The following is a 103,043-nucleotide window of genomic DNA, read 5'->3' as shown; positions in this document are numbered from 1 at the left end:
TTGCTTTTGTCCTAGCCCCTCACAGTGATTCCTGAATCATACCTACAGGCTGCTCCACCTGGTACTCCATAATTGAAAATAGGAGATCTGAAAACCTTTTCTTTGTCCCAGAAGAATACAGATTTAAAGATTCAAGAACACTTTCAAACCATATGAGGTGGGACAGGAATGGGGGTAAAGAGGCAAGGACCAAGAACATGCTTTATTGTTTCTTACCGGGATTCTATACCCAAGGATTCTCTGTCCCACTCTGGTATGTAGGAGTGGCATGTGGTATCCACAGCCACTTGACTGGGATCTGTTTTGGGGCTCCCTCCTTTCCCCACCAGTCACAATTCCCTGGAAATTGAATTCCACTCTAATTTTCTGTGTCTCATCCTGGAGATCTGAGAATGACTGAGTTTGACTTGGCTTGAACTTGAAACTTGTTCCATTTTCTTACACTCCATTGATGCATTTATTCATTCAACAAATGTTCAACTCTGTTTCAAGAACAATATGCTGGAGAGACATTGGTAAATGAATCAGGGTTCCCAACCTTAATGGAGCTTACATTCTGGTGGAGGAAATTGTCTCTCTCACAAGACTTGGCTTGAAATTCATGGCTCTCTGGCAGGGACCAGAATGGAAACAAAACCTAACAGCAATGCTGAGTTATTAACTCTATACAGTATAACTCATATTTTAATCCTTCACAAACAACTACTATTATTAGTCTAAAGTATTTTGATCTTTGTACAACTAAAAACATATCGCATTTTTCACTGAAGGCGTTGTTTCAGTCAATTACAGTTTCCAACAAGATAAACACTGTAGGGGCGCCTGGGTGGCACAGCGGTTAAGCGTCTGCCTTCGGCTCAGGGCGTGATCCCAGCGTTATGGGATCGAGCCCCACATCAGGCTCTTCTGCTATAAGCCTGCTTCTTCCTCTCCCACTCCCCCTGCTTTTGTTCCCTCTCTCGCTGGCTGTCTCTATCTCTGTCGAATAAATAAATAAAATCTTTAAAAAAAAAAAAAAGATAAACACTGTAGGGCAATGTACTTGTGGTACGGTATGCTTTATTAACAACATGCCTTGTCATCTGAGTGGACTAGGCCAAGGACAGATGATTACAGCAAACAAGGAGCTTGTATCTGATGAGAGTTTATGTGCCATCAGAATTGTTACTCTTTCTCTGCTCATGGTCAGGAATCGATCAGATTATTTAACAGAATGGTTTGTAGATGACTTTTTAGGAGATAAAGTATTTACTATTATCCACCCCCTTTTGGTTACATTTACTGCAGAACATATGGTAAAATAGAATTTTATTTTCTATTTCAATGTTTCAAAATTCACCCAAGTTTATCATTCCCATTTTTGCTCAGAAAAAAAAATGTTTCACAAAAAGTGCTACACTATATGGAAATACAATACTGCTGTTTTATATTTTCTACTTACAGTAGTTTTGCTTCAGATGGTATCATGGACCCTTGGTTTCTAATTTATCCTGACAGTGTCCAAAGTGGAACTAAGCCAATTCAGAAATATGAGTCTGAGAAGATGGATGTGCAATGAGAGCATTTAAATGAAATATGAACCCCAGACAATCCGAATGAATTCCTCGGCACCTTGGTTCAGGAAAGAACCTGTAAAGGTCTTAATTCACTCACAATGAAGTGCATAACCCCAAGCAAGTCACTTAATTTATCTCTGTGTCTTAGTGTCCCCGCTTTTACAACAAACTTAATAGGACCAATAGTGCAACTGCACTTACAGGAGAAAAGAGAATTACACCCTTTCTGAAAGGTACTTGATAATTATCAATTGATTATCAAGAGGAATTTACTGAGACTTGGGCGTACTCATCATTATATGCCCAAAGCCTAGTAAGTACCTTACGTATAAATACTCAAGAAATCTTTGTTGCATGGATGAATGAGAAAATGAATGAAGGAGCCATTTACTGAGTGCCAGGTCCTGCGCTATAGAAAATCTGAGATGCATCCCTACCTTCAAGGAACTAATCATCTAGTCAAATAAGACATATATAGATAAGTTATTTAGCAATTTCAGGCAGTAAGCACCAAGTGAATGTTGTAGTTCATCATCTTCAAATTAGATTTTCCAGATTCTCTGCTTCATTATGAATTCTTCCCTAAAATTTATCTACTTGAGGATACACCTATGGCTTTATTGCATAGAAGTGTTTGGGGATGTTTAATTAAAGACTTCCAAGTATAGAAATATATTTCATTAGGATAAAATTCTGTAAAGAATTAGAATGGAATATACGTTTAAGGGGAAAAAAGAAAGATATAAAACATTTCCATCACTCCCAAAGTTTTCTCATGCCTCAATCTCATATACATTTCTCCCTCCATCCCTAACTCCAAGAAACCACTGATTTTACACATTGTTACCATATATTAGTTTGCATTTCTAGGATTTTATACAAGTGCTATCATACACTATGTAGTCTCTTTTCTGGCTTCTTTCACTCAGAGTGGTGATTTTAAGATGCATCTATATTGTTCCACGTATTCATAATTTGTTCCTTTTTATTGCTGTATTACATTGTATGGATATGGCCCAATTTCCATTGTATACCACAATTTGTTTATCCATTCATCTGTTGATAGACATTTGGGCTGTTCCCAGTTTTGGCTATTATGAGTAAAACTGCTGTGAACATGTGTGTACAAATCTTAATAGGGACATATGTTTTCATTTTTCATGGTGGATATCTAGAAGTGGAATGCCTGGGTCATATGGTAGGTACATGTTTTTTTTTTTAATTTATGGTAGGCTTATTTTAAACTTTTTTATTTGAGTGTAGTTTACACACAACATTACATTACTTTCAGGTGTACAACATAGTGATTTGACAATTTTATGCTATACTCACCACAAGTGTAGCTACCATCTGTTACCATACGATGCTCTTACAATATCAGGGACTGTATTCCTTATGCTGTGCCTTTTATTCCTATGACTTATTCATTCTATAACTGGAAGCCTGCATTTCCCACTCCCCTCACCCATTCTGCCCACCTCCCATCTCCCTCCCCTCAACTATCCATTTGTTCTCTGAATTTATAGTTCTGATTCTGCTTTTTGTTTACTCATTTGTTTTTTTTGATTCCACATGTGAGTTACATCATATAGTATTTGTCTTTTTCAGTTTGACTTATTTCACTAAGCGTTAATACCCTCTAGGTCCATCCATGTTGTTGCAAATGGTATTATCTCATCCCTTTTTGTGCCTGCATACTATTCTAGTGTTTGTGTGTGTGTGTGTATGTGCGCATGCACCACATATATAAATACCACATTATACACATATAGTACATATGTATATATATTTATATATACCACATCTTCCTTATCCATTTGTTTTTCATTGAACACTTAGGTTACTTGCATATCTTGGCTATTGCAATAAACATAGGGATGTATATATCTTTTTGAATTAATGTTTTCATTTTGGGGGGGTTAAATACACAGTAGTGTAATTATTGGATCATATGGTATTTCCACTTTTAATTTTTTTGAGGAACCTTCATACTGTCTTCTACAGTGACTATGCCAATTTACATTTCCTCCAACAGTATACGAGGGTTCCTTTCCTTCCACGTTCTTGTCAACACTTGTTATTTTTTGTCTTTTTGTTTTTAAGCATTTTGGTAGGTATAAGGTGATATCTTATTGTGGTTTAGTACCATGTTGAACAGAAGTGGTAATAGAGGCGTCCTTGCCTTGTTCCTATCTTAAAAAAGTAATTCAATCTTTCACTATTAATTTTGATGCTACGTGTTGGTGTTTTATAGATACCCTTTATTCATTTGAGGAAGCTCCTTACCATTTCTAATTTTCTAAAAATGTTTGTTAGGAATAGATATTGGATTTTGTCACTTGCTCTCTGCATCTATTGGAATAATCATATGGGTTTTCTCTATCCTGTTAATATGGTGAATTACATTGATTGATTTTTAGATGTTAAATTAACATTGCATTCTGGGATAAACCTTCCTGAGTCTTGAAGCATAGTTTTTATATGCTGTTTATTTTATTTGCTAATGCTTTGCTAAGGGAATTTGCCTCTATATTCATGAAGGGTATTGATCTGCAATTTTTAAAAAAATATTTTTTAAAGATATTTATTTATTTATTTATTTATTTATTTATTTATTTATTTGAGAGAGAGAAAGCAAACACAAGCAGAGGGAGGTGAGGGGTAGAGGGAGAGAAGCAAACTCCCCACTGAGCAGGGAGCCCAATGTGGGGCTTGATGCCAGGACCCTGGGATCATAACCTGAGCTGAAGGCAGATGTTTAACCAACTGAGCCACCCAGGCACCCCTTAAAATATTTTTCTTATGTTTTGGTATAAAAGCTATGCTAGCCTCATAAAATGAGCTGGACAGTGTTCTCTTTTTTTCTGTTTTCTGAAAAATGTTTGTAAGGTTGGTGCTATTCAGTAGTGAAGCCATCTGGCCCTGCAGTTTTCTTAGGAGAAATTTTTTTTCTAACAAATTCAATTTGTTTAATAGATAAAGTGATATTCAAATTTTCTGCTCCTTAAGTCTATTTTGGTAAGTTGTATTTTTTCAAGAAATTTGTCCTTTCCATCTATGTTGCTGAATTGTTGACATAATGTTATTCATAGTGTTTTCTTCTCATTCTTCAATGTCTGTAGGATCTGTGCTGACAACCCGTAGCCATAATCATAATCATTACTATATATGCATTTGTCATGTACATTAACATGTAATAGATTTATTATTGTTAAAACAAATTAATAAATAATTTCCAAAATTCTCACACATTTTACTTACCAGAATTTGGTTTAAGAAACACCAGTCCAAGACAACACGGTTCAAATTTCAGTTATCACCATATGTGGACATGTAAGGGAATACTATGCACTGTTTATTTATTTATATATTTGAGAGAGAGAAAAAGCACGTGCAAGTGGGGAGAGGGGCAGAGGAGGAGGGAGAGGCAGAGGGAGAGAAAATCTAAAGCATGAACACAGAGCCCACATGGGGTTCAATCTCTTGACTGGGAGATCATGACCTAACCCAAAACCAAGAGTTAGACACTTAACCAACTGAGCCACCAAGGCACCCCTGTGCACGATTTTATGCGAACAAGTTAGATAACCTGGAAGAAATGGGCAAATTCCTAGAAAGACACACGTTATGAAAATGAATGCAAGAAGAAATAGAAAATCTGAATAGGTCTATAATAAAGAAGTTTATCTAGTAGTTCAAAATTTCCCACACAGAAAACTCCAGGACTAAATAGATTAACTGTAGAATTCTAACAAACATTTAAAGAAGAATTAATACCAGTGCTTCACAAATGCTTCCAGGAAATAGAAGAGGATGTGATGCTTCCCAGCTCATTCTATGAAGTCAGTGTTACCTTAATACCAAAACCAGAGAGAGACACCATATGAAAAAGAAGAAAAAGAAAAGAAAATTGCATACCAATGTCCCTGTGTATAGACTCAAAAAATCCTCAATATGACTTAAATAAATGGAAAGACATCCTGGACTCATGGGTTGGAACACTTAATATTGTTAAGATGGCAATGCTACCCAAATGATCTACAGATTAAACACAACTTTATCAAAATTCGAACTGGCTTTTTTTCCCCAGAAATGGACAAGTTGACCTGAAAATTCGTGTGGAAATACAAGAGACCCTAAAATGCCAAAAAAAAAAAAAAGTCTTGAAAAAAAAAAAAGAACAGTTGGAGGATTCACACTTCCTAATTTCAAAACTTAGTACAAAGCTACAGTAATCAGGGCACCTGGGTGGCTCAGTCAGTTGAGCAACCATCTCTTGATTTCAGCTCAGGTCATGATCTCGGAGTTGAGGGATCAAGCCTTAAGTGGGGCTGTGCACTCAGCAGCATGAAGTCTGCTTGAGATTCTCTCTCTCCCTCTCCTTCTGTCCCCTCCCCCACTCAAACGTAGTCTCCTTCCCTCTCTCTCTCAAATAAATAAATAAATAAATAAATAAATAAATAATATTATTTTAAAAAGCGTAATCAAGACAGTGGTGTACTGGAATAAAGATAAACATAAAGGTCAATGGAATAGAATTAGGAGCCCAGAAATAAATCTTTGCATTTACAGTCAACTGATTTTTGACAAGAATGTCAAGACTATTCAATGGGGAAAGAATAGTCCTTTCAGAGAATGGTGCAGGGACAACTGGATATCCACATGCGAAGAATGAAGTTGGTCCTCTAGGTCACACCGTATATAAAAATTTACTCAAAATGGATCAAAAACCTAAATTTAAAACCTAAAACTATAAAACCCTTAGAGGTTCCTGTGTAGCTCAGTCAGTTAAGTGTCTGCCTTCAGCTCAGGTCATGATCCCAAGGTCCTGGGACTGATCCTTGCATCGGGCTCCCTGCTCAGCGGGAAGCCTGCTACTCCCTCTCCCACTCCACCTGCTTGTGTTCCCTCTCTCACTGTCTCTCTGTCAAATAAATAAATAAAATCTTAAAAATAAATAAATAAATAAATAAATAAATAAATAAATAAAACCCTTAGGAAAAAAATAGGTAAATGTTTGTGACCTTCGATTAGCCAGCAGATATGATACCTAAAGCATAAACAACAGAACAAAAATATAAAGTGGATTTCACCAAAATTAAATTTTGTTTCATCAAAGGACACTCTCAAGTAAATGAAAAGACAACTCACAGAATGGGAGAAAATATTTGCCAACCATATAACTATATGTCTATAACAACCTAGTATCCAGAATGTTTAAAGAACTCTTACAACTCAACAATAAAGATAAGGGCACCTGGGTGGCTCAGTCGGTTAAGTGTCTGCCTTCATGTCAGGGCATGATCCCAGGGTCCTGGGATTGAGTCCCGTGTGGGGCTCCCTGCTCAGCTGGGAACATGCTTCTCCCTTTCTCTCTGCCCCTCTCCCCTGCTCATGCACTCTCTCACTCTCTCAAATAAAAAAAAATCTTTAAAAAAAAGATAAACAGGGGCGCCTGGGTGGCACAGCGGTTAAAGCGTCTGCCTTCGGCTCAGGGCGTGATCCCGGCGTTATGGGATCGAGCCCCACATCAGGCTCCTCCGCTATGAGCCTGCTTCTTCCTCTCCCACTCCCCCTGCTTGTGTTCCCTCTCTCGCTGGCTGTCTCTATCTCTGCTGAATAAATAAATAAAATCTTTAAAAAAATAAAATAAAATAAAATAAAATAAAATAAAATAAAATAAAATAAACAATCCAAGTAAAAATGAACAAGGTTTTAAATAGACATTCATCCAAAGAAGATATACAAATGACCAATAAGTACATGAAAAATGCTCAAATGCATTAAGTGATTGCAAATCAAAATTACAATGGGATACCAGTTTATATCCACTTAGATAGCTTTACACCCACTAGGATGGCTATAACAAAAACAAAACAAAACAACCCCCCCCAAAAAAGCCCACCACCAAACAAACAAAAAAGAGCAAGTATTGGCAAAGTTGTGGAGAAATTGGAATCATAATAAATCTTAGTGGAAATGAAAAGTGGAGCAGACACTCTGGAAAATATTGGCAGTTCATCAAAAAGTTCATCAGAGAGTTACCATAGGACCCAGCATTTACACTCTTAGGTACATACCAAGAGAATTAAAGAAATGCATATATGAATGTTCATAGCAGCATTATTCATAATAGCCAAATGTGGAAACAACCCAATTACCCATCAATTGACAAATGGCTAAACAAAATGTGCATACCATGATATATTGTTTGGCCATAAAAAGGAATAATGTATGTGCTACAACATGGATGAACCTTGAAAATACTATTCTAGGGGAAAGAAAAGCCAATCACAAGCAATGACACATTATATGACTCCATCTATATGGAATGTCCAAATCAGGGAAATCTAGAGAGACAGAAAGCAGAGTAGTGGTAGCCTAGGGCTGGGGAGTAACTGGTGGGTGAGTAGGGGCATGACAGTTAATGTATATGGGTCTTCTTTTGGGGTGATGAAAATATTCTAAAATTGACTGTGGTTATGATCACACATATCTGTGATTATACTAAAAACCATTGTACAATTCAATGGGTGAATTGTATAGAATGTGAACTATATCTCAATAAAGCTGTTTTTGAAAAAATCTTGTACACAATGTTCATAGCTGCATTATTTATGAGCCCCCAAAGTGGAAACAACCCAAATATCCATCATCTGAAGAATGGATATAAAAAATATGGTATAATCTATGTAATGGAATATTATGCAGCCATAAAGAAGAAATGGAATACTGACACATACTACCACATGGATGAACCTACTTCAAAAACCTTATGTTAAGTGAAAGAAGCCAGACACAAAAAGCTACATATTGCATGATTCCATTTATATGCAATGTGCAATGCCCAGAATAGGCAAATCTGTAGAGACACAAAGTTGATCAAAGGTTACCAGGGTGTGTGGGCAGGAGAGAATTGGGAGTGGCTTTTAACAGGTATGAGATTTCTTTTTTGGGATGAAAGAAATGTTCTGAAATTAGATAGTGATGATAGTTACATAATATTGTGAATATATTAGAAACAACTATATTGTACACTTTATTTTCTTAAAATATTTTATTTATTTACTTGAGAGAGAGAGAGAAGGGTAGAGGGAGAGGGAGAAGAGGACTCCCCACCGAGTAGGGAGCCCGATGCAGGACTCCATCCCAGGACCCTGAGTCACGACCAGAGCCAAAGGCAGATGCCCAACTGACCAAGCCACCCAGCAGCCCTGCAATGTACACTTTAAAATGGAGAGGTTTTTTTATGTGAATATCTCAGTTTTTAAAATTGACCCAGAAAGGCTATATAGGAGTAACTCCTCATTTAATAGCAGTCCTGAAAAAAGAAAAAAGAACCAGTGACCAATTAATCAAGAGAACCAACAGACTTGTTTTCTAGAAGCTTGTGGAGGAGTTTTAAGGAGAGTCAACCATTCAAACAATTTCCCATGTGTTGATTCCATTCTCACCAGGCATCATTTTTATTATAGTTTGGCTTCTTGTGTACAGTTCCTTTTGAGAGAAAATTTGCTGACCAGGGTTTTCTGGTCTTCTTGGTTGTTATATTTTCCATGAAAAAAAAAATAACCTGGATTGGAATTTTGATTTGGTTTATAAATGTTTTCTGATCATCCCACTGAGGCAATTTGACCCTCCCCCTTCCTAATTTTAGATTGGATGTGGAGGCTTATGACCCTCTCTCTATACACAGGGAGAATTTGAAAGAAATTTTATTTTATTTTACTTTAGATTTTTATTTATTTACTTGAGAGAGAAAGCAGGAGGGGGGCTGCATCAGAGGGAGAGGGAGAAGCAGACTCCCCACTGAGCAGTGAGCCCAACCCAGGGCTCTATCCCAGGACCCTGAGATCATGACCTGAATAAAAGGCAGATGCTTAGCTGACTTAGCCACCCAGGTGCCCCGAAAGAAATTTTATTACTCAAGGAAGCTCCCTGGCGAGCAGGAAGGCAAACAGGTCTGGGTTGGCTTGTGAGAGGCAGAGAAAGTATGCTGGGCCTTTAGTGTCTAGGGGATGGGAGTGGGGAAAAGCTTCCCTTCATGGGCTGTAGATTTGCAAGTTTAAAATTTCATGCCTATGCCAAAGGAGATGGTGGGCAGGCTGCAGAGTTGCCAGTTTTAAATGTCCCATCAGCACCAAAGGAAGAGGTGGGCTGGAGAGTTGCGAGTTTTAAATTTCCCACTGACAACAAAGGAGAAGGCACTGGGCTTTCCTATCAGCCTGTCCAGATGTGGGGAGGAATCTATGAATGCCCCAAGATTTTGGAACTTTGAACTTTCCATACTTGTTATTTTGATTATTCTGTCTTTTCCTGTAAAGCTTATTTTCAGGACCAGGAGCAAAGGGCAGTATAGATGAGAAAGAAGAAACTAACTCAGAAGAACTGGTAGGATTCAGTGACTGACTGAACTTATGTGTGTGTTAAGGAACTATTGAAGCAAGATTTTCAGTCTGGGTAAGTTAAGAGCAGGGCCACTAGTGCCATAGACCTTCTGAAGGTCTATTGGGAGAAGAAACTTTTTTATTGTTCAGAACACACATGTTTAGAAAATGTTTGAGCAAGTAGTATCTTGGCAAATGCTTTTCTTGTAAATGTGTATTTTTCTTAACATTTTAATAACTATTATAGACATCTATATGACAAGAATAACAGAGTTGCAAGCAAAGCTATATTATTTAAAACAAATTTGGTAAAATTAACCAATAATTTAAATAATCTGACTTTTATTCCTTTTACTCATCTGGTTTATGTCTTTGCCTCTCAGGTACAGTACTTCTTTTTATTGGTGTTCCTATCTCTTACACACAAGGAAGACCCGGAATTCACATTTTCACGGTGTGCAGCCCAAATTTCAAGCTCCCAACTCAGGTTGAACAGTGAATTCACTGACGAGATCGGCATCAGCGTGGGACTCTTACCCTGGCCCTCCCCACGAGGCCCGTGGCCTATGTACCCCTGCCACAGTGCCTCTGCCTTCGAGAAAGTGTAAGACCATGCACATGTCCGCGCCGCCCTCCCGGGTCGGTTAGAAAAGAAACCCGGATGTGCAGGGGCGGGGAGGAGCTGGCGTCTACCCATGAGGCAGTGCGCGTAGTTATATACTTTTGCCTCGGTCTGAGGCGCTCATTCCGCGCTGGGAGTCGCCGACGCCGCCACTGTTTCTGTGGCCGCCGCCTAGTGTCTTCGCGCTCCTCCCTTTCCTCCTCCTCTTTCTCCTCCTCCTTCGAGTCCCAGTCAGGACGACCTGCTCTGCTCACGGTAAGTGATCCCCCGCCCCCGCCGCTTCTCGCTGAAGCCGGCAGCGGCTCTACCACACTGCCGCGGCCGCGTTGCTCTGAGGGAGGCGACGCCGGCTCGGCCCTGAGGGGGGCAGGTTGAGGGTCCGGATGCCGGCGTGTGTTGCTAGGATCGCCCAGGGAGCGGGGGAGGGGACGAACTTGGCGGCGCGGTGGCGGGTGGGCCACCATCTTGCGCCAGCCCCGGCGGGGGAGGGATCTCGGAAAGGTAGCTGCTCGGCGGCAGGGTTTGGCGGCCCGCTAAGGCCGTGGCCGGGCGGGCCGCCGCCGCTGCCTCCTCACCACCCAGGGCCTGTGCGTCTGTCAGTCCTCAGCCTGGTTTTGGCGTTTTTTTCTGGAGGCAACTCCCTTTGGTCTTTTGTATATTTGATACCAATGTTTGGCGAGACCCGCCCACCCTGAGGTCTCTTCAGTCTTAAGAAAAGAGACCAGAGAGGTTCCGAACTTTCTGGCTTCTGGGCCCCTTGGGCCCCTCCTTTCAGTCCCGGTTCCCTCATCCCGGTTACTGGTCATTCAGTGCTGATACCCTTGTTCTTGCCAAAGGGACTGTGCTGCTCGTTGTAGAAATTGTGCTCCATTCAGTTATTGTCTAGAAGAGAAGAGCTCTAAGGAGAAACGTGGAGTTAGATACACAATTTTTTAACAGTGAGCTTTGCACATTTTGCTGAGATGGAAAAAATTATTTCATTTTGAGGTTTTATCCTTCTCTAGACACAGAGGGAGTTCCTCTTAAGTTATCTCAGTTTTAATGCTTTTTAGAGGAGAAATCATAGAAGAAAATGTCAAGTGAGCCAGCTTCTTCAAGCACAGGAGATCTTCATCCAAGGGATTGTCTTTGTTTGCAAAGATTTTTTAGTGTTTTTTTTTTTAAATCTGTGAACTTAAATTTTCCCTTTATTGTTTTCAGGTTTAGGTTGAGTTTTAATGTGTTTTCATGCCAATAAAAATAAAATTGAAACCAAGAAAGAGAGTTTCAAACTACAAAAGTCTCCTCTTAGCATTTGTGAGATGTCCTGTTTTGGGGGTTACTGTAAAAACTCAAGCTGTCTCCTTAAGCAGAAACTTCACTGAGCTTATGAGGGAACTGGTTTACTTGTAAAATTAAGTTAGGGCTGTGAGCCTTTGGTGCTTTAACATCGGTACAAATTACACTATAATTGCGTCTTTCATTTGTATATTCATTGATAATCGTTCCTTTTAAGGTGAGCTGTGGAGTGTTAGGTAGACCTGTTTACAAGGTGAGAAGACAGCCTCAAGGAGAAGACTTTGCCTGAGGCCACTTGGATAGAAAGTGATAGAACCAGTTCTTGAACCTAGGTCTTCTGACTTCTCCAATGCTCGGTTCACTTCTCCGGGGAATGAGGTGGTTAAGGAGAATAAGCAAGGACACTCACCTAAAAAATATAGGAGATATTTTTCAATTCCCCTTTCCTTTATATTTTCATTTTTAAGACTTCATATCATTTCAACTTTTTAGTATTTAAATGATACCGTTTTTTTTTCCAGGCATTTTGAAAAGTTGAAAAATAGCCCATTCTTCCAATAGCCCATTTTTTCCATCAGAAAAAGTTGTGGTGTTGAAGGGCTCCAAATTTCAGCTCCTCTGTTCAACCCATTTTCCTCACTTAAGTTTTCTAGTCCAATATGATTTCTTCTGCTCAGTGTTTTTACTACCCAGCACCAGCTTTTTTAGTGGAAAAGGAGAGTTAAGTGCAAAGAGTATATAATTCAGTACCCTTGCTTCTCCCCCATTTGTTTTCTTTATTCAAGAGGACGTTTAGAACCATACCAAAAAAATTGTTGCTGATGTTATACTAATTGGACAGGAAAAATACTTAAATGAAAAGTGATTTTTGTGAATAGAAAGTAATCCATAGTTTTAGTGACTGGATATAGGAAACATATTGAAAACATAGTCTGTTATTTCAAAAGTAACTTTTCAAAGAACAAAAATATTTATGATATATTCACTAATTAAATATAGAACCCTCAATATTTTTTTCTGTCCTCCTGCTTCAGAGAGGGACTTGAAAATGTTTGGTTTTCATCAGGTTTTAAATAATGACTCAGGAAGACATGGTTTACTCAGTAATTTGTATCAAAAATGTGTTTTTGATTCATTCTCTGCAAAGCAGTTTTCTTTTAAGGAGTGGTTTTATTAACCCTCAATATGTCAAGGAAAATAGTGATCACTATGTATCGTCTGGATAAAACAGACCGTTTTTATTTTATTTTTTTATATTTTAAGTCCTTTTACAAATAATTTACATTAAAATAAAGAAATAGTGAAATCATCCTTATTAGATATTTAATAAGGATTGAAACGTGGTGTACTTCTTTGTATATATTTAGAAAAAAATACATTTCAGAATCTGATAAAAGAATCTAGCTGTCTTTTATGAAACAAATATTAAAGACATTTGCAAAAATGTAAATTAGTGCCACTTTTCTCATTAAATTTTTTGTTTTAGAAAATAGTTGTTTTCATTAAAATATTATATGAACATGTAATGGGCTTATTATTACTTTAAATAAATTAATACATATTTAATTTTTTCTAATTTTCAATTTCTAATATGGTAAGTATCAACAGATATAATCCATATAAACAAGCTTATTTGGGTCTTCAAGTTTTAAGAATGCAAAGAGGTCCAGGGGCGCCTGGGTGGCTCAGTCATTAAGCATCTGCCTTCAGCTCAGGGTGTGATCCCAGAATCCTGGGATGGAGCCCCACATCAGGCTCCTCCGCTGGGAGCCTGCTTCGTCCTCTCTCACTCTCCCTGCCTGTGTTCCCTCTCTCGCTGGCTGTCTCTCTCTCTGTCAAATAAATAAATAAAATCTTAAAAAAAAAAAAAAAGAATGCAAAGAGGTCCTGAGACATCCTGAGACCAAAAAGCTTGAGAACTACTGATCTGGTGTACCTTATTGGTGACAATATCTTAACAGTTCTTTATATGAACTAAAATTTTGTTTTCTTTTAGTGTTTATATTTATCAACTTGTAATATGACTTCCAGTGAACAAGGAAAAGTTGAGTAAAATAATGCAAAGTACTGTACAATATTTTTTCTCGTACTTTATTTAATCTTCCTAATAGTGTTGCAAGGAAGATATTACTGTTTTTATTTTATAGGTAGTAAAACTAAGCTCAGAGAGGTTGATTAAATATCCTATAGGTTTGGCAATCAGAAAGTGGTAGATTCAAAATTTCCAGTTATTCAGCCCTTATGTTAAGTGTTTTCATCATTGTACTCTACTCTTTTACTTGACGTTTTCCATAGTGGATAAGTTTTACTCCTATAAAATGTGAATTAATTAATAATATTTCCTGAGGTTACTTTAGTAATTAGTGATTATAGAATATCTTATGAAACTTATATAAAATATTTATTATATAATTTGGCTTTGAAAAGCCAATTATTTTAGTCTTTTCTGCAGATTATGCCTTTTACATATGAAGTGCAATAAAAACATTCTTATAGGTAAAATCTTAACCTTAGTATGATATAAAAATTACTTTGCAGAAAGTAAATTTTATAACACTGCACCCCAAAAACTAACATTAAAGAACATATTTTAAAATATAAGCAATCTTTGCAAAGTGTTTATGCTAATGAACTTTAGTTGTAGTGTCAACTAGCTATTTTCTACAAATAGATGAAATCTGAACATCGACAGAGGAAAAAAATTGAAAACCTAAATAAAATAAGGGGGAGATAGGAAAGTTATTAAAGAAATACCTTCTCAAAATATGCCAGGACTTCATGTGTTCAGACTTTCAAAAAAATAATTCCCACTATGTAAAAATTTCTTAAACAAACAAAAAAAAGATGGTGAGCCTAAGTTTTCCTTCTAAATTATATGTGATTTGTTCCCAAAACCTGGTTTGAGAGTTTGAATTGTTTAGGTAACAATGAAATTGTCTAAGGAATCAAGGTATAATCCAGTGTTTCTTGCATTTGAGTACCATACCAATTAATTTCTGTTATAAGAAAACATTTTCATAGACATCCTCCTACTTAAAATGTTTAAAATATTTCTAGAGCTCTTACGCAATCATGAAATAAAATAATCAAAACTACAAAATCAATGCTATTTGAATTAACTTTAATACATTGAGTGAGTAATACATTTTGATGAAACAAAGTCACTGCCTACTTGTATTGCATTTTTCATACCTATCTAAACAATGGCAAGATTTTTCTATCTGAATCTTTTAAATACCATCATTTTTATAGCTAACTGTACTGTCATTTGTCCATTTAGTGCAAATGCATCATTTAGATATTTTCTTCCATTGTTCTTTAGTTCATTAGCCAGCAGCAGTAAAAGTGATAGTACTTGATGAAAATGCAGTAGTAAAGACAGACAAAAACAGCAGTACTGATATGATCCAACAATTTCCACTTCTGGGTATTTATCTGAAGGAAATGAAAGCACTAACTTGAAATAATATTTGTATCCCCATGTTCATTGCAGCATTATTTACAATAGCCAAGACGTGGAAACAACCAAAGTGTCCATCATTGGATGAATGGATGAAGAAAATTTGGTGTACAAATATAAAATGGACTATTATTCAGCTATAAAAAGGAAGAACATTCTGCCATTCATGACATGCATGGACCTTGAGGGCGTTATGTTAAGTGAAATAAATCAGACATAGAAAGACAAATACTGTATGATCTCACTTAAATGTGAAATCTTAAAAAAAAAAAAAAGGAACTTATAGATACAGAGAACACATTGGTGGTTGCCGGAGCTGGGGGTGTGGGATGGGCGAATTTGGTGAAGATGGCCAAAAGGTACAAACTTCCAGTAATATAAGCCTTGGAGATGTAATGTATAGCATGGTGACTACAGTTAATAAGACTGTATTGTATATATGAAAGAGTTTAGATAGCAAAACAATATATTGTTTTAGATAGAGCTCTCTTGCACCATCTGCAATATCTCTTTCCCCAGAGATCAATTAGTTTGAGAAATGTGGGGGTAATAAGCCACTAGTGAGTGTATTATCAATCTTGAATGCAAGACACCTCACTCAAGGTAGATTAAACCAGAAATGAACAATTATTCCTACCCTTAACTGAAAAATCTTAATAGTTAATTTACTTCAATCATGGCTAGCTTCAGGTATTTAAATGGTATTATCCGAACTTGAGTATCGACCTACCCTACCGTCTCTTTCTCTACCCCAGAATCTTATGGCTTTGCTATTTTCTTTGTTGGTTTCTTTCTTAGACATTCTTTCTCCACATAGTGACTCCATCACTCCCAGGCTTATATCCTACCACCTTATTATTTTCTTAACAGCTTTATTAAAATAAAATTCACATAATAGGGGCCCCTGGGTGGCCAGTTGGTTAGGCATCCGACCTGATTTCAGCTCAAGTCATGATCTTAGGGTCCTGGGATTGAGCCTGGCATTGGGTTCCATGCTCAGTGGAGAGTCTGATCAAGATTCTATCTCTCTCCCTCCCCACCCCACACTCTCACTCTCTCTCTCTCTAAAATAAATAAATAAATCCTAAAAAAATTCACAACATTCAATTCAGCCATTTGAAGTATAAAATTTAATGGTTTTAGTATATTCACAGTGTCATGTAACCATCACCACGGTCAATTTAGAACATTTTCATCACCCCCAAAATAAACCCCATATCCACTGGGAGTCATTCCCCACTTCACCCCCAACCCTCCCAGCCCTAAGCAACCACTACTGTATTTTCTGTCTTTATGAATTTGCCATTTCTGGACATTTCATGTAAATGAAGTTATACAATACATGGTCTTTTGGACTGGCTTCTTTCACTTAGTATGTTCCCATGGTTCATCCATGTTGTAGTATACATCAGTATTTTATTCCTTTTATGACTGAATATTATTCCATTGTATAGGTATATCACATTTTGTTTATCCATTCATCGCTTGGGCATGTGGTTTGTTTCCACTTTTTGGCTATTATAAATAATGCTGCTATACACATTCCCATGTACAAGTTTTTGTATGGGCATATGTTTTCAATTCTATCTCACTTGGAGTGGAATTGCTGTGTCATATAGTAAGTATGTTTAACTTTGTGAGTGACTGCCAAAGTATTTTCCACAGTGTCTACACCATTTCATATTCCTGCCCAGCCATGTATGAGGGTTCCAATTTCTCCATATCCTTGCCAACACTTGTTATTGTCTGCCTCTTTGATTACAGCCATCCTAGTAGGCGTGAAATGCACATAACATACAATTTACCATTTTAACTATTTTGATCTATTAATGTTTTTTGAAAATTTTGTAGAATTGAACTCTTAAAAGATAGGTAAGTTTTAAATATTTAGAAACTGAAACCATAAAATATCTAAATAGCAATTAAAATTACTTATACAGGCAGTCTCCAAAAACTGGATTGTATTCCAAGAGGTCTTTCATTAGTTACTTGGAATTCATTTTCCCCCATAGGAACAGTGTATCAGGCATAGTATCTCTACCTGAGTCAATAGCTGAAGTGGAGAGTTCTTTTCTTTTTTGCCTGTTTTGGTGCCAGCTCTGAGTTGCAGAACCTAGAGACCCTCTGGAGCTGCTATTATGGAAGCTCTAAGATCCTCATTGCATGTTTTGCTGGGTATTCCATTTCTTGACAGATGACTTAATCGCCCATGTAATTCCTTGCAGTGTCACCAAAACTCTGAAATTATGACTTGAGAGATTTTTGTGGTGATAGTTTTGGGGGGCTTGACTATTTTATTGGATAGTGCAGCTTTAGATGAAGTTATGGTTCTAATGGCATCTGAGGATTTCTGACTTTTTAAAGTGTTTATAAATGTACCAATTGAAGCTCCTTGGTGGCTGTTATGGGCCTCAGAATTCATCTCTGTAGTCATAGGCAGTGGATATGACTTGTTTATATAAACTACTTTTATGTTTAGTACTAATTTTAGGATATTTGTGCTAATAGTATCTTCTGTGAGCATTTAATAAAAGTGTTATACATGAATCTCCATAGGCTATGTAGTTGTGACTCTTAAAAAAAATCTGTGTTCCTGGTAGTAATAGTTCTTTAATGCTGAGCAAGAATTGACATGTATTTATTTACTTGACATATGCATTGCCTTAATTCTAGTTCAGGGAGAAATGGTAACTATTCAAATAATTGAGTTAAAGAGATTTGAATAGTCAGGGGCGCCTGGGTAGCGCAGTCGTTAAAGCGTCTGCCTTCGGCTCAGGGCGTGATCCCGGCATTCCGGGATCGAGTCCCACATCAGGCTCCTCCGCTGTGAGCCTGCTCTTTCCTCTCCCACTCCCCCTGCTGTGTTCCCTCTCTCGCTGGCTGTCTTTCTGTCACATAAATAAATAAAATCTTAAAAAAAAAAAAAGAGATTTGAATAGTCAAATCTCAGAGCTAGGGAAGTTTACTTAAGTACAGAATTCACTTGAGATCCTTGTGATAGTAATTCAAACATTCATACCAGTAACTTCTTCCAGAGTTAAAATAGGTTTTTTTCCTTTGGTCTAATTCAATCTAAATAATTTGGAATTGGAAAAAGCAGGAAAGCTTGCTTTTACCAGTCTGAAAACACAGACAAATGTGAAGACTCAGCTCTGTTCATCCTAATACTTTAGATTTCTGATGACTAATTTTTTTGCTTTTTTTGTTTTGTAACTGAAATAGGTTTTTAAACACATTTATTTTGTATATAAAGAATATGCATGCATGAGAATTCAGAACACAAATTCCTGCTTTAAAGAAAGCAATTCAAAAACAATTTTTGGTAATGTTTAATACAACAGCTTTTTTAAAAGCTCAAAGAACTGTAGATATATTAGACTGTAACCTTCTGAAGGCAAGGACTATGATTTATTCATCTTAATTTTTTCCCTAGAACTGAGCATATCACTTTGAGCACAGAAGGCAAGGAGTAATTGTTTTTTAATGAATTGATCTATGATGAAGTTTATCCAACTAATTTTCTATTCCTTGCAGTTAGTGTTAGTAAGAAATAAAAATATATAAACTAAAACTTTTTTGTATGTGTTTTCTTGTAATAATTACATTTATTTCTGAAATATGGCGAATGAGTAATGGTTAAAGATTAATGTCACTTAGCATTTCGAAATTGAGATTGACTAAAACATGTAGTACAAGGTTATTACTCATATTTACAAAAAGGTGCTTTTCCAAAACTTATTTGTAATTTAACAATCCATCTGATTTCTTCAAGTAATAAATGCTTAATACATTCAGCATTTTATTTACTAAATTTGCATTTACAATTAGGTAAAGCCAGCATGTGTATATCAAACATGTCAAACTCAAAAGGTAAGCTTTTTGTAGGAGAAAATGATTAAATGTGAATACATTTAACAAATCCACCCTAAGAGTAGGTATCTTTATTTTATAGGGCAGAAAACTAAGACTTAACTTGCTATCTTCCCTGGAGTCATATGGTGAGTTTGCTAGAGATCAAAATTAGACCCAAAGATTTCTGAATCCCAAGTTTCGTGTTTCAATATTTGGTGTTAAAGTAACTCATAAAATTGATTGATGTCATGTGTTGGTGCCTAGGTGACTCTGCAACTTGATGGACGACGACAACCCTTTTCAATCAAAAAGTAAGTATTGCTGCTGCAAGTGATACTAGTATGCATGGCTTTTGTACTGATGACCTTGATTCATGAGAAAAGATTAAAAGAACAGAAGTATACACATTTAAAAAAACACTTAAATTTATTAAAGTAATACATGCTCATAGTAAAAAAGAACAATCGATATACAATAAAAATGTCAGTAGAAATGAAGTGTTTCTTCTTGATTTCCAGAGATAACTACTATTATTGGTTTGGTATACGTGATCACAAACCTTTTTCTTTTTTCTTTTTGTTTAATTTAAATTCAATTAGGCAAGGTGCAGTACATCATTGGTTTTGGATAAAATGTTCAGTGATTCATCAATTCAGTATAACACCCAGTGCTCATCACATCATGTGCCCTTCTTAATGCGCATCACCCAGTTATCCCATCCCGCAACCCACAAACTTTTTTCTATGCATAGACAAAAAATTTCTAAATAAGACCATACTATATATGTTATTATGTGCCTTTAAAATTTTTTTACTCAACAATCTATCTTGAATATATTGACAGTGGTAGTACCCCGTTAAAAAAAATGAGGAAGACCTATGTGTCATACATGGTATCAAGACCATGGTATCAACATAGATATAAATTATTTTTTTATTATCTGTATACATCAGTGTCCCTCATTTAAAAAAAAAATTGGCATTGCCTGACTGCCTTGTTTCTTAGTTCACTGATTATCATGTTAAGTGTTGATGCTTATCCAGGAGACTACTGTGTATAGGAGAAGACACAAAGGAAGAAGAAAATAAGTTCTGGGGCGCCTGGGTGGCACAGCGGTTAAGCGTCTGCCTTCAGCTCAGGGCGTGATCCCGGCATTATGGGATCGAGCCCCACATCAGGCTCCTCTGCTGTGAGCCTGCTTCTTCCTCTCCCACTCCCCCTGCTTGTGTTCCCTCTCTCGATGGCTGTCTCTATCTCTGTTAAATAAATAAATAAAATCTTTAAAAAAAAAAGAAAAAAGAAAATAAGTTCTTCACTCTTACTTTGGAGTTAGACGTGTACAGTAAAGAAATACACATTAAGAGGTGGCTCAGTCGGTAGAGGATCTGACTCGATCTCAGGGTCATGAGCTCAAGCCCCACATTAGGTGTGGAGCCGACTTAAAAAAATACACATTAAGAAATAGTGAGCAGTTTGAAATCATATATAGTAAATCTTGAACTTCATGGCATAGAATCCCAATGTAGTAAAAGGTGGAAGAAAAACAAGGTCTACTGTTTATTGAGGAAGTTGTAACTGAACCAAGAGTTGGAAATTAAGATTTTGTTGAGTATTTACTTGAGGTTAGATTAGGCACTTTATATCACATTTTTCTCAGTCTACGTTGCCACTTCTATTAGGTAGATATACCCATATTAGAGGTGAGAAAACAAGATTCAAGTAATTTCTCCAGAGTAACATGATTAGAAATGGTGCAATGAAGATTTGAACTATTCAATTTGATGTCAAATCCATGCTCCTTCTACTATACTTGAATAACGTGGACAATATAAGGTAAGGAGGAAGAATATTTTAGATAGAAGAAACACTACAAAGGAGGACTCCAGGGGACACAATGAGGATGGTATTTTCAAGTATTCAGAATACGCAAATGCTAAACTGTGAGTTACTCTTTTAATTATTTGACTTAGACCATTATGTGTGTGTGTTTTTGAAGTAAAGTTAGAAAAGAAAGTTCATTAAACTGGTTACATTTGGAAGGGTGAGAAGGTTTTTGTTTTGTTTTGTTTTATGGTAAGTAGACCACTAAACATTAAACAACATTATGCCAAGAAATGATTTTGGCATACCCGTATAGGTGAGGAAATTAAATTTAAATAATTTCTTTTTTTGTTTGTTTTGTTTTTTAGATTTTATTTATTTATTTGACAGAGAGAGAGACAGCCAGCGAGAGAGGGAACACAAGCAGGGAGAGTGGGAGAGGAAGAAGCAGGCTCCCAGTGGAGCAGGGAGCCCGATGCAGGGCTCCATCCCAGGACCCTGGGATCACACCCTGAGCTGAAGGCAGATGCTTAACTACTGAGCCACCCAGGCGCCCCAAATTTAAATAATTTCAAAAGAATAGTTTCTATTTGTTATGGTGTTTCTTTTGTAAACCTTCCCCCAAATCATTGTTTTCACACCCTAATTTTGAGTCAAAATTAGAAATGACATTTAATCTAGTAAAATTACCTTTAGAAATGATAGCATTTAAAAAATAAAGATATCATTGTCTAAAAAAAACCCCAAATGATTATTGTCTAAACCAGAATCCAGGAATTATTACTTTGTTTTGTTTTGTTACTTTTTAGTTGTTCCTCCAGCCACATCTCACTCCATATATCTAGCACCACTTGTATCCATCCCCATTGCTATTAAATTAATTTAGGGGCTCCCTCAATACTTTTTTTAAGATTTTATTTGAGAGAGAGAGCGAGTGTGCCAGCACAAGTGGGAGAGGGGCAGAGGAAGGGGGAGAAGCAGACTCCCCATTGAGCAGGGAGACTGATATGGGGTTCGATCCCAGGGGTCCTGGGATCATCACCCAAGCTGAAGGCAGATGCCTAACCAACTGAGCCACTCAGGCATCTCCCCAATACTTTTTTAAAAGCAGAACAACGCATACATAGTTTTAAAAAATAATCTGAAAGTTATAAGTTGCGTAACCAGGGTTTCTTGAAGGGTAGGAGTGAGAGTGGTGTGCATGGGCCTGTTACTCCCTGTTTTTGCAAGGCATTCACTTTCAGTAGTTTAGCTTTTTTTCTAATAATTCTTTCCATATTTCTAAATTAAAAAATTTTTTTGAAGGGACGCTTGGGTGGTTCAGTCAGTTAAGTGTCTGCCTTCGGCTCAGGTCATAATCCCAGAGTCCTGAAATTGAGCCCCACATCGGGCTCCCTGCTCAGCAGAGAGCCTGCTTCTCCCTCTGCCTGCTGCTCTCCCTGCTTGTGTTCACGCTCTTTCTCTCTCTAACAAATAAATAAGTAAAATCTTTTTAAAAAATTAAAAAAATATTTTTTAAGATTTTATTTGAGTGAGAGAGAGAGCGAGAGAGCGCACAAGCCAGGGGGGAGAGTGGGAGAGGCAGAGGAAGAAACAGATTCCCTGCTGAGCAGGGAGCCTGATGTGGGGCTTGATCCCAGGACCCCAGGATCATGATGTGTGAGCTGACCAACTGAGCCACCCAGATGCCCCTCCATTTTTCTAAATTTTTAAAACACCTACACATACTGCTGTCTCTTAAATCATCATTTTTTTGCCATTACCTAATAATTTTTCTATCAATGGAGCATGATGATTTTAGTTTTCTTACACTTACCCCTCCTTCCAAACATCTCCCACTGCATTTATATCTCAATTTTTTGTTAAATCATATTAAATGTTTTTATTATAATAACCATAATAAATATTGTTCACTAATGAGTATAGTATTATGGTATTAATATGTTATGGATATAACATTTTTCTCTTTTTTGTGTATGCCCAGATATTTAAATGTTTCATTTTTTAAAATTTGCTTAATTTTATTTTATTTTTTATTGAAATATAGTTGACTAAATTTGCTAAATTTTATTAAAGTCTATAGTCAAGTCTTTTTACACCCTTCTATAGCCTCTTAATTCAATTTTCTACATGGTAAAACTTGTCAGGTAATCTAACATTTTAATTTTTAAGTGTGTGTGTGTGTGTGTGTGTGTGTGTGTGTGTGTGTGTGTGTCTGGTCTCCTGGAGACATTCCTCCTGGGAGTAATGTTCTCTTGCTCTATTCTGGCTGGTTGTTATCTAGACCTATTGAACAGTTATTATCCTGGGACTTTCCTTTGTCTTTGTATTGTGTTGAATGTCCTGTTTTCTGCATTCTGTATCTTTCTCCTTCTTAAGTCCCGTATTTTGGTGGATTCTTCCTAAGAAATAAAGGGTGAATAGGGGGTAAATTTTGCATGATGTTGGTGATCTTTATTTTTGATGAAGGAATATGTACCTCATGCTTGATGAAAACCTTGGCTGGTGGCTATAGAATTCTAAATTGAAAATTATTTCACTAATACTTTTGAAAGCATTATTCTAACTCTCTAACTCTCTCTCTGTCGATGCTTTTAAGATAGTTTCCATCTCCAGCATTCTCAAGTCTCATGAAATATTCCTCTACTGTAGATTTTTTTTTCCTGATTTTTGTGCTGGGTCCTGGAAGGCTTTTTCAATCTGGACATTTATGTCCTTTAGAACTAGAAATTTCTTTTGTATTTTTCCTTTGTTACATCCCCTTTCCTTTTTCTCTGTTATTTTTCTGGAACTTTTATTAGGTGAATTGTACCTTTGAAACTGATTTCTAATAATCTCATCTATTTAGTGTATATATATTTTTTGTCTTTTAGTTCCACTCATGGGACATTTATTCAACTTTGGCATTTGGGTTTTTCTTTTACTGAATTTTGGCTTTCTTATTTTTAAACTTTTTATTTTCTGAATGTTACTTTTTATAACATTTATTTCTCTGAAAATGCTAATTATATTCTAATAAATTTTGCATTCAGTACTATCTCTGTTTAAGAGCTTTTAATCTGTTTTATTGTTTTGGTCTTTCACTTTGGAGGTTTAGTCATATTTCTGGTACTCAATGGTTATCTATCCATATTTATTTAGGAGGCATTAAAATGCTTCCTCAGACCTCTGAGTGCTTGGTCAGCACTAGCAGGCTGATGGTATTCACCTTTCAACCATCGTCCCCCTCCACCCCCCACTCTGATGACCATCAGTTTGTTCTCTATAGTTAGGAGTCTTTTTCTTGGTTTGCCTCTCTCTTTTTTCCCCCTATGCTCATTTGTTTTGTTTCTTAAATTCCACATATAAGTGAAATCATATGGTGTTTGTCTTTCTCTGACTTATTTCACTTAGTGTAATACTCCCTAGTTCCATCCACATTGTTACAAATGGCAAGATTTCATTCTTTTTATGGCTGAGTAATATTCCACTGTATACACATACCACCTTTTCTTTATCCATTCATCAGTAAGTGGACATTTGGGCTGTTTCTATAATTTGGCTCTTGTAGATAATGCTGCTATAAACATAGGGATGCATGTATCCCTTTGAATTCGTATTTTTGTATCCTTTGGGTAAATACCTCCTAGTGCAATTGCTGGATTGTGGGGCAGTTCTATTTTTAACTTTTGAGGAACCTCCATACTGTTTTCCAGAGTGGCTGCACCAGTTTGCATTCCCACCAGCAGTGCACGAGGGTTACACTTTCTCCACATCCTCACCAATACCTGTCATTTCTTGTGTTCTTGATTTTAGCCCTCTGACAGTTGGGAGATGATATCTCATTGTAGTTTTCATTTTTATTTCCTTGATGGGCAGTGATGTTGAGCATGTTTTTATGTGTCTGTTGACCATCTGTATATCTTCTTTGGAAAAAGATCTATTCATGTCTTTTTTTTTAAGATTTTATTTATTTGATAGAGCACACAAGTAGGCAGAGCGGCAGGCAGAGGGAGAGGGAGAAGGAGGCTTCCTGCTGAGAAAGCCCAATGCAGAGCTCAATTCCAGGACCCTGGGATCATAACCTGAGCCAAAAAGGCAGACACTTAACCGACTGAGCCATCCAGGAGCCCCTCTATTCATGTTTTTGGTCCATTTTTTAATTGGATTGTTTTATGGGTCTTGAGTTGTAATTTTTTTTTAAATTTATTTTGGATACTAACCCTTTATTAGATATGTCATTTGCAAATATCTTCTCCTATTCCATAGGTTGCCTTTTAGTTTTGTTGATTGTTTCCCTCACCGTGTAGAAGCTTTTAATTTGATGAAGTCCCAGTAGTTTATTTTTGCTTTTGTTTCCCTTGCCTCAGGAGACATATCTGGTAAGAAGTTGCTACAGTTGATGTCAAAGAGATTACTGCCTGTGTTCTCTAGAATTTTAATGGTTTCCCGTGTCACATTTAGGTCTTTCATCCATTTCGAATTTATTTTTGTGTATGGTGTAAGAAAGTGGTCCAGATTCTGGGGCACGTGGGTGGCTCAGTCAAGCATCTGCCTTCATCTCAGGTCGTGATCCCAGGGTCCTGGGATCGAGCCCCGCATTGGGCTCCCTGCTCAGCAGGGAGCCTGCTTCTCCCTCTCCCACTCCCCCTGTTTGTGCTCCCTCTCTCTCTTTCTCTGTCAAATAAATAAATAAAATCTTTTTTTTTAAAGAAAGTGCTCCAGTTTCATTCTTTTGCATATTGCTGTCCAGTTTTCCCAACACCATTTGTTGAGGAGACTATCTTTTTCCCATTGGGTATTCTTTCCTGGGTTTGATTATTCTTTTTTTATGTTTCAAGTTTTTATTGGATTTGATTATTCTTAAAATTTCTTGGCAGCTACAAATAACTACTGTCATCTGTTACTTAGCCAGCTAGCTTAATTTTACTAGTTTAGATCTTAGAGATTGAGCTGAGTCTCTTTCTTTTGCTACCATGTACTGACTGCAAATATCTACTCAGTAATTAATATTAATATTATTAAAGTATATCTTAAATATCATACTATGCACTGCAAAAAGTTATTTTAAAAAATAAGATGTTTCTCTCCTTTTGAAAATTAGATAATTCAAAAATGGCAGAACTCTTTATGGAATGTGAAGAAGAAGAACTGGAGCCATGGCAGAAGAAAGTAGAAGAAATTCTGGATGAAGATGATGATGAGCTGATCTTTGTTGGAGAGATATCAAGTTCAAAACCAGCCATTTCAAGTAAGCATTTATTTCAGTAAAGTTTTATAAGTTGCTGTTTCTCATAGAAAAACCTGTGGGCTATCTTATATGTCCTTGTTATTCTGTAAGGAGTTGGAGCATACAGGTCAGTAAGAATTTGTGAGAATCAAAGGGAGGATGTGGTTGGGGACTTGAGTAAGGTGAGAGGTCAAAATATCATTTGAGAGAAAAGGGAAATGTTAACTAAGTTAACTAAAGGTTAGGATTACCTAACAGCATTATATGCCTTCTGAAATTGGAAATCTTAAGTTTTAGTGGAGCTAAGTACCCTATTCACCTGTTTGTTAACTTTTTCTCCCTTAAGCCCAAACACACCTAGAAAAGAAAGTGTTTGGAATGCTTTGCTTAAAATATCAGAATACTAAATAAGTTTGTGTTAGTCTCTGATGGGGGTTCTCACATCCAGGCAACTGCCTCATCACAGTGTCATATTGAATCATGGTTACAAAATGAATAGGCACTGCATGATTATACAGTCTCTAGTGTGTGTACCAACATGGGCTGTAGTTTCTGGCCACACTCATCTTCCAACAACTCCTGATTATATTCATGAAGGAGGGAGGGTCTGGTCTTTAGCCACTGTACTTGTACAATGCAGGCAGTTAGCACACTTAATCCTCATGGCTTTCTAGCAGAACACGTCCAGTAATTTTGTAGATTGTTAGATTTCAGTTAGAGTTAGAAAAGAGGACATAGATTCTTTTCCATTATATTCACTTTTTTTAAGCCAGAAGAACTTAGCAAAGAATGTAGCCAGCATACCAGTGTTTTCTTACCTACCATGGCAGTTCATAATATTGTGGTTAAGAGATGAGTTTTTAGGGGCGCCTGGGTGGCACAGCAGTTAAGTGTCTGCCTTCGGCTCAGGGCGTGATCCTGGAGTCCTGGGATCGAGCCCCACATCAGGCTCCTCCACTATGAGCCTGCTTCTTCCTCTCCCACTCCCCCTGCTTGTGTTCCCTCTCTCGCTGGCTGTCTCTATCTCTGTCAAATAAATAAATAAAATCTTAAAAAAAAAGAGATGAGTTTTTAATTTTTGAAAGCCCTGTTATTACTTCTCTTGACTCTAAACTTCAAATAGCACTTCTATTCGGTTTTATCAAAAATAGAATACTTTAATTGTCAATATCATTTCCTTGGGCAAATTGAGAGGTGCTAAGCAGAATGTCACTTCAATTATAAAATGAGGTAAGTATGTTGGCATGTTTGTTGCTCATAGTGGAACAGAATATTATAATTATTGTTTCCTAGTTGCTGTGATTTTTTTTCCTGAAATATTACTGTATTTCAAAATTATTATTCAGATCATCTTATTGAAAGCATGGTGGTTCAAGCTGGATTTATATCAACTATAGATAACTGTAATAATGTGTATTAGTTTTAAGTGATTCTATCAAAAAGAAAGTTGACCCCAGTGAAATTTCTTCTCTAAATGAACTCAAAATTTAAGTGATTTTTATTGATGTTTTATGTGTGAGCCATAAAATATTTTTGGTATATGGAATATGAGCTAAATATTTATATAGAACCATCATTAAGTTGAGGGGATGGTAAAAAGTTGTGTTTGATAGACTACAGTCACTAAAAAATACTATAGGTTTAACTCTGTAATGGCTTGAGTAAATACTTATTTTAAATTTCTGAATGAAAACATATCAAGTTGTTTGAGCAGATTTTTCTCCTAGAAAACTTCTGTAGTGCCTAGTCTTAGAGAACTGAATTTCCGTTATCATAAAACCACCCTACTTTTGTGTGACCTTTACCTTATAGAATTATTCTATGAGATCTGGTTCTTTTCTACTAGGAGGGGAAAAGGAAATTTTTTGAAGTTTTATGGGATTTTTTAAATGTTTGTACCTTTTCCTGATTAACAATTTTAGGCAAATCTCTACTCTTCCAAATTTTTATTTGATTCCATAATAACCTAGAAGTTATGGGTTCACATGGGTACAGGAGTGAGCAATCTTAAACTGATTCATAGGGTCATGTCAGGCTCAAATTGACTTTTGGCATAGTAGTAGATTTGAGATACTCTGGTAAACTCTAGATTAAATTTAGTCTGCAGTCTTCAATAGTGTCCCTCTCAGAACTCAAGAGGAGTGATACAGGTAATGTGACCATCTTACCCCTAAAGAAACTTCCAGGCTTTTAGGGGTATGAATGTGACATGGGAATTGGGGAAGGGTTTGATCTGGGGTCACCATTAAGAGAAAGAAATATACTTAAATTTTAGTTGTATGTGGATATATTTTTGGAAAGTTTTTTATTATCTTAATATATATTCAATTCAAATAATGAGTTTTAAAATAAACATAATTTTTGTAGATATTTTGAACAGAGGTAACCCCAGCTCATCTTCAAAGGGAATAAAGAATGAGACCCTCTCTCAAGGTATAGTATTGTTATACCATTTTAATCTTAAAGTGAAATATTTTGACAAAATTGGTTGTATACAAAAATACTCAATATGTTATGTAATTTTAAAATGCAGGTGTTACTGATCCATTCAAGCCTACAAGTCAACACTACAAAGATCCAACATCAAATCCAGTGGCTGCATTGCCTAGATTTCATCCTGAATCTAAATCTTCACAGAACTCTGTTATTGTTCAGAACGTGTCTAAACCAGTAAGTGTTTCTGAAACTACACAATTAGCTCAGGGATGCATTGGATATTATAATACCCAGTTAGCATTGTGGACTATCATAGCTAGTCACCATTCCACTAAAAGCATAATCACAATCAGAAAATGTCACTATCTTTATGACAGCTCAACCAATACCCAAAGTAATAACTGTAGGAACTAACCAACTTGTCAATAAATCAAGTAAAATGCTTAGATCAAATAGGTATAATATTGAAAACTAGGCTATCTAAAAGTGAGTAAAATAATGATCAGTAATGAATGTTGCATAATGGCAAAATTCTTAAGAGAGTAAACAGAACCAGGTATTCTCATTTGGGAAGATTGTTCTGAGATCATTGTTGCTGTTTACTCTGAAAACATACTTTCATGGCTTAGCTTTTAAAACTTTTAACAGGGGTGCGTGGGTGGCTCAGTCGTTAAGCGTCTGCTTTCGGCTCAGGGCGTGATCCCAGCGTTCTGGGATTGAGCCCCACATCAGGCTTCTCCGCTGGGTGCCTGCTTCTTCCTCTCCCACTCCCCCTGCTTGTGTTCCCTCTCTCACTGGCTGTCTCTATCTCTGTCAAATGGATAAATAAAATCTTAAAAAAAAACTTTTAACAGAAGTAATAGTTAATGGTAATATTTAACATTTGTTATTCTGTTACTATGGGTAAGTCTTTATTCTAAATGTTGTATGTAAATTAATATCATTTAATTCTTATGATTTTCCTATGAGGTAGGCACGATTATTATCCCCATATTATAGTTGAGGAAACTGAGACTCAGGTTAAATAATTCACTCAAGGCCATATAACTGGTAAATAAAAGATGGATCTGGGATCTCAATCCAGGTTAGCACAGAGGTTTTATTTTATTTTCTTAAAGATTTTATTTATTTATTTGAGAGAGAGTATAATCAGGGGGAGGGACAGAGGGAGAGGGAGAAGCAGATGATGCAGGGCTCAATCCCAGGACCCTGAGATCATGACCTGAGCCAAAGTCAGATGCTTAACCAACTGAGCCACCCAGGTGCCGCAGCCCAGAGGTTTTTAAATACGCATACGCACATCCATTCATACATTTAAGCATTGCTATACATAGAAACATTGCCTTAGAGCAACGTTGTGGTTCACAGACCATTGGGGTTCCCTGAGACCCTTTCAGAGGTTCGTGAAGTTAAAACTGTTGTGATAATTACACTGAGACATTTCCTCTTTTTACTCTGTCAACATTTGCACTGATGATGTAAAAGCATGGAGGGTAAAACTGCTGGTGCCTTAATATGAATGAAGGCAGTGTCACCAAACAGTACTGGTAGTTTTTGTATTGGTGACCATCAGGCACTCACAGTAGAACAATTTCACTTTCACTTGAGAATAACCTTGAAGAAGTAATAAATTGTTTCTAATTTTATTAACTCTCAATCCTTGACAAATAAACTTCTTTTGAAATACTGTGTGACAAAATGTAATATTCATAAAAGATTTCTGTATCTACAGTATGAAGGTTTTCTTGAGGAAAATCACTTGAATTGCAAACTGAACTAACTGCTTTTTTAATGGAATGCCATTTTTGCTTGAATAGATGATCAACAAAGCACCATGTATTAATTATTGCTACGTAACAATAGTATCACAAACTTAGCAGCTTAAAGAAATATTCACTTATTATCTCGTGGTTCCTGTTAGTCAGCAGTCAGGGCATGGCTTTACTGGGTCCTCTGCTTCAGGGTCTCACAAGGCTGCAATCAAAGTGTCAGGCAGAGCGCCATATCATTTAATATTGCTTCTAAGCTCACATGGTCATTGGTAGTATCCAGTTCTTTGTGGGTTGTCAGACTGAGGGCATCGGTTTCTTGCTGCTGTTAGCCAGAGACCGCCCTCAGTTCCTTGCCATGTAAGCCTTCCTAACATAACTGATTGCTACTTCAAAGCCAGCAAAGGAAAGTGAGTCCTCAGCAAAATGGGCTATATAACATAATCGTGTACTTTCTGTCCCATTTGCCATATTCTGTTGGTTAGAAGCAATCACAGGTTCCACCGAAACTCAAGGAGAGATTACACAAGGGTGTAAATATCAGGAGGGAGTCATGGGGGCCACCTTTAGAATCTGCCACGCAGTTTTTCAGTCCTTAAAAATGTACAAAGCATGCCTGTCGTAGGGGAAAAAAAAAAAACCCGAAACCTGATCATATTCTTGCCAGTGATAAGCTTTGAACTTTCAAGCAAAAATTAGATTTTTGTGGGGTGCCTGGCTGGGTCAGTTGGAGGAGCATGTGACTCTTGATCTTGGAGTCGAGCATTTGAGCCCCACATTGGGACTTTAAATACAACCTTTTTAAAAATCAGATTTTTGGAAAACTTGTATCTACATTCTGAAACAATTAATAATAATTTGAGTCCTGGAGTAGTAGTCCAAGAAATCTAGATTGAAAATGAAAGATTTGAGTGTTGATTCTCTTCTTAGCTAAAGCATTGTTACAACCTCAGTGGGCCTCACTTTCTTCATTTTTAAAATGAGAAACTTTACCCAAACCACTGGCTGTCAAACTTGGATCCTCTAAGCAACCACGAGCTGTTTTTAATAAAAACTTAATAGGTGTACCTGATAATGGCAGCCTGCCAGAAATGCTAAAACTATTTTATTTTAGCTGGAATCAGACTAATTCAGTGATTTCTCATGCTATGATAAGCCGTTTGGCATTTAAGAAAAGCAAAAACAAAAAAACAAAAAGGGAACATGATTATTTACATGGAGATAGATGAAAATTATTCCTACCTTGGACCTAGAGAAGGAGAACAATGGAGGGGATGGTGTCTTTCACATTAAAAAAACTTAGAAACTAGAGCTCATTCAAACTCAGAAATTTTTGTTTTTGTGGGCATGGTTGTTTAATCGAAGCTCCTCAATCGGTTTCCCAATCCTAGGGAGTTTTAAAAAACAGTTTTTTGTCATTTGATCTGCGGTGAGGCCTGGGCATGATAGATTTTTCTTTAACTCTCCAGGTGATTCTTTTTTTTTTTAAGATTTTATTTATTTATTCGACAGAGATAGAGACAGCCAGCGAGAGAGGGAACACAAGCAGGGGGAGTGGGAGAGGAAGAAGCAGGCTCATAGTGGAAGAGCCTGATGTGGGGCTCGATCCCATAACGCCGGGATCACTCCCTGAGCCGAAGGCAGACGCTTAACCGCTGTGCCACCCAGGCGCCCCTCTCCAGGTGATTCTAATGTGAGTCAGGGTGGAGAATGATAGATCTATATTTTCAAATAAATTGAGAATCCTATGTAAGGGAATTTTCTCTGAAAATTTTAACTTTTTTTTCCCTCTTTACCACAACTCTTTAGGGCAGTCTAGAAGATAATTATTATTGTCCCTTTTAATGTCAGTGTGATACAGCTTAAGGACACAGGTTTGTTGTTGTTGTTGTTGTTGTTGTTGTTGTTGTTAGTAGGCTCCGCACCCACAGGGCTTGAACTCAGGACCCTGAGATCAAGATCTGAGCTGAGGTCAAGAGTCGGATGGATGCCTGGGGTGCCTGGGTGACTCAATCAGTTAAGCTTCCAGCTCTTGGTCTCAGCTCAGGTTGTGATCTCCATGCCCAGTGTGGAGCCTACTTAGAGAAAAAAAAAAAGAAGAGTCGGATGCTTAACCGACAGCCACCCAGGTGTCCCAAGGGCACAGGCTTTATAACCAGGCCAACCTCGGTTCTAATTCTAGCTTCATCATCGATAACAAGGTGGGTTGTATTGGGAACCTTATTTAACTATACTGAACTTCAGTTTACCTATTTATAAGGTGGGAGATAATATTAGGTCTTTATTAGTACTGTTGTGATAACTACCTGATAATACGTGGACTATAAAAGAGTCAAGTACATCTTAAATAGACAATAATTGGTGGCTGTTATTTCAGTTGGAAAGGTGAAAACTTGAATCTCAGAAGTGACTGGCCCAAGGTTCCACAGTTAAATAAATGGAGGTCTTGTAAATCCCAGTCTATTGCCTATTGTACCTCACTGTTGTATTTGCTATCTTTCTGAATTATTTTATGAGATATAAAAAATTCCCAATTGGAGAATTATCTTAATAAGTTATTTGTTGACTAATATGTCTGCTTTCTGAAATGATGGTACTTAATTGGCCAGAGTTATCACCTAGGGAAAGGTTTAAAGTATTAACTTTATTTGGAGGAACTTCTGTGAAAGAACTGTTTGGAGAATTGCTAGTGAGTATTTTCCATCTGTAAGTGCAAATATTTGGAGAAAATATTTACCTTGCAGAAGATTATGCTTGGTTACAGTTAAGTCATAAAGCCATCATTGAGTCTATAGCCATTTTATATAATACATGTTAAGGCTCAAATGCAGAAATCTGCCTGTTATGTTCAAATTCTAGGAATGCAATGGTTTGGTTCAGTTCAATATCTGTTTCTGTAACTTCTTACTAAGCCCATGTAAACAGAAAAATTAATAAAGAAACTAAAATTCTTAAAACCTGATTTTTTCTCAACTTGGAAGCACAAAACATGCAAGCAAGATCCTTATATTCCTATTATAAAGGTACTATATATGGGGGCGGTAATTAGAAAAGAAACAGAAGACAATACATACTGAACTTTGATTTTTTTTTGCAGATAGTGTGGTATATAGAATATATCAATCGGGATTATATTTTGTACACAGATATGTGCTCCTCTTTTTTTACTGAATTTTATATTGGAAACATTTTTCTTTGTTTTTGGTTATTTTTCAAAAGTATGATGTTGCATTATAGTCTATCATTTAATTTGTTTAACCATTCCCCCATTGTCGGACATACAGGTTTTTGGTTTTTGCTATTATAAATAATTCTCCATTAAATATTTTCATTTCCTTAGCATAAATTCATTTAAGTGGAATATTTGGGTCAAAGGATGTGAACTTTTTTTAAATTTTTTTTATTATATTATGTTAGTCACCATACAGTACATCCCCAGTTTCCGATATAAAGTTCGATGATTCATTAGTTGCGTATAACACCCAGTGCACCATGCAATACGTGCCCTCCTTACTACCCATCACCAGCCTATCCCATTCCCCCCCGCCGAAGCCCTCAGTTTGTTTCTCAGAGTCCATAGTCTCTCATGCTTCATTCCCCCTTCTGATTACCCCCCCCTTTCTTTATCCCTTTCTTCCCCTACCGATCTTCCTAGTTCTTATGTTCCATAGATGAGAGAAATCATATGATAATTGTCTTTCTCTGCTTGACTTATTTCACTTAGCATTATCTCCTCCAGCGCCGTCCATGTTGCAGCAAATGTTGAGAACTCGTTCTTTCTGATAGCTGAGTAACATTCCATTGTATATATGGACCACAACTTCTTAATCCAGTCATCTGTTGAAGGGCATCTCGGCTCCTTCCACGATTTAGCTATTGTGGACAATGCTGCTATGAACATTGGGGTGCATATGGCCTTTCTCTTTACTACATCTGTATCTTTGGGGTAAATACCCAGTAGTGCAATGGCTAGGTCATAGGGTAGCTCAATTTTTTACTTTTTAAGGGACCTCCACACTGTTTTCCAGAGTGGCTGTACCAACTTGCATTCCCACCAACAATGTAGGAGGGATCCCCTTTCTCCACATCCTCTCCAGCAATTGTTGTTTCTTGCCTTGTCAATTTTTGCCATTCTAACTGGCATAAGGTGGTATCTTAGTGTGGTTTTGATTTGAATTTCCCTGATGGCTAATGATGTTGAACATTTTTTCATGTGTCTGATAGCCATTTGTATGTCATCATTGGAAAAGTGTCTGTTCATATCTTCTGCCCATTTTATGATTTATTTGTTTCTCGCGTATTGAATTTGAGAAGTTCTTTGTAGGACTTCATCAAGATAAAAAGCTTCTGCACAGCCAAGGAAACAGTCAAAAAAACTAAGAGGCAGCCCACAGAATGGGAGAATATATTTGCAAATGATACTACAGATAAAAGACTGGTATCCAAGATCTACAAGAATGTGAACTTTTTAAAGCCCTTGATAGATATTGCCAAAATTTTCTTGCAGAAAAGTTGTACCAAAACATGTCTCCTTTGCCAATAATATTGTCATTATTTTTTAATTTTAACTTTTAATTTCAAACTATTTTTGGATTTATAGGAAAATTGCAGAAGTAATCCAGACAGCTCCCATATAACCTTTACCCACTAAATGCTAACTTTGACAGAGAGTAATAATTACCTTAGTGTTTTATAGCTTATTAGTAATTAAATTATTATGGTGTTATAGTATTGTCCTACAATTAAATTTCCCTTTATAAAAGTTTATGAAACAAAATGATTATAACTTTTTACAGGATTTTACAAAGAATTCATCACAAGTTGAATCGGATGATTCTTCAGAGTTACTCTTTGACTTGACCCAGGATACAATTCCACTGTCCCAAGAGGGATCAACAATTTACATAGAAGGTTTGGCTTAGCACTTTTTTTGAATATAATAAAAAGAAACTTGATGAATATAGATGTGGAATGAATTTCTATTTTGAAACCCATAACTTCATGTTAAGTTTTTCATATACCATAGAATAGAAGCTAATAATCCCTGAATGCCTTTCTTGTGGGATTTCTTTTTTGTAAATTTGTATTTAATAATAGAATATTGTATTTCTTTCTATTAAGTTAGCTAACATGTATTTTTTGAGCTCATTCTCACTTGGAACCAGCCATGGGCTGAAAAATCTTAATATAATTTCGGTGAGTCCAGGAATAGTATGAGAAAAAGTATATGGTTATAGTTGATTTTTTAAATAGGCTGGCGTCTTTCTTTCCGAATGAATGATGTTGATAAGATAGTTAAAATATGATTTAGAGTATTATTATAAAAAGGGAGTATTACAAAAATAATGATTTGTGCATAGTAAGTACTTAGTAGATATCCATTGAAGGAATACTGTAAATTTTCAATTGAAGAATTACAGTTCTTTGATTGTGTACAATAACAAAGTTCTTCATTAACTTGAAATAAATTAGTATGCCATGAAAGGTTTTTATTTAGTTGAAAAATTCCCCATAATCAAAACAATTGCTGTTTGTATATTAGTAAATTTATTATATTTCAATAATTGGACAGAGGTACATAAGAATTTTTTAATGTCTAAATTATTTACTAATAAATTCATATACATTTACCAAACCAAAATAGAAAAAATATATAGTATTATGTTTGCCAAAAATATTTTTCCCATTTTGATAACACATGGTTATTCACCTCTCTAGATGCCACTTATCTAGTTAGTAAGATAAGCAAGAACCAAAATGAATGAGGAAGTTAAATAGTTGTCCGAAATCTGATTTTATAAAGCACGTGGTCTTTATTCATAGAAAAAGTCTAAATTCTTGAAGATTCTAGGGGATAAAGACAGTGATGTCTACTCTCTCTGTAAGTTATTGTATTGCAGGGAGTGGAACTTTGCCTTGATGTGAAATAGGGTCATAGTCATTAGGAAGGTATAGGTTTGAGCCTGTATCCTAAAGATTTTTGTGGCCTTTATCGAGTCACCTCTTTGCACTTCAATTTTCTCATTTTATTGAAATATATACTTTTATCTTTCTCAGATAATACATTCATTCTCCAAACCTGAAGTCACCATTTGGAGATATGATTTTAATTCTTGCTCTACTTATCTCAGGCCTTTTTTGAGGCTCAAATGAGATAAGTGAGAAATGAAAAATGCCTTAAACCTTTAAGGGACTTGACAATAAATGGTTCTTAGAATGATAATTATGAATGATAATATGTATTATGTGTTCAGAAGCATGATTAATGGACTCCTGTCAAGGATGATTATAGATGGTTCTTGGAGAGGTTAGATTTGAACTTGATTTTGAAGAATGAGAATAGGATTTTTATTTTTATTTATTTTAATTTTTTATTACATTATGTTAGTCACCATACAGTACATCATTAGTTTTTGATGTAGTGTTCCATGATTCATTGTTTGAGAATAGGATTTTTATTGGCACTGTTGGAGATAATGAACAGCAGAAGCCAGAGGCAATAGAAATAAACAAGTTAAAGGGTTAGAATTTAAAACTATTGAGCTCAAAGTGATTTTATTTCACTGGGAGATTTACTCATGCTTTAAAAAATTATATACAGAACAGTCTATGTTTACTATACAGCCTGCTAGAGAACTAGTTGCCAAAATACCAGCACTCATTGGTTGTTCAAGTAACCTAAGCATTTGAGAAAAATGTTAGTGATTACACAGAAATCAGTCCCAAGTGCCTGCAGTATAGCTGTCAGTAACCATGTCCTTGAAGATGGAAAAACATCATTTCTGTTATCTCAAAGAATGAAACAGATTTGGCAGAGGAGCCCACTAACGCAGTGCTCTCCTTTTCCTTGTATTGCTCTATTCTACTGCGTCTATTAGTGTGCAGTTGGGAGCATTAAAATATCATGTGCAGTTTTAGAATCTTTATCACAAAGTACAAGTGTGTGTTACTTTCAAAAGGACTTGCTGTGTCTGGTTATAGCCTAAATAGCCCCACTTGTCTTGCAAATGCCCTGAATTACATGATCTCTTAGCCTTTAAGGTGATGGTTTTCAAACTCAGAACTATCTTTAGTAATGAAATCTCCTCAAATAAGATTTTATGTAAAAATCTAGTTTTTTTAAAAAGGTAAAGGCAGAGTTTTTCTATCCGACATGCTTACTATATTCCTTAAGGCAAAACCATTAGCCTCAGGGGATTATAGTTTTTTAGACCATTATACTAACTTCTTAAGCCTTTTCCTATGAATGGGCAAGGTATTATTCAAGATTAGTTGTTTGTACTTTGTTCATAGGGAATAAACAGATAATTTAAACCCATCAGATTGTTAATAAGTGGAAAAAGAACCAACTTGAGTTTTCCATTAGACATCTTAAGGTTTTTTTAAGTATCTTAAAGGGTTTCTCTAAATTTTTAGAATAAAGGTGGCTTTTGTTTCCAAGCCCAAATGTACTTAAGCATCTGAAGATAAATTCATTTGTGGGAACTGAGCTTAGAACATTCTCTGTGCTTTAATTTTTTTTCTTTTTTTTGCTTCGGATTCTTTTGGTCTGACTTCTTTTATATCTATTTATATATTTCTTTATTTGAAAGTATTTTTAGAATTTTTTTGTATAAAAAGTTTATTTCATGAATTGTTCAAATACGTGTAGTTCATAATGGCTGTTTGTACAATTTCTTTCTACCTATTGATCATATAAATTTTTTTCTTTTTTTGATCATATAAATTTTGGTCATTCTTTGTAATTTGTATGTTATAATTCAATTATATTATCTTTAATTTAGCTTCAAAGTGTTTTTACTTAAATTCAAATATAAAGCCATTTTAATAGCATTTGTAAGCAGTGTTCTGTCCTAAAGTATTTACAGATATTTTTCCCACTATTTAAATCATTCTAGGTATAGATCAAACTCTGCCTATATTAAAACGTTCTTCTGCTTCTAAAGTAAACAGTGTTACTCCAAAAAAGCCAAAGACCAGCGAAAGTATTTCTGAAATAAGTCCTTGTGCTTCATTGTCTCTAACTAACTCTCCTCCAGTGACATCTTCCCATGTTATGATATCAAAAGGTAAATATGAATCTAGCATATGAAATAGAAATTGTATTATTTATACATAAATTTTAGAAATTTTGATGAATTTTTAAACTTTTATTACTGGTTGTTTAATGTTTAAAAAAGAATTTGAGTCCTAAAAGTTCTTAATCTATTTTAGGTACAAATACCTCATCAGCTCACTATAAAACTGGAACACCTTTTCTAAGATCTTGTCCAAAGTGCAATGTAAAGTTTAATCTTCTGGATCCTTTGAAATATCACATGAAGGTAAAACTTTTTCAAAATTTGAATTTCAAAAATATTGACAAATCTCTGAAAACATTAAGGATTGATATATAGTAAATGCTAGTTTGTGCAGGTATTTAGATAAGAAATCTTCTCATTGGTATTTCTATATAACTTAAGTAAAAATTGATATTCATGATGATTATCTTTATACAAGATTTTAAAATCTTTCCCAATCACGAAATCTTAAAGATTAAGCTTGTATGTACTATAGTATATGCATATTGCATTTTTGGGGGGATATTAGAGGATACCAAGTAATCCTTGATAATTTTATTAGATGTGATAATGACTTTATCCACCATAAAAATTATCAGTAAAAATATCTGTTTTCTGGAGCTGGTTGCTGAAGTAAGGTGAAAGTGACAATGTGTGGGAGTTGCTTTAAAACTAAGGATGCTAGATCAAAGCTTTAGTTGTTGCTTTGTCTAAGAGATGTGACTGTCATTGATCTCTCTCTGAGGCTTGAGAGAATACATTAAACACAATATGTAGTACTTTAAGAAATGGAAGAAATAGACCTACCTCTGACCTCTTTAAAGTATTATACCTAGAAGACTTTGTAGAAAGTCCAGTGTTTCTCTTAGTGAAAGCCCTAAGAGTGTTGGCGGGTGTTGGAGCTTTCCCAGGTGAATCATTTATTTCTTGGATCTTAACATTTCTTTCTCTTCATTTCTGACGTTTTGCCACTTGTAGGGCAGATGTCTGTGGCAAATCTCATTTGTAAAGTCATCTGCCCCAACCAACAAAAACGGTTCAGGGGTGGGGGAATCCTCTCCATCTCTGGGGTGAACTCTAATTGCATTGCTTTATTCAATCCCAAACAGTTCCCAGATAAGTGAGTCCCACACACCACAGCCACCGAGTCGTGCAGGGGCTGCAGCCTTTGTCCAGTAGAGTCCCCAGGGGGCTGGTTCACACGTGGCACTTGAATCTCTATGCATATTGTAGGGCGCCTGGGTGGGTCAGTCAGTTAAGTGTCTGACTCTTAATCTCTGCTCAGGTCTTGATCTCATGGTGGTGAGTTTGAGCCCTGCATTGGGCTCCCTGCTGGGCGTGGAACCTACTTTAAAAAAAAAGAATCTCTAGAGCATATTGTATTTAACTTTTAATGAAAATAATGTATTAATCAGAATATTTTATTGACTAAGTCATGCCATTCTTCAAACCTCTTGTAAAGCAGACATTTCGTTTGGTGCTTTAATCTTTCCTGTAACTTAAAAATTCCTTTTTTTTAACATGATTTTTTGTCTGGTGACATATGCATGTCACATTACTCAAAATCTCAGTCTTGCATTTTCATGTTCAACACTCAGACATAAGCTCCTATTGGTGGAGTATTTCACAAGAAATGACAGTGTTAACTCAATCCAGAATATAGTTTGTATAGTTGTTATAAGTTAATTCTAGTTTATGTTGGTGTAGGAAGCTCTTGAAATTAGGTTTTAGGTAATTTTCAAAATACTAATGAAGTATGAGGTTTGGTATTACTCCACTTAAAATATTTTAGTCAATATTGCAGTGTTGTGTGTGTCTGTGGAAATAATCTGTGTTCTTCTTGCAATTATAAATGGCAAGAAGGGAGAAAGGAGGCAAGAACAAAGGCAATGCAAATTACATTCAGGAAGGAGGGGATAAGAAGATTCAAAGCAAGGAAGCAACTTAGGAAAAGTTATTGCTTGCTGTTTCAAAGTTTGGCAAATTTTTCATTGAAATTCAGCATTTTACAAAAAATGTAGAGGGAAAAGAAGTGTAAAATTCCAAATACAATTTCTTTATTCTTGGGCAAAACTATATTTGATCTATCACTATGTCTACCTCCCTGAGTGTGATTCCTGTGAACTGGACTTTGGGTTTGGGTTTTATATAAAAATTAACTTCTGCCAGTGTTTTCAGTCTTCCTATCTATGTAATATTGTGTAGAGATACTTGATGTTTTTATGTTTTGCATATAGATGGAAAGAGAAGAGAAAGGGCCAAGTGGTTTAGTTATCTTTAGTTTATTTAATTTGGGGGAAGGGTAATAAAGTCATGTGATTCAAAAAGTATGAGAAGGTAGGTGTTCATCATCCTTTACCATCAAGGAACTGCAAATTAAAGCTACAATAAGATATCACCTCACACCTGTCAAAATGTCTAAAATCAACAATACAAGAAACAACAGGTGTTGGCAAGGATGTGCAGAAAAAGGAGCTGACATGCACTGTTGGTGGGAATGTGAACTGATGGAGAAAACAGTATGGAGGTTCCTCAAAAAGTTAAAAATAGAACTGTCCTACCACCCAGCAAGTGCACTACTGGGTATTTTACCCAGAGAATACAGAAACACTAATTCAGAGAGATACCTGCACCTATATTCACCCCTATATTCATAGCAGCACTATTTACAATAGCCAAGATATGGAAGCAGCCCAAGTGTCTATCAATTGATGAATGAATAAAGATGTGGAATATATACACAATGGAATATGAATTCAGCTGTAAGAAGTGAAATCTTGCCATTTACAATGACATGGATGGAGCTAGAGAGTGTAATGCCAAGCGAAATAAGTCAGTCAGAGAAAGACAAATACCATATGATTTCACTTATATATGGAATTTAAGAAACAAAATAAATGAGCAAAGGGAAAAAGAGAAAGAGAGAGACAAACCAAGAAGCAGACTCCTAACTATAGAGAACAAAAACTGATGGTTACCAGAGGGGGAGGAACTGGGTGAAATAGGTGATTAAGGAGTGCACTTGTTGTGATGAGTACCAGGTGTTGTATGGAAGTGTTGAATCATTGCATGGTACACCTGAAAATAATATAACACTGTATGTTCACTAACTTGAATTAAAGTAAAAATTTTAAATAAAAAAGAAGGTATACAGTGAAGAATCCCACTTTTTGCCTAGTTCCCAATAGGACTTGCAAAGGAAATCATATTTTATTAATTTGTTTTATATCCTCTTTGACTTAATTTCTGAATATATAGGCATACATGAATGTTCTTATTTTCCCTCTATTTTATACACAAATCATAGTACATTATATATATTTCTGCACCTGAAGAAAGTGACGAACATTCTCTAAAATGTAGCTTTTATTTCTTGTAGCACTGTTAGTGGTTAAAAAAATAAGTGAGAATTTTACATTCTAGCTTATGCATTTTTTTAAAAGATTTTGTATTTATTTGTCAGAGAGAGAGAGAGCACAAGCAGGGGAACAGCAGGCAGAGGGAGAAGCAGGCTCCCTGCTGAGCAAGGAGCCCGATGTGGGACTCAGTCCCAGTACTCTGGGACCATGACCCGAGCTAAAGGCAGACGCCCAACCGACTGAGCCACCCAGGCATTCCACTTATGCATTTTTATGTATCAGTTAAATTTATATAATATTACAGTAAGGATTCCCATTTTGAAAAAGTATGAATTTTGGATTTTTGTGAATGATGTTTTGCTATTATAATAGGTTAGAAGATTGGTATACCACAAAGATAATCTTTTCTTCCAAAGGAAGAATTTTTAGAGTGTAAGTCAAACATCCTATTGATCTAAGACATCGTACTAAGCTTTAAAGTATTATTTCATTTAATCCTTAGAAAATTCTTTAGGCCAGATTTTTTTCTCATTGTTTTATAGGCAATTAATTGGCATAGCTGTGAGATTCAAACCTCAGTCTCTTTGATGGCAAAACCCAGGTTCCTTTTCTCCCCATTTTGAAAATTGTATGGGCTGTTTTCTTGAATGTTACATAGGAACTTGTAAATAAGGGGTGTTATTTGTTTTAAGAGTATGGAATTTGATAGTTATCTATCAGATCTAACATATTAATATGCTATTGAGATTCCTGTATCTTCATCTATATCCATCTATTTGCTCTGTCATTTTTTGAGTAGGTCTCATAGTCTTAAATTACCACTATTTTCTTTGATATCTTCCAATTCTGTTTTATGGCCGTTACTATTTAGGATATAGATGGATCTATCTCTTTTAACTTCATTGTAAATGTATCCTTTAGCATTTTTATTAAGTGTTCCCTTTTTGGCCTGGATTCTATTTTGTTTGACATCAATTTCACAACCCTTGTTTTCTCATTATTACCATTTGCCTGTTATATTCTTTGTTTATCTTTTATTTTCGAGACTTCCAAATCACTTTGTTTTTGGTATATTTCTTGATTTCACAGAGTCGTTTTTTCTTTTGTGATCCTATGTGAAATTTCTTTTTTCAGTAGCTGAGTTAAACCCACCCATCTGTATTCGTTGATAGGATAGATTTAATTGATCTGCTAGGTTTAATTGGTCTTGATTCTGTCACAATTTTTTGTTCTTTTATTTTTCTAAGTTTTTCACTTTGTGGTTGCCTTATGAGTATGTAGTTTGGGTTTTTAGAAAAGTTTATATTTTTGCCCTCTAGTTATTATTAAAGAATTCTTCTAGTGAAATTCCACAACTGAAAATTGTATATAATAAATGAACTAGTTTTATCTCATTGAAAATTAAAAATTTATTTATGAAAGTATTCCATGTTAGGGTCAGTTTATATGAGGTCTTGATTTTATTCATGAAGTTGATTTTCCCTTCACGTATTTCAGCATTCTAGATAGAATGTGTTGAGGTTTTTAGATTGTAATTTATGCTTCTTTTTTTTGTGTCCCATACATTTTCCAGTACTTTGAGACTGGGGAGTGGCAGGATACCTGTGCTTAGAGTCTAGTTCCAACCAGGCTTTACCGAAATACTACTATATTATTTGATAATTTAGCACGTACATAATGGCATATAAAACTACCTTTCCGGGGCTCCTGGGTGGCTCAGTCAGTTAAGTGTCTCCTTTCAGCTCAGGTCATGATCCTAGGGTCCTGGGATTGAGCCCATATTGGGTTCCTTGCTCAGTGGGGAGCCTCCTTCTCCCTCTCCCTCTGCCTGTAGCTCTCCCTGCTAGTGCTTTCTCTCTGTCAAATAAATAAATACAATCTTTTAAAAAAATAAGATGAAACTACCTTTCCTTTTTTTTTTAAGATTTTATTTATTTATTCGACAGAGATAGAGGCAGCCAGCGAGAGAGGGAACACAAGCAGGGGGAGTGGGAGAGGAAGAAGCAGGCTCATAGCGGAGGAGTCTGATGTGGGGCTCGATCCCACAACGCCGGGATCACGCCCTGAGCCGAAGGCAGACGCTTAACCACTATGCCACCCAGGCGCCCCAAAACTACCTTTCCTTTTAAGCTGTATCTTGACAGATATGAAATGAATGATTTTTGGCCAAGGATCAATTATTAAATATTTACATCTGAAAATTTGGAATTACAAGGAAAATGGTATTAGATATATGGCCATCCCTGGCCTCAGGTTTTTAATTTTTGAAGTTATTTCTTTACTAAGGTAAGTGGTGTTAATTATTTGAATTTTTTAGACTCTATAAAGATAGAAGCCAACATTTTGGTGACTGTGTCTCCAGAAATATTGCCAAGCATAGTTTTACATAGGCTGGCCCTGGTTATAAACACAGAATCATTTTTTGGTATCTAATTTTTTGAAGAGATCTAAGTAAAACTTACATATATTTTTTTTTCTCTTTCAGCGTTGTTGTCCAGACATGGTAAATAAATTTTTGGAAATGATTAAAGCAGAACTTGCAATTACTGAAAATAAAAATAAGACTGGGGCGGAGAAAGGAAAATTGATCATGTTAGTTAGTGACTTTTACTATGGAAGACATGAAGGAGCTGTTGATGATGAACAGAAGACTTACACAACCTTTAAATGCTTCAGCTGCTTGAAAGTTCTCAAAAACAATATTAGGTATGTAAATACTTATTTCTCTTTCTGTCTGAAAATTGGGATGCTACTGATGTAAATATTGTATCTTTATTTTCCTGTGCTATCCTAGATAAGCAATTTTAACACTTTCTACTAAGAATAAAGGCAGATTATCATGTCAAAGCTTTTGTCTTTTATTGTATTTTAGGAGTCTGACACTTGGATCCACTTAGTTGTATTTCTTTAATACAGCTTAAGAAAGGGCAACATTTATTTTAACTTAGAGAAAAATCACTTGTCTGTATTTATCATTGAACTCGGAATTTTCAATGAGATATTTTTATTATTTAGCTTCTTTTGAATCTCCTTCTCCTATCACAAGAACTACTTTATCCAGTTTGACCTCTTCCATATTAGTCTTATTTAATGTTCTAGTTTTTCAATTCATATTTATCATACCACATTAACCTTGCAGAGAAAGTGACATTTTTGATGATCTTCTTTAGAGAAGTGCCAGTTTATGAAACATGTCTGCTTTGAGTTTATAATTTAACACATTTTAAAAGTAGAGATTTAGGCGCGCCTGGGTGGCGCAGTTGTTAAACGTCTTCCTTCGGCTCAGGGCGTGATCCTGGTGTTCTGGGATCGAGCCCCACATCAGGCTCCTCCACTGGGAGCCTGCTTCTTCCTCTCCCACTCCCCCTGCTTGTGTTCCCTCTCTCGCTGGCTGTCTCTCTCTGTCAAATAAATAAATAAATAATCTTTTAAAAAATAAAATAAATAAAAGTAAAGATTTAATTTTTGATTTTGAAGATTTATACATGTGTGCTTTAAATTTTAGGAACTTATACTTTGCAGTCTTTGAGTAATATGGCATATTACATATCTACCATCCTAAGTAAGATAGTAACAGAAACAAAGTAACAAGATATACTGATTGGTATTTTTCATTGGTTATGTAGTCTGACATTCTCTTTTCAACATTTTATTATAAAATTTTTCAAATATTCAGCAAAGTTGAAAAAATTTTACAGTGAACATCTGTATATTTACCACCTTGATTCTACCATTTACATTTTACCTCACTTGTGTTATCACATACCTGTTCATCCATAGAGTCTGATTTTTTTTACATTTCAGAGAAAATTGTAGACATCAGTGTACTTCCCTTAGATGAGATAGTCATATGTATGTATATTGTGGCACACACCCATGCACACATGTATACGTAAACTTTTAAAGATATTTACCCTTGATAACTGTCCTTTGTAACTAGCATTCTTAAGTATCCTATAGGTCATTTCTAAGCCTAGCATTTGTTTTATTGTCTGATGAATTCTCGAGTCCAAAATGAAGTACATAAAAAAACTCTGAAATGCACTGTAATATAAACCTAAAACAATTATGAATGCTACATTTGTGGTAGTGCCTTATAGTTTTCAAAGACCTTTTACATATATTATTCATACGAGTTTTCACACTTCTTTACCTCCTTTTATCAAGCCCTTACAGCCATCAGTTGCTAATGGCCCAGTAGCTTAACAGAAGAGAATTGTGCTTTGAGATACAAGACTGAAACAGTGTTACAATAGAACTCTGTGACCCACTTCCATATCTTTACCTTTTTACAGTAAAATATATTAAAAATAAAATTAGTAAATTTGGTAAAATACATAAGAAAGTGGGTCTCTGTTTAAGTTCCTTATTATACTTAAATGTTAGGCATATGATATTAGAAGTTCTTTCAGCTTTTTGTTTTTTCCTGTGAGATTAGTCCATTTACTATTAAACATGAAATTTCCTTTTTCTTGTTTTCATTCCAAAAGACTGGTTACAGATTATCAGAATATCTAGAAATTTTAAGCTAACCATATTTTATAACATTTAGAAATTTTGTAGCATTTTTGACATATTGTTTATTAAACAAAACCTGAACAGTAGACACTGGATAACCAAAGAGGTTACTATGTGTTAAATAACATTTTACCTTAATGGTAAAATCTAAGATGGCAAATTGATGGTTTTAGAGGATGACAGAAGCTAAATCGTTCAAGATTTCTACTCTCTGCCCTGTCAAGATATTGTAGGATTATTTTTTCCCACATTGTCACTAAAACCAGTTAGGGCTATTTTATTCTGAGTATAGGTTTGTAAGGGGGTTGCTTTTTCCCATATCTCCATCTGCTGGCTTGAGAAATATGCACTGCTGAAGGGGGCAGTGCAATAACTGAGAGCTAGCTAGTTAACAGATCACTTTATACAGATAGATTTTATTTATTACTTAAAGTTATGAGCTGAAAGGTTAATGGCTCATGGCCTTTATATGTAAATATTTAGGCTAAACTAGGATTTTTTAAAAACAGATTTTAATAGAGATGTTATTAAAATTAAAGGAGGAGGGGGTACCTGGGTGTTTTAGTTGGCAGAGCATGTGACTCGATCTCAGGGTGGTGAGTTTAAACCTCACATTGGGCATGGAGCCTACTTAAAAAAAATTAAAGGAGGAAAAAAGATATTTCAGAGTGTACCATAAGGAGGAGATGTGAAAAGATAAATGTTAAAGCCTGTATATTATGATTGCTATCTAGGATGATGACATAATCACTTCAAGATTATATCCTTTTGGGACTCATAATGAATAACTTAATATTTGACTCAGTATCAAAGTTGTTAATTTGATTGAATAACTTTACTTTGAAATTTAGTAAAAAGTTTTAATAAGCCCTCTGAAATAGATCTGCCTTTTTATATTGTACTCTCTGCCATTGGGGATCACAGTTCCTTTTCATAAGAAACCTATTAGGGAATCTGACAGTGGAATGTAGAGCTAAAAAATGGGCTTGCTTCGGAGGGCACGGTCTGTGAAAAATGAAGTGTTTGTGCTCACAGTAAACCAGCATCATTAAATAAAACAAAAGGTTCTTCTAATTAAGAAAAGTTCTTATAATTATAGGTATTAAAATTGCTACTACATGCATTTAGAAACCAAAACACAAATAAAAATACTAATTTGTCGTTAAGCAGCTGACAACCTATTGTATATCTTTAAGGCCTTTTAAAAGAGTTCTCTCAGGACTCTGTAGCTGCTTTTGGTAACTGGGTTTTCTTTCTTTAAGGATTTTATTTTAAAATGTAAATAGCACTTCATCTATGGAAAAGAAGCCTATTCTTTATAAAATTTTTTAAATCTAAAATAATGATGAAGAGTTCTAGCAAATTAGTGGTATTTCATATGAACTATATTAGTAGATTATTTTAAAACAAAGATGCAAAGAAAAATGTTTACTGAGCCATTTAATGAAAGTGATTATTGGGACACCTGGGTGGCTCAGTAGGTTAAGCGTCTGTGTTTGGCTCAGGTCATGATCCCAGGTTCCTGGGATCAAGTCCCCCACCGGCTCCTTGCTCAGCTGGGAACCTGCTTCTCCCTCTGCCTGCCCCTCCCCTGCTTCTGCTCTCTCTTTGACAAACAAACAAATAAATGTGATTATTTAAAGTGCACACTTTTCTAGAGGAGTTTAAGGCTTTGGAGATATTATTTTGAGTACTACAACTGGATTTTTACCATTTAGGTTCAAATCCTTATTTGGGAGGTTTTTTCCCCTTGGTTATAAATCTGAATATTTGCACCTGTTGACAATCACTTACAGGTTTATGAACCACATGAAGCACCATTTGGAACTTGAGAAGCAGAACAGTGAGAGCTGGGAAAACCACACCACCTGCCAGCACTGCTACCGTCAGTATCCCACACCATTCCAGCTGCAGTGTCACATTGAGAGTACACACACTCCCCATGAGTTTTCTAGTAAGTCACAGTTTTATTGAAGTCTTGAACAGTAATGATTTTGGTCATCTAAACTATGAAGGATCCTTAAGAATTCTGATAAGAAACCTAAAAATAAGAAATAGACTTTGGATTTGAGGGCACAGTTAAAAAACAAGTTTTAACTTGTATAAACTTTTCAATAGAATTGCTTTCTAAAACTGAAGTCCCTCTTGTACATAGAAACTTCCTTTGCATAACTCATGCATTCATTGTATGTAGGGGGCTAAGTTAAAAAATTCAGATTATCTGTTTTGCAAGTATGAAATCATTGGTCTTGATTTACACTCTCATAAGAGAAGTAACTGCAATGATAGTTAAACATCACAGAGTCTGGGGTTAGCTAGGATTTAAATTCCAGTTCTGTATCTTTAATACAGCTACGAGATCTCAGGCAAGTTACTTAATCTTTCTGTACCTCAGGTTCCTCATCTAAAAAATGGAGGTAAAATAGCAGTACTCTGTCAGTGACGGCATGAGAAGTAAGCTAATATAAGTAAAGTTCATGGAACAACGTTACAGAGTTAACAACTATAGAACTGTTGGAGTCACCACCACATTACTCTTACTACTTATTGCTGTTGTCGTGGATGTACAAAATGAATCTGTTATTTATATACATCCATAAAATGGTGTGATGTGTTTTTTTCCACTTTCAGCTATTTGTAAAATCTGTGAATTATCATTTGAAACAGAACATGCTCTTTTGCAACATATGAAGGATACTCATAAACCCGGTGAAATGCCATATATTTGCCAGGTACACATACATTTTGTCATGTACTTAGCGGTTTGTTTTATTTTCATGTGCCACAAAATAGTATTATTCTATTGATCTTTTTAACTGTTTGAATAAAATGAATTACTAAAATTGAAGACCCTCTTCAATAGTGGAAACTCCCTTGATATATCTCATATATGTGGTGATGGTGGCTTGGACTTGGACTGGAGGCCAGAGTTGACTGACCCCTGTACTAGACAAACAAAATGCCCTGCTGGAGAAGACAAATATATGGATTTTCTTACCATGTAGAGAAGAATATAGACATGACAGAGAAGTAGGAAATGCTGTTAGTTATGGGGAACTCAACTAAATCCTTTGGGACCGGTATTTTTCCAGAATTTGAAATGGTTCCCAATAAGATAGCAAGATAAGAAAAATAGCTTCTGTCATAGCCTGGATGCTATTTAAAATCCAAAAAAAAAGAATATTCTATTTTATATAGCAGGGAAAACTTTCTAGGACAAGAGATGTCAGAGTTTGAAAATTCAAGCAAGATGGGGGGGTAGTAGATCTGAAAATGAAAAGAAGAAGGAAATCTGGTTATATTTAGGAATCTATCCCTAAACTTTGAATGATAACTTTTCTGTTTCAAAGATTATACTTATTATTTTCAGTGCTAGAATTCTTGGCTATATAGGCAACAGAGCTAAATTAGTGCATAATATTCCTCTAAACAAATGACTCCTCATTGCTACTTTGTTGTAATTGGATATCAGTTATAAACTCTCAAGTTAAACTAAACCTTCTTTATATTTCTAGGTGTGCCAGTTTAGATCATCAACATTTTCTGATGTAGAAAGTCATTTTAGAGCCTCCCATGAAAACACTAAGAACTTGCTTTGTCCATTTTGCCTCAAAGTTAGTAGAATGGCAACTCCCTACATGAATCATTACATGAAGCATCAGGTGAGATTTAGCAGTTATTTGCTCATTTTGTCTTAGTAAAAAGATAGATATATAAAACTTTGAGCACTGGTTAGATTTGTTCTAAAAGGAAAGTTAAGTGGTTCCAAATGACACAATTAATTTACAATTTATGCTGAATGACTTGTGAAACTTCCACTTCTTTTCTTTGTCTGCTTCCTTGTGGTGATGAGTCTCTTGACTAGTGAAAATTCGGAAACATAGGTAGAAATAAGAACCCTAGAGTAGCGGGGAAGAGGGAAGATGAGTGAAATATTTTAAGTTTAATATTTCAGGGGTCTAAGAGTGGTGAAAATGGGAATGATTTTGAAGGTTCTTAATCAAGAGCAAGGAAAAGGATATGTTTGAACTGGGGAATAAGATTGAGGGCTCAGTCTTCTTTTTTCCTCCTTCTCTTCAAACTTCATTTCTACTTTCTAGCTCACTTTTTATTATGAAAGAACATGTGGTTGTCATTAGTAACCCAGAATGGTCTTTTGTAGCACCCAGTAACAAAGGAAATAGCAATGACATTTCTAGATATGTGAACTATGCCAGAGAACTATATTTAGGTTATAATTTGTTTCCTGGATGACTTTTGCCAGTTCTGCTATGTAATTTCATACCAGTGTTAGTGTTAGTACTTGCACCTTTCTCTTGAATTCTCATTTTATTCTTGCTGGGTCTTTTCCTGACACAAGTAGACCATCCTTTAGTTAGGCTGAAAACTTTGATGAAACAGTAAGCCTATTCTTGAGTGTTTGAAAGAGCAACGGTACCTTTGCCAAAATTAGAAGTCAGTGAGTTTACTGAATGTGATTATGTAATCAAGTTTTGTCTCTTCACTGATCAGCTCATTACATTTTCTTATTATTGATTGCATTGTCATGGCCAATTTACTCAGCATTGGTGCTAACATTGTTTTCAGTTCCAGTCATTAGATAATGATAAAATCAACTTGTAGTTGTTAATTGAAAAAAAATTACAAAAGTAGAATATCCAAGTACATTCAGAATCACCTATGTTATGACTGGGATGGTTCCAACATGCTGGTATGCCATCTCACACTTAAGAACCTCTGGCAAAATGTTTCTATTCTAGAGTTTCCCCAACAGTATTCCATCAGATGTTAATAGATGTTCCAATCTAAAATTTCTCCTGGAAAAAGAAATTCAGTAAATGGCTAGATTTATAAAATTAAGTTTTTTGTTTTTAAGATTAGAGCTTTAAAAATGCTAGAAAACCTCATAAATCTCCAAGGAAGGCATATTGTATATATTGTTCCCAAGACTTATGTAACCATTTATTTGCACAATACCTAATTAATATTTCTTGAGAAATAGTTCGGAAGATGCTGGTCTTGCTGCTCTATTCCATCTTTTGGCTTTTGATTTTGAAAGGAAGAATGAGATGTAAAACAGTAGCTCTATTTCATTATGAAGCTTTTAACTTAGTGCTTTCTGCCATGCTTTCCTAAGCTCCAGAGTGAGGTATAGATGTAAGGAGAGTAATGGTATCCTTAGAAAGGTAAGAAAGAGATGGATGGACCCAGTATGAGGACTGTGTCTCTTAAGTGGCTTACCTGATCTGTAGTCACTCTTCATACCCTGAATTGTATGTCTTAACTTGCCACGGGTATAGGAAAGAAAGAGTTAACCCAGCAGGTCTGAGTTGTTCAAATCGTGTACATTTTCAGAAGGGTCTACTTGCGTAATTGGCCCTTGGCTAACTCCTGGAAACTAAGCCTTTGTTATTAATTGGTGGGTGTTTTACATGCCTGGAACCTTGAGCCATGTTGTACAAGCTTTTCTAGATTATTTGTACGAAAAGTATGATTATGGGAGCACCTGCTATTCTTCTGGGAGAGTGAAGATTTGGTGACTGAACCCTGTAAAAAAAACCCTGGCCTCTTAGACGCAAGAGAGCTTTCCTGGCAAAAAGCACATCATACATGTTGCTGCAGTTAGTTGCTGGGAGATTGATTAAGGCATGTCCTATGCAACTCCACTGGGAGAGGGCACTTGGAAACTGGTGCCAGTATCCTCCAGACTCCACCCAATGCACTTTTTCCCTTTATTAATCCTGCTCTGTATCGTTTCACTATATTAAATCATATCTATTAGTATAACGACTTCTAAGTCCTATAAGTTCTGCTGCATCATCAAACTTGGGAGTAGTCTTGAGGACTACTGACACACCATTGGTGCCCAGTTTTTGTGAGTTTGGAATACCTAAGAGGTAGGCAGTCAGCAGTCAACAGAGGAAAGACTATTCATCAGAAGGATCATCAAGCATTTTTCAAAGTACTTGGAATTTACACAGTTGTTCACAAAAGGCTCAAAAACCATAACTGAGCAGGATTATGCTGGTAACTGAGGTAATGTAAGTGTGATTTTAGATATTGGGAATTATTGAATATATGGCTCATTTTATTCTTTTTAAAGACCTTATTTGTAACCTTTTCCTAAAAAGAATATGTTATCATGTCTCAAGTGATTTTAGAGCTAACAAATGCAGTTCACACAACTTATAAGAAAGGATGAGGGATTTTACATATGTTAAATATTCTTATTAGATCTTTATAAAAGTCACAATATAGTAGTTAATATATACTAATCACTTGCCATTTGACAGTCATAGTGTTTTTACTTGCATTTTCTTGTTTAGTCCTCTCAGCCACCCAACAAAACAGGAATGTGATCATTCTCATTTCATCGATGAGGAAACAAAGCTTTATGGAGAATAAGTTACTTGCCCAATGTCATGCTCTCTAATAAATGGCATACCAAAAATAGACTTAAAGCCCAAGGTTTTACCATAGGGTCATATCCTTTACTGACATTAGGTCTCAAAGCAGATATTACAGATAGTCAGAATTAGCCTTGAAAATTCCTCAAATCACCCAAACAATACAGCATGTTTGTCAAAAAGTTCAACCCAGACAGGTTATTCTCTATCCTCGGAACAGATCACCAATTTTTTGGTTGAACATCATATTATTTAAAGATGTACTGTATTATCCTCCTTACCACATCTCAGGCATACATGCATAAGACTTGACATGCAAGACTTGAGTCCAACTAAGGGAATAGTAGATTAATGTCTCCCATCCCAGGGCTCTGGGTAAATGCTCATTGAATGAAATGGCACACGTTTTGAACTAGTTAAATTGTCCCTGCTTCTCATGTGCACACTCTGTCAATCTCTTGCTGTCTGCCTCACTATTTATTTAACAAACATTTATTGAGTACTTAATATATGCCAGGGACTGTTTTACAGAAGTGAACTAAAGCAAAGTTTGTGCTCTCTAGAATTTGCATTATAGTGGAGAAAGTATTTGTATTATGTCTGAATGTATATGTATGCCAGCTGGTGATAAGTACCATGGGAAGAAAACACATGAGGGTAGAGAATGCCAGGACTTAGGAGGTGAAGGAGCCGTTTCTGTTTTTTATATAGGGTGGCCAAGGAGAGCCTCTCCAGAGAAAATATGGGGGTTAGCGGTGTGGATATCTGGGAGAGAACATTCCAAGGAGAGAAAACAGTAAGTAGGCAGTGAGCTGAGCGTATATCTAGATGTTCAAGGAGCAGCAAGAAGCAGGAGCAGCAAGGAGCAGCAAGAAGGCCAGTGTGGGTAAACAAGTGGGAGGAAGAGTAGTAGGAAAGGAGATTGTACCAATAGAGTGCAGAGCAGATGGTGTAGGGTCTTGCGAGCCAGAGTTAGGATTTTGGTGTGGTATGGAAAGCTATTGGAGGCTTTAAGCATGTGAGAGATGACTCTGGCAGCTATGGAGAGAATAGATTGTTAGGAGGAAAGAGTGGAAACAAGAAGGCAGGAGGCTATTGTCAGAGTCCAGGTGAGTGGCTTGACTGATTTAGTGGCTCAACAGGTGATAAAAAGTGGAGATTATTTCTGAAGGTAGAGCTGCCAGGTCTCATTAATGGGTTGGTGAATGTGTGGTGTGAGAGTAAGACAAGAGTTAAGAGTAACCGGTTCTTTTGTCCTGAGCCACTACCAAGAATGGTGTTCCCATATATTGAGATATTGGGAAGACTGGGCAAGAAACAGATTTTTTTTTTGCAAGGTAGATGGGGGAAAATCTAGAGTTCAGTTTTGTCCATGTTAATTTGAAATGCCTATTAGATATCAAGTAGTGATGTCGAGTGGGCATTTGGATGGATACTGTTTAAAATCATGAAACTGGATGAGGTGTAGGTACAGGCAGAGAAAAGACTTCTGGGAACTGTACTCTTGGGAATTTTCTGTCTCTCCTGTTATCTTGCTGTTTCTTGACTGAGATCTTTTTCCCTCTTTCCTTCTCTCTCTTGAGCACATATTAGGTGAATCTGTTTACATTGCCTGTACCTATGATATGATCCGATGCACCATACTTCTAAAATTGTCTAAAAAATGAAACTAAAACTGTAATATACAAACATATTTCTATATTGCTTTGAAATTTTTAAAGAACTTTTATTTATCGAATGCCGGCTGTGCACCAGTAACTACTTTTGTTTTATGTTAACTCATTTGCTTTTCCTAAATGATTATTTGTGCTTTACATGGAAATAGTGACAGGCCTGTTAAGATGTAGCTTTGGAGAAAACATTCGTTTGCACTTGTATGTTCTAAATTTACATATAAATATTAAAAATTTAATTAATGAGGGCATATACATAATTGCAATTGATAATATATGCTAGAAGACTAACTAGCTGTGAACAAATGACTTAGATCTCTCTTGGGTCCTATTTCCCATTGATAAAATAATAATAGGCCTGAGCTGGAGAAGGGACCTAGTCAAGGGGTTCTCCGACAGTAGATTGGAATCAGTTGTTCTGATTTGTACTTCTACACCCATGCTGTCCACTATCACAGCTGCTAGCCACCTGTGTCTGTTTAAATTTAAATTAATTAAATTTGTTTGGCTTTAGGAATTTCAATTTTTTTGTGAAACAAATAGAAATTTTAAAAATTAAAAATAACTTGATCTTTTCTAGGATAAAAATATAGTATAACTCACTTTCACAGTATCATGTGCTTGAGTGGTTTATACTTCAAATTTATAATTAAAAAGCTTTCACACTACAAAAGTATAGGACTTGTCACATTTTAACCTGATATAATTTTCATTTTGATTGCCTATATGGTAACAAATACTTTTTTTTTTAAGATTTTTTTTTTTTAGGTAATCTCTACACCCGATGTGGGACTCGAACTTAAAACCCTGAGATCAACAGTTGTATGCTCTACCGACTGAGCGAGCCAGGCGCCCCACAAATACTTTTGAAACTCAAATACTAATGCAAGCAGTGTTTTTAAAAATGAAATAATATTTGGCATTATTTATGATGGGATATGGTAAAATACTGGTTTTTAAAAATTATTTAGCTATTATAATTAAGAGCAACTTCAGGTCCCAGGATTTGTGGTGGTAGAAGTTATTGTTTCTGATAGTATTTTTAATGTTTTTTGTAAACAGAAAAAAGGAGTTCATCGTTGTACAAAATGCAGACTCCAATTTTTGACCTGCAAAGAGAAACTGGATCACAAGACCCAGCATCGGACCTTTATAAAGCCTAAAGAGCTAGAAGGATTGCCTCCTGGTACAAAAGTGAGTTTTAAATATGTTGCATTTTAACATTTTGTGTGATAATAGAAGTAAATTCCTGCCTGGCTTAATCTATAATATTAAAAATTAACTTCTGCTTGTCATTAAGATTTAATTTTAGGTTTTGTCATTCTTTTTTTTTTTAAAGATTTTATTTATTTATTTGTCAGAGAGAGCCAGCAGGGGAGCAGCCGGCAGAGGAAGAAGCAGGCTGCCCGCTGAGCAAGGAACCTGATACAGGACTCCATCCCAGGACCCTGGGATCATGACCCAAGCAGAAGGCAGACACTTAACCAACTGAGCCACCCAGGCATCCCTTAGGTTTTGTCATTCTTATGTTGGGAAGGAAAAACTAATATCCATTGTTTTTTGAGTTAACTGGCACGTGCTATATTGGAGCATATTCCTTTGTATTGAGTGCAACTAGATTAACTGTAGACTGAATCAGTAAGTTGTTTCAATACTCTATAGGCTATTCATGAGCTCTTCCAGTTGGCAGCATATGTCTGCTTCAGCTGCTAGACTGTAAGGTTAAGAATTATGCTTAGGTTATCTTTGTGTCCTAGCATCTATCATAGTGCCTTGAATGCCATGCTTTGTTGAAATTGGTGTTACTAAGTCTACTCTCAGTTCCTTATATATTCAGTATACAAGTCCCTTATTAGAAATATGACTTGCGGGTTGCCTGGGTGGATCAGTTGGTTAAGTGCCTGCCTTCAGCTCGGGTCATGACCCCAGGGTCCTGAGATTGAGTTCCACATCCAGCTCCTTGCTCAGTGGGGGAGCCTGCTTCTCCCTCTGCCTGCTGCCCACCCTGCTTGTGCGCTCTCGCTCGCTCGCTCTCTCTGACAAATAAATAAATAAAATCTTTAAAAAAAAAAAAGAAGAAATATGATTTGCAAATACTTTCATTCTCTGGGTTGTCTTGTCACTTTCTTAACAGTGTCCTTTGAAACACAAAAGTCTAAAATTTTTATGAAGTCCATTTAATCTATTTTTTCTTTGGTCATTGTGCTTTTGCTATCATATCTAAGAAGTCATTGCCTAACCCCAAATCATGGAGATTTACTCCTATGTTTTCTTCTAAGAGTTTTGTAGTTTTCGCTCTTACAATTTGATCCTTGATACATTTTGAGTTAATTTTTGTATCTAGTATGAAGTAGGGGTCCAAATTCATTCTTTTGCATCTAGATATCCAGTTGTGCTAGCACCATTTGTTTGATAAAACTATTGTTTCCTCTGCTGAGTTGTTTTGGTACTCTTGTCAAAAACCAATGAACTATAATGTCAAGGCATGCAGTAAACTTTTCAATATTAATGTGATGCCTAGTTTTCTAAAATACATATATATTTTTCCCTTCATTTTTATAGGTTACTATTCGAGCCTCAATTGGACCACTTCATTCAAAACCAGTTACTACATCTCCCAGTAGTAGTGTTCCAAGCACTTCTTCTTTTCAGCTCTCACCTGCAAAGTCTAAAAGTACAGCTGCTAAAAATCCCACAAAATCTAATACAAGTAAATCTAAGACAAGTAAGCTTCATGCAGCTGTCTCCACTGCAACTAAACCTAATGCCAGTAAACGAGGTAGAGGTGCATCTAAATGTAAGACTAAAACTAAAACCTCTTACAAGCAAAAGAAACAACGCAACAGAAAGAATAAAATCAGCATAGCTTTGAAGAACTTAAGGTAATATCTTTTATTCCTGATATATAATACTAATTGAATATTAAATATTAAAGGTTTATTTTAATATAATTTACCATATCACAAGTCCCTTGCACGGTTACATGCTAATCACTTGTCTGGCATAAAGGCTAAGTAGATAATAAAAAGGTAGCCTTTACAACTGCTGAGCAGAACTGGAATTAGTGTTCATTATATAATTATCAGTTACACTAATCTTCTATTTTGTGCTTATATCTTGTGATAGTTGAATTGATTAATGTGATCCTTTTTATTCCAGGGAAACATTAACTGGTGTTTGATTTTTGACACTTATTCTAGCTTACTGTTTCAAATCAAATTCTCAAATTATGTCTCTATTTAAAGGTGTTAATTTAAACATCTTAGCCTCAGTTGATAAAACATTAATAAGGCTTTACCTTATTATTTTTGTTTCATGATATATTTTCATCTTGTTTTTTCCGTTTCTGTAAGGTGTCGTCGAGGCATTCACAAGTGCATTGAGTGTCATTCCAAAATTAAAGATTTTGCAAGCCACTTTTCGATATATATCCATTGTAATTTTTGCAAATACAACACTAACTGTAACAAAGCCTTTATAAATCATATGGTGAGGTAAGTTAAACATGTACACCACCAATCAAAATTCCCATTAAGATGTTTGTTTTTAAAAAATAAAGTTGTCCTATTAGTTGTCACATCAAGGAGCTAAAAGGATTGAGCAATAGGGAATTTCTAGGATATTACTTAATATTTTCCCATGTGATAAATCATGAAATTAGAGGACAGAAATTTTTAAGAGCAGTTAGACTAATGAAATTAGAATAGGTTTGTTTGGGAAATTTGTTTTTCTAAGTCTTTTAACAAGTGGTTATTCTCAGGCATAAAATTTTTAATGTTTTCAAAATATTTATCAAATAAATACGTGTAATCACATGAGTGTTATCCTATTCAAAGCAGTCACTTTGAGAGACTCCAGGTTTGTCAAAGATGCTAAGAATATTACTGGTGCTCACATGAGTGCACTTTCTCCCTCCCCACCCTCCCTCCCTTCTCCCCCTTCCTTTTATCCATCTTTCTGTCCATTAGTCTTTCAAGCCATTTATCTTTGCATTCATTCAATGAAATGTGAAATGAGAGACTATAAGGATATTCTAGTCATGATGCTACAGTTAGAATTCCATTTCATACATCAATTCAATTTATGTTATTTGAGCAGCTACCATGTACTCTATGCTAGATAAAGACTTCAGAGACCACATTACTTTCATTTGGACCTCATTAATAGCAGCTTACTTTATTGTTTCAGGAAGGATTTTTTTAAATACATAAAAATTGTTCAGATATACATATGCTAAGTTGATTATTCAACCTGAGGTAGTTCCATTTATTTTCAGTCAGAAATAAGATATAACTGATAAAAGTGGTTTTCTTGCAGATCATAACAAGACCCCTGTTATATGTTATCCCCCCCTCCTTACCACTGTCCCAACTTAGCTCATCATATACAATATTTATTCATTTTGAATTCTCATTACCTCATGATTTTCAGAGTCTTGACCCTTCTTTCCAGTCTAGCAGCACCAATCTAACTTCATATCAACCTCACCCTTAAGGTCATCTGTTGTGAATGTTGCTTGCTTTTTATCCTTGAATCTTTTACATCTTCAAACATGCTTAAAACTTGCTGTCCGTGAATCTCTTATCGTTTTCGATCTTTCGCTGTGCTCCTTTCCAAACTACCAAACTGCACTTGATTTAATTAGCTCTGAATTTGTGATTTTTTAACTTTAATTTGGTTCTGTGTTTTTAAAAATAGCTTTGTTTTTTTATCTACAACATCTGTTTAAATCCTTTTCAGTACCCTCAAGATTTTATTCTAGTCTCTTAGTTGTTAGTCTCGTTCCTACTAATTACTCAGAGGTCATCCTTCTCATTTTTCCCAGGATTAACTTTTTTCTACCTCAAGTTTTTCTCCCTTTTATCCAGACATTAATCTCAGAAAAATACATTTCTCACTTTTTGAAAGCAAATCCTGTCCCTCATCTCTTCCATTTTCTCCAGAACCTTATTCAGTTATTTTGTGTCTTCATTTCATCTCTTTCTCTCTACCACATTCCTTCTGCCTGCACATATTTTCACGCATTTTTTTTTTTAGGATGAAGGAGCTCTGCCTTTGCTTTGCATATTTTCTTGTCTTCCTTTTACTGTCAATATTTTAAAGAGTTTCTTTACTATTTTACTTGCCACTTCTTTACCCTTTGTAATTTGAGTATCGCCCCCACCTATTAGATAAAGCTGCCCCTTTAAAAAGTATCAGTCCATCATACCCTAATCACTAAATATACTCACTAGTTTTCATTCTTACTTTTCTGTCACTTCTTTAGAATATTTGATACTTTGATCACTCACTTTTGAAAATCCTCTCCTCAACTTCTCTTAATATGTTACCATCATTTTTTTCTTCCCTTTCAGCTACTCCTCTATTTCATTACTTCTTCTTTTTTTTTTTTTTTGCCTCAGACATTGTTTTACTTTTTAAGTTTTTCATTTTAATTCCAGTATAGTTAACATAGTGTTATATTAGTTTCAGGTGTACAGTATAGTGATTCAGCAATTCCATGCATTACTCAGTATTCATCATGAGAAGTGTGCTCTTAATCCCCATCACCTATCCCACCCATCCCCCACCCACCTCCCCTCTGGTAACCATCAGTTTGTTCTCTGTAGTTAAGAGTCTGTTTCTGGTTTTGTCTCTTTTTTTCCTTTGCTCATTTGCTTTTTTCTTAAATTCCACATATGAGTGAGATCATATGGTGTTTATCTTTCTCTGACTTATTTTGCCTAGCATTATATTCTCTAGCTCCGTCCACATCATTGCAAATGGCAAGATTTCATTCTTTTTATTGCTGAGTAATATAATATTCCATTGAGTGTGTGTGTCTTTATCCATTCATCTGTCAGTGGACACTTAGGCTGCTTCCATAGTTTGGCTATTGTAAATAATGCTGCAATAAACATAGCGGTGCATGTATCCCTTTGAATTAATGTTTTGAATTTTTTGGGTAAAAACCCAGTAGTGGGATTACTGAATCCTAGGGTAGTTCAGTTTTTAACTTTTGAGGAACCGTCATACTGTTTTTGAGTGGCTGCACCAGTTTGCATCCCACCAACAGTGCATGTCAGTTCCTTTTTTCTGCACAATCTTGCCAACACTTGTTTCTTGTGTTTTTGATCTTAGCCATTCTGACAGGTGTGAGATGATATCTCATTGCAGTTTTGATTTACATTTCTCTGATGTTGAGCATCTTTTCATGTGTCTGTTAGTCATCTGGATGTCTTCTTTGGCAAAATGTTTGATCATGTCTTCTGCCCATTTTTTAATTGGATTATTTGTTTTTTGGGTGTTGAGTTGTATCAGTTCTTTATATATTTTAGATACTAACCCTTTATCCGATATGTCGTTTGCAAATATCTTCTCCCATTCAGTAGGTTGCCTTTATTTCCTTACCTTTTCTTTTTTTTCAACTCTTCTTGCCTCTTTACATTCCCTTTCTTGATATCTTAATCACTCAGAATTTTGTTTTGCCTTTCAACTGTAAATCCTCCAATTTCAATGTTGAGTTTTCCTGAGATCCATCTCTTCATCAGTTTTGATAGATATTTTCAACTTTGACCCACTGGCATCTATAAAGAACAAAAATAAGTCAAACATTATTTTCTGTCTGGGATCCAAACTACTATCACCCCAGTACTCTTTAAGCTCAGTTTGTCTCAAGGTGTCATTTGCGGAAATGTGGAACATCAACTGAAAATAACACACTTTAAGTTTCTGAAGCCTGTGGTGCTCTCTTGATCTGCCACCATTCACAGTGGCTTCCTGAATGTCCATCTTCTGCAATTTACCACTCTGCCTCCCAACTACTACAGGGATTTCTGTACCTTGGTTGCCCTGAACCAGGCCCCAGCAAATCTTTCTCTCAGTATACTGCTGGGAAAAAATGCTGGTATATTTTTCATTGAAGTATAATTAACATACAATTACATTAGTTTCAGGTGTACAATATAATGATTCAACAGTTCTATACATTGCTCAGTGTTCATCAAGATACATGTACTCTTTTTTAAGATTTTACTTATTTATTTGAGAGAGAGGACATGCACGTGCACATGCACGCAAGAGAGAGCACAAGCAAGGCAGGGGAGGGGCAGAGGGAGAGGGAGAAGCAGATATAACATTTGCAAATTTCTTCCCCCATTTAGTAGGATGCCTTTTTGTTTTGCTGATGGCTTCCTTTGCTGTGCAAAGGCATTTTATTTTGGGGGCCCCTGGGTGGCTCAGTTGGTTAGGCATCAGACTGAATCTCAGCTCAGGTCTTGATCTCATTGTCATGAGTTCAGGCCCTGTGTTGGGTTCCACTCTGGGTGTGGAGCCTACTTAATAATTTTAAAAAATAAAAAAAAATTTTAAAAGCTTTTTATTTTGGTGTAGTCCAAATAGTTTAATTTTGCTTTTGTTTCCCTTACCTGAGGAGACATATTTAGAAAAATGTTTCTACAGCTGATGTCAAAGAAATTACTGTCTATGTTTTCTTCTAGGAGTTTTATGGTTTCAGGCCTCACATTAGGTCTTTAATCTATTTTGAGTTTATTTTTGTGTATGGTGTAGGAAAGTGGTCCAGTTTCATTCTTCTACATGTAGCTGTCCAGTTTTGGTAGCACCATTTGTCAAAGATACTGTGTTTCCCCCATTGCGTATTCTTGCCTCCTTTGACATAGATTAATTAACCATGTAAGTGTGGGTTTATTTCTGGACTCTCTTTTCTGTTTCATTGATCTATGTGCCAGTACCATACTGTGTTGATCACTACAGCTTTCTAGTATATCTTGACATCTGGAATTGTAATACCTGGAGTTTTGTTCTTTTTCAAGATTGCTTTGGCTATTCGATGTCTTTTGCGTTTCCATACAAACTTTAGGATTATTTTTTCTAGTTCTGTGAAAAATGTTATTGGTATTTTGATAGCAGTTATGAATGCTGGTCTTTTATTCTGTGCCAAACACATGGCTACCCCAATGGAGCTTTAATTCTGCCCCTAATTTATAGGAGATTAAATTGGAAAATATTTTGTGTTTCTTAAACCCATGGTCATTCTGTCCTCCTGCCTCCCATTTTCCATAGGTTCTTAACTGTCTTCTAGGACCTCCAATACCATTCTATCCCAAAATATTCCCAGTTGGCCTCAGGCTTCCTTCATAACTTTTTCCTAATTTCCAGTGAGCCCCAACCTTGCACTGCATTGTCATCACACACATGGAGCACTTACTTAGCCTCATAAAGAACCGTAAGTTTCCACTCCTACTTTTTAAGGGCCTTTGCATTTCCCCTAATTCAGTGCTGTCTTGCTTTCTTTGTTGCCTCAGGTACCTCCTCCTATAAATGGTACATCCTGACCCAGTATGGACTTTTGTCATAGACTTGAGTTCTGTACCTACAGAAGTCTCATTTTCTTAGAGGTTGAGTACCTTTATTCCCAGCCCACCACCAACTCTGTAACAAATCAGGCCCCCCAAATTAATCTTCCCCAACATATAGTTTGTTTCATATTCAATATCTAAAGTGATTTTCCTTATTCTTTGTTATTCCTTGGACTACCACTCTCCTTCCCTCTCAGTTTACCTTCTGTGAAGTATCTGATCACCACAGCCACTCATAGGAATCATTCCTGCCTTTGAGTTCTGTACCATTCAGCTATTCTGCCTCATTAAATATGTGTCTGTCTTATCTACTTGAGAAAGCAATTCTTTGTATTCAGCACGGCCTCGATTCTGCAGCTATTTTCATGGGATTATAGCTAGCCAGAATCGTCCCCCCACCCCCCTGCGTACATGGTATGCTGGTGATAGGTACCTTTTGTCTAAGGGTGATCATTGACTTGGTGTGTTGGCTGGTTTGGGTCTGTCAGTGCAAGCTAGGGCAGCTAGTGTTTCTCAAACTTTAGCTTGCATAAGAATCACCTGAAAAACTTGTTGAAACTGATTTCTGGGCCTCACTGCCAGCAATCAATTCAGCAGGTCTAGAGTGGGACCTGAGACTTTGTATTTCTGATGAGTTCCCAGATGATATGGATGCTGCTGGTCCATGAACCACACTTTGAGTAATACTGTGCTGTGCTACTCCTGGCTAATCCTGCCTTTCTAATACAGGAAAGCTCTCCTTATCAGTTTAAAAGGGGGTATAGGGATGCCTGGGTGGCTCAGTAAGTGAAGTGCTTAACTCTTGATTTCAGCTCAGGTCATGATCTCAGGGTCTGGGAATCAAACCCCATGCCGGGCTCCACGCTCAGTAGGGAGTCTGTTTGAGGATCCTCTCTCCTTATCCCTCTGCTCCTCCTCCTGCTCTTGCACTCTCTCTCTCTCTCTCAAATAAATAAATCTTTAAAAAATAAAAATAAAAGGGGGTATAAAAGCTATTGCCATTGGCTGCAAAATTGGGTTAGTGGTGTTTTTTTTTGTTGTTGTTCTGTGCATAGAAGAAGTATTGTTTTAACTCATGAGCTCTGCTTTGCTTTCCCTAAAGGCTCTCCTAATAATTGCAAAAGATTCTTTAAATGTTTCGTTTTACCGATGGCAGGTAAAGGTAATGTAATTTAGCCCGAGTAGCACTTCAAGGATCATCCAGATTCTCCCCCCTTGCTAAGTATAGTAAGATAAGAAAGTGATAATTATTATTCATAACAATTTATATTATAGCAAAATACATTATTAGCAAATACCTTTTTAATTGTTTTCAACTCTTAACAGTTGTAAAAATTTAATTTAATGCTCTTTGCATTTTTAACTTTGAGAGTTTTGTTTTGTTTTGTTTATAATGGTGAAGGTACTGATCATTTAAGAATATTCTCAGGGAAATATGTTGTTAGAAAATACACAGGTAAGGGGTGCCTGGGTGGCACAGCGGTTAAGCGTCTGCCTTCGGCTCAGGGCGTGATTCCGGCGTTCTGGGATCGAGCCCCACATCAGGCTCCTCCGCTATGAGCCTGCTTCTTCCTCTCCCACTCCCCCTGCTTGTGTTCCCTCTCTCGCTGGCTGTCTCTATCTCTGTCGAATAAATAAATAAAATCTTTTTTAAAAAAAGAAGAAAAGTAAATACACAGGTAAAATGAAATGTAAGATAAAAAACTTGAATTAAAACAGAAGAATGGAATTTAAAATTTTAGGTCATGATCTTTTATTCATAACCAAAAAACTAAACATGGACTTTGAAATGTCATAAAATTAATATCATTTATTGTGTAATAAAATCTCATTTGTCTGTTTTCTTTCCAGCTCTCATAGCAACCATCCGAGTAAACGGTTTTATATTTTTAAGAAGCATTCTGGAACTCTCAGGTAACTAGTTGCTCTTTTTCCATTCTCTCTATTGAAAAATTGTAGTAACTTTTTTTTTAACCTGATGCTTAAGTACCTTGTTTGGAAAATGAATGATTGCTACCAGACATAAGACAGTTCTATTCATTATATCATAGATCAAGGGGAAATAGCCTATGTTTTCTAGCTAAACTTTGTTTCAGTGGCGTTAGGCATTAAGATGAAACTTTCATGGATTTGCATTATAAAATAAAAAAATAGGGGCGCCTGGGTGGCTCAGTCATTAAGCCTCTGCCTTCGACTCGGGGCATGATCCCGGAGTTCTGGGACCTAGCCCCACAACAGGCTCCACTGCTGGGAGCCTGCTTCTTCCTTTCCCACTCCCCCTGCTTGTGTTCCCTCTCTCGCTGGCTGTCTCTCTGTCAAATAAATAAACAAAATCTTTAAAAAAAAAGATATCTAGTAAATTGAATAACACTGGTTTTGATCAATATACAGCCTTCATAATTCTTAGGGGTTTTTTAAATTTTGAGATAAAAATATACAACCTGCTTACAAAAGTAATTGCTGATGAACATTTCTAAAGGCACTGATAATTAACTTTGATTATACCACACACCCTTAGCTCAGAATCCAGTGAGCATCATTTTTTCCCACATTCTTCTGATTTCTTTTGACTTCATATTCCTTTGTTTAATTATTTTGCTCATGTCGTCATTGCTATTTGAAATTACAGTGCCAAGATCTTGGTAGCACCAGGCTAAGACAAAGACTTAAGTTTAGCCAGTACTTATTTTGATGCTTTGGCTTAGTGGGAAAGTGGAGGAGGGGGTGATAGATCTCAGGATCTTTGTATTTATTATTCGTTCTGCCTTGTTGACTCTTCCGTAGATATCTGCATAGCTAGCTCTCTCACCTCCTTCAAGTCTCTAGTTCAATGAGTGAGGCTTTCTTTGACCACTCCATTCAAACTAGCATTCTTTCCCTTGAGCCCCATTCCCACCACTCCCTATCTCCCTTTATTGTTTTATTTTTCTTCACTTTTTACTTTCCAACACGTTGTATACTTCACTCTTTTGTTTATTATCTGTGTCTTCTCACTAGAATGTGTATGGTTTGGATATTTATCTATGCCAGATGTTTACCGAGCATTGAATAGTGCCTGACACATGGTAGGCATTCTGTAAAGATTTTGAGTAAATTAGTGTATATGTTGAAAATAATGTATGTGGATGATGTTGGACCAACAGTTCATAGGCAGAGGAAAGTTTGATTCTCCTGTAAAAATATATTCATGCTATTTTTAAAATATTACTAAATTCAAGGAAGTAGAATTTTACTGGAAAATTTTGTAAGAATGAAAAGGGATTTATTAATTCTAAAGATTAGAGAGTTTAATTTGATTTTTACCTCACTGTTGTCAAGCTCAGTTGTGTGCTTGGTGCTTGATTCTTGAATTGATTCTATGACTTTAAAGATCTGAGATGCTTTTTTTCTTAACTTGCATGGGCCTCAGATTTAAATAGAAAGTTGATTAATTTCTGTGTATGGGACTTAGCATATTTATAATTTTATAAAGCAGTAAATTGTGTAATTACTATTTTGTTAAAATGCAATGTTCATTTTTTATTTATTGTGCACCTATTATATATAACGCAATGTAGCAGTTCCCATTAGGCTGACAGTGATGAAGAAGGCTTGGTACAAACCTTCAAGGAATGTACAATTTATGATAAGGTGTGAATATAAGTAACTACAGTAATATAGGAAGGTTCACAATAAGTGCTGTGAGAGTTACTGATTTCAAAGGGAGGGGAGAGACTTCCACATAGAAGAAGCACAAGGGCATTCTAGTTGGAAGAAATAGTATAAATAAAAGTACAGAAAGTAAAGAGCAGAAGGCATATACAATGAATGACTAGTTCAATTTAGATGCAACATGAATTTTATATAATGTAGTATTAAGATCAAAGTCTGGGGGAATAGTTTTGGCTCAGATATAGATTGTGGAATCTTTGAAAACTAGGTTAGGGAGTTTGGACCCATTGGGGAAACTGTTGGTGTTTTGTGTAGAGTCAAGGAAGATCAGTGTGGAGGGCTTATGAGGTAAGATGTAGCTGCATGAGACACACAGACTGTTTAAGACTATTACGGTAGTTAAGACTGATTTAATAAGAATCTGGGTTAAGGTGGTAAAGTGATAGTACACTATTTAAGAACATGGACTCTGGAATTAAAGGGCTCACTTTCAATCTAATTTTGGCCTTGGTAGGTTATTAAACTTGACCCTGTCCTTTATTTTAAAAAAAGTAATATTTGAATTTCCCTGATGGCTAATGATTTTGAACTGATCTTCCTAGTTCTTATGTTCCATAGATGAGAGAAATCATATGATAATTATCTTTCTCTGCTTGACTTATTTCACTTAGCATTATCTCCTCCAGTCCCGTCCATGTTGCAGCAAATGTTGAGAAATCGTTCTTTCTGATAGCTGAGTAATATTCCATTGTATATATGGACCACAACTTCTTAATCCAGTCATCTGTTAAAGGGCATCTCGGCTCCTTCCACGATTTAGCTATTGTGGACAATGCTGCTATGAACATTGGGGTGCATATGGCCCTTCTCTTCACTACATCTGTATCTTTGGGGTAAATACCCAGTAGTGCAATGGCTAGGTCATAGGGTAGCTCAATTTTTAACTTTTTAAGGGACCTCCACACTGTTTTCCAGAGTGGCTGTACCAACTTGCATTCCCACCAACAATGTAGGAGGGATCCCCTTTCTCCACATCCTCTCCAGCAATTGTTGTTTCTTGCCTTGTCTATTTTTGCCATTCTAACTGGCGTAAGGTGGTATCTCAGTGTGGTAAGTTGTGGTCCATATATACAATGGAATATTACTCAGCTATCAGAAAGAACGAATTCTCAACATTTGCTGCAACATGGACAGCACTGGAGGAGATAATGCTAAGTGAAATAAGTCAAGCAAAGAAAGACAATTATCATATGATTTCTCTCATCTATGGAACATAAGAACTAGGAAGATCGGTAGGGGAAGAAAGGGATAAAGAAAGGGGGGTAATCAGAAGGGGGAATGAAACATGAGAGACTATGGACTCTGAGAAACAAACTGAGGGCCTCAGAGGGGAGGAGGTAGGGGAATGGGATAGACCGGTGATGGGTAGTAAGGAGGGCATGTATTGCATGGTGCAGTGGGTGGGTGTTATATGCAACTAATGAATCATCGAACTTTACATCGAAAACCGGGGATGTACTGTATGGTGACTAACATAATATAATAAAAAAACATAAATAAATAAATAAATAAATAAATAAATAAATATAATAATTATAGCACCTACACCTTTGGTTTGTTTTAGTATTTAATAAGATATGTCTAAAACCCTCAGCCTGGCACAGAGTTAAGTGCTCAATAAATTGTTAGTATTATAAAATATTTGAAATATTGACTGTTTTTAGAAGAAAGAGAGTCAAATTTTGAGCCTTTGTGTTGGGAGCATGACATCATAAGAGAGATTAGTTAGGAGGAATAGTTTTCGTGGGTGGAGAAGAAAGTACAATTTCAGTTTATGAAGATCATTTTTGATGTGCCAGCATGACAGCCAGGTATAAATACACAGCAGGCTGTTAAGACTGGAGCTGCGGTAGGAGTGCCTGAGTGGCTCAGTCAGTTAAGCATCCGACTCTTGGTTTCAGCTTAGGTCATGATCTCATGGGTCATGGGATGGAGCCCCCCTTGGCAGGTGGGCCCTGCTCTCAGTGGGGAAGTCAGCTTGAAAGATTCTCTCTCTCTCCCCTTCCCGCTGCTCGCACATGCATGCTCTCTCTCTCTCTCTCTCTCAAAATAAATAAATCTTTTTTTAAAAAAGACTAGAGCCACAGGGGAGAGAAGTCAGCCTAAGGTATGCTACTGGTTTTTATTCCTATACAAGTGAAGTACTTAAGTCTAAAGTATCCAATGAACTGTAAAAGTATGCTTATGCTCGTTAACTGACAGATAATAACAATAATTAAATTACATGATTTATTTTTAAAACCTTCCCATTTCTTTTCTAATTTTATCACCACTAAAATAAGATGCTAGATTATAGGCTCCACAGAGTTTACCCTCTTTTTTGTTCACTCTTGTATCCACAACACCTAGTAGTATGGAGTGTGTGAGGAAGGTCCTCAGAAATGTATATTGAGGGGCACCTGGGTGGCTCAGTTGATTAAGTGTCTGCCTTCGGTTCAGGTCATGATCCCAGGGTCCTGGGATCGAGTCCTGCATTGGTCTCCCTGTTCAGCATAGAGCCTGCTTTTCTCTCTCCCTCTGCTGTTCTCTCCCTTGCTCTCACTCTCTGTCTGTCAAATAAATAAATAAAAATTTTTTAAAAAAGAAATGTATGTTGAATGAATATTATGTCCTTGCTTTCCAGATGGGCGGAGACACAGAAAGAATGTGACTTGCACATGCTCTACAAATTGTTAGTGGAGCCACGACTGGGTTTTAAGTCTCTTAACCCCTGTCTTTTAGCAACCAATATGAGAGGGAACAGTTTACAAAGCACTGAATGTTAGCATAACTTAAACATGGCTCTGTCATTTTCTAGAGTACCATGTCAGATAAATCAGGCTTATATAACAAAATTGGAAATTGATGGTCATGACACATAAAAAGCAAATCAAGAGTTGTTACATGGAAAAATAATTATTAAACTTGCTATATGGACTTTTTCATAAAATATTAAAAAGATTAAAAACCTTTGCTTTCTTTTTTTCTTCATAGGGGCATTACTCTAGTGTGCCTTAAATGTGACTTCCTAACTGATTCTTCTGGTTTAGACCGTATGGCTAAACACTTGTGTCAACGCAAAACTCATACTTGCCAAGTTATAATAGAGAATGGTATGTATATATGATTGTGTTACTTTGAATTTCTGATATTTATTCCTGTATTTTTGATCAGCCACAATATGGGCTCTTCTGTATTAATAGTCTCACTCATTATCTATACTATTTTAAATGTAAAACTCTTCTTTTAATTTCAGTTCCCGAAAGTACCTCAACTTCTGAACCTACTTCTGAACCCACTTCTGAGTAAGTTTAATTTTCATTTAGTGCATTTTTCTTTTATGGATTTTAGCACTGTTGCATTTTTAAATGTATCATTAATAGAAATGAAAAATATTAAAGTATTTTGTTTTTGTTTTTGTTTTTAAAGCCGCTTGTTGAAATAGATTCCTGCTCTATGGAGCTCGTGCAACCTGGTGCAAGACAAGTTGGAATTTCCTAAGTTCAAAGTTCTGAAGTGTTTTCTTACACAAAGGCAGTTTCCTAAGTTCAAACTTCTGAAGTGTTTTCTCACACGAAGGCGGTTAAACAGCCAAGTTCATGACACTAGCTCTGATTCAGCTCTTTTCAGCTTTCAGATGGCACTAGATTCTTATTCCACCTTATCTTTGTGTCAGGTTAACATATCTTAACATATGCTTTTTTCTCCAGTTGGCTCTCTCCAAAAATAACTTTTGTTGCTATGGTCTTTTTTTGCTTTGCTTAAAATAATTTGTGTTTTTCTCTGCTGTACTTGCCTTCAGAATATTGCATTCCAAATGATATGGCTATTCATTTTCTTTGTCTGTTTTGTCTGGTTTCTTAGTTAATTTCTTATAAGTCTTACATTTTTAGGTCAGATAGCTGTCTTTTTCCTTTTTCCTTGTCTGTCATTGTTCTATTTTTCATATTTTTCAGATGCAGAAGCAACACAGAAATTTCAAAAAATGTCCAGGATACTCCTGGTCAGTGTCCCCCTTCGCTGGACACAACTGATGCCTGTTCTCTCTTTCCAAGGAATGTGAATTATTTGACTGTGAGACCTCCTCTAGATTGTGGCCTTAAGACATCAGACCTTGGGGAGAGTCCCTTCCTTCATGACTGGCCTCCCATAAGGCTGATGCTAATTTGGCCAGAGATGGACCTCAAGGCCCACCAAATTGAGCACAACTTCCCACTGGGGGCTTTGGTTCTTGATCTTATGCTTATGGGTTCATTCTAACCAAGAAAGACCCATCAAATCAATTCTTCAACATCCAAGTTGAAGTTTAATCATTTTGGCTGCTGCCCTTTAATCTTTGTCTAGTATGCATGCAGTCCAAGGAATATAAAAACTGGTTGTGTAGGGAACCAAGGTTACTTTCATGTTCTTGGAAAACAAGTTTCTAAAACTACAGTTCCAAAGTTATAGTTATTTGTACTGTCATTTGAAGTTTTATCCAGTATTATTAACCCTAGGAGTTTTCAGCAATACTAGTATTCAAAATTTTTTATGTTTAATTTTATCTTGGTTTTATATTGTCCTTCACCAAATTTATTAGTGTGTGTTTTGTTATGTCCACTTTTATCTCTTCTCTCTAAAACTTTTGTGTTTGTTTTGTTTTGTTTTAAGAACCTCAAGAAATTCTTTAGAATTCTCTACAAATTTCATGTAGCTACCTATTGATACCTTCTAGATTTGGTAATTATTCTGACCATTAGACATTATTACATCCTCTATCTTGGGACTATCATTATCTTAGTGATTATCAGTTCAAAGACATAAAGAATTGGCAAAAAACACTTCCTACAGACCTTAAAACAAAATTTAAAGTTATGTTTCTGTACATCTAATACATAATATCTTCTTAGCCATTAATGTAATTCCTTTGGATAAAGATAATATATTCAGAAAATATTGGGACCAAAAAATGCACTTGTTTCTTGCCCATATATATATAGATGTATATTTTTTTTATTTTGGTGTTTGTTTATTTTGGTTACATTGAATATAGATTTGCTGAACAGTTTGATGTTATTACTTATTTTTTTAATAAAATTTGTATTGGTAAAGTGCCTCAGGAGTTATTCATGTAAAAGCTGTAGATTTTATCATGTAAGTAGGAGCATTGCTTTGCTTCTTACATGGAAGCCTGATTACTTGGCCTACGCACTGAGAGCTTTACTGAATGCATCTTGCAGTTTTTCCTCCAGCACAGTTAAAAGCTCACTATGTATATTTTATTAATTTCTTGGACTTTAGAGGCTGGCAAAGTCCCTTTGTGATCTTTAATAGCCATTAAGGTGGTCAGGCTCCAAAGTTGTTTGACTCAATCATGAGCGGTTTTTTTCATCTTAACATCAGAACTTCTTTTGCTTTATACTTATAATTGTACTTTGAAACGGTCTTGGTCCCTTTGGGCTGCTATAACAGAGTATCACAGACTAGGTATCATATGAACAACAGAAATTTATTTCTCACAGTTCTGGAGGCTGGGAAGTCCATGATCAAGGCACTGGCAGATTCAGTGTCTAGTGAGGACCCACTTCCAGGTTCGTAGAAGGATATTGCTGTATTCTCCTGGCAGAAGGGGTGAGAGAGTTCTCTGGGGTCTAATTTATGAGGGTACTAATCCCACACATGAGGGCTCCACCCTCTTGATGCAGTCATCTCCCAAAGGCCACACCTCCTAATACCATCACATTGGGGATTAGGTTGCAACATATGAATTCAAACGTTCAGCCTATAGCAGAAACATATTGAAAGCCAGTTTCAGTGGCCACCTGTTACACAGTCAGTCTACTTCTTGTAATTCATAGTCAAAAAAGTTAAATCCATTAGTTTTAGTTTTCCAGACTGATTTCTGCTGTAAATGATTTTCCAAAATCTCCAAAAGTGTTGTTTCTTATTAGTGTTTCTACTATTACTTGTTTTTTAATAGTAGACTTGGCAATGTTCGAGTCTTTGTTTCCATATCTGTCCCCAGAATGTTTCTTCATCCACTATCTTTCTATCCATTTTTTTTTTTACTTTTCAAAACTTATAATGAAAATATATAACCCAAATTTTGCCATCTTAACCATTCTCAAGTGAAAAATTCGGCACTAATTACATCAAGTTTTAAACTTTTGTCCAGTTATAAATTCTTTGTGGTTTCAACATAGATTCTCTTTTTATATGCAGATATTTTCCCTGGCTCTGTTGTAGTCTGAGAATATGAGAAACTACATTGTTGCTATAGCAATATTTTAGGTAGGGGTACATCTTTTTGTTCTTCCATTGGATTCTATTTCTGACAGTATGTCTTAGGTTCATTTTCTGAAAGTATAATATTCTTAAGGTTCTGTGTCCTGTAGCACCATTTTTTTTTACTTTCTTTAAATAAAACATTTCAAACAGTAAACACTAAGCTTGGTTATTATAGGCAGTTAGTTGAGTTTTAATTGGTACAAATGAGTCTTAGCTTGACATTTTGATCCCATTACCCTCAGGCTTTTCTAAATAGTTCTTTCATTTGTTTCAGAAATAGCCATCTCTTGCCTGTGTGCTTTTTAAAAGGTTACAGGTGAACAAGAGGTGTGATTGGCCCAGTTTCAATGCATCACCATTCTTAGAAAAATAGCTTCTGAACTACAGAGACAGTTTCTTGCTCTTTTTTGTCACACTTCGCCAAAACATTTCTTCAGGCCTCACTTACTTGTTCAGCCAACACTTACTGAGCACTTACTATGTGCCTAACACTATTCTAGGTGCTGGAAAAAAACAGACTGAAATCTCTTCCCCGGTGGAGCTTACATTTCAGTGGTGGAAAACAAGACGATAAAAAATAAGAAAATTAAATAGTATGTTAGATGATGATCAGTGCTATGGAGAAAAATAAAGTGGGCAAGGAGGATGGTAAGTATGGGCTGGGGTTGGGAGGTTGCCATTTTAAATTTGGTGGTCAGGATAGGCCTCTGTGAGAAGAGGACATTGAGTAAAGACCTGAGGAAGTGAGGAAGTAGGCCACTGGCTTATCTATTAGAAGAGCATTCCAGAGGGAGAATAGCAAATGCAAAAGTCCTGAAGGGAAAATTGGAACCCTCACACAAGGCTGGGGGAAATGTAAAATGGTTCAGCAACAGTGGAAAACAGTTTAGCAGTTCCTCAAGAAGTTAAAACATAGAATTACCATATGGGGGCGCCTGGGTGGCATAGCGGTTAAGCGTCTGCCTTCGGCTCAGGGCGTGATCCCGGCGTTGTGGGATCGAGCCCCACATCAGGCTCCTCCGCTATGAGCCTGCTTCTTCCTCTCCCACTCCCCCTGCTTGTGTTCCCTCTCTTGCTGGCTGTCTCTATCTCTGTCGAATAAATAAATAAAATCTTTAAAAAAAAAAAAAAGAATTACCATATGACCCAGCAGTTCTGCTCCCAGGTATATATGCAAAAGAATCTAAAGCAGGGACTCAGATACTCATACATGCATGTTCATAGCAGCACTATTCACAATGGCTGAAAGATGGAAAGAGCCCAAGTGTCACCAACAGATGGAGGAATAAATAAATTGTAGTATATTCATACAGTGGAGTGATATTTAGCCATAGAAAGGAATGAAGTACTGATATATGCTACAAGGTAGATGGACATCAAAAACATGCTAGGTGAAAAATCCAGTCATAAGAGATCACATATTGTATAATTTCATTTATGTGTAATATCCAGAATAGATAAATCCATAGAGATGGAGAGCAGTTTGGTGTTGCCAGGGGCTGAGAGGGCAGTGGGGAATGGGGAGTGACTACTTAATGGGTACAGGGTTGACCTTGGGGTATGATGAAAATGTTTAGGAACTAAATAAAGATGGTTATACAACATTGTGAATGTACTAAATGCCACTGAATTGTTCACTTTAAGATGGTTGACTTTTTAGATTTTAAGGTATGTGAATCTCACCTCTATAAAAAAAAACTTAAGCTTAGCAAATTAGAAATATGAAGGAAACCTTTTTAACCTAACCTAATAAAAATCAGCTAACATAATGATGAAAGGTGGAAAGAACAAGTCCTGAAGTAGGATCATGCCTAGCTCAAGGAACAGCAACAAGACTGATGGGGCTACAGTGGAGTGGGGCTAGAGGGAGCATGTAGTAGGAGATGGGGCCTATGAGGTGATGTGGACCATATAGTATAGGGCCTCCTAGGCAATTGTAAGGATTTGGCTTTCATTCAGAGACGGGAAGCCGTTAGTGGATTCTGAATGGAGAAGTCTTTTCTACCTCAATGAAAAACAAAAAATCTTTTTTTTTTTAGTAGGCTCCATGCCCAGCGTGGACCCCAGTGTGGGGCTTAAACTCATGACCCTGAGATCAAGACCTGAGCTGAGAGCAAGAGTTAGACGCTTAACTGACTGAGCCACCAGGCACCCCCACAAAAATTCTTTATTATAGTCTTAACAGGATCACCCTAACTGCTGTCTTGAGAATAAGCTGCAGGGGACCAAGGGCAGAATTAGGGACATCAGCTACGAAGCTGTTGTAATAATCCAGCTGGGAGATAATAGAGGTTTAATTAGGATGATGAGAGTGTAGGTGATAAGTGGCTCAACTGAGGGCATATCTTGAAGGTTGAGCCAACAGAATTTGCTATGGATTTGGATATGAAGTATGAGAGAAGTAGTGTTGTGGAGGACAGCACAGTCATGAGCTAAAGCAACTGGAAAGGTGATGTTACTAACTGAAATGGAGAAGACTAAAGTATGAGTAGATTTGGGAGGGAAGATGAGGACTTTGATTTGGGACATGTTTGCATTTGAGGTGCCTAACAGATATCCTAAGTGGGGATGTCGTGGACATCCTGTTGTGTGAGTTTGGAGTTGAGAGGAGAGGCCCAGGCTGTCAGTAACCTTTAAATTTATTAAAGAGTCACAAGACTATGGATCACCAAGGAATAGAACAGGGCGAGAGAAAGGTCAAGGTCCACAGATGGAGCTCCAGGGCATGCTAACAATAAAAGGTTTGAGAGATGAGAGGGAATCAGCGGAGGAGACTAAGGAGTGGCTGGTATAAATTGTTCTTAGGAGAAAATGAATTCAGAATGCCACATACCACCATCCCTAATAGCAGAAACAGGGACTCTTTCAACATTGAGAGAACAAAATACCCCAATCACTCCTAGGCATGGTTAACTCTCCTCCTGGACTCTTGTAAAAGTAACAGTCTTTACTTGTCCAAAGGAAATCATCTAGATCTGGAATGAATGTCCATAATTTATAAATGGTCTGCAACATAAAGGTGCCATGGTCAAATAATGTAGGAAATACTGGGTTACAGTTGCATAGATCTTTATTATGGGATTGTTCATGCTACATGTGGTCTGTGGTTCTCCAGGAGAATTTAGTGAGCACTTACTGGACCCTGGAATTCCCCCCCCCCACTTAATAACTTCTAAACATCCATCTCCACAAGATACAGTGTGGAGAATGCTGACCCAGACTATTGTCAGATTTTCTGAATTGAAAAATAAAAAATAGTTGAATGAGGGCGTTGCCTAAGATGAACTTCTAGACATTTCATTCATGTCATGAATCATTTGTAAGGTGGCATTATGTAGCTGGAGGCTAGTAATATCCATTTTCATAGTCTTAGAATTTTTTCTAAGTAGTCTAGATTTTTTCCTACATTGGGAAAAAATCGTATGCTCATTATGATGTTTGTAAAATCTAAGAAATACATAACTGGAATAGACCAGTAATTTGTGTTGGAGGGCATCGTCATTTTATATTATTTCAAACTCCAGAAGCTTCAGACTCTGATTGTAATAATGTCTAGCTTCTCTCTATAACTTATGCTTAGCTTATCAATCTATGCACTTGCCTACTTTTCTTGAAACCATTGCTATTTTCAGCCTATTATTATCTATTAAGGAGTTTCTTACTCTGTAAAGTTTACTTCCTGCTTACACAGCTTCAAGAGATCTCCCTTGATACTAAGATTATGAGCTTCAGTACCGGACTCCAGAGTAAACCCTCCCTGTACCTTCGAGGGGCAATGTGATGGAGGGGCTAAGAGTCCAGACCCTCCAGCAGACTGCTTAGGTGGGATGGAGTTCCTACCCTATCAATGATTAAATATGTGTGACTTTGAGCTCTGTGCCTCAGTTTCCTCATTTGTAAAATGCAAACAACAGCACCTACTCCTAGGGCTGGGGGAATTAAATGACTTCATACGTGTGTATAGCACTTAGAACAGTGAGTGGCACACAGGAATGTAAGTCACCATTGTTACTATTATTGTTAAAGTTTAACCCTTCCTGATTTATTTTTGTTTTCATTTTATTCAGATAGAATGGCCCTAATCTTCACCCTATTTTTCTTTTATTTATGTATTCATTCATTCATTTATTTAATTTATAGAGAATGCATGCAAGAGCGGGGGTGGGGAGGGCAAAGGAGAGGGACAGGGGATCCCAAGCATACTCCCTGCTGAGCACCGAGCTGGAGGCAGGGTTCAATCTCACAACATTGAGACCACAAACCCAACCGAAATCAAGAGTCAGATGTTTAAACAATTGAGCCACCCAGGCGCGCCCACCCTATTTTTCATTATGACCTTCCTACAGTCATTTCTGGTGATTTTCTTTTCCTTAACCCATTGTGTCTTTCTTGAGAGTGATTGGTGAAGCACAGAGTACTAAAGGTCGGCACACCATTAGATTTTTCGTGTCTCAAGCTCACCAGACTTCTGTTTTTATGGGACATCTGTGAATGCTCCTAGGTTCGTCTGAGTCATAACTGCCTTTTAAAATAGTATTAAGGTATTTTCCCTAAATTATACTGCCCTTCCCTTGACCACACCATGGTTCGCCTCACACTCAAACTCACACACCTCACTTCTCTGATTTTGAGATCCCTCTTCAGCCTCACTCCTGTCACTTTGTTATTCGACCCCCTGGAAAAGCTTGCTGTTCTCAACAAACTCGGGGAGGCTAAGGTGTATCTCTTCTATTGTTTGTAATCCTTCACACTGAAAAATACCCATTTATTCAGACCACTGTGATGTATGCTGGTGTACATAGAGTTAAACCTTGAAATAAGACAGTCCTAGGTTTAAATCCTGGTTTTGTATCTAACCAGCTGTGTAGCCTCAAATAGTCTACCTCAAGCCTTGGCTTTTTCATCAGTGAAAGGTATGTAATGGCAACTTCCTCACAAGTTTGCTATAACAATTTGTGTGTGTGTGTGTGTGTGTAAGATTTGGCACTGGCTTGACAAAAAGTAGGCATTGGATAAATGCCGCTGCTCCCAATCCTACCACTCATGTTAGTGCTCTTCTGCGGCTGCTCCTGCTGTTAACTGCTTTCGTTGCTGTTACTATTACCACTGCTGAGAGGAGACTCTGGAAGCCACTCGTCAGTGGACTCTTCTCCTTGACAGTTTTAGTGGCAATCCATCAGCACTGTGGTTATCTGGAACTTTGTGTTCTAGTTCCCAGGTCTCACAACACATTCCTCCGAACTGCTGCGTGATGTTTTATCACAGTGCTTCAATTACATGGGGTATAATTTTGCAACGTTGGAAGTGAATGCAGTTCTGTCTAAAGGCTATGGAACGACACTGCCTTGTTGGCGACTAGTATAGAAGATTTGTTCATTTCCTCCAGATCTGCTTTGGAGGAAAACATGTCTTTCGTGCTTAGGGAATCCTTTCCATACGGGATGCTTTTTAGTAATTATTACCAGCAATTCGTTTCCAGGCATCTCAGCTACTTATCCAATGTTATTAATTTTGTGGGAAAGTATAATTGTAAATATCAACAGTAAAGTGGCCTTTTTGTAGGACTCTGAAATGATTAAGAAGTTCCCTTTTTTCAGAGGTTAAGGATATTGTTACTCAGTCTTGGAATTGCTCTGTTTGCCCCTTATCTCCTTCCTGCTTTCCATCTTCTCCAGTATATCTACCAGACTAAATTAATTATAACGTAGAAGGAACATTTTAAGTTGTACAAGTTTCTTTGCTTGATAAAATTTTAAGAATACAATGGGGTAATTCTAGCAAGTCTTCAGAGCCTCAGAGCATAAGAATTCTTTTTTTAAGATTTATTTATTTGAGAGAAAGAGAGTGCACGTGCACGCAAATGAATGGAGGGCAGAAGGAGAGGGAGAATCACAAGCAGACTCCCTGCTGAGCACGGAGCGTGATGCCTGCTCTATCCCACAACCCCAAGATCATGACCTGAGCTGAAACCAAGAGTCAGATGCCCAGCCGATGAGCCATCCAGGCACCCCTGGAGCGTAAGAATTCTTGAGTGAATCAGTAAATATCTCAACCTTAGATAACTAGGCTATTTAACCAGTTGTCTTATTGATTAAATCAAATGTCCTAAAGACCACAATGTGAAGTGATTTTAAAAGTTTATTTAGTTCTTTTGGTGACTTTCAAGTGGCTTTGTGGTCAAATTACCACAGTTCTGAATAATTTAAAAGAACATATTCAATGCAGCTTCTTTTTCAGAACTGAATTATTAGGAAAAACCTGAATGATCTTTCATTTTCATTTCTTCCTGGTGTTCTTTATGTCAGAGGAATTGAATAAGTATAATATATAAACTTTTTTCCATAAACTACTTTTCATATATATTAGTTAAATTTTCAAAAAAAATCCTGTAAAGATGGTTTTTAATCCCATTTTACAGATGAGCAAACTGAGTTCACTTGCATTCTGAAAATAGTATCAGGAAGTACTGACTTGTTCACATTACAGAAACATTATCCTCCCTGCCCCAGCTTTAGTCAAATCTGAGCATTTTCATTAATAAAAGATATGCACAATTTCAAAGCTGACTTCTGGTCTGTAGACAAATAAGCAATCCTTATTCAGAGGCCTAAAACTGCATTATCTTCATAGGTGGCTTAAAATACATATGAACATTTAGGGGCGCCTGGGTGGCACAGCGGTTAAGCGTCTGCCTTCAGCTCAGGACGTGATCCTGGAGTTATGGGATCGAGCCCCACATCAGTCTCCTCCACTATGAGCCTGCTTCTTCCTCTCCCACTCCCCCTGCTTGTGTTCCCTCTCTCGCTGGCTGTCTCTCTCTCTGTCGAATAAATAAATAAAATCTTTAAAAAAAATACATATGAACATTTTTAAAAAGCTAATGCATGGTCCCACTGTTTGTTGTTCATAGGAAAGGAGCACTGGAAAGGATCTTAGAGGTCATTTCTTCCCATCTCAAATGGTGCAAGAAGCTCTTCTAAAATACCTCTTTTGAATGAAAACAGTTCCAATTGTTTGAACCAGCCCATTCCTAGACTTTCCATCTCCCTATCCTGCCCTCCCATCCTAGGAGGACAGTTTGATCCTTGGTTGCCTACTGAGCCCCTGCCCCCAGGTTCTGGGCCTATACCTGAGCTAATAGTGATTAAGCCAGTTCAAGACCTGGCATCTAGCATCAACTCCCAACTCATCGACTACTTAGTCTTAAATGCAGCAGGAGTAGAGCCCTTAGTCCCAGGCCCAGGAACACATCCTCCTCTTGGGCTTAAGAGAAACAGAGAAGAATAAGAGAAGTTAGCATTGTGACTAGCTCTGCAGTTAGATCTTGGTCATACCCTGCTCTAATACTGGGCAGCATTGTGACCCTGGGCAGCTACTTTGATCATTCCGTGCCTCACAGGTTATGGTGAGGATTACACATGATAGCCCATGTTAAACACATAACCGAGTACTTGGTGCATAGTAAACAATGTTGGGCGCCTGGGTGGCTCAGTTGGTTAAGCGTCTGCCTTTGGCTCAGGTCATGATTCCAGGGTCCTGGGATGAGTCCCACATTGGGCTCCCTGCTCAGTGGGGAGTCTGCTTCTCCCTCTGTCCTGCCCCTCTGCTCGTGATCTCTCTCTCACACACACACTTTCTCTCTCTCAAATAAATAAATAAAATCTTTTTTAAAAAACATTAGCTGCCATTAATAATTGTTATTATTTCAGTTGGAGGAATAGAGGTTGGAAACTAGGCTAGGTCTGATATTCTTCCCATCTAATGATCTCCTTGGAAGGATAGGCAAAACCACAGTACCGGGGCTACATCCTCTATCCGAAGCATTGGGATCTCCACCTGGAATTGATGGGTAAGGATCAGGTAGGCCAGATTTCTTATCCATGCTTTTACCTGATGCTTCCTCCAGTACTTTAAGATTAAATGCGAAGGGTCACAGTACTTACTTTATCACTAGGGAAGGGATTAAGTACCAACTACAGAGTCAGCTCAGGTCTTGAGGTCCGTTTCTCAGTCTATTTCAGCTGGCATAGAGGACTACTCTTGTGCCCTCAATGGTATCTCCTAAGACTCAGGCTTCCTTGCCCACCCAGCTTCAAAACCTAGCTCCCAGGGCAGGTGAGGTGCTTCGCAATGTCTCTTCCCCCTCCTTGCTGCCATCTAGTAGTTCCTACCAGGGTCTGCGGATTTCCCTTAGGAGAGGTGAGCCCTAGTGATTTGGTAGAGGTAGCTTACTTCGTAGGGTACCCCTTAACATGAGATCTCCCCTCTTAACAAATGTTAGGTGTTTTTACCACACACCAAAAAAGGAGGGACACAAAGAAACTTTTGGAGGTGATGGATGGGTTTATAACCTTGATTGTGGTAATGATTTTATGGGTACATGCCTATGCCCGAACTCATCAAATTGTATAAATTCAGTAAGTTCCGTTTTTTAATATATCAATTATACCTCAATAAAGCTATTTTAAAAAAATTAGTAGTTCTTCTAGTTTCAGGTGTCTAAATGCCCAGACTGGGACCTCCTTCTGTACGGGTTTCCAACCCAGGAAATGGTCAGTACCAGTCAGAAAAACTCCTACTGGTAAACACTTTCCAACCTTCACGAATTTTAACCAGCAGAGGGCACACAGCAGGCGTGCAATCTCCACTGAATTACCAATGTGAGTCTTGCGTGGAGTGGTCCTCAGGGCGGCTGGGTTAGGTGGTTGCCCAGATCACTAGTTTTGAAGCTCTGGATTGGGAAAGGTAGTTTCTGATTTGAGAGTTCATCAGGAAGCCTGGGGACACCCAGTTACCCAGAGAGAGCACAAGCCAGAGAGAAGAGACCTGGAGGCACATGAGAACCAACTATGTACATTTTAAAAATACGAATTCCTGAGCCCTGCCCCCAGATCTAGTAGACCAGAGTATCTGGGGCTAGTATCCCAGGAATCTGTACTTTAACAAGTTGCCAAGTGAGTTCATAGAGTTGGCTATGAGCCAGCATTTGGGAGCCGCTAATCTAAGGGAATTTCTGGGACCCTATCTCGGTCCTGCTGCCCCAGTGCCAGTTGTTAGGGTCATAGATATTTAAGGGAACTTGGAGTCAGAACAAGATTTGAAACCAGTGGAACCTAGGCCAGCCCTTCTAGAGGGAGCAAGGCCTCTCCCAGTGGGGGGATGAGGGATGGTGAGTGGAGGAGAGTCTATAAGTTAAGGCAGTGATTCTGTCCCCTCAGGTGTTACAAGAGGATAATCATTGACCTCTTTCTGCATCTGCCACTTGAAGTTGCTAGAGAAGCTGAACCTTGATACCCAGGGAGCTCTCAGCACATCTCCACACCCTCCATCCCCACTCCACACTCAGGATGGGCTGGAGCCAGTTTCACTTGAGGGCTGGGCTTCTCCAGCTATTCTGGACTGGGTATCCCTCCTGGGCACTGCTCTAGGTGGTGGTGCTCAGAGCAGCATCTGGTCTTGGGCTCTGTGACCAAAGGATCCTGCTGAGATAGTCCTCTGCCTCATTGAACTTGGCCAAAACAAGTCCATCAGGCTGAATCTGGTGGCCTGGGCAAATGCACAGATACTGGGAGAGGGATAGTTGGGGGGGCAGTGACAATATCCTACAGCCCCAAAGGCTGAGCAGCAGAATCCAGCTGTCTATATAGTTCCCAGCTATTGTCCAAGGCAGGGATATCTTGGGACTCCTTTGGCTCAGAGCTGACAATTCTGTCAGCCACTTGGGCTTCTTGCAGAGATCTGGTCAAGGGTCCCATTCAAGGAGGAATGTTCCCATTCTGGCCTCCTGGATATTGAGTGACCTGCTTGCCAAACCCCCATGGATCAGGGGGACTGGCTGAAGTGAACCTGCAATTCCTGCAAGGGTTCTGGAGCTTGGAACTAGCTAGAAAGACAGTATAATATCATAGAGCCTAGACTTAAGACAGATCTCGCTTTGCCACTTACTATATCGGACAAGTCACTAAGTCTGTCAGCATATCTATGTTCATATATGTAAAATGAAAATAATTATCTGCACCTCATAGGGTTGAGGGAGCATTAAATGAGCTAGTGAAGGAATGTAGTGTTTTAGCACAGGGCCTGGTATATAATAGGCATTCAAATGTTGGTAGTTATTTCTCTGGGTCCTGTCTCTGTTACACAGGTGAAGACTCAAGGGTATAGCTCCGAAAAGTAAAGAGGAGCTGTAGAGGAGACATCCTGGCCATCATGGATCATTCCAGAGACATAGGCTGAATGAGAGGCCTGGAAGCACCTTACTTCATTTGATTCTCCCTGCTCCTCACAACCCTCACAACAAGGTTGTCACGATTCTCTGGCCTCCTGAGTCCCCTCCGTCTGGTTGCATTCTGGGAACAGCCCATTCCCAAATTATTTGTCTCAATCCGATGGATGCCTGAAGGCCACTGTGCCACCCTGCTGATGCCAGCAGAAAGTTCTAGGGCTGGGAGACTGGGTGAAGCCCGGAGAGTCTCAGGATTCCAAGACTTCTTGGCTGTTCCCAGGTACCTGAGGAAGAGCAGTGTCATTACTGCAGGAAAGAACAGGATCACGAAGGTGAAACTCAGAGGACAGAGGCAGGTAGGATTGGTGAGTGCCTGCTAGTCACAGCAAAATTACCAGAGCCTTGGCAGGACCAAAAGATGATAGTCTTGGGAAAGTTCAGAGTCTGGTTTTTAAGGTGGCGGCCAGCCAGCATATTTAAATGCTGAGGTGACAGTCCTGAGGCCCACACTCAGGAGTTACCCAGGAAAGGTGTCTATTCCTCTCAGAGGAGCTAAGAAAAAGTAGAGGCTTTTCCCTTTCTTGCTGGTCAGCTAGTCTGCTGAGTCTTTCCAAAGGTTACTGAGTCCAGATGATGCTAAAACTTTCCACTGGCTTCCCACTACACGTAAATAAAACCCTAGCCAATAGACCTGGCCTTACCTACTTCTCAACCTCACCTCCCATATTTTCCCCCTTGCTCACACTAGCCTCTTTTCAGTTCCTCAAACGCACCAACCTCATTTCTGCCTCAGGGCCCTGGCATTTGCCGATTCCTCTGCTTGGGGTTCTTTTTCTGACCTTATTATCCCTGGTTGCTTTTCTTCATTCAGGTCTCAGCTCAAACATTCTCTCTTCAAAGATATCTCCTTTTTTTTAAATAATTTTTATTTTGTTATATTAGTCACCATACAGTACATCCCCAGTTTTTGATGCAATGTTCCATGATTCATTATTTGCGTATAACACCCAGTGCACCATGCAATACGTGCCCTCCTTAATACCCATCACTGGCCTATCCCAATCCCCCACCCCCTCCCCTCTGAAACCCTCAGTTTGTTTCCCAGAGTCCACAGTCTCTCATGGTTCATTCCCCCTTCTGTTTACCCTCCCTTCATTCTTCCCTTCCTTTTCCTACTGATCTTCCTACTTCTTATGTTCCACAAATGAGTGAAATCATGTGATAATTGTCTTTCTGTGCTTGACTTATTTCACTTAGCATTATCTCCTCCAGTCCCGTCCATGTTGCAGCAAATGTTGAGAACTCATTCATTCTGATAGCTGAGTAATATTCCATTGTATATATGGACCACAACTTCTTAATCCGGTCATCTGTTGAAGGGCATCTTGGCTCCTTCCACGCTTTGGCTATTGTGGACAATGCTCCTATGAACACTGGGGTGCATATGGCCCTTCTCTTCACTACGTCTGTATCTTTGGGGTAAATACCCAGTAGTGCAATGGCTGGATCATAGGGTAGCTCAATTTTTAACTTTTTAAGAGACCTCCACACTGTTTTCCAGAGTGGCTGTACCAACTTGCATTCCCACCGACAGTGTAAGAGGGATCCCCTTTCTCCACATCCTCTCCAATATTTGTTGTTTCCTGCCTTGTCAATTTTTGCCATTCTAACTGGCGTAAGGTGGTATCTCAGTGTGGTTTTGATTTGAATTTCCCTGATGGCTAATGATGTTGAACATTTTTTCATGTGTCTGTTAGCCATTTGTATGTCATCATTGGAAAAGTGTCTGTTCATATCTTCTGCCCATTTTTTTATTTGATTATTTGTTTCACATGTATTGAGTTTGAGAAGTTCTTTGTAGATCTTGGATACTAGTCTTTTATCTGTAGTGTCATTTGCAAATATCTTCTCCCATTCCGTGGGCTGCCTCTTAGTTTTTTTGACTGTTTCCTTGTCTGTGCAGAAGTTTTTATCTTGATGAAGTTCCACAAGTTCATTTTTTCTTTTGTTTCTCTTGCCTTTGAAGATGTGTCATGAAAAAAGTTGCTGTGGCCGATGTCAAAGAGGTTGCAGCCTATGTTCTCCTCTATGATTTTAATGGATTCCTGTCTCACATCGAGGTCTTTCATCCATTTGGAGTTTATCTTAGTGTATGGTGTGAGAGAGTGGTCAAGTTTCATTCTTTTGCATGTAGCTGTCCAATTTTCCCAGCACCATTTATTGAAGAGACTGTCTTTTTTCCACTGGATGTTTTTTCCTGCTTTGTCAAAGATTAGTTGCCCAAAGAGCCGAGGGTCCATTTCTGGGGTCTCTATTCTGTCCCATTGGTCTGTGTGTCTGTTTTTGTGCCAGTACCATGCTGTCTTTGTGACCACAGCTTTGTAGTACAGCTCAAAATCCGGCATTGTGATGCCCCCAGCTTTGTTTTTCCTTTTCAGCAATTCCTTGGTGATTTGGGTCCTTTTCTGGTTCCACATAAATTTAAGGGCTGTTTGTTCCAGTTCTTTGAAAAATGTCATTGGTATTTTGATGGGGATGGCATTGAAACTGTAGATTGCATGGGGCGCCTGGGTGGCTCAGTCGTTAAGCGTCTGCCTTCAGCTCAGGGCGTGATCCCGGCGTTATGGGATCGAGCCCCACATCAGGCTCCTCTGCTGTGAGCCTGCTTCTTCCTCTCCCACTCCCCCTGCTTGTGTTCCCTCTCTCACTGGCTGTCTCTCTCTCTGTCAAATAAATAAAATCTTTAAAAAAAAAGAAAATGTAGATTGCTCTGGGTAGCATAGACATTTTAACTATGTTTATTCTTCCGATCCATGAGCATGGAATATTTTTCCATCTTTTTGTGTCTTCTTCAATGTCCTTCAAGAGTGATTTGTAGTTTCTAGAATATAGATCATTTACATCTCTGGTTAAGTTAATTCCGAGATAACGTATGATTTTTGGTGCTATTGTAAATGGAATGGATTAGCTAATTTCTCTTTCTTCAGTCTCATTGTTCATGTATAGAAATGCAACTGATTTCTGAGCATTGATTTTGTATCCCACCACATTACTGAATTGCTCTATAAGTTCTAGTAATTTGGGGATAGATTCTTTTGGGTTTTCTATATAGAGTATCATGTCATTTGTGAAAAGAGACAGTTTGACTTCTTCTTTGCCAATTTGGATACCTTTTATCCCTTTTTGTTGTCTGATTGCTGTTGCAAGGACTTCTAGTACTATGTTGAATAATAATGGCGAGAGTGGGCATCCTTGTCGTGTTCCTGATCTTAAGGGAAAGGCTTTCAGCTTTTCCCCATTGAGAATGATATTCACTGTAGGCTTTTCATAGATGGCTTTTATGAAATTGAGGAACGTACCCTCTATCCCTACACTCTGAAGGGTTTTAATGAGGAAACGATGCTGTATTTTGTCAAATGCTTTTTCTGCATCAGTTGAGAGGATCATACGGTTCGTGACTCTTTTCTTGTTGATGTGATCTATCACACTGATCGATTTGCAAATGTTGAACCACACTTGCATCCCAGGGATGAATCCCACTTGGTCACAATGGATAATCCTTTCAATGTACTGTTGGATCCTATTAGCTAAGATCTTGTTGAGAATTTTGGCGTCCATATTCATCAGGGAAATCGGTCTGTAATTCTCCTTTTTGATGGGGTCTTTGCCTGGTTTGGGGATCAAGGTAATACTGGCCTCATAGAATGAGTTTGGTAGTTTTCCTTCTGATTCTATTGTTTGAAACAGCTTCAGGAGAATAGGTATTGTTTCTTCTTTGAATGTTTGGTAGAATTCCCCAGGGAATCCGTCAGGCCCAGGACTCTTGTTTTTGGGGAGGTTTTTGATCACTGCTTCAATCTCTTCATAATTAATCAGTCTGTTTAAATAATCAATTTCTTCCTGTTCCAGTCTTGGTAGTTTATAGGTTTCCAGGAAGGCATCCATTTCTTCCAGGTTGTTTAATCTATTGGCATAAAGCTGTTGATAAAAGTTTCTAATGATCCTTCCTATTTCATTGGTGTTGGTTGTGACCTCTCCCCTTTCATTCATAATTTTATTAATTTGGGTCCTTTCTCTATTCTTTTGAATAAGTCTGGCCAGTGGTCTGTCAATTTTATTAATTCTCTCAAAGAACCAGCTTCTAGTTCTGTCGATCTGCTCTACTGTGCTCCTGGTTTCTAATTCATTGATCTCTGCTCTAATCTTGGTCACCTGCCTTCTCGTGCATCGGTTAGGCCTGTTCTTCTGTTCCGGCTCCAGCTTCTTGAGGTGAGAATATAAAAACTGCATTTTAAATTTTTCTATTCTTTTGAGTGAGGCTTGGATAGCTATGTATTTTCCCCTTAGGACCGCCTTTGCAGTGTCCCACAGGTTTTGGACCGATGTGTTTTCATTCTCATTGGTCCCTGTTTGGGTAGAGTCGCCCTGTCCCCTGCGAGGGGGGATGGGGATGGGTACACTGTGAGCCAGTATTTCCAGGCTTTTGTTCTCTGGCGGCTTTCCCTGGCAGTTTTCTGTGACTCTTCTGAGAGTCAGAGCAGCAGTGGCCGTATCCCAGCCCCTGTCTCAGAACAGAGAGATGGCAGTCCGCTCTCCACTGAGCTCTCTTGGCCACTTTAACTCTGTTTCTGTCAGTGCTGCTAAAAACCCCGCAGCGTCCTGGGTTGTGCGCCCCACAGCCGCCCTCCCAGCCCTCACTTCCAGGGCCGGCACGTCTCTGTCCTAGTGCTTCTAACACCACCAGCCGCCCCGGTTCCCATGTGCACTCCCAAGCTCCCGGTATCAGTCTGGTTCCGGTGAGCACTTCAGAGTGCCGGTTTTCAGTCTAGCCACGCACGCGAGGGCTCCCGAGCTCTGGGTTTCAGTCTAGTTCAAGTGAGCGCTCCGGAGCTCCCTGTTTCAGTGTGGTTCGCGCGCACTCTGGAGCTCCGGTTTTCAGTCTGGTCACGCGTGTTCCCTGGGCTCACGGTCTCAGTCTGTTCTCTCGCGGGTGCCGGTCCCGGCCCTGCAGCCAGGTCAAGTGCCAAAGACAACACAACAGCAGGTCGTGTCCTGGGTAAGGAGTCAACATCTGAAGTCTGAGACAACGCACCAGGTTATTCTGTTGGGGAGAAGCAAAGCAACAGGGGTTTCAGCAGGCAGTTCACCAACAGACAACAGGCTCCCGGCCCCTTGGGTGAGATTCAGGGGCAGGGTATTGGGTGGGGACAACTAGTAAGAAAACACAGGCCTAACCAGGGAACTAGGCAGGCTCCAAAGATGGATCCAGGCAGAAGCCAAGTGATGAAAACCAGACCGGTAGCTGGGACTCAGCCTGAGGCCAGGTGGAGGGGTGGGATGGGGATGGGGTGGGGAGTTAGCCAGTTCTGGAGCAAGAGGGTTGTAGGGACAACTAGGCAGGACCGGACAGGCTACTTGTTTGGGTGGGAAGGGCATCTGGTATGTATTACCTTTCACTGAGGGAGCAGGGAGGAGGACAGGGGACAGACCTGAATTCACCTACCAGAGGAAAGTGCTCAGGGGCTGTCTGCCTGGGACCCTCTTTACGTGGGCTTCCGACAAGAGAGCAGCCTTAAGGAGCACCCCCGAAACTAAGAAATCTATCTGGGGCTATTGTAGCTATGCCTTTATAGCCACTCTTAGTTATTTGAACAATTGGACAGGGGGCTTTCACATCCATAGGACCAGACATCTAAGAAATAGCTACAGAACTGCTGGAGAGCCACCAAAAACTCCCACGGACTCAAAGAGCAACAAACTGTCCTGCCTCTTGTGTAGGCCTCCCCATTCTCAGCTCCCCACTAGGGATGCTCAGCTCGTCCTTTCACTCAACCACCAAGGTCATTCCTGCCTCCCTACTTGGGCCCATTCCCCTCCTCTTTACCAATCCAAATGTAACACTTTATTCAGCATACAAAATAAGGTCAGTTATTTTTCAGTAACTCCTCCCTTGTGTCGAGTACATAACACTCTCAGTTCCCAGAGCTCAGACTCGAACTTGGTGATGTCATTGTCTAACTTTTGTTTGCGAGTAGTTTCAGTGTGTACATTGTTCCCACAAGATCAGAGGGCCTTGGAACATAGGGGACAAAACCTCTTCTTGCTATGTTTCCTCCATAGCACCCAGCAAGGATCTGGGGGCATAATAGATTGTGGCTTGAGCCCTGCCCTCTTTAAGAAAGGGTAGGGGGAAAATACCACTATAGGTGTCAGAGACTGCGTGGTAAAACAAGGGAATCAGAATTTAACTACTTTGGAAGCAACTGAGCCCCTTGGGTAACCTATGCTTTTTAAACTTTGGGCAATAAAGAGAGATCCACCTACTTTTGACATCCAGGGAACCTAGGAAATATTTATGAATCAACATCTCCTTTCAAGACTTCTCTATCCTCCACCTCCATTGGCACCCTAGAAAAACATATCTGGCCTGTGTCCCATCCCATCTGGGTGTTTCTGCCCACCGATGACACTGAGTGACAGAACGAATTAGTCCTGAAGAAGTGACTCAAATGATTCAGGTGGCATAGAAGGCTGGTAGGGAGTGTGCCTTGGCAAAGCGTACTGCTCTAGGAGGGCGGGCTGCTCTTCTACTCAGCACAACCAGAAATGTCTTCTTGGAGGAAAGCAAGACATGAAGGCATGTGATAATCTATACAAATTTTATTTTAATATCAATTTGTATGGAAACAAGCAGGTGTCAGTGTTATGCAGGCACGGAAAAAAAGGGAAAGAAAAAACTCCAGTAATAATGGATCTTGTATTTACACCATTTGGTTTCAACAGGGACAGGAAGTTTTACTGTTAGCTTCCTGTGGGAACTCCAGTTTCTGCACCTTCCCCTGCTGCCTCTCAGCATCACGATAGAGCAGGGATTTCTGAGCCTTTAATCGGCAAGCCAGGCACATGAAAATTGACTCCACGTTCTGGCTCTCTTTGGGGTCCTTGGCCGAAGTCTCAAACAAGAGCATGTTGTGGGCATCGGCAAATTTCAGGGCTAAGTTGGAGGGCACCTGGATCTGTTCCCTCAAGTCACACTTGTTGCCCACAAGCACTTTGGGGACTAGTGGGGGCACAGCATGCCCATTGCATTCTTGGATCCACATCTTGAGGTTGGTGAAGGATGTCATCTTGGTGACGTCATAGACGAAGACCACTGCATGCACATTGCGGTAGTAATGCTCGACCATGCTTTTGCGGAAGCGTTCCTGACCTGCTGTGTCCCACACCTGAACCTGGAAGATACAAAACCCATATCCGGAGTCAGAAAAGGAAACAAGAATGCATAGTAGAAAACATGGTTCTGTGATCTTATAAAAACGTGGTGAGAGGGATGCCTGGGTGGTTCAGTCAGTTAAGCGTCTGCCTTTGGCTCAGGTCATGATTCCAGGGTCCTGGGATAAAGTCCCACACCGGGCTCCTTGCTCAGTGGGAAGCCTGCTTCTCCCTCTGCCTGCCGCTCCCCCAGCTTGCATGCTCGCTCGTTCTCTCTCTCTCTCTCTGACAGATAAATAAATTAATTTTTTTTAATCCTTTAAATAAACAAACAAACGTGGTGAGAAGCCCTGACACAGACTGGCAGAGTGGACTTATCAAAGTATAGAGAGAAGTTTCTCTCAGAGTTTGTAAAATTTTTCCTAAAATTTTTAGTTGAAAATCTTGAGTCAAAAAATCTTAAACCTTTTAGTTGAAAAATGGATGTAAATTGGTGAACTTTTCTGGAGGGTGACTTGGCAATATTATCAAGAACTTTAAAAATGTTCAAAATTCTTCAAGCCTATAATCTCCCTTCCAGAAATCTATACCAAATAGCAGAGATGTGATCAAAATTCTGTACAAAGGTCTTAACTGCAGTATTACTTATACTTTTTTAAAAACAGGAAATAACCTAAAAGCTCAGTAAAAGAAGAATAGCTAAAGTGTATGTACATATCTATACAATGGACTATTACACAGACATTAAAAATAATGTCTTCAAAGAATAAATGGTGGAGGAAATTCTCATAAAATATCAGGAAATGAAAAAAGCAGGATACAAAAATTTTCATATAGTATGGTCCCAATTTTTCAGAAAAATATTAAACATAGACATATGCCTAGGAAAGACTGGAAGTGTACATACCAGGAGATTAAAGGTTATTTACGGGCTGTGGGCTATAGGTGGTATTTATTTTCTTTTTTTTTTGTATTTTCCAAATTTTCTACTATAAACATACATCACTTTGTCTTGCATTTTTTGCATGACTTTTTAAAGAAAACAAAGTTAGTGTTAAAATCTCACCTTTTAGCTTATTTTAAGTTCACTTCTTTGGTATGTAAAAGGCAATTTAGCTCACTGGATTTTTCTCTTGCATCTCAGCTTTTGGGATAAAGGCCAAATTATGAAGGAAAAATGCTGATATCAGTAATATATACAAAGACACAACTCCCAAGGGATACCCTGGAGTCGACACACATTCAGCCCCATCTACGTCCCTTTATACATCCAAAGTCTTGGACAAGAGAAATTCATACTCAGAATGATGGTCCCAAGGCCCTATACAATTCTCAGTTACCAAAGAAAATTGGATTATGGTCACTAATTGACTACTATGGCTCTTAAAACCAAGTATAGCCTTTATTTGGAGTTGGCAGTCAGTAAGTATCTGGTAAATATAATTGAATCTCTTTGCTGAGTGAAGATCTTACAGGGCCCCAGAGTCCTCATCATTCTGAACATCAATTTTCATTGTCCACACTCCCCTTCATCTCCTCTAGGGACATGACTGCCACGTTCCTTTGGCACAATTGTCAGATTCACCCCTTCTTCTATTTTGATTTTCATGTCCCTAGGCCAGACCCTCCTTTCCTCACTGCTGGACTACAGCAGAGTCTTTTGGATTCTAGAAGTCTCCACACCAGTGCTTCCTACATACCATTTTCAAACTAGCCTTCCTAAATCCCTGCTCATATGATCAGGGCACCCTCTTCTTCAGGAAACCATGACAGCTCTCTTCTGCATGTGGCATCAAATGGAAAAGTTTCTGTCGTAATTTGGTCCCACCCAGCCTGGTTTCAGACTGCTCAGCTACACCCGGTTCATTCCCTCATGCTAGTCTGTCCTTCCCCAGCAGAACTGGGCACCCCCTCATTGTCCTATCTGAGTCTCACTCAACCTTCAAGCCTCAGCTCACATCTGCCTTCTTCCTAAAACTCCATTTTTCTCCAACTTCTCTAAATTCTCTTTTCTTAAAACTTTCTATTGCACTTTGAGTCTGTACCACACCATTTATATTTTAATTTTTAAAAAGATTTTTATTTATTTATTGGGGGGGAGAGAGAATGAGCCGGGGGGTAGGGGGTAAGGGAGAAGTACATTCCCAGCTGAGCAGGGAGCCTGACACAGGGCTCAGTCCCAGGACCCCGGGATCATGACCTGAGCCGAAGGCAGACACTTAACCAACTGAGCCACCCTGGCACCCCTGTACCACACCACTTAGAATAGATTATTTGTTCTCTAGTTATTTCATCAGTGCTCTTGGCATTTCTCCAGCCAGACTTGTAAGCAGTTCTTTTTCTGCATCAGATCACTTGTCACCATGGTTGCCGCTATCATCATCATCATCATCATCATCATCATCGTCATCATCAAAAAGCAGTACTGGCCTGAGCCACCAAAACTAGAAGCAGTCTGGCATCCTACATATCTGCCAAGGCGATTTCAGAGAGAACATTCAACTTTGGTTACACAGAAAAAACTAAGCCCTTGAATACTGATTTGCGTCAGAAAGCAGAGACGGAAAAGATTTCATTTCTTCCACCTCGCCAGTACTCTGAGCAGGGAGAAAGGGAGAGTGGCCCAGGAAAGGAATGGAGGTCGGTGGGAAGAGATCAGGTATAGCACAAGAATCTCATTACCACTTGGCTCCTGATCCCCACCCCCACCCTCCAGTAGTCCTAACTCCTGCCTCTGAGTAAGGCTGCATCCCTACCAGCCCTCAGGCATGTGGCAGATGCTTTAACACCATGAGCTCAGAACTCTAAAAATACCTGCCACTAGCAGGAACACGGGTGGGAGTGTGTGAGGTGCTTGGGGCTGAGTAGGTTGGCTGTTTGGCTTTTCTTTGGCTTTGGAATTGTAGATACCATCCAAACTGCTGGAGCTGCGGGGAAGACCCTTTCTGCTGTAGACCTCCTTTGCCTTTCCAATGCCATGGGGAGCCCTGAAATTTTTGTTTGGGGGCTCAGAATTTAAACTATAGCACTGCTCCCGTTCCAGCTCCTTATAACCCCCCTAAAGTTTTTTGCACCCTTGTGTATGGCCAGCAGTGAGCCAGGAAGCAGGCTGCTCACAACAGAAAATCAGAATGGATGATGCGGCCTCAGAGTCGTCACAAAGATTCACTGCACACAAATGACCTCATTTTGTTTGGGGGTTTGGTGTCCCTGTTCTTAGCATCCTCCCAAACCCCTGATCCCTGCCAGACAGTGAAAGCATCTCCTTTCGCTTTCCAGCTGGTACTTCTCTCATCCATTCTTCCTTTCCTGTAGGCACTGCATCCACACAGTAGCCAGGGGTGCTGATTGCCCCTTAGCCACATACATGCTCCCAGATCCTCTATTCTCTCCAAGGGCTAGTGGGGGGCATAGTGGGGGCAAACCAACTTGGGTACAAACCTCAGAACAATCATGTGCTATTACTAGTCAGGTGTCCTTAGGCAAGTTACTTACTCTATCTTCAGTGTCCTCCCCTGCAAACTGAGGATAACCTCAGCAGTCTTGTGGGGATGCTGTAAGGATTAGCGTTCCTTATAAGTACATGACACAGTGCCTAATTCGCACTCTCCCTTCCTCCCTGGCCGGAAACCTCCACCCTCAAGTCTGGTCCGACAACTAATTGAGCAGGTACTGTGGGAAATGCAGCAGCAGTAGCCTTGGAATTGAGAGACCTGGGTTCCAGGTCCTCTGCTTAGTAGCGGAGTAAATGACTACGCAAATTAAATAACACACGAGAAAGAGCTTTTGCAAAATATAAGTGTTCTGCAAGTGCCAGTCGTTGCCATTGTCTCAGAAGGCCCATCGGCCGTCCTGGTAGCACTGGTCCTTGGATCCACGGGTTGCCCTCCTGGAAAGCACAGAAAGCTTGGCTTCTTGATGATGGGCTGGAGCCAAAGCAAAGACAGTCACTGGGGAGGGGGAGAAGAGAGTAATGCTAGCAACATGCCATGGGTGGCTGGGGGCAGGCCCAAAATGACAGGGGTGTGGGAGGAGGGTCGAGGGGCACAGTGTGGGTTGCTGCCAAAGATAAATCTAGTCTTTTAAACCATTTTCCTGGGGCTACCGTTGCCTGAGCAAGTTTCAGCAAGTCTCCCACCCCTGCACGTGCTCTTAGCTGACATGGGTATTTCTTTTCCCTGGGGAACATATCTGGCATCTTTCTATAGATGAGGCATGAATGTCCTTTTGTTGGAGGCCGGCGGGGGAGGGTAGAAGTGGAAAAAGAGAGACAAATACATCTGTAACCTTTGGAGGATGCCCGAGTGGATGATGGGAAAAGTCTAAAACAAATCTTTTTTCAACTAGCAGGACTGTCCCATCTGCATCTAAGATACACACAAGGCTGACACAGAGAACGGCAAAGGAGGACAGAGACAAAGAGAAACCCACACGCAGAAAGAGAGGCAGCAAGGCAGACAGAGAAACACACACTGATAGATAATTAGCCATTAAGAGAACTGGCAGAAGATGGAAGCTCAGAAGCCCTGAGGAAGACATGATGTCATTCTGACTGCAGGCAGCTTCTGAGGGAACACTAAGCTCAGCCTCCGTCCACTCAGTAATGTAACACGGGAAGGTGTTGGTCCAAGTGCTCAGCAGAGGAAGAGAGTCCACAGTCCTGGGCAGCACCTCCCCACGGCCATGGCTGCCCTGCAGTTCGCCTGGTCCAGAGGGCTGGGGCAGAGGGGGTGCCCAGCTGTGGGGCGGGGTGGGGGGAATCAAATTAGACACCAGCAGGGGTGCTTCCATGAGAATTTACAAAGAATGGCTCAAAAAATTAGTTCTGAGACTCCCCTCTCTTACCTCCCCCATCCCACCCCACACACACTCCTATTCGGCATTTTCCGGTGCTTTTGGGCTGAGGCAAGCTCAATATGATTGAGCTAAACCTGTAGGAGATGGACACATCATGTCATTAAAGGAAGCTCCACCCTTCCTTTGGGGCCGAGGAATGCTCCCACACTTATAGGCTGATGTCAGGAAGAGCTGTGATCTTTCCTATATGATGCCCCTCCGTGTCCCTGTCACAGGTAACTGCATGGATTGGGCACACCATGGGACTAGCCCAAATTGCTAGGGAAGAGCACTGGCCAGGGAATGGGGAGACCTGAGTGGTAGGCCTGTCCCTGTGTGATCTTGGGCAAGTCACTTTCCCTCTCCTAGCCTCGGTTTCCTATCTGTTAAATGAGGACATTGGATTAGAGATTCTTTAAGGTCTCTTCCATCTCTGAACATTCTCTGATTCTCCACATCCAAAGGGAGACAGTCAAGGTGCAAAAAGTAAAACCCAGGCACTCAACTCAGTGTCTGGGGTGCAGTTGAAGGAGACATCTTGAAGGCTCCTGAGTTCCGGGGCTATAACCCTGGGCCCCCGGCTTAGAAGAGCCCACAAGCCTGGCTGCCCCACCTGCCACCCCCCACTGAGTACACCCCCGGGCCAGAGATTGGCCCCCAGAGCAGGGAGCAGTGGTAAAGAGGATGGGCTCTGAATCCACATTGAAATCCTGACCCTGTCCCAGGGAAGGCAGGGTAGTGAGACAGAGAAGTGCTTGGGCTCAAGGGTCAAAGACTGGAGCTCAGATCCAGGAGCCTTTAGGCAAGTTATTTAACCTACCTTTGATCTCCGTATCTATAAAATAAGAATGATAATAATAGCCCGATTTGCATAAGGCAGCTGTGAAGATCAAATAAGATAGTGCATGCAAAGCGCCTAGCCCAGGCTCTTGGTTTAGTCAATAAATAGCAGTTATTATTATTATTATTATTATTATTATTATTATCTACTCATTGGAAGCTTTCCTGGATGTTCATGTTAACCAGGAAACACTGGATTATAAATGCTATGATCGGGGGTGGGGGGTGGGGATACATGGATTGGAGACACCAAATGGGGCTTCAAAGCCCTAGAGATGGCCCTGGTAATTAAGAGAGTAGCCCCCAATCCAATAACTCAGTCATCCCCCTGCAGGGGTTGATGTCTGCGCTACCCTGGGACACTCAGAGGCCGCCCAGGAAAGGCCACACCCTACTCCTGGGCCGAGGAAAGGGCTTGCAGAGACCTCGCCACCATTCCCCTGTGGGGGCTGGCACTTTCACAGCCTCCTATCGCTGGCTGTGGTCTAGGGCCACTTCAGCCTGTCACACTGGACTTCTCTCCCTCCCCCAAAGGGAGAAGCCTTTGGCAGTTGCCTCCTAGGAGGGATTTGGCATGTGTTCCCTGAAAAACTCCAAGCCAGCCGGAATGTGGGGCAAAATCTCCTCCTATCTAGATCATGTGCTCGCTGCCTTCGTCCCACAGACATGCTGCTCTCACCTGCTGCCTTTGGCCCCGGAGCTGCCGCTGCAGCTTTACAAGAGGCAGGGTCACCATCTCCCCGCCCCCACCCTGCCCCGTGAGCTCCTTCAGAATCTGTGCTCAGAAGGCTCCTCCATGAGCAGTGTCACAAGGCGCTGCCCTCTCGAAAATATCATTTTCCCAAAAAAGCCTGTATTAAGCACTTATCGGCACATGGTGTTGTGCTGAGCTCTGTTTCTGGTGAGTCACACTGTCACAGGCTCTGCCCTCTGGAAAAAAGTCTGGAATCTTTGGCAAAGACTGTAAAATCTAGTTTCACTAAGTACTGGCGTGTTAGAAGGGAAAGAGTCTTAAAAATTTCCCCAAGGCCATTGGGCAGTGGCCCTCTTCCATTTGTTTTTCCCTCCCATTTCACACTTTCTGGCGTCCTCCTCTCTTTTCCTCTCCTCCTGTCATCTCATCATCTCTCCTCCCTCCTCCCCCAAACTCCCAAACACTTCCTTTTTTCTCCATATGAATTTCAGGTGGACTTATTTCCCCTCTTTTAAATCCAGAGAACTCTTTGGCTCAATGGGACACTTGATTTTAAGCAAGCAATAGCATTAAATGTTAAGGTCTTTGAGGGTTTAAGAGCACATCTGCAAGTATATTCCTACTTTGGATTTTAAAAAGGCATGTTTTAGAAATTCCAGAATCTTACAGCCTTGCGTGAAAGAAGTTACACACCAGAGAAAGTCTAATCCAAGTAAACCTCAACATATGAGCCCTAGAAAAGGATAGAGACGGATAGTTACTTTTGACTTAAAAAGGAAATGTAGCAATTCTCCTCAAAATGCAAGGGACAAAAAGGTCACTATTTCAAAACAGTGCCCTATCTTCCTGACCCTGGGGCTCACTTGTTCTCCAGAGCTCTCCCTTACCAGGACTGAGCTGCCCATCTTCCTGACGTCTAGTGCCTTGGCCCAGTCTCTGAAGCCATCTTAAAACACATTCATTCATGAAACAATAAAAATAAAATAAAACACATTCATTTTAATAATCAAGGAATCCGGAGTTGTGCACAGTTCAGAGTGTTTCATCCTTCTCCCTACTACTACTCAGCCCTTCTCTACACATCACCCAGAAAACGGCCTTGGGGTCATTTGGGCTCTTTGACCAGCAGGAGGGAGGCTGACCTTCAGCCGACAGGGTCAGACCCGAACCTCGAGAAAAGCCCAGCTGTGGGCCTAGGGGAGTTGGCCTTTAGTGCCCAGTGCCTTTTGAGGAGCATTCCTGCCCATCATCCTGCCCCCTGTGCTCCCCTGACACATGAAGCTGCCCTTGCCACGTCCTCCTGCACATAGAAATATTTCTGCACATTGAACTATTTCTGTCCTATCGAGTTTCCACCTTTTCTGAACCAAAGTGAGCATAAATGGTCAGACAAGAATATTTGTACTTAGCCTATTTGATAAATAACTAATATGGGAGGGGGGGCAAGACACTTTTCCTTGGCCTCTAGGTAAGTTGCTCTGCATTTTTACAAAGGCCTGCTGAAGACAATACCAACAGAATGAGTAATGAAGCAGTTCATTCATTAGGTATCGCAGACAAATAAAGACGATACCATTGGAGAGAGACTTGTCCAAGGAAACAAGTTTGTCTGTTATGAAGGGCTGGTGGGTGTCCCTGTCTCAATTGCTTTAAAAGGGCTCATGGCTTTGTGCCAGAACCACCCCCACTTCACCCCTATTCCACCTCAGCCCTAATCTTAACCATAAGCCATAATTTAAAAGGAAGCGGTTTTCATTCACTATGGATTTCCACCTACTCCCCATCTCTAATGCCTAAGGGCTAAGCCCAGGTGGGTTCTTGCGGCCCATTTGCACCCGAGAGGTAGAAGAGACCTCAGGATGTGTAAAGTGCTTTGGGATCTATCCCACAGACCAGGTCCAGGAGATGTCTCATGCCTCTCTCTGCCCACAGGTGCCACTGCTCCTGGCTCAGGGTCAAGGATGGGATCAGACAGGCTTTTCCTGTGGCAGATGTCAGGCAGGGGCAAAGGGCAGGAGTGTAACCACTCCCGCCAGCCCTAAAAAACAAAACAAAACAAAACAAAACGGGTGATATGGGAACCAGGCCACTGAGAGAGGCGGAAGGTAATGAGGAGGGGCCGAGGGTCTTGGGCTCGGCAAGCGGCTACACGGCCACGCGCTAGACGTTTACAACCACCAGAGCGATGCCGCAGGAGATGCCCCCTCCCAGATCCCTCCCTTCCCGGACCTGACCGTCTGGATCACCTTGATCTTCTCGCCCTCGATTTCCACGGTCTTCTCCCTGAAGTCCACGCCAATGGTGGCCTCAGTCTTGTCCGGGAAGGTCCCCCCGCAGAAGCGGAAGGTCAGGCAGGTCTTGCCCACGTTGGAGTCCCCAATCACGATGATTTTGAAGATGCGAATCTGCACGTACTGGTCCAGCGACGAGTCGAGCTCCAGGGACGCCAGGCCAGCGGCCGAGGCGGGCTGCAGGCTCCCGTGGCCCAGGATGGGCTGCGCCATCTCCCCCGGACCGGACCCGGGCCCCAACCCCCCTCGAGGGCTCCACACAAAGAAAACGGCCACGTTAGTGCGCTCGAGGCGAGCGAGCTTTGTGCGTGTGTGTGTGTGCGTGTCTGTGAGTGTATGTCCGCGCGTGTGTGCGTGCGCCGGCAACGTGTGCGCGCGCGCGTGAAGGGGGTGCCTTCTCTCCCCAGGCCCCCCTCCTCCGCCAGCGCACCCTCCTTGCAGCTCCGAGGCACCAACACAAAAGCCGGCGAGCGGGAGAGAGATGGAGGAGAGTGGGCCGGCCGCGAGCCTTTGCCTTCTGCCTGCGCCCTCGGATGGGACGCTCGGGCGGGCGGTCCTACCGAGCTCCCCAAGCGGCCGCCCCGGCCTCCTGCGCAGCGGCCGCCCCGCCTTTGCCTAGACCCTCCCCTGCCTGGACCCCAGGGACACACCGGAGGAGGAAGCCTAAGGAGGGAAGGGAGGGGGTAAGGAGAGCGGCACACGCCGCCCCGGGAAGGTCTTCCTTTCTCCTTGCCCCCATTTATTTTATAGGTTGCGGGCTCCCCGCCCCCACGTTCCCCGAGCGCGCGGGGTCAGCGGGCAGGGAGCACAGCTGGAGAGGACAAAGGGAGCTGCACCCTAAGGCATCTCTGGAGCACTTCGGCCGGGGAGCGACACGACTTGGCGGGGGGTGCGGAGGGGCAGAGATACCTCTTTCACCTCCCGCGCCTCCTCGGCCCCCTCCCAAGCCTTGGGATAAAGGGATGCTCTGTCTTATTAAATAAGCAGGTGCACTCGCGCGCCCCAAGGAGCCGGGGAGGGCGCTGCCAAGACGTGCCGTGGGTTGTGGGGGCCCGCGCAGCTGACAGGAGGGAGCCGGGGGCACGGGGTGTGCGTGTGTAGGGGGAGTTACTGTCTCTGTCACCGACTTGCCAGATGTAGGGGGGCGCGTGCCAGGCTCCAACCTCCCCTCATCACACCACGAGCACCCATCCTCTGAATGTTCAGGAGAGCGGCTTCCATTGGCTGTGGCAGTCGGTTGTGTTTGGCTGGCCAATGGGGAAGGCCCGCCGCCGGAGAGGGCCATACAGGGGGTAGAAGAGGGGGGGTAGCTAGTGGTGGCAGCGCCAGCCAAAGGGAACCTTGTTTCCGGGACTAACCATGACAGACCCAGGTGGAGCGATCTTGGGACATGGCATAAATCTCACAGTGTCTCCCATATGATATAATGTCTATATAATCATAAGTCCTTCCAGAATGGTGGAGTTTCAAAAGGAATTGGAAACCCCTAGGAGAGTTCACCCCTCTGCAACTGAATGTAGAACAAAGTGGTTGGGTCTAATTTGACAGAAGCCTAGATTATGCTTGGAAGATGATAAATGAACAGAACTTTCTTACGGTATTAGGGGGCAGCTTCCCAAAGCTTACTAAGCATCACACATCTTGGTGGAGACCTGTATTCCTTCTCCTGAGGGTGATTCAGGTTCAGAATTTGCTTGTTTGAAATCAACTTTACTGAGGTACAATTTATATGCAATAAAACGCACCCATTTTGTTTCCTTTTAAGACTTTATCCCTCCTCTCACACACTTCATAAGCTAAGGCAAGGCAATATTGACATATGTCAGTAGCACGGACATATGAATTATTTGCTAACGCCATCAAAGTCAGGGATCCCAGCGGTGCACATGAACTGCCATCTTATTTGTGTGTGAGGCTGAGCAGCAGAGGAGACAAACGTGACTAAGACCATTCCCACTATGAGAAAAACAATTCAGTGCATCGGTGATAGATCTGTAAGCAAATTGAAATGTGACCACTCAGCCAAGTCCAAGTTACTCAAAATGGCTGGGAAAACTTGGGGTCTTCTAGTTAATAAGCTTTTTAGCTGAGTTAGCAGATATATTTTCAGCTAACTCGTTTCCAATATATGTGAGTCACCCATTTCTAAAACCCTAGATTATACTATTCAATATTAAAACCATCTCGAGAAGGATTTAACCTTAGGTGGCTAATCCAAGGTCATCATTATGAATACAATTATTATTGTACAGTGTGAATAGCAATCTTCACTGTACAGTATTTTGGTTTTTTGATTGGCTGATATCTAAATATAGCTTGCTGCATCATTCTCCTCTGTATTTGTAATGCTCCTGGTGATCATTATCTACAGAAAAGTAGTTATAAAAGGGGGGTAACTATTAATTAGGAATACCCAGTAAGTAGAGTGGCCAACTCATAGCCAGAATCAATGCTAACTTTCTGAGAGATACAAAAAATGTTACATCCACATGAGATAATTTAGATGTGCGCTTCCAGCAAAAACTTGTCACTGAGTCTGAGAGTTTATATTATAGCTGTAAAGTAGAAACACTGATTTCTGGAAATATGGTATCTCAAAATGGGTGCCATGCCCTAATAAAAAGTGCCTGTTACCTCTGTGGGGTGAGATTTTCACTTATATTTTTGGAGTTAGCTTGTTGTGTGTATATTGCTTTTGCAAAAAACATGATGAAATATAATTTTTAATTAAAAAGATTTTAAGTACCTCATTGCACCTATTGCAAAAATAAATGTGCTATCCACCACCTTTTCTTTGTGTTAATTGTGCATCACTAACTGATTCTTTCAAATATACCCAAGCCATTTTCATAGGCACCTGATCATCATGATTTTGACAGTGTTTTCCAAAGCCTCTTCCACCAACAGATATGATTAATTTTGTATTCCATGTTTATTATTGTTATTGGCTTTTAGAAATAGCAATAAATACCAATGTCTGTAAGGCCTTTAATATATTAAATAAATATAAATAATTTTATCTTATTGTGAAATCAATATTTTCAATATTTATCCTCCAAAGCAGCCCTAGGTAAAAAGTCACCCATTGCCTGCACTTCTGAACATTAAGGGAACCCTGGATCTTTTTCACCCAATTAAGACTGCCTCCTGAGTTAAACTTCCTAAAATGAGGCCTTTGTAATTTCATTCTCTATCCCTATTCCACTGAGGAAAAAAATAGTAATAATTTCATCACCTACAAGATTAGGGCCAAAACTCTTTTGCCAGGTCAGCTCTGGCTCCACCATATTAACCTGCCCTTATCTACTTCCTAGTATTTGCTAATTGTCCCCCCAAATGTGCTGGGGTTTGTTTCTTTGTTTTATACCTCTAAGACTTTTAAACAGCATGGTGCTTCCTCTAAGATCCTTGACAAATATTAGCTCATTTAATGTTCATAACAACCCTAGGAGATTGGTAGATGAGGAAAGTGAGGCACAGTTAAGTGACCTGCCCAATGGTAGAGCCAGGATTCGACCTGGGCAAGAATGGATGCAAAGTCAAGGGGTGCTTAATCACTAAAAATATTACCTTTGGTCCCAATGTATTCACCATCTGAAATGTCATTCCTCCTCCTCCACTGTCTATTTGAATTTTACTATACGTCCCTCCAGACACAGCTCAAGTAACACTTGCATGAAGTCCTTCCTTAGCTACTCCATACACACTTTTCTCTTGCTCTGGCACTGAAGGAGACATTCCGTATTATTTAAATGATAGTACGTGTCATTTCCCCAACTAGTGACCACTTCCTGTACTTTCCACATGCCCTAGAGCCCCATTCATAGTATAGTCCAAGTGGCAAGTGCTCATTAAATACTTGTTAAGTGAATATGTAAACCCAAAATTAGGGAAAAGTATATATTTATGTTTTGCAAACAGTCAAAAAATTTATTTCCAACTTAGCTTACATTTGGGAGAGTCAAAACACCTATTTACATTCAGCCCCTCACCCTACTCCTCCCACAACTTGAAAGTCCTGCTTAGTATTTCTCTTCAAAGCACAAACTCTTTTTGCCAGCACCCTTGCTCTTAAGCACAGAAGCCATAATAGTAGACTATCCGCAGCACCTGGTACAGCATCTAGGAATACAATTGCACAATATAAAAACGATATGGGGGGAGAGAGCACGGAATGATTACTGCTCCTAGAAAAGAGGGCTGGGTGGGAAAATGCCAGCAATT

At 38.7% G+C, this 103,043-nt stretch overlaps 2 protein-coding genes across 4 annotated transcripts; one reads left to right on the top strand and one right to left on the bottom strand.

Annotated features, from left to right (window-relative positions):
* The first annotated feature begins 10,685 nt into the window (after positions 1–10,685).
* Positions 10,686–71,544, top strand: ZNF280C (zinc finger protein 280C). Of its 3 annotated transcripts, XM_026520581.4 has the most exons (20): positions 10,686–10,820; positions 19,256–19,301; positions 19,420–19,466; positions 26,060–26,206; positions 28,553–28,618; positions 28,719–28,855; positions 35,187–35,301; positions 38,289–38,459; positions 38,605–38,714; positions 44,295–44,515; positions 48,124–48,281; positions 48,959–49,059; positions 49,843–49,989; positions 55,470–55,601; positions 56,970–57,289; positions 57,761–57,901; positions 64,616–64,678; positions 69,449–69,567; positions 69,711–69,759; positions 69,884–71,544. In XM_026520581.4, exons 3-20 carry the CDS (start codon positions 19,436–19,438, stop codon positions 69,897–69,899), a joined length of 2,244 nt encoding a protein of 747 aa, XP_026376366.1. In that variant the 5' UTR covers positions 10,686–10,820; positions 19,256–19,301; positions 19,420–19,435; the 3' UTR covers positions 69,900–71,544. The 3 variants fall into 3 exon arrangements, with proteins under 3 accessions (XP_026376366.1, XP_026376368.1, XP_026376369.1); XM_026520583.4 differs by lacking the exon at positions 19,256–19,301; XM_026520584.4 differs by having other exon boundaries at positions 10,703–10,820; positions 69,711–71,544.
* An 18,083-nt stretch (positions 71,545–89,627) lies between these two features.
* RAB33A (RAB33A, member RAS oncogene family) lies at positions 89,628–99,353 on the bottom strand. Its single transcript, XM_026520580.4, has 2 exons — positions 98,775–99,353; positions 89,628–90,178 (listed from the first exon to the last, which is right to left on the bottom strand). The coding sequence occupies exons 1-2, from the start codon at positions 99,030–99,032 to the stop codon at positions 89,723–89,725; spliced, it is 714 nt and encodes a 237-aa protein (XP_026376365.2). The 5' UTR covers positions 99,033–99,353; the 3' UTR covers positions 89,628–89,722.
* Between the last annotated feature and the right edge of the window lie 3,690 nt (positions 99,354–103,043).

The sequence above is a fragment of the Ursus arctos genome, chromosome X, assembly GCF_023065955.2.
Source record: "Ursus arctos isolate Adak ecotype North America chromosome X, UrsArc2.0, whole genome shotgun sequence".
Classification (NCBI taxonomy): domain Eukaryota; kingdom Metazoa; phylum Chordata; class Mammalia; order Carnivora; family Ursidae; genus Ursus; species Ursus arctos.
Note: the sequence above shows the minus strand (reverse complement) of the source record. Positions and strands in the feature narration are given on the sequence as shown.

Excerpts from the sequence above, each read along its gene's own strand:
- RAB33A (XM_026520580.4), bottom strand. The coding sequence starts at position 99,032 with ATGGCGCAGCCCATCCTGGGCCACGGGAGCCTGCAGCCCGCCTCGGCC. Across the intron at positions 90,179-98,774 it reads TCGAGGGCGAGAAGATCAAG|GTTCAGGTGTGGGACACAGC; the intron begins GTGATCCAGACG and ends TGTATCTTCCAG.
- ZNF280C (XM_026520583.4), top strand. The coding sequence starts at position 19,436 with ATGGACGACGACAACCCTTTTCAATCAAAAA. Across the intron at positions 19,467-26,059 it reads CAACCCTTTTCAATCAAAAA|ATAATTCAAAAATGGCAGAA; the intron begins GTAAGTATTGCT and ends TTTGAAAATTAG. Across the intron at positions 55,602-56,969 it reads GATTGCCTCCTGGTACAAAA|GTTACTATTCGAGCCTCAAT; the intron begins GTGAGTTTTAAA and ends TCATTTTTATAG.